Here is a 144,179-nt window from a genome sequence, read left to right as displayed (position 1 = left end):
AAGAAACTACCATGTATGTAGAGTTCAGCTGCAAACAAATTGCCCTGTAGAGAATTCAGCTACAAACAAATCACCCTGTAGAAAGATCAGCTAGAAGAAGTTACCTTGTAGAGAGTTCAGCTAGAAACAGGTCGCCCTGTAGAGAGATCAGCTAGAAACAAGCCACCCGTAGAGAGTTCAGCTAGAAGAAGTTACATTGTAGAGAGTTCAGCAGTTTAGCTGCAAACAAATCGCCCTGTAGAGAATTCAGCTACTAACAAATCACCTTGTAGAAAGATCAGCTAGAAGAAGTTACCTTGTAGAGAGTTCGGCTACAAACAAATCACCCTGTAGAGAGTTCAGCTACAAACAAGTCATCTGGTAGAGAGATCAGCTAGAAGGATCACCTTAATTGCAGAGAGGTCAGCTACAAAGAAATCACCCTGCTTCATCTTTTCTTCTTCCTGTAGTAAAGAAAAAATGACAGGTTAAAAAGCCCTAAAGCCGGCCATAGGCCGGCTTTGGGGTATACAAATACAAAAAGAAGTGAAATCTAATCCAAAACAGCCAAGCTGTAAAAAAAGTGTGCGGCCCTGAGAAAGGCTATGGTGAAAAAAGATGTGAAATCCAAGGTGGCGGCCAAGAAATGGCTGTGATGGTAGGTTAATGGTAAAAATTCTAATAACAACAATTCAGGTGAATTTGGTCTTGGCACAAAATTCACCTGAATTGTCGTTTTTAAAATTTTTACCATTAACCTACCATCACAGCCATTTCTTGGCCGCCACCTTGGATTTCACATCTTTTTTCACCATAGCCTTTCTCAGGGCCGCACACTTTTTTTACAGCTTGGCTGTTTTGGATTAGATAATATATACACAGACATCTTAAATAGAATTTATTGGCAATCAGTGGTTCAAAGATCAGTATAGAATAAACAAGCTGTTTTTGATTTTTATTATAAAAGTTACAGTCAACAATAGCACCACAGACTCATAGCCAATAGAACCATTAAACTGTCACAGTCTTGCTCATGTGCTGTAGCTATGTATTTCTGTACATGTAACTAATTTTGAATACTTTAGTTGCTTTACTGAAGACGTCTGTTACAATAGAGAATTAGTGCTTTAAATCTGGGGCAGTTTCTGCTTTGTGAGTGAAAAACATGTAGTGCAGTGGCACAGGTGTAGCACAGCCTATAAGACCAGGTTCTGGAAACTCAATCTGTCAACCCAAAGTACAGTTTTTCTTGGTAAAATTGGTGATGACCTGGTATCTATTATGAAATGCTAGCTGCACCATTGTTTTTTTGTGTAGTTGTGCATTTCAAGTTTATTTCTTACATAGGTCTAGAAAAAACATAAAAAGTGTTTTTACATTTATAGTCAGAAGACTGTCATTTAATTATCATAGCACAGCAGAGCAAAAAACTAGAACTGTACATGTCAATGTGTTTATATTATGAGTTCTGTATTCAAGTTGCGCAGCTGCATGAGCTTGGCTATAGATAAGGTAGTTGCAACACTATATAAATGCAGTTGCAGGCTATGCTGGATGTGTCGGAGTATGATATTCATAGCACTGATCATGAAATGGTGTAGGATCAAACTGGACTGATGTGGGGTACTTGTAATTGCTTTATTTGGATCACAGTGATACCTTGACTGATAAATGTTTTCTAAGTATTATACTATAACATTTAACAGTATACATGTGATCAGGTGCCTGCAGGTCAACACGAGTGACCTTGCCGTTAGGGTAATTTTTTTACATATACATTACATGTGCACTATCAGAGACAGCATATAACATTTCCATTTATGGTTTTCCCATGAGTTTTTCTTCATGGATACTGCACCCATAGAACTAAAATTGCATTCAATTCTGATGTTCATAGACACTTTGCGGCTCATGAAAAATCCATGATATCCTGTGAAATAACTTTAATAGCATGTACATTTCATGGGGATGATTTCACTGTTCATGGCAAATACAAAGACATTTTCATGGCATGATTCTCTGCAAGTGAATCACCAGCCATTAAATTATACACACTGTGCTGAGCTAAATGATGATTTACTAATAGCTACATATTAATTGTACCCAATGTAGATATTACTCTGAGAATATCTGCACACCCGGTACACTTTAATGCTATGTACTCAGCAGCTGTGTGTCCATACCAGAACAACCAAACAGGATAGTAGAGCGGCACATTGCAAAAATCGTGCATTTTTTCATAAAAGCATGAAACTTTCCACGTAATTCTCATGACATAAAATTTTTTTGCCATTACATATTTAATTTGACCTTTGGTGATATTTTTGCCCATCATTTCTGTCTTCATCTTCCTGAGGCATTAATTAACTTGTTAAAACATACATATGGTACCAAAATAAAGACCTTGTTGAACGAAACAACTTAGTGCAGTTAATATGTGATTGTATTCCAAAGTTACGATCATTTATATATCACCTATGAATTTTGAGATAATTTGCCTCCCCATGTGTAACCCAAGGGCAGGTAAACTCAAAGAATTTCACAGCTAATTAAAATGGAATTACCTATTACAGTAACTTCAAATAAAAACCAAGTTGTTTCATTCAACAAGATGTTTACTTTGGTTCCATGTTTCAACATGCTGGTAGATAAAGACAGAAATGTCAGTGCAAATAAAGTGTCCACAAAATTTAATGTCATTAGGTCAAATCTGCAATGGAACAGTCACCATATCAAAAAAATACATGTCATGAGGTATACTATTTATGGGGAAAGTTTCATGCTTTTATGAAAAAGTGCGGCACGATTTGGCTATATTTAGGGGCTATGCCACTATACTAGGAAATTGGTACTGCCTACAACAAAGAAAACCAGGGTTGAAAAGTTGTAAGTTCAAGTTGAGTCAAACTAATGATACATCCTTTGTAGACAACTTTTTTTGGACCTTGTGTTATTGAATGCCATGCTATTTTTCACAATTTAAAACTGTATAGTCAAACTCAAGTTTCTTGTTGTGCGATTTACATCCCCATGTAGTGTTCTAGCCTCCCCTACATCATTATACTACACAGTAGAGTGGAGAGTACCATCACAATCAAAACCGATTAATCCGGCCACTAGAAGATAAAATCGCTGATACCAATCATTGAACTGATTATCGGTGCGCATAAGCTACAGGGTGTATTTGGAATTTTAATTGAATTATGTCAGTGTTGATGGTTTAGCAGTGACTACAAAGCATGGCCATAGTCAACTGTCAAGTTTTACAAAGTAAACTAAGGTTTTAGTTTTCTATGTAGTTGCCACTTGTCTCAACTGCATAGCAGTAGTAAAATGTACTTAAAATCTGTTTACCATGAGTTTTATTTGACTGTGGTATATCTCTAACTTTACATTTTAGCCTAGAATGAGCTTTATATCAACGCTTATGTCATTACGAGTAATGAGTGTTAGTATATCAGATCGGTTATCGGTATTGGCTATTCTTTTGTTTAATATCGTTATTGGAATAATAGGCTAATTTGGATATTGGTGTAACTCTATATATGCATTAAATATTTGTAGCTGAAATACCATTATCTCATTTGTTGTGATAACAATTGCGAACTCTTGGTAGTACATATATCTAATCAAAAACAGCCAAGCTGTAAAAAAAGGAGTGCGGCCCTTGAAAAGGCTATGGTGAAAAAAGATGTGAAATCCAAGGTGGCGGCCAAGAAATTGCTGTGATGGTAGGTTAATGGTAAAAATTTTAATAACGACAATTCAAGTGAATTTTGTGCCAATTTACCTGTCGTTATTAAAATTTTTACCATTAACCTACCATCACAGCCATTTCTTGGCCGCCACCTTGGATTTCACATCTTTTTTCACCATAGCCTTTTCAAGGGCCGCACTCCTTTTTTTACAGCTTGGCTGTTTTTGATTAGATTTCACTTCTTTTTGTATTTGTATAGCCCAAAGATGGCCTATGGCCAGCTTTGGGGCTTTTTAACCTATATTTTTCTTTACCACAGGAAAAAGAAAAAGATGAAGCAGATTTTATAAACACTTTAACTCATTCTGATTTTATCAGTAAATGTACAAATTATATATATAATGCATATATCAAGAGTTCATAATATAAAAAGAGAGCATAATATTTATTACATGTCAATTAGTCCCCACAGGATAATTTGCAGCTGATCTCTCTACTGGGTGACTTGAAATGTAGCTGAAATCTCTACAGGGTGATCTGCTTGTACGTAGATGAACTCTTTACAGGATTCTCTCTACAGGGTGACTTGACTCTAGCTGAACTCTCTGCAGGGTTATCTGTTTGTAGTTTAATTCTCTACAGGGTGATTTGTTTGCAGCTGAACTCTCTACAAGGTAACTTCTTCTAGCTGATCTGTCTACAGGGTGACTTGTTTCTAGCTGGTCTCTCTACAGGACAATTTGTTTGTAGCTGAATTCTCTACAGGGTGATGTGTTTGCAGCTGAACTCTCTACATGGTGGTTGCTTTGTAGCTGAACTCTTTAAAAGGTGACTTCTTCTAGCTGAACTCTCTACAGTGTGATCTTTTCATAGCTGAACTCTCTACAGGATGATTTGTTTGCAGCTGAACTCTCTACATGATGATTTCTTTGTAGCTGAATTCTCTACAGGGTGATTTCTTTGTAGCTGAACTCCCTACAAGGTAACTTCTTCTAGCTGATCTATCTACAGGGCGATTTGTTTGTAGCTGAACTCTCTACAGGTGATTTGTTTGTAGCTGAACTCTCTACAAGGTGATCCTTCTAGGTGATCTCTCTACAGGATGACTTGTTTCTAACTGAACTCTCAACGGGTGATCTGTTCATAGCTGAACTTTCTACTGGGTGATTTGTTTGCAGCTAAACTCTCTACATGGTGGTTTCTTTGTAGCTGAACTCTCTACAAGGTAACTTATACTACCTGATCTCTCTACAATGTGACTTGTTTCCAGCTGATCTGTGATTAGTTTGTATCTGAACTCTGTACAGGCTGATTGTTTGCAGCTGAACTCTCTACAAGGTAACTTCTTCTAGCTGATCTGTCTACAGGGTGACTTGTTTCTAGCTGGTCTCTCTACAAGACAATTTGTTTGTAGCTGAATTCTCTACAGGGTGATGTGTTTGCAGCTGAACTCTCTACATGGTGGTTGCTTTGTAGCTGAACTCTCTAAAAGGTGACTTCTTCTAGCTGAACTCTCTACAGTGTGATCTTTTCATAGCTAAACTCTCTACAGGATGACTTGTTTGTAGCTGAACTCTCTACATGATGATTTCTTTGTAGCTGAACTCTCTACAGGGTGATTTCTTTGTAGCTGAACTCCCTACAAGGTAACTTCTTCTAGCTGATCTATCTACAGGGCGATTTGTTTGTAGCTGAACTCTCAACAGGTGATTTGTTTGTAGCTGAACTCTCTACAAGGTGATCCTTCTAGGTGATCTCTCTACAGGATGACTTGTTTCTAACTGAACTCTCAACAGGGTGATCTGTTCATAGCTGAACTTTCTACTGGGTGATTTGTTTGCAGCTAAACTCTCTACATGGTGGTTTCTTTGTAGCTGAACTCTCTACAAGGTAACTTCTTCTAGCTGATCTTTCTACAGGGTGATTTGTTTGTAGCTGAATTCTCTACAGGGTGATTTATTTGCAGCTGAACTCTCTACAAGGTGACTTCTTCTAGCTGAACTCTCTACAGAGTGATTGATTTTTTTGCAGCTGAACTCTCTACATGGTGGTTTCTTTGTAACTGAACTCTCTACAGGGTGATTTGTTTGTAGCTGAACTCTCTACAGGGTGATCTGTTCGTAGCTGAACTCCCTACATAGTAACTTCTTCTAGCTGATGTTTCTACAGGGCGATTTGTTCGTAGCTGAGTTCTCTACAGGGTGATTTGTTTGCAGCTGAACTCTCTACATGGTAGTTTCTTTGTAGCTGAACTCTCTACAATGTGACTTCTTCTAGCTGAACTCTCTACAGGATTACTTGTTTCTAGCTGATCTCTCTACAGGGTGACTTGTTTCTAGCTGAACTCTCTACAGGAGATTTGTTTGCAGCTGAACTTTCTACATGGTGGTTTCTTTATAGCTGAACTCTCTACAAGGTTGACTTCTTCTAGCTGATCTCTCTGCAGGGTGATTTGTTTGTAGCTGAACTCTCTACAGATGATTTGTTTGTAGCTGAACTTTCTACAAGGTGATACTTTTAGCTGATCTCTCTACAGGATTACTTTTTCCTAACTGAACTCTCAACAGGGTGATCTGTTCATAGCTGAACTTTCTACTGGGTGATTTGTTTGCAGCTTAACTCTCTACATGGTGATTTCTTTGTAGCTGAACTCTCTACAAGGTAACTTCTTCTAGCTGATCTTTTTACAGGGCATGTTTGTTTGTAGCTGAGTTGTGATTGGTTTGCAGCTGAACTCTCTGCATGATGGTTTCTTTGTAGCTGAACTCTCTACAAGGTGACTTCTTCTAGCTGATACAGGGTAACTTGTTTCTAGATGAACTCTCTACAGGCTGACTTGCATGTAGCTGAATTGTCTATCAGATTAACTGTTTGTAGCTGAATTCCGTACAGAATATCCTGCAATGTAACGTAGCTGAATGCTCTATTAGGGTGACTGTTCTATTAGAGTATCTCTATCTCGCATTTGCTACACGTAGTTGCCTTTCGAATCATAACTCAGTGGTTTGTAATCCTATTCTTCTGTACTACTGCAAGGACTTTCTATGATGATTATTCCAGCTACACACTGATTTTCAGCTCATTGCTCTAAGACGTTTGCCTGATAGACACGAAAACTAATAGTATTTTTATTCATAAAAATCGATCGCGTAATTTTGACACAGGTCGGGTTTAGTCTCGCGTGGCCAGACCGCTTTTTTCCGTATATTGGGTGGGGAAAAAAGGGTCTGGTGCAACTCCAATAGCTGTTTACTTCTGAGCCGTCCCCACATTCCGGGGACGCTAATTGAATAACATTGGTCACAAAGGAGGTGTCATGACGTCAGTAAGTTAACTAGAGATCTGTTTATCCTTTAAACGAATCTTAATTTGCTCCGATGTCTCTTTTATAGCGTCTTGAAAGTTAATCCTCATCTCGATCCTCATCGTGTAACAAGACTCACAACCGGAGCAGGAGTGTAGGAATACATCATAGTTTTACTGACGTCATGGCACCTCCTTTGTGACCAATGTTATTCAATTAGCGTCCCCGGAATGTGGGGACGGCTCAGAAGTAAATAGCTATTGGAGTTGCACCAGACCCTTTTTTCCCCACCCAATATACGGAAAAAAGCGGTCTGGCCACGCGAGACTAGGTCGGGTTTTGTGTCATATCTCCGTGGTTTTTATCCCGATTCCTTTCAAACCACAAAAAGGCACTCCTACGATGGTTGCTCCATCTACATAGCAATGTTCAACTGATTCCTCAAAGGAGTTTACCCTGTAGGCGTGACAGACCTTCGACCTTATTTTACGCAAATAATCGGTCATAACTCCGTGAATGTTAATCGGATTCCTACGAAAGTTGGTACAGAGATCCACCTTAATGAGCCCTTTAAGTGTGCCAAATTTCAGCCCGATCCGAGTACGCATTCGTGTTTTATGGCGGATTTTGCCAAATGTGCGAAATGAAGAAGTAGAAGAAAAAACGAAGAAATTAAAACGAAATTTTGTTCGCTCGTATCTCGGAAATGGCTGGAGCGATTTTCTTCAAATTTGGTGGTGTGTAGACTCCCCTTGCTGGCCGGCACCTCTCTAGCAAGTTTGGTTCCAATCGGATAAGGGATCACAGAGCTACATAGGTTTGAAAATTGCGTTTTCTTTCTTCCTGTTAATATACTCACGGGTGGCACGCCGGCTTCTTGGGCCGCACGACACACTACCGTGTGTCTTGATACCTATGGACTAGAAAGGGCACCTCTCTATAGTGGCCAAATTTCTCAAATAACCTAACTGTTAGTCAATAATTCTTTCCTGTTCTACCAGCATGATTTCACCAATTGGCTTGTGACTCCAGTCTCCCTAGTACATACATGCATGCAAATATATACTCACACAAGAAAAATGTTGCCTGCTATATATATCTCAATTTGTGCAACACGATGATTCTGCAGAAACGTTTTATGGGCCACTTTGAGTTCTACTTTTGACATTTGAGCCAGTACCACATGATTATAATTATCACATGTGCAATTACATTAGTCAACCACAATTCAGCTACATATCATTCCCATTTGTTATCCATCCAGTACACTGCTGTAGTTGTATAGTGTGGTTGCACTCTACTCAAACTCTGACAAGAAATCAGCTATTAGAGTGAGAAGTAATTGTGATGTTATATAAATTCTTAGCATTACATAGATCCATTAGCAATATTGCTACAGTGTGTAATGATTATGTCATCATCATCAACAAAAAGACTTTAATTTCTTTTGTTCCTGTACCTATCTATCTGTCTGTCTGTCTGTTTGTCTGTCTATCCATCAGTCTGTCTGTCTATCCATCTATATAATATACTGTACACAATAACTGTTACAGTTACACTGTCCTACGTAGCTAGTGCATATGGTGTGTAGAGTGACAGGGTGTAGTTTGTGCCACAAAATGTAATGCCAATAACTCACAAACTGAAAATTTAATGTATAAATTACTTCTTTCAGTTGTATCCTACTATACTGTACTTTGTAATGGTAGCTATGTTATCCTTGCAAGTATTCTGATATCTGGAATTTTTAATTTGACAACGCTATAATGCCAACATGATATGTAGATGGACTGATGCAAACTGACATGCAATGCCGTTACCATAACAGTACTAGTGTTTAGCAAATGCAATGATTTGTTATATGGGTATATCAGAGGTCAAGAAGCCAAAATGTTTGTTGGTGTATGATGTACCTATCTAATGCATACAGATTTTCAACATGACATCACAGCCATTCTCCTGCTCTAATGGCTATTATTACATTGTGTTTATATCGTGTTAGAATAAATAACGTATGATTTGCATGTAAACTAACTATGACAACACCACTCTACCATACCTCTGAAACATTCTACAACATTACTTTTCTATTCATAGAAGCAAGCATGATATTTTCTTAAAGCTTTTGGACATTAAGTTGTTTGCAAAGTACATTGAAAGATTATTATTGTGTAGGTTTCATGTTCTCAAGGGGTGCATGGCTTGTTCCAAACTGATGTTATATCATGTTAGTAAGTATTATTAATGCACACCAACCTGCCAGTGAGTGCATGCAGTGTCATGAGGTGAAGCCACCCACAAACAACTAGATGCTCAGTCTATTGCGCTCAATTCAGTCAATTTCTGTATTGATATACCAACTACATCAGGTGTAATGTGTCCACATGCATAGAGGCATGTGCACACATACGTATGTATACATGGTTCTTGCCCAGCTAGGGTGAAAGAAGCATGTTATAAATCTATGGTAAGACCAGTTGTGGAATATTGTAGTGTTGTGTGGTCACTATTTACGAACACAAGCATTAATTTAGTTGAATTGGTGCAGCATAGAGCTGCAAGATTTGTGACCGGTGATTATGGCTTTATGTCTAGTATCACAGGGATGTTGAACTCTCTTGGATTGGAATATAGGCAAGAAATCTCACTGGTTATCATGCTTTTTAAAATTTTGCATAATGAAATTTCCATACCTTCCTATGCCAATAACTACATGTACAAGAGGGCACTCTCAAAGATTCAGACAGGTGTCAGCTCACTTAAACGTTTATTCTCACTCATTTTTCCTGCCATGCACTATTAAAATATGGAACAGCCTCCCAGCTACCGTAATTGAAGCAAGCAATATAGATGACTTTAAGAAAAGGGTTGTGGACTACTTTTGTATTAGCCCAGCTATAGACTAAAATGTTGTACACTTTGTGCTTATGTATGTTTTCTTGTGTGTATCTGTGCTTTATACTCCCTAATGGAGGTCAGCACAGTATCAATAATAAATAAATTACTAATAAATATACACATAAACCAAGAAGAATACTGCAGTGATTAATTAGATGATGATCAGCTAGCTAGTTACAGTGTTGAAACATTTCAAATTTCACACTACATATAACTACTCCCATTTGATTACTGTAAACATAATTGTACTATTCTATTCCAGCATAACCATTGTATGTGAGCAGGAACCTGCTGATTTTAATATTCAGAAAATACTTTAAATCTTTCCTTTATAGCTTCAGTTTCTATTACATCATACTAACTCCTCCTCTAGAGTTGATTATAATTCAAAGATCCAATAGTTTTAGTATAGCAAACCAATGCCAACAAAGAAGTTTATCCAAAAAAATAGTGATTTATATATATTTATAATTCACCACTTACATACATTAACAACAACCAAACAATGTATAATAATTGAAATGTATCAGAGTTAATGTGAAAAGACAGGAATAGAACTAACTTCTGGTGTGTGGGAGGATATTTCCAGGATGATGGTGGGCATGCATAGTATTTTTCCATAGGAAACTGAACTTGTGTGTGTTCCAAGGAAAACTAGCTAGTATGATCCTGACAACAATACCATACATATACTGTTCACATATACATACGTAGTGTAGCTGTATATCATATCCTCATTGCAACTAAACCTAGCTTTTGTGCATTTTGACATCGACATTACAGGATTAGCGACTTTTTAATGATCGCACCGACCCTCTGTGAAGTCCTGGTGTCTTATTTGATTACAGAATTGTATAGTTACGTTACTGGATCAAAATCAAAATCCAGATATTAGACATTTTGCATTAAACTTCAGTGATTTTACAAGTAAAAGTTAAAATGATATGCAAAAAGTATGAGACCAAAACTTTTATTAATGGGTATTGAAAACTTATATGTAGTAAAGAACATGTTCCTGAGCCTGCCACAGACGAGATGCATAAGTTAATACTGTATGTAAGAGTCATGTAAGTTCAGGACCACTCAGAGGTTATAGGCAGTGGTCACTGGTCTAAATTAGTTAAAAGGTGCAGAATTGTTAGTTTCCATGTTTTAGAGCATCGTCATGGGTTCAGTTTTAAGCAATGTAAAATTGTAAATATTTCCTACAACTTTAGAGAGTTTCATCTCCACCCCACCTGAAATTTGGTACTAAGCCATACTACATGAATCCCCTTGTATAGTGAATAGGGATGCAAACAGTATGTCTAATACAACCATATACTGTCAACCAAGGTGCTAGTTTTGTAGGTGTAGTATCATTATAATCAACTGTATACTCAATAATGTATAACCAATTAAGAGTTAATAATAATTAAAGTATTAACTCCTAACCGTGACATGTCATTTACGTAGCTACATTTTTTAATTTTTTACGTTTTGTAAACCTCGTTGTAGAAAAGTACAACACATAGCTATACACATAGTTATTGTAGAGTCATAATATATCTTTGTATGTTCTGTAAAACAGTCCACCATCCATTTGTGTGATAGAATATTTGGTGGAATTGAATCCCATAGGTCAACAACTGCTGCCTGCCAGCTGCGACGAAAACGGTCTAAAGTATGAAAGTTGCATGGGTTCTGGAAACGCAAATGGCTGAATGGATCAAAGCCAGGCAACCTCTGAGATGATCTACATTAGCCATAAAGTCTGTTTCCTGCCAAGTAGTACAATATTCTATAAGTTTTTAATTTCCATTTATGCGTGGTAACACATCTTCTCCATGTAGTTGTATAACTTCACATTTTCTTATACTCCAGGATATTAGCTGGTAAGGATCTTCCTGACCTTGTTTAGCTATTTCCTAATATCTGAAGAAAGTTGATGCTGATATTATGTACCTGTATGAGTACATTGCCATCCTGTTCATTCTCATTTTCACTGCAGCTATGTACATGTATGAGATACATTCAATATTGCTTGAAGCCATAAAATATATACATATGGATTTAAATTTTTAAAATCAAGATGATGACACATCCACAACTAACACAGAATGCACTGAAGAATTAATACTGTTCTTCTATGCAAAATACAGAAGTTTACAATGTATTGTATTTCTTTAAATGTTGTTTGTTACAATATAATCAGTTTATATACAAACTGTCAAATGTTTTTTAGATGTTTTAGCCATCTCTTAAAGTAGACACATCTGTAGTAATTTAAGGACCTAACTTTCATACTCTTAGCTACACAAAAAATTGAGTTCTGCACATGTTTATAATATACAGCCAAATACTAAGTAGTGTGGTTGAAAATTACTTTATAATATATGACTGGATTTGTGAAAAGGTACCTTTTTCATACACAAAAATTTGACCAATTTTTTGAACTTTAACACTTCATAACTTTTTGATCATGGCTTATAATTGCTTGAAATTTTCAATGAATAATAGCTACAGTATCTGGCTACAGTTTGATACTAAGGGCAAGTTAATCAGTATAAGAAGTCAAGTGTTACAACGTTTTGTTTGCTGATATGTCAAATGTGTGGAAAGGTACCTTTTTGCAAATCCAGTCACATATGTGACTGGCCTGGGCCTGCAAAAATAGGGTATGTGAAAATATTAAATTTGCCTACTTTTTCAAACTTGTATCAGCCATAACTTAATGTGCCAACGCCCTATGGCTTTGAAACTTTAATCAGGTATTAAGCAATCAATTAATTGGCTTTATAGTACAAGTAGCAGTACGGAAATAATTATATTACTCCATCATTGAGATATGTCCTGTTGTGTGACAGGATGTAGGTTGTGCCCACATGTCCTATTTTCATAGGCCTGATCACATATATAAGTAACATGAAAAATGATGTCATTCATTTACTGTACATTCACTATTTGTGCTGTCTCACAACCTACTGCACATTACATATGTGACTGAATGGTCTTTCACAGGTATCCAAATCTACAAACTTGAAAGGCCATTACTTGAAGTTGATACAAATCTGAAGTTCTCTACATCCATTAAGCTACGTTGTTACATGCAGATTCCCAGATCTGAACATATAACACAGCTACACTTTCCTTGTATTGTATCTTCTTGTATATATGTATATATATACGTAAATATATATACACATACAAAATTATAGCTATATGGATAAACTTTATGAAGCTGCACATAGCAAGTAATGGTGAAAGCCATCCAGTTAATACTCATGCATATGAATGTACTCAATATGATACCAGATTTGTGAGAATGAAGGGTCTTCTACGCTCATCACTGTATATTCACAAAATGAAGTATTACATTATTGCTATGAATAGAGATTTTAGAATTGGAATTTTACATCCACCCTGCACAAACAAAATTGGTTTGACTATACAGTATAAGGAAGTAAAGCTACACCAACTATTATAATACTGGTCCGATATACATATACCCTCCATACTCTGAGAATTGATGACCAGCCGTGCAAAATCAAGGTGTGCGGGTACCACACATGTAAGCACGTATCAGTGATATATGTACTGTGGCTGCTATGTTGGTCAACCCATTCATGTATAGTTACAGCTAAGTAGCTTCATATGATATCTCTGTTGACAAAACATTTAATTTGGTGAGGGTCATGGCCACAAAATCATTTCAGATGACCCGGCTATACAATGATTCAACTGTAGCTATAGTTATAGATAGCTAGATACATGCTTCATTTAGTTTCATTAGGCAATATACCGGTATATATTTATCTAGGATCTGTGGCCATAAACTTGCCGTAGATGGCTCATGCTCCAGTAAAGTGGGCTCTGGATAATATATAGAACATTTACACATTCATTTTAGGGTACGTAGGTGTGACCTTGTTTGGGTTTCCAATTCAGTTTTCTGTGTTAACAAGTGTAGTAGAAACTTCAACAAAATTGTACCGTATAATTATATAATTACTTAGTTTGTCATAATTTCAAACTATAACAAGAAGGTTCCACTGAGGTTCAGTATGTTTGCTGGAAGTTACCACTCTTGTAGTGTGAAAGTGTTTTAGTTGCAATTAGGAAATGATACACAGTTATTATGTGCATATCCTGATATTGTTGTTAGGATACTACTAAACCAGCTTCCTGTGGAACACATACAAATTTAGTTTCCTATGACATTGACTAACATAGCTACTATGCATGCCCACCATCTTCCTAGAAAATTTAATTTCCTCCACTGAAGAATTGCACATCTCTTCCTATGTAGTTACATTGACTGCAGGAAGACAGCTTTCTTGGGTTGAGTAGCTGGCTATATGTTTGCAATAAAAATATCATGATAAAACCAGACATCAAAGGTTAAATACATGTAGTTACTCACTTTAATCATTTGACCATTCCTTCCCAGATGGGTGGGTGGAACCTTTATTATTATTTTTATTAAATGCTATCCCACTAGGGACTGTATTATGCTTGATTTCATGTTTCATCATAACACATAATTGGTAACCACTACTGATAAAAGGCAAAAAAACATGGCCAAACAAATAAATCAAGAATACTGCTAGATTACACCCCATTTTGGCCAAGTGGAATTGTCTTCTATGGTCCGAGCCATTTATAAATTATAACTCAGAAGGCTTAGTCATTTCTCTCATAGATCTACACACAATAATAGATTTGAGTGAAATTTCCTTGCATAGCGTACATTGTTATTTGGCCCATTATCTGCATGTTCCCCAACTGCGCATGTTATAATAGCTAACACAATAGCAATGTCTTAAATTTTGCTGCTCAGTATTTTTGTACATTAAGGTGTAATTACAATGTGCAAATTAGCTGTGTATCACTGTGTATAATTATACAGAGATATTTTCCACTGTGCTATATGTCCTAATAAGAAGTCACACACTTATAACAATGTAAGGAAACTTACATATCAATGTTTTATTGTAAAATAGTATTGTTATACATACAGTTTGGATTATGAGATAAAACCATATAAATTATAATTATGCTATGACTATAAAAGTCATTGGTTTCTGTTACATCTTATGTGGGCCTTAATGTTCAGCACATGTATGGACATATGAGTTTCTATATTTATATTTGATTTGTTATGTGTGGGAACGCATAAATTGCAAGCAGTTACTATAATAACAACAGCAAATATTCCAGAGCTACAGTGTAAGCAATCAAATTAGCCGTCTGCAGAAAAATTATCACACCAATAATTACATTGAGTTTTTGTCTTTTGAAAAGTGGATGCATTTCAGTTTACTGATATAAAAACACATTTCTGATATATACACCTGTACATATACATTATTGTGTTTTAATATGGTGCATTTACTGTAACTTACATTTGTGTGTTAACACTGCTTGCTGGAAGCTATAAAGAATGTACATAAAAATAATGATGACCAAGCTTAGACATATTGTAATATGGTTAGCTAAATTAAGTACATGCATGTGTGTGATTATACAGTGGAAAATGTAGAATATACACCTTAGAACTGATCATGACCAATAGCGTCCTGATTGTTGGAGTGTCTTGCAGTTTATGATGCACTCTTATAACTGTGTAGTGGATCATGCAGGTTCCCACTTTTGAAGATACGAGGAGCATAGCCCCTCAGAAGCTAAAGGTGTTTTACATGTTTCAGGACTGAATATTTTGTTGTAGAGTAGATTTATGTACAAATATCTAATCATATATCAAGACACACGGTAGTGTGTCGTGCGGCCCAAGAAGCCGGCGCGTAACACCCGTGAGTATATTGACAGGAAGAAAGAAAACGCAATTTTCGCACCTCCGTAGCTCTGTGCTTCCTTGATGAAACAAGACGATTTTTGCTGTGGACATTCCCCCCAACTGCAGCACTCCACATTCCAAATTTGAGCGAAATCGCTTCGCGCGTTCCCGAGATATGCGACTTCAAAAATTGGCTCAGTTTCTTGGTTTTTTTTTTTTTCTTCTTCTTCTTATTTTTCTTTTTCTTGTCGCACACTTACAAAAATTGCTATAAAACTCGAACGCCATATCCGATTGCCTTGAAATTTGGCACACAGAAGGGGGATATAAAGGCGCATCTCGGTACCAACTTTGGCTGGAATACGATAAACAGGCAAAGAGTTATGAGCGATTATTCACGAAAAATAACACCAATATGTTGTCACGCCTACAGGGTAAACCGCGTATGGGAAGAAGCTGAAAATCGGTGGGTGAATAGGTTAACTATTGAACCTCAAACCTTTTGTGGTTTGAAAGAAATCGAGCTAAAAAACAGGAAGATACAACGAAAAAACCAGCAGTGTGTAACAATTACGCAATCGAGATTAGCTAATAAAAATAACGACTGCTTGCCACGCCTACCAGATAAACCGCTTCAGGTAATGCTTTGAAAATCGTTGTACAGATGGAGTAATCATCTTAGAAAGGCTCATCAATGGTGTAGAAGAATCAGACTTAAAGCCACGGAGTTATAACACGAAATCCAACTTGGTGCAGCAAGTGCGAGATCGAGATACTCTAATAGAGCAGTCATCCTAATAGAGCAGTCACCCTGAAGAGAATTCAAGAGATCAGCTAGAAACAAGAAACCTGTATAGAGATCAGCTACACACAAGTCACCCTGTAGAGAGATCAGCTAGAAGAAGTTACCTTGTAGGGAGTTCATGCAACTATGGAAATGGATAGTTCAGCTAGAAAAAATCACCTTGTATAGAGTTCAGCTACAAAGAAACCACCATGTAGAGAGTTCAGCTACAAACAAATCGTCCTGTGGAGAGATCAATAGAAGAAGTTACCTTGCAGAGAATTCAGCTACAAAGAAACCATCATGTAGAGAGTTCAGCTACAAACAAATCTCCCTGTAGAGATATTAGCTAGAAGAAGTTACCTTGTAGAGAGTTCAGCTACAAAGAAACCATCATGTAGAGAGTTCAGCTACAAACAAATCTCCCTGTAGAGAGATCAGCTAGAAGAAGTTACCTTGTAGAGAGTTCAGCTTCAAACAAATCACCGTGTAGAAAGATCAGCTAGAAGAGGTCACCTTGTAGAGAGTTCAGTTACAAAGAAACCACCATGTAGAGAGCTCAGCTACAAATTAGTGACTTTGTAGAGACATCAGCTAGAAGAAGTTACCTTGTAGAGAGTTCAGCTACAAACAAATCACCCTGTAGAGAGATCAGCTAGAAGAAATTACTTTGGTGAGAGTTCAGCTACAAAGAAACCACCACGTAGAGAGTTCAGCTGCAAAGAAATCACCCTGTATAAAATTCTGCCACAAGCAAATTGCCCTGTAGAAAGATCAGTTAGAAGAAGTTACCTTGTAGATAATTCAGCTACAAACAGATCTCCCTGTAGAGAGATCAGCTAGAAGAAATTACCTTGTAGAGAGTTCAGCTACAAAGAAACCACCATGTAGAGAGATCAGCTAGAAGAAGTTACCTTGTAGATCATTCAGCTACAAACAAATCACCCTGTAGAGAGATCAGCTAGTCTAAGAAGAAGTTATCTTGTAGAGAGTTCAACTACAAAGAAACCACCCTGTAGAGAGATCAGCTAGAAGAAATTACCTTGTAGATCGTTCAGCTACAAACAAATCACCCTGTAGAGAGATCAGCTAGAAGAAGTTACCTTGTAGAGAGTTCAGCTACAAAGAAACCACCATGTAGAGAGTTCAGCTGCAAAGAAATCACCCTGTATAAAATTCTGCCACAAACAAATTGCCCTGTAGAAAGATCAGTTAGAAGAAGTTACCTTGTAGAGAGTTCAGCTACAAAGAAACCATTTTGTAAAGAGCTCAGCTGCAAACAAATCACCTGTACAGAATTCAGCTATGAACAAATCACCCTGTAGAGAGATCAGCTAGAAGAAGTTACCTTGTAGATAGTTCAGCTACAAACAAATCTCCCTGTAGAGAGATCAGCTAGAAGAAATTACCTTGTAGAGAGTTCAGCTACAAAGAAACCATCATTTAGAAAGTTCAGCTTCAAACAAATCATCCTAGTGTAGAGAGATCAGCTAGAAGAAATTACCTTGTAGAGAGTTCAGCTACAAAGAAACCATCATTTAGAAAGTTCAGCTTCAAACAAATCACCTGTAGAGAGTTCAGCTACAAACAAATCTCCCTGTAGAGAGATCAGCTAGAAGAAGTTACCTTGTAGATAGTTCAGCTGCAAACAAATCTCCCTGTAGAGAGATCAGCTAGAAGAAATTACCTTGTAGAGAGTTCAGCTACAAAGAAACCATCATTTAGAAAGTTCAGCTTCAAACAAATCTCCCTGTAGAGAGATCAGCTAGAAGAAGTTACCTTGTAGAGAGTGAAGCTACAAACAAATCATCCTATTGAAAGATCAGCTAGAAGAAGTCACCTTGTAGAAATTTCAGTTACAAAGAAACCACCATGTAGAGAGTTCAGCTACAAACTAGCCACCTTGTAGAGACATCAGCTAGAAAAGTTACCTTGTAGAGAGTTCAGCTACAAACAAATCTCCCTGTAGAGAGATCAGCTAGAAGAAATTACCTTGTAGAGAGTTCAGCTACAAAGTAACCATTCTGTAAAGAGCTCAGCTGCAAACAGATCACCTGTACAGAATTCAGCTCCAAACAAATCACCCTGTAGAGAGATCAGCTAGAAGATATTACCATGTAGATAGTTCAGCTACAAACAAATCACCCTGTAGAAAGATCAGTTAGAAGAAGTTACCTTTTAGAGAGTTCAGCTACAAAGAAACCATTCTGTAAAGAGCTCAGCTGCAAACAAATCACCTGTACAGAATTCAGCTACAAACAAATCACCTGTAGAGAGTTCAGCTACAAACAAATCTCCCTGTAGAGAGATCAGCTAGAAGAAGTTACCTTGTAGAGAGTGAAGCTGCAAACAAATCACCCTATTGAAAGATCAGCTAGAAGAAGTCACCTTGTAGAAAGTTCAGTTACAAAAAGAAACCACCATGTAGAGAGTTCAGCTACAAACTAGTCACCTTGTAGAGACATCAGCTAGAAAGGTTACCTTGTAGAGAGTTCAGCTACAAAGAAACCATTCTGTAAAGACCTCAGCTGCAAACAAATCACCTGTACAGAATTCAGCTAGAAACAAATCACCTGTAGAGAGTTCAGCTACAAACAAATCTCCCTGTATAGAGATCAGCTAGAAGAAGTTACCTTGTAGAGAGTGAAGCTACAAACAAATCACCCTATTGAAAGATCAGCTAGAAGAAGTCACCTTGTAGAAAGTTCAGTTACAAAAAGAAACCACCATGTAGAGAGTTCAGCTACAAACTAGTCACCTTGTAGAGACATCAGCTAGAAAGGTTACCTTGTAGAGAGTTCAGCTACAAAGAAACCATTCTGTAAAGAGCTCAGCTGCAAACAAATCACCTGTACAGAATTCAGCTACAAACAAATCACCCTGTAGAGAGATCAGCTAGAAGAAATTACCTTGTAGATAGTTCAGCTACAAACAAATCACCCTGTAGAAAGATCAGTTAGAAGAAGTTACTTTGTAGAGAGTTCAGCTACAAAGAAACGGTAAAGAGCTCAGCTGCAAACAAATCACCTGTACAGAATTCAGCTACAAACAAATCACCCTGTAGAGAGATCAGCTAGAAGAAGTTACCTTGTAGATAGTTCAGCTATACAAACAAATCACCCTGTAGAGAGATCAGCTAGAAGAAATTACCTTGTAGAGAGTTCAGCTACAAAGAAACCATCATGTAGAGAGTTCAGCTGCAAAGAAATCACCACTGCCCAAATTTCAAGGCAATAGCTCTTTCCAATCTGAAGTTATCAATTGTCAAAGTTGGCAAATTGGATGTGTGGAAGGCCCCTTTTCGCAAATCCGGTCACATATGTATTATATGTGACCGGATTTATGAAAAAGGCTCTTCCACACACATCCAATTCTATGAACTTGAATGACCATACCTTTGTGCTCAAAGAAGATACTAACCTGAAATTTTGTTCATGCATTAACCTATGTTGTTACTCATCACTGTCCAAATTTCAAGGCAATGCTATTTTCCTATCTGACATTATGAACTGCCAAAGTTCGTAAATTGGATATGTGTGGAAGACCCCTTTTCGCAAATCCGGTCACATATATATAATTTGTACATTTACTGATAAAATATTTAAAGTGCATCTACTTCATCTTTTCTTCTTCCTGTAGTAAAGAAAAAAACATAGGTTAAAAAATTCCCAAAGCTGGCCATAGGCCGGCTTTGGGGTATACAAATACAAAAAGAAATGAAATCTAATCCAAAACAGCCAAGCTGTAAAAAAAGTGTGCGGCCCTCAGAAAGGCTATGGTGAAAAAAGATGTGAAATCCAAGGTGGCGGCCAAGAAATGGCTGTGATGGTAGGTTAATGGTAAAAATTTTAATAATGACAATTCAGGTAAATTTTGTGAAGCGGCACAAAAATTCACCTGAATTGTCGTTATTAAAATTTTTACCATTAACCTACCATCACAGCCATTTCTTGGCCACCACCTTGGATTTCACATCTTTTTTCACCATAGCCTTTCTGAGGGCCGCACACTTTTTTTACAGCTTGGCTGTTTTGGATTAGATATAAATATATATATATATTCTTTATTAGGAATTGTAGAAACTAGTGACAGTCATGCGTAGTTCAGTTATGAGCCTGTTGTCATACAAAATAGCATACAATGGCCCATGTATATTTTTATTTGGCTATAGAAAAGCATGCCCATGGCTGGGATGGTCCTGCAGATGAACGTTTTCAATAGCTGTGGAGGGTTAAGTGTTACATTTGATGATTGTTCTATTAGAGTATTTGACTGACTGCTCTATCAGAGCATCTTGACCTAAAATGGATTTGTTTATTTGGAAGGGGGCACATTCCCCCTATGTGCCCTTCCCTGAATCCACCACTATTGTACAACCAATAATTAGTGGCCAACTTCTGGAAGCACGAGAACTTCTCTAGATCCATTCATGCATTACATTGTACTGTAGCTGGGTTAGTTCCATTGTTGCAGAATAGCAAGGAATCCATGTGTAAATTTCTTCAAGTTAGCTGGCCATGATGAGCAGGGAATTTACAGGAATATGTGTTTGCAGTAAACTGTAAACTATACTATTATCCTCATTGTAACCAAAAACTGAAATTTTAAATTATAACTACACTTGTGCATCTAATAACCTGACATTTTCTGGGGTAATCATTCAAATTATACACTCTGTAACAGAATTATGTTAATTATGTAGCACACACCCAAACACAAAGCACTGTGGTAGTATGGTCACAGTGAACCAGTACTTGGACACCTGTGCACAGGTGCTGTGAATCAGAGCAATCCTCCTTGGGCAGGACTAGTAAAGTGATGAGGCATGGACGCTTGACATTTGCTTCCATGGGTACCCCCAGTGATGCTACAGTTGACATAAGATGACCAGAACTCCATTTAACAGCTGGGTAGACTGGAGTAATATGGGTGCAATTTCTTGCTCAAGGATATTATAATTATACGTAGCAACTGGGAAATAACCAATATTGATCCTGGAACCTTTCACTTACCAAACTGGTGTTCTAACCACTATGGATTATTATAATGCTGGCAATACAAAAACACATCCTGTACCTAATACAGGGATGGATCCAGGGTTTTTGGCAAGGGGGGTGCACCAGGCCAGGGTAGTGTATAGGCATATGGAGCAATAGGCATATGGAGCAGGGGGCCTGGGGGCCAGACGCTAAAGGTACTTTATATGTATCAGGACTGAAATTCTTGATGTAGAGAAGTTTTATATGCACACTAGCTAAGTGGTCTGCATTGATCAAGAGTTGTGACAGTCATAAGTCGTTCAGTTGTAGAGCAAAATTCCTAGCTGGCTATTAGTGGCTAAATGTGCCGATGAGATGATGTTACAGATGCCAGTTTTCAGCAAGTGTGGAGGATTCTTACTCATAATAGTGTTACATTTGGTGACTGTTCTATTAGAGTATTTTGACTGGCTACTCTATTAGACTTGTTTAATTTATTTGGGAGATCTAGAGTGACTGGGTGGGTGAATGGAGGGAACATGCCTTCTTGGATCCACCACTGTAATAAAAGAAGCCATCTTAGCTGCAATTGCATATCTACACCATTCAGTTTGGTAGGGCATGGAGTATAATAGCTGCTTGTAGCCCAATCTCATAGTTTGATGATATGCATGCCTTCCAAATATTATAATCTAAACCAAAACAGCCAAGCTATAAAAAAGAGTGCGGCCTCTAAAAAGGCCAGGATGAAAAAAGATGTGAAATCCAAGGTGGCGGCCAAGAAATGGCTGTGATGCTAGGTTAATGGCAAAAATTTCAATTACGGCAATTCAGGTGAATTTGCAATGCCCCCTCCTCCACTAGGATTCAGCACCAAATTCACCTGAATTGTCATAATTAAAATTTTTGCCATTAACCTACCATCACAGCCATTTCTTGGCCGCCACCTTGGATTTCACATCTTATTTCATCCTAGCCTTTTTGGGGGCTGCACTCTTTTTTTACAGCTTGGCTGTTTTGGTTTAGATATCACTTCTTTTTGTATTGCAAGCCACAAAGCCAGCCATAAACTGGCTTTGGTGCTTCCTTTTACCTTGTTTTTTTTTCTTTACTGCAGGAATTGTGGAACAAAGGAAGTAATTGTGTGTATAGCTTTTGTCTGATTAAATATTTATATACTTAGCATGCACTGAATGATTATCACATACTGTAGTTAATAAGGTGACTTCTTACATAACTGAACTGTAGCTGAAACACTCATTGCTCATAGCTGAACTCTTTTCAGGGTGATTTGTTTCTAGCTGAACTCTCTACAGAATTCTCTACAGAGTGATTTGTTTGCAGCTGAACTCTCTACATGGTGGTTTCTTAGTAGCTGAACTCTAAGCTGATCTCTATAGGGTAGCTAACTTGTTTATATAGATGAAATCTCTACTGAGGAGTTTCTTTGTAGCTAAACTCTCTACACAGTGACTTGTTTGTAGCTGAATTCTCTACAGAGTGACTTGTAATGTTGTAGCTGAACTCTCTACAGAGCGACTTGTTTATAGCTGAATTCTCTTCAGTGTGACTTGTACAGCAATATATTTGTAGCTGAACTCTCTACAGGGTGACTTGCTTGTACCTGAATTGTCTATCAGATTGACTATTTGTAGCTGAACTCCCTACAGAATAACTTGCAATGTAATATAGCTAATTCTATAATGGAGTAAGTTATAAAAGTTGCTGAATGCTCTATTAAGGTGACTGTTCTATTAGAGTATCTGGATCTCGCATTTGTTAGTTGGCTTTTATTCATAAAAATCGATCACGTAATTGTGACACAGTTTGGGTTTTGTGTCATATCACGATGGCCTTTATCTGTCAAACCACAAAAAGGCACTCCTATGATAGTTATTCCATCTACATAGCAATTTTCAGTTCATTCCTTCAAGGGGTTTACCCTGTGGACGTGACAGACCTTCGACCTTATTTTATGCAAATAATTGGTCATAACTCCGTGAATGTTCATTATAATTTAGATTCCTACCAAACGTGGTACTGGGATTCACCTTAAATGAGCCCTTTAAGTATACCACATTTCAGCTTGATCGGAGTGTGCGTTTGCATTTTATGGCAGATTTTATCAAGTGTGCGAAAAGAAGTAGAAGAAAGAAACGAAGAAAAAAACCCAAACATTGGACGCCGGTGTCGGTGGGGTCTATTCTACGGAAAGGAACGGAACGGAATGATGGACTAAACTACGGAACGGAATGCTTTTTCAAATTGAAGCTTGCAGCTTACCATTGCTGTACAAGTTATCGGTGGCACTTCCAGCAGGTACTTAAACGCACCCCAAGAAAGATAGAACGAATTTAAGGATCGGTTGTGGGTTCTTGTTGGTTGTCATTAGCAGGCCTGCCAACCTGGAAAGTAAAAAAATCTTGAGATTTCTGTACCTTTATTGTAGTATTGCAGTGTGTAGTAAAAAAAACTGGTAGATGCTATATATGCTGAGACCAAAAAAAAAAAAAAAAAAGGTCTCGACTTTTTAAACTTGAAATCCGTGACATTCGCGCTACAAACCGTGAGATTCTATTCAACGAAGGTTAGTGAAACCGTGAGAGTTAGCAGGCCTCAAAAACCGTGAGATTCGATCTACTGCCCTTGAGCAGGGTAGTGAAACCGTGAGAGTTGGCAGGCCTGTATTAGTAACGAAGTACTAATTGTGGAATAGCTGACTCAATGTGTTCATCTTCGGATGTATCAAGTAGGGAACTTAATGTATCACTTGTTTTTACTAGTATGTGAGTTGTTTTTACTCACTTTGACTTTAGAATGTACAGTCTGGGGCCCAACCTTTTTAATCGGCATAAATCAGTATGTAGCTACACTACAACAAACAAGTATGGTGACAAGCTCTCAGTCTAAGCACAATCTAAAGGAATTTTGTGCAGTGTGTGAGGAGCAAACATTCAGATACCTCAAGGAGGCTCTATTGTGTGAACAATGATTCATTAACCGAGTAGTGGACTAATGCCAGATATCTCAGCCTGAGAAGTAACCAGGATGGGGTCTATTTTACAGAATGGAATGCTTTCTGGATCAAAACTTGCAGCTTGGCTAGCCGCTATCATTTCTGAAATTGCTTTTTATCAGTGGAGCCTCCAGGAAAATGGAATAGGATAATAATAAAATAATAATAGCTGTCTCATGCAGTGATTGTTCTACTACCTGATATATCAAGCAGGTCTCTTCAATTCATTTAGTGCATGACCAAGGCAAGTTTTGTTACTACAATACAGTAGCCGATTGGATGTCAGTTGTTTCTGCTGATCTTGACAAGATAAATAGTTCAGAAGACCACTCAATTTCTTTAGTTTCAGAGCATAATATGCACAGAGAAATTAACTAGAAAGTTACTGGTGACAAGAAAAGGCTAGGTGATCATGACTTTATTCAGTCTAATAAACAGATCGAATAGTATATATGGTTGAGAACCAAGAGTTCATAATATAGAGGGAGGGACCTCTATAAAATTATGAACTCTTGGTAGAACCACAATTGTATTTTCAACTGCTCAGTTGATAAAGTGAAGCACTGCTGAGGATTGAATGTTTGTTATCACATAGAGAAATGGTATAGCTTTAAAATGCTATATAACTTGTATTAGATTTCTTTTCTGGACCCACCTCTGTTTAGCTACAATATTGTATTTTCAATTTACTAGCAAGATAATTATGTAGTTTGAATAACTATACGTACAGACACTGTGAGCATGTAATGTATATGATACAGTCATTTATGATGTACCAACCACTAAAATTATCCCACATAGCTACAATTGTTCTTGTATCTCATTATAAGAGCAGATTATTAAGTTAAAAATTTACAAACATGTTAGACATACTTACTATTATTTAAAAAAGTGATTGTTCAACACAGAAATTCATGTATACATTTGGTAATGAATTGTATATTAGCCAATAACTCTCTTGATGACATGTAGTCCATTGCCTCATGTTGTAATTTTAAAATGAGACAACAGATATCGCAGGTCCTAGAGTAATTTCAGGTTCTGGTGGTACTGGAATGTTTAGTCCATTTTTTTCACACATCTGCAAAACAAACATTAAAAGGTAAAACTGGTTTGTTCTGTGCATTGTATACATTGTGGTAAATGATTATGAATATGGAATTAATAGACTTACAAAAATGAGTGACAACTCGTTGAGTCTTGCATGAAGTGTTACTGCATCCCCACAGGTCTCACAGCTTTGATCAGAAGTTAGTGCCCAGAAGCCTTCAATCTTCTTTGTTCTTCTCTCTAGTTGTCTCTTCATTTTTTCACATCGAGTTTGTTTATCAGCAAGTGACTCTGGGCTAAGGATCTGGATGCTGTAGATTTGGTGTTCCTTTATGGCTGTCACATCTTGGCATGCATCTTCCACCACAGTTGGTGGAACTGTTGTTGGTGCAGTTGTAGTTGTGGTGGTGGGTGGTTGTGTGGTACTTGCTGTGGTGGTTTCCTGATCATATTCCACAAATGTGACTGCTGGATTAGTGCAGGCCTGCATAAAAAGACACTATCATCACTATGTATACATACACAGCATACAATTGTAATCTAATAAATATATCAGCTTTTTGCATGCATACCTTAAGATAAGCAGCTCTGTTCATTTTGAAGATGATCATGTTTAGAAATTCTGCCACAATTGCAGACTGGACATCAGCAGAGTTATCAGTGTACCCTTCTACAGCTTCTCTGATTGTATACAATTCTGTAGCATCTTCCACATTGTATCCAAATATAAATGTGGGGTATTCTTCAGTGACTTCTGGTAAACTACAGTGAGGGCTGAAGTCTTGTTCTGTAGTAGTAGTGACTTCTCTCTTGTTAATGACAGATGTGTCATAATTTGGTATGATAGCTTCCACCTCTGGCTCCTTGCATGCCTGTATGTGCACAATAGAGTCAGTGAATTTATGTACTGTAAATTTATTATACAGGTATATGAGTGTGTGTGTAAGTAAATAAAGAATTTACTTACTAGTTCAAGAGCTTTGATATTCATTGTCACTATCAACTTTAATGATGTGCCCCTCCTTGCTGCATAGTGGTATCTGAAGGACACAGCCTCATCATTCATTTTCTCTATCTCTACTCTACTGATGATGTTGTACAGATCAGTGGTAGATGTTCTGGGCTTAAGAACAATAGAGTAGTCTTCACCAGTGTATGGCTCAGTAAGGATGAGTTTGGAGCAGTCAACAGTATCTTCCTCTATGACATCACCAGAACCTTCAGTGAGCTCTGGTATCATTGGATAGTCTGGAACAATTGACTCTACTCTGCTGTCCATGCACACCTACAGCATTAATGTAAATTTAATACACCTTCCACCATGGTTTATTACAATATTGTACTTTGTATATTTTGGAAACTTACCAGAAATAAGGCTTGTTTTGATAGAGTTCCTTGTAATCCTACATTTTCTAATAGCTCCAACTGGCTCTTTACTGAGGTGTCGTAAACATTAAAAGCATTCATTTCCAGAGACCACTGATACAGATCTACTATTCCCATCACATATTCAGCATCCTGGTAGTTTTTTGGGTCTTTCAATATTACCAGGTATCTGTCTTGATTGTCCTTTCCTTGATTGACATCTTTGATCTTATCACAGGTGAGTAGTGGGGCTCCTGATACAATCCCCAAGATGACTGTGAAAGTGATTGCAATGATCGAGGGGTTCATCTTCTTGAGACTAAAATACCTCTTCTTTAGCTGATTCCTTGTCTTTGCTCTTGAATTTCTGAACTGCTGGTTGTGTGCCTGAGGGAACCAGTTTTATAGCTAGATTGCAGCCATATAGTGTAGGTAATTGTATGCCATTGTGGTCAGTTACTGTGATTCCTTTGGTCAATGACGCATCTGTTGCCAGTCATGATTTAAACTTCTCTTCCTAGTCCACTGAAAGTATTGCACATACCAGTAGGTGATTCCATTTTTGTGGCTTGAAACTGAAATATTGTTTCAAATTAACTAAAGGTGGCAATGTTGTTTGTCTTACGTATATATTGTGGGTGATGCATTATGTTAAGTATACTGTCACTGGAGACTAAATCTGAAGGTGTGATATACTTTCATGTTGTTTCATGTACATAAACTATAAAGGCTTATTGTTTTATAAATGTGCTGAAAATAAAAACTACAGCTTGTTCAACTTCCGCCAAGCCTCATAGAACTCCTTGATGTATTTGGAGTTGCACAACAACTGCTGTAACCATAGGGACATGAGTTTGTAAAACATACTCATAAGTAATGCACACAATTCCTGGTAACTCTACACTGTTTACATTGCAGTTATATGGTAATGTTGTAATGCAAGTGGCACTCAATTTTGTCCATATGGGTATACCATTTTCTACAGCTAAAACTCTATAATGAATTCGTAACAGATTTATTCCATTATGACTGAAAGATATTGGCAGTTCTCTGATGGTTAGCCTAAATAAAGCTTGCTTTTATAATGCATCCACTAGAATCTTTTTATGATTCGCATTTATCATACATCATACAGTACGGTAGCACTGTACATTAGGAACTGGGCTTTTCCAACCAAATATATCACCCTCAAAAACCATTCCCTTCATGACAGCTTGGCAGCTTTGATTTGGCACAGCCATTCAGCCAAGCCCAAAAATTTCCTCAGACCAACTTCAAACTGTTTCAAAAAGTTTCTGGTTATGGAATTTAAAAAAAAAACTATAGCGGAATTTTATACTGACTGGCTGGCTGGCTGGCTGGCTGGCTGGCTGGCTGGCTGGCTGGCTGGCTGGCTGGCTGGCTGGCTGGCTGGCTGGCTGGCTGGCTGGCTGGCTGGCTGGACTGACTGGCTGGACTGACTGGCTGGACTGACTGGCTGGACTGACTGGCTGGACTGACTGGCTGGACTGACTGGCTGGACTGACTGGCTGGACTGACTGGCTGGACTGACTGGCTGGACTGACTGGCTGGACTGACTGGCTGGACTGACTGGCTGGACTGACTGGCTGGACTGACTGGCTGGACTGACTGGCTGGACTGACTGGCTGGACTGACTGGCTGGACTGACTGGCTGGACTGACTGGCTGGACTGACTGGCTGGACTGACTGGCTGGACTGACTGGCTGGACTGACTGGCTGGACTGACTGGCTGGACTGACTGGCTGGACTGACTGGCTGGACTGACTGGCTGGACTGACTGGCTGGACTGACTGGCTGGACTGACTGGCTGGACTGACTGGCTGGACTGACTGGCTGGACTGACTGGCTGGACTGACTGGCTGGACTGACTGGCTGGACTGACTGGCTGGACTGACTGGCTGGACTGACTGGCTGGACTGACTGGCTGGACTGACTGGCTGGACTGACTGGCTGGACTGACTGGCTGGACTGACTGGCTGGACTGACTGGCTGGACTGACTGGCTGGACTGACTGGCTGGACTGACTGGCTGGACTGACTGGCTGGACTGACTGGCTGGACTGACTGGCTGGACTGACTGGCTGGACTGACTGGCTGGACTGACTGGCTGGACTGACTGGCTGGACTGACTGGCTGGACTGACTGGCTGGACTGACTGGCTGGACTGACTGACTGGACTGACTGACTGACTGATGCCTCCAGCCAAGCCTAACTCGACAATGGATAAGGGTACAGGCTTGATTTCTTCACTGTTCGATGTTGCTTCATCCAGAGCTGTGCCTTTTTACCAACTGCAGTACATACAGCACGCACTTGTCTTTGTCCTCCAGTTCTTTTCACTCCAGTTCTGTACACTGACAACACAAGGTGTTGAATCATAATAGCACACACAGTGCAGCTTCCCTTTGGCTGTGTTGACTATTACGCTTATCTCCCACATTTCTGTAGCAACTAGATTGACTGCAGAGATATTTCTTGTACTGTTTTTTGTTTGTAATGCTGTGTGACAGGTTGCACACAGGTGAAAGTAAAACCTTATTGCTCGCAACTGAATCATCTGTATTTTTTGTGGTGACTGGATTGATTGCAGAGATGTTTCTCCTACTTTTCTTCGTTTGTACCACTGTAGCTATAGTGAGCTGAATGTAGCTGAAGGCAAAGTACAATGGCTACATCAATTTTGAGTCAGTAATTGATAGCTAGGGCACATTTTCAGATGAAAACATTAACTCTGGTGCCATCGTTTGTTTTAATGCGATATGCGTGGGTTCACCGTGCAGTCTTTATGATTTTACAGCAAACAAGTAAGTATAAGGAAAAATTAGGAACTTGGGAAGTTCGATTCGAAAAAAAAAAAGTAGGGAAACAAGAGAGGTTGCTTACACCTGCGGATATACCAGTGGACGTTTAATCCCTACTTCGATATAGGGCCAGATTAGGTGTCCACTAGTATATCTGCAGGTGCAGGCAACCTCCCTTACTTCCCTACTCTTTTTCATGATCCCTAATTGAACTTAAAATCATTTCCTAAAATTTCCTTATACTTGCATAGCAAAATACTGTAAGATATAATGCAAATAATTTTGTGTAACATATTTATTAGTAATACATTTACAATTATTACTAGATAAATTGTGTTGTACAATAGTTTTGTTAATGGTCACTTCAAACTACATATCATCTCAACTTTTCTTGTTACAATCATTTGTACATGGAATGTGTCTGTCTATATTAGGTAGTGAACTCAATTGCCTGCTGTAAAAAAATAATTTGTTATGTTGATTATGACTGCAGTTTCATTCTTCCCACATTATTTTGACAAGTCATCCTCCCAGGAATGTCACAGGTCACTTCTTTCAAAAGGTTTCACTTAGTAGGTAGCTATGTACATGATTCCATTTGATGGCAAGTTTTCAAGAGAGATTCACTGGGGAATGTTCCATGCAAGTGGGCACAGATTTCAAGCATGCTAGTTTTGTTATTCCATTATAAATTTCATTGGATTTGTAGCTTTGAATTACGATAATAGATGAGAGTGTTGCCACTATTCAAATACAGTGTGTATATAGCTATATATGTGGGGAAGGGGGGACAGGTGTAATGAAGACCGATGTGTTGTATAGCACTGTGTGATGATGTAATAATGGCCAATACCTGTGTCTTAATAATGAAAACATAGAGTTTTATCCTGATAATGATATGGTCTTGATGAAAAAAGCACAGTTTTCATGCAAGAGTAATTGTTTCACTGAACTTGCTGCTTATATAGTTGTAGTCCTAATGGTGAACATATGTACACTCTTGACAACACCACATGAAGGTTATCAGCAGTTTACAGAGTTTATCAGAATGAAAGTCTATCCACCTAGTAGTGCTAATTTACAGTGTGTTTTGTTATATTGGGCAATGTTATCTATTAATAGAATTCTTGGTTAAAAAAACAATAATCTCAAAAAAAGGCAGATGGGTGTTTGATCTTGTACATGCTGTGTGTGATTCTATCACCAGTTAAAAGAGCATCAATGTACTTTAGAAGCAGGTATAATTACAGATAAGCTATAAGCTATATCCTGATGATTATATGTAGGATGATACACATATATGTAAAATATGGCTGAGTGAAATTATTCATTCATGTGCATGCTGTACATGTGCTTTATTGCTGAATCCAGTCTTGTTCTGTCATGTTATAATGTTTCGCCTACACAGACATGTGTCAAACATACTCTTATATGTTCAAATACATAGTTTGTTTCACCACATGGTGATGTTTAATCTCCAAGATGTGTGTATCTACTGTTCAAGGTTAGTGTTCTGTAATTCCCACTACATGTAGCACTAAAAACAGATTATCAGCCCAGATCTCCCATTTTACAAGACATTCATTTCTCTAATTCTGATGTCCTTGAACTGCTCACGACCCTGGATGTCAGTAAAGCATGTGGTATTGACAGTTTCAGTCCAAAAATTTTTAAGTATTGTGCCCTACCATTACTTCAAGTGATTTGCCATCTTTTTCATACAAGTTTATCATGCAGCACCATACCCCAGGACTGGCGCACCCACTGTGTGATCCCCATACGTATATAAATCTGGAGACAAGACTTCTGTTTCCAACTATAGACCCATTTCACTGTTGTGTATTCTCTCCAAGGTAATGGAAAGATTATTGTACAACAACATTATTGATCATGTATGGAACTGAACTCTCCATTAACTGTCAATTTGGTTTTCTTCCCAAAAGATCTACATCATCTGTTGGTATTTGCTAAAAAAAGTTTTAGAGCCTAAATGTGAAGTTGATGTCATGTATATGGATTTCAAAAAGTGTTTCAATACTGTTTCTCACGATCGTCTTTTACAAAAACTATGGGCTGTTGGAATAACCGGAACAGTTTGGAAGTGGTTCCAAGCGTATCTGATGGAACGATAGTAATGCGTCAAGGTTGGGGACTCGTTTTCAGATCTATGTAATGTTTTATCAGTAGTTCCCCAGGGAAGTGTCCTTGGACCCTTACTGTTTGTCATTTTCATCAACAATTTACCTGAACATATTCAATTCGCAATTCCCTTTATCTTTGCAGATCATGACACCAAGTGTTTATGTAAGATTAGATCTCCTGACGACACTGAGAAATTACAAATAGATATCAACAATGCCTTCATCTGGTGTACTACATCAGAACTATTTTTTAATTATTCCAAATTCATTCATCTTCGCTTCTGGGCCAAAGACTCAACAGACCATCCAATTTATAGCATTAATGGACAGCCCATCCCTCGTTTATTACACCACAAAGATCTTGGGGTAATATTCACATGTGAGTTCAACTGGATGGCCCACTATTCATCTATTTCTGCAAAAGCTTATAAAACCCTAGGTCTTATCAGGAGAACTTTTAAAACCAATTGCATGAAAGCCAAGAAAAAGTTGTACATCTCATTAGTAAGATCCCAACTAATCTACTGCTCACAAATATGGAGACCGCAATTAATCAAGACATAACATCACTAGAACGCATACAGCAAAGAGCAACTGAGTATATTTTAAATGACTACACCTCTACCTATAAATCCAGACTGGAACAACTAAACCTCCTTCCACTAATGAAATCTATGAAATAAATGACCTTATGTTCTTAATAAAATCATTGAAATTGCCATCAGACAACTTTGAAATCAGAGACCATATTACTTTTACCAGTAACTCTACCAGATCAGGGACACACCACAAGCTAACCCATCCTAGAACAACATCAGCGGTACAGCATCACTTTTATTTCAATAGAATCGTACGATTTTACAACTACCTTCCAGCTATTAACATTTCATTACCAACTAACACTATAAAATGCCAATTAATCCAACACCTATGGACTCATTTTTCCAAAAAATTCAATTCTGATCGAGCTTGCACTTTTCAATCCTTTGTCCATGTCATCATTGCTCCAGTGTGCCTATCTCCGTTAACTGCAATGAACTGTAACTATAATTCTCTAATGAACGGTAACTAAAATTGTTTACTTTATTATTTTTTTTCACCTTGGATGTCAGCACCCGTTACTGGAATACCTTCAGCATGCAATTTGATTTTTTACTTGCACGCATGCTGTAAAGCTAAATAAATAATAATAATGATAAATAAATAAATACATAAAGTTTTATCATTGAATCTATATAGCTTGATGACATACTATGCCTCAGTGTACTTGTGTCAACATATCTTTGGTTTTCTGCTGGTATGTATATTTATGTAATAGATTCATAATTCAGCATATGTAAAAGGTGCAGCATTGCAATACATCCTGTAGTATATGTGTTCAGTTTGAAATAAAAAACCAACAAAATAATGACTCTTCTGCAGCCAACTAAGCAGGAATGCACTATAGTCAATGACAATTTTAATTATGCATGTATATGTACTTATATGTTAGTTTTATATCTTGTATATGAACCATAAATAAATTTGTATATAATATGTATGACATTTGTACATAGTGAAACATGGCTGAGGAATAAATAGATATTTCCTATCACATAATACATGCATATAGCTACCACAGGTGGACTTCTTTTTGGATTTGCCACTAGCTGTGTAGCAGCAGCAGTATTGTTCAGTGCAGTTTACTAGCAAGATGCTAAGTTGAATAATTCTATATATGGCATTGTTACTGCGAATATGTGATGTATGATACAGTAGACACAAAAATCCCAGTGTATACCCATACAATATTGCTCTTGTATTTCATTTATATAAAAAACTGATTATTTTTAAAACTTACAAATGTACTGTACATATTTACAAGTGATTGTATATAGCAATTCATGTATACATATGGTAATGTATTGAAAACTGTCTTGATGCCATGTAGTCCATTGCCACATGTTGTTGTAATTTTAAAAAGAAATATTGGATGTTGCAAATCCTAGTGTAATTTCAGGTTCTGGTGGTACTGGAATGTAAAGTCCATTTTTTTCACACATCTGCAGAAACAAAGATAAATAGTAAACATGCAGTTGTGAATACAATATGGTACTTGTTATTATAAAACATAAATTTCTATATTGTATTGTGAGTAGTACATATCTACTTACAAAAGTTAATGACAATTCGTTGAGTCTTGTATGGAGTGTTACTGCCTCCCCAGTGGTCTCACAGCTTTGATCAGAAGTTAGTGCCCAGAAGCCTTCAATCTTCTTTGTTCTTCTCTCTAGTTGTCTCTTCATTTTTTCACATCGAGTTTGTTTATCAGCAAGTGACTCTGGGCTAAGGATCTGGATGCTGTAGGTTTGGTGTTCCTTTACAGCAGTCACATCTTGGCATGCACCTTCCGCCACAGTTGGTGGAACTGTTGTTGGTGCAGTTGTGGTTGTGGTGGTGGGTGGCTGTGTGGTACTTGCTGTGGTGGTTTCCTGATCGTACTCCACAAATGTGATTGCTGGATAAGTACAGGCCTGCATAGAAAAGACATCAAAACCTCACTAAGTACACAACACAATAGCATTATACAATTGTACCCTAATAGATATAATTTTAAGCTTATGCATACCTTAAGATAAGCAGCTCTGTTCATTTTGAAGATGATCATGTTCAGAAATTCTGCCACAATAGCAGACTGGACGTCAGCAGAGTTATCAGTATACCCTTCAACAGCTTTTTTGATTGTATACAATTCTGTAGCATCTTCCACATTGTATCCAAATATAAATGTGGGGTATTCTTCAGTCACTTCTGGTAAACTACAGTGAGGGCTTGTACTGCTGAAGTCTTGTTCTGTAGTAGTAGTGACTTCTCTCTTGTTAATGACAGATGTGTCGTAGTTTGGTATAATGGATTTCACCTTTGGATCCTTGCATACCTGTATGTGCACAATAAAGTCAGTGAATATGTGCTATGAATTTATTATATATGAGTGTGTGTTGTGTAAGTAAATAAAGAATTTACTTACCAATTCAAGAGCTATGATATTCATTGTCACTATCAACTTTAATGATGTGCCTCTCCTTGCTGTATAGTGGTAACTGAAGGACACAGCCTTGTCATTCATTTTCTCTATCTCTACTCTACTGATGATGTTGTACAGATCAGTGGTAGATGTTCTAGGCTTGAGAATAATAGAGTAGTCTTCACCAGTGTATGGCTTAGTAAGAATGAGTTTAGAGCAGTCAACAGTATCTTCTTCTGTGACATCACCAGAACCTTCAGTAAGTTCTGGTATCATTGGGTAGTCTGGTATGATTGACTCTACTCTGCTGTCCATACACACCTACAACAATAGTATAAATTTAATACACCTTCCACCATGGTTTATTGCAATATTGTACTTTGCATATTTTGGAAACTTACCAGAAATAAGGCTTGTTTTGATAGAGTTCCTTGTAATCCTACATTTTCTAATAGCTCCAACTGGCTCTTTACTGAGGTGTCGTGAACATTAAAAGCATTCATTTCCAGAGACCACTGATACAGATCTACTATTCCCATCACATATTCAGCATCCTGGTAGTTTTTTGGGTCTTTCAATATCACCAGATATCTGTCTTGATTGTCCTTTCCTTGATTGACATCTTTGATCTTATCACAGGTGAGTAGTGGGGCTCCTGATACAATCCCCAAGATGACTGTGAAAGTGATTGCAGTGATCAAGTGATTCATCTTCTTGAGACTAAAAACTTATAGTTGACCTTAATTTGCTCTTGGACTTCTGAATTGCTTGCTATATGCCTTTTGGCACCAGTTTTATAGTCCGGTTGAAGCCATATAGTGACAAAATTGTATGGCTTGGCAGCCTTACACATAGTCAGTTACTGTGATTCCTGTGGTTGTGATGTTGTAGAGGATGTATGTATATCCCGGTAGTATAGATATGTTGCCAGTCATGATTTGAACTTCTCTTCCTAGTTCACTGAAACTGCACAGGTTGGTACTGTAGGTGGTGACATTTCAGTTGATTGATATTTCAAATTATGTGTGACAAATCAATGTTGTTTGTCTTATAGTGGGATAGGGTGAACTTATGTTAAGTGTACTACAACTCAGACCAAAGACTAAACCTTAGGGTGTGATATACTCTCAGTTGTTTCATGTATATCAACTATAAAGGATTTTTGTTTTGAATAGATTTAAACATTTTGGTAATGTGTTTAAAATAAAACCACAACATGTTTAGATATAAAAACACTTTCCATTTGTGGAAGAAGCCTTACAAACTCCTTATTTTACAATACTCAGACTTACTGTAAAGCAAAGGGACATACGATTTGCTCACCCATTGCAAATGTAATGCACATACTGTAATTCCCGGTGTTTAGACCATTTACAGTGTAGCAATATGAGTTGTAATACAATTGGCACTAAGATATTGCTCATTTGTAAGCTAATTATTGGTGCACCATTTCCTGATGTACTGCTACAAATTTCAACTCTAAAATGGATTCATAGGAGATTTTATACAAGATCATTATATCATACATAGTTCTGACTGAAAGACATCAGTTCTTAGTCTCCTTTATCATGGCTAAAGCCTTTGCTTGCTTTTGTTCATGCATCTGCTGATTGGCATTAATACTATTTACACACATAAGACAAATTTAATGTAAAGTAGTTTTGCTAATGGTCACTTAATACTACAAATTGTTCTCAACTTTTCTTGTAACAATCATTTGTACATGGAATGCTTCTACATTAGGTAGTGAACTCAATTGTCTTGAAATCATGCTGTAAAAATTAAATTTGTTATGTTGACATTTGCAGTTTCATTCTTCCCACACCACTTGACCAGTACCCACCCAGGAATGCTACAAGTCACTTCTTTCAAAGGCTTCATTTGGTAGGTAGCTATGTGGACGATTTCACTGAATTAATTGCAAGTTTACAAGAGAGGTAGCTTAGCTGTACATCACTGGGGAATGTTCCCAAGTGGAAAGCTTTCACAAATTCTATGCATGGTTTACATTTGACTGCAAATGTTTTAGCCAATTGAAGGGCATTCATATTTTTATTAACAATAATGTATGGTACAACCAGAAAGAATTCCTGTGATTGGTTTTCATCGTGGAAAATTGTAAAAAAATCTGAAGTGAGCTACCATGTTATCTTTTAGCATATAAAGGTATTCGCAGAATTGTGTTGATCATCCAGAGTTTAACACCAATGAAGTTGCCCACTATCACAATATAATTATTAGTGGGCTTCTCAGTTATACACCTGGCTTGCTAAATGGAGCATGGTGCAAGCTATACTTATTGCAAACATCTTACACAAAGAACCAAGGGAAGCCTTGGATGCGCTCCAAGCACTACCTATATTACTCTTAATGGCATTGTTTTATTTGGTATTTCACATGACCCTAAATAGTTGTAATACAAACCTGAAAAATGGTGGGGTTCGCTGGGGATCATTAGATATTCAAAACGTGCTTCACGTAAGCTTCAAGACAATGTACTTTGTTTTATAAAAAGTGCTTGAATTCTGGGTGAAATTAATAAGTTGTTGGCGTATACAACTTCACCAGACTTATCATGTACGTATTCTATAAACTAAACAATGATGATTCACTGCTTTACAGTGAGATCGGATTATTACTCTCCCCGATAAAATGATTTTTGTACAATTTGTTTTAGTGGCGTTTGGAGCATGTCCAACCTCCTCTGACGAAGAACAGTGCTATAATAATTTATTATGTCTAATTGTTATGATAGACATAATTTATTTTAAAAGGAAATTGCAATTACTCCCTTCTTCCACAAAAAGTAATGCTTTGTGGTGTGTGCAACAGGTACAGTTATTCACAGCACTGAGTCTAGACCGACAAATATGGTAGAATTAGCAAAACATTATATCATTACCACATGGATTTTATTTTTTAACCTCAAGTACAATAAAGATTGTCAGCAAACAATATATAAATTCTTGGTCACAGACTGAGAGTGTTGTGACTGTATCAAATGTACAAATATTTTGTGTGTGATAGTGACTGTATCCCAGCAACCCACCTGTTTGGTGACACTATTGGTGGTCAAGACATCACTGGTTGTCATGATCCTGTGATGATGTATTGAAGGTGCTATTTTGCCAATGAATTGCTTCATAATGGTTTAAGTGGTACTGCCTATGTTTTCCTTGTGTTCTGTACAATCAGTGTGGTCATGTAAGAATCCTGTTGTAAACATGGTGACTTCAAACAACCTTCACTACGAGGTGACAATAATTAAGGGTCACCATATTTGTGTGTAGTGTATTGAGAAGTGCTGTGATGTACTGTATCTATGGTGAATTACTGTGATCACTTATTTGTTGCCATGTTCACTATACAGTTACAATACATACAGATAATTAATTAAAAGTAAAGCATATATAATTATTTTTGGTTTATCAGAAAAATATTCACAAAGAATATATCAATATAAGTTCATGATGGAGCTTGGTGATGTTGATTCTCTCTAACTGGGGTGAAATCCATGCGGAAAAAGCTCAAATCAACTACAGCCATTGTATTGGAACATTAAGAGACATTGGAGTAGTCATGTAGTGACAGACAGAAATGGTACTGAGCGCATATCCATGGTGATCACAGGAACAACAACAACAGTGGATGTACCGAGGTCAACAGTGTATAACATAGTCTGCATTACTGAGTTTATAATGATATTCATTTGTAATAGACACATGTGTACAATGGTGTACATTCTTGTGAGGTTGACTGCACGTTTTATCTGTTCCCTAATGAAGTTAGGAATCTCTATAGCACAGCTGTGTTTGTATGGAATGGTATCATTTGTTATTTTATGTGTACATTCTGTGTAGTTAAGATGTTGTATGGGTACAATACTTGTACTCAAGCACAGACTGTACTAGCATTATAATTAAGGATTAGAGGCACAAAAGCCCATACAATCTTATAGATGTATGTATGCAATATTATACATACCGAAGTATATACACATATATACTCCCTTAGTTGCTATCAATACCAATTTGCTTGTTCTATCTTTTTAAAGTTCTATTGATTACATGAATAAACTATAATTACTTGGTGGTATAGCTAGCTAATAGCCTCCCTGACTTCATATATGGCATGACAATGATTTTACTTTAGGTCAGCTTATGCAATGTTGGCAGTGTGATTTACATGAGAAACAATGAATACCATTTACCTTCTGTTTCTTAGATGACCAAGTGCTGATACCGTGGTTGACTTTACAATGACCTAACATAGTGGGAATAATGCTCAGCTAACTCCTGCCATTATTGTTTATGGGAGTAAGTATGTATCACATACATCGCATTTGAAGTAATTATACACCTTGTTAGTACTCCGTTAGTGGAACCAAAGTGTACAGCAACCATCACTGCACAGGGTAATGTTTGTACTAAGCTGCGTTGGTGACCTAGGTGATTGTAATGTATTCAGTTTATTTGTTAATAGGTAGTGTTTGACCACAAGATGTGTGACGTATGGTCACTGTATAAACACACTAATCAGGAAGTGTAGGTGTGTAGGATGAATGAGATACACACTTTACTTTATGGGTTATGTATACATGTTTGCAGAGGATTTCTCTGTCTATTTCTTGTGAATGATTATGCATGTATGGCTTGCAGAGACGAAAAAGTCTCAACTTATTCAAACCACTCTTTGCTCTAAGAGGCTTATCAATTGTATTGTAGTGTAAACATGCACAAGGCAGCCTGCAATCACTTAGGAAGCAATGATAAGCAAATAGTGTTCTATTTACTCTGGATTACAATGAAGGGTAGAGAATAGGTTTAAATTTCCATTAGTTATGGAGTAGTCAAGTGGTGTGTGGTAATGTGAAATTTGAAATGTTTTGATGGTAACACTAACTGACCATCCTCTTCTAGGAGTAACTACAAGGAGTACATCCCATTCTCCTATACTTGGAAATGGTGAGCTTATTTGATTCATAAGTGTGGACTAGATAGTATTTTATTTTCTAGACAACGTGATTATTGATGCTATGTTTTGTATGTGCATGTGTACACGCATACATACGTTGATGCATTGGCATGTACAGGTATGTGTGTACATAATTATACATCAAGACATCACATTTCTACAACACTCCAGTACAGAGCTTTAATTTAAGCTTATACTTAGAATGGTAAGTGACTAGTGGTTAAATTGTAGTTTTAGGTGGCTTCACCTTGTGATTCTGGTGAAGTGATTCCGGTGGATACACTCACTGGCTGCTTTAGCCGGTAAACTAGTGACACTTACTCAGTTGCAGATCACTTTAGAACAACTGGGTGGAGTAGGCAAGCTGTTACAACTTAGGAGCATGTACCCTCAATAATAATGATATCACGGAATGCCTAGTGTAGGCATGTGCAATAGTTGTGACTAGTAAAGTGTTAAATATTGAATTCTTATAAAAGTTAATTATCAGTCAATTCTAACTATGAATGTACTAGAATTGGATACCATATAACTGTTAATATTTTCACATCTAGTCTTGTACTTAACAGATGGGACAACATTGTATTGTCTAAATACTTATTCTACACCTTATATGTACATAGCTGCAATACTCACAAGCAGTGTTTACAGTTGGTCAGTGACCAACTGGACACAACAGAGACTGCTGTGATCTGAAATGTTTCATATTTGCTTGACATGTGCACACATCTACCAACTACAAAAAGGTTAATCCTAATTAATGAGTTTCCCATACTCTCTTTTTCTAACATACATAGATTGTGGTTGTAGAGTTATAACTCTTCATGCTCTAACTATACTCAGAAACTATACAAGAAACTGCTACACACCTGTACCTGGTGCTGGAATTCTGTGTGGTAGTTATCTGCCAATCATATCAGTGCTCTGCAACTGATGAAGCCATCAATGGTAAGATGAAGTAATTTGTTATGTCTATTGTGTATCTATCAACAGCTGGTGACCATTAATCAGCTTAAGAGTATATATATGGGTTCTGATGTGTTTATTTAGTACCAATGATATATACACAGACATTTTAAATAGAATTTATTGGCAATCAGTGGTTCAAAGATCAATAAGCTGCTTTTGAGTTTTATTATAAACGTTACAGTCAATAATAGCACCACAGACTCATAGCCATGCTGTAGCTATGTATATCTGTACATGTAACTAATTGTGAATACTTTAGTTGCTTTACTGAAGACGTCTGTTACGATAGAGAATTAGTGCTTTAAATCTGGAGCAGTTTCTGCTTTGTGAGTGATAAGCATGTAGTGCGGTGGCACAGGTGCAGCACAGCCTATAAGCCCTGGTTCCGGGAACTAAATCTGTCAACCACAAGTACAGTTTTTCCTGGTGAAATTGGTGATGACCTTGTAGCTATTGTGAAATGCTGGCTGTACCACTGTGCTGGTCAGTGTGTTTTGTGTAGTTGTGCATTTCAAGTTTATTTCTTACATAGCTCTAGAAAAAACACAAAAAGTGTCTTTACATTTGTAGTCAGAATACACAAATTGAGTCATTTTATTTTCATAGCACAGGGGAGTGAAAAGCTATAGAACTGTACATATCAATGTGTTTATATTATGAGTTCTGTATTCAAGCTGCACAGCTGCATGAGCTTGGCTATAGATAAGGTAGTTGCAACTCCATGAACGCAGTTGTAGGCTATATATGCTTGATGTGTTGGAGTATGATATTCAAAGCACTGATCATGAAATGGTGTAGGATCAAACTGGGTTACTTGTAATTGCTTTATTTGGATCACAATGATATCTTGACTGATAAATGTTTCTAAGTACTATAACATGTTAACAGTATGCATGTCAGTGATCAGGTTCCTGCAGTTCAACATGAGTGACCCTGCTGTTAGGATAATTTTTTACATATAATTTACATGTGCACTATCAGAGACAGCATATGACATTGTCATATATAGTTTTCTCATGAGTTTTTCTTCATGGGTACTGCACCCATAGATGTTCATAGGCATTTTGTGGCCCATGAAAAATCCATGATATCCTGTGAAATAATTTTAATAGCACATTTCATGGGGATGATTTCACTTTTCATGGCAAATGCAAAGACATTTTCATGGCATGATTCTCTGCTAATGAAGTACCAGCGATTGAATTATACACACTGTAGTTTAATGATAATTTACTAATAGCTACACATTAATTGTACCCAATGTAGATATAAGAATCATCTCCACACCCAGTGCACTTTAATGCTATACTCAGCAGTAATGTGTGTCCATACCAGAACAACCAAACAGGATAGTAGAGTGGCACAACGTAAAAATCGTGAGCTTTTTCATAAAAGCATGAAACTTTCCACATATGTAGTACTCCTCATGACATAATTTTTTTGATATAATGCCATCGCAGATTTTACCTTTGGTGATATTTTTGCTCATCATTTCTGTCTTCATCTCCCTGAGACATTAATTAATTTGCATGCATATGGTACCAAAATAAAGACTCAGTTGGATGAAACAACTTAGTGAAATTAATAGGTGATTGTATTCCACAGTTATGATAATTTATATTACCCATGAATTTTAAGATAATTTATCTTCCCATGGGTAATTTATTCCCCAAGGGCAGGTAAACTCAAACAATTTTGCAGCTACTTAATAACTTCAAAACTTGATGGAATTACCTAATAAAAACCAAGTTGTTTTGTTCAACAAGACCTTTACTTTGGTACCATGTTTTAACATGCTAATGCCTCAGAGAGATAAAGACAGAAATGGCCAATTTCTGTGCAAAAGTGGCCACAAAGGTCATCAGGTCAAATCTGCAATGGCACAGTCACTATATCAAAAATACTGTGACATGTCATGAGGAATACTATCTATGTGGAAAGTTTCATACTTTATGAAAAAATGCATGATTTGGCTAATTTTTGGGGCTAAAAGTTGTAAGTTCAAACTAATGATGCATCCTGTATAGACAACTGCGTATTTTTGGAACTTGTGTTATTGAATACCAGAGCTGTGTAGTCAAACTCAAGTTTCTTGTTGTGTCATGTACATCCCCATGTAGTGCTCTAGCCTCCCCCACATTTATTATACTACACAGTAGAGTAGAGAGTAACATACACTATAATAATCAAAACAGATTAATTGGCTAGTAGCCAAAATTGCCTGATACTGATCATCGAACTGATTATTGGCCTTTTTAATTAAGTTATGTCAGTGTTGATGGTTTAGCGATGACTACAAGCCATGCCCATAGTAAACCTGTCACGTTTTAGGCCATGCCCAAAGTAAACTGAGGTTTTAGGTTTCTATGTAGTACCAGCCACTTGTCAGTAGTAAAATGTACTTAAAAAATCTGTTTACCATGAATTTTACATTTGGTATAACTTTACATTTTAGCCTAAAATGAGCTATATATCAATGCTTATGTCACTAATATGAGTCATTTAATAATGAAGAGGATGAGTGTTAGTGTTATTAGTTTATATCAAATGGTCATCAGTATTGGCTATTCTTTTGTTTAATATCAGTTATCGGAATAATAGGCTAATTTGGATATTGGTGCAACTCTATATATGCATTAAATATTTGTAGCTGAAATACCATCATCTCATTTGTTGTAATAACAATTGCGAACTCTTGGTAGTACATATTATACCTATTGATTAGAAAGACCACCTCTCTATAGTGGCCAAATTTCTCAAATAACCTAACTGTAAGTTAAATAATATAATTCATTCCTGCTCTATGTATGATTTCAACAATTGGCTTGTGACTTCAGTCTCCCTAGTACATGCATACAATTATATACCCACACAAGAAAAATGCTGCCTGCTATTATCTCAATTGCAACACAATGATTGTGCAGAAACATTTTATGGGCCACTTTGAGTTCTATTTTGACAGTTGAGCCAGTATCACATGGTTATATCACATGTGCATTTACATTAGTCAACCACAATTCAACTACACACCATTCACAATTGTTATCCACCCAGTACACTGCTATAGTTGTAGAGTGTGGTTGCACTCTACTCAAACAAGAAATCAGCTATTAGGGTGAGAAGTAATTGTAATTCTTAGAATTAGATAGGTCCATTAGTAATACTGCCACAGTATGTAATGATTATGTCATCAAAAAGACTTTGGTTTCTTTTGTTCCTGCTATCTATCTGTCTGTCTGTCTATCCATCTATATAATATACTGTATGCAATAACTGTTACAGTTATACTGTCCTAGCTAGCGCATATGTTGTTGTAGTTGCCACTTGCCATCATTTACTGTCTTTAGAGAATCAGAGAAGTCTGTGTGCATGTTATTAACTATAAAATATATAAAAGCATATAATAATCATTGCATGCATGGACATCATAGTTAATCAAACACTTATGCAGTTGTACGATACGGCATATTACAGCCATGTTGCTACAGTTACATAAAAATTAACATGATAGTACATGATGAAACATGAAGTGAGTAAATTGATTTAAGTCACAGTATAACAAGAGTTCATAAAGAGGGAGAGTGTCTAACTCCCATAGCCTGTGCAAGATCACTGCTACAAGTTCATTTTCAGTTACCTCTATGATGCCTATTAGAGATGATAGAGAAATGTTGATAGGCATTGATAAGGCTGCAAATGAGCTTTTGTGAGAAAAGGCAGCAGTGGTTTTGCCGAATGTACTCAAGCTAGACACTCCATCTCCTTACACAGATATTGTTATATGAGTTCATGCTAGGTGTTCATCCAGAAAGCATGCTCAATACAGAATGCTGACATGTACATCTAAAACAATAATGCCATTAGAGCCATCTATCTCATTGCTCGAGATGATATCATTTCATTACAGTGAATCAGGTCGAAATATCGGAAATGTCACATGGTACATTTTGAAAATTAATGCATGTTCATTTATTAAATCACAAATTGTGGTATAAGGTCCAGAATGTCCTGGATTATAGGATATGTGAAGCTGTACAGCTATACATAGAGATGTGTTGCCACACATAAATAGCCATTAAGAAGCCAGTTATAACTGCACTTGAGACAGAATGGCTCGAGCAAATGCAAGACACTGTCATGGTTCAAAATGGAAAGAGTATAGTGAACAATGTTGAAATGGTTCTGTACTCAAGTCATTTTGTATTTTGCATCCTTCAGTTCATTTATATACCACAATTTTTATTTTTATTGGATTTGCATAAGGCATCTTTTTTACAATGAAAAACTGACCCAGTTTTGAAACTTGGTAACTTTTCATCTCTACTTTTTTGCCTGAAATTTCCATTTACAATATTTACTAATAGCTATGGTTTTGATAAAAAGGGAAACTTAGCCAGTCTAAGGACTGACTCATAAGGAGCTAGTCAACTACATACCATTTTGTTTGCTGCCATGTAAAATGTTATACATGTACATCCACCTTAAGGTAGTTGACAGCTATAGAGTTATTATGCGTGGCACTTCAACAGTTCACTCTTACACATCTTTATACACTACATGTGACAATATTTGCCATACTTGGTTACTACTTAGTCTACCTCTATCTGAATGTTGGTGAATATTACCAGCTTTACAATATTGTCAAAGAGCTCTATGTGCTATACAAAATCCATAATATATATATATATATATATATAATATTCATTTTGTGTAAATACAGTCTTAGATTATAATTAGGTAGTATTGGTGCCTATATGTCATGTTTCTGCATTGAATTAATATTGATGCAGTATTGATGCAGAATTTATAACTGATGGATGTCATTTGTATATAGTATTTATTTTATGATGTTATACGTATCTGAGCTCCATGTATACATAGTGCGTGCACGTGTTATGTGTACACACAATGTCCTTTATGCATGTCCTTTTTGGAAGCTACTTACAATACTATATGCATAAAACATTATACATATAACTACACATCATTTCCTCACTGTAACTGAAATACCTACTTCACTCTGACATAATTGTGCATTGCTTAGGAATATATGGTGCCCCCACACAGTGGAGCCGAAAGTGCCATTCCATTTATAAATCTAAAATAATATTTTGAAAACCCTTTTCTTTGTATGAAGGATATATGTAAGGACGAAACCAAATATGAGAGCCAAAAAAGGTCTAAAATTTGTGAGAGTTGTAATATGCAAAAGTTGCATATTACAATTCTCACAATTTAGACCTTATTTGGCTCTCTTATTTGGTTACCATTGTATAGCCTGGTCATTTGAAATGATTTTGTGGCCACGGACCCTCACCAAATTAAAACGTTTTGTCAACAGAGATATTATATGAAGTTACTTAGCTGTAACTATATGTGAATGGGTTGACCATAGCAGCCACAGTATATATCACTGATACGTGTTTACATCCGCATGCCTTGATTTTGCATGGCTGGTCGTCATTTCTCAGAGTATGGAGGGGATATATGTATATCGGACCAGTATTATAGTTGATGTAGCTTTACTGCCTTATACTGTATAGTCTAACCAATTTTGTTTGTGTACGGTGGATGTATATAATTCCAATTCTAAAGTCTCTATTCATAGCAATAATATTAGTATTATTAATTACCGGTAAAGGCACTGCCTGTATGTAATACTTCATTTTGTGAATATACAGTAATGAGTGTGGAAGACCCTTCGTTCTTACAAATCTGGTATCATATTGAGTACATTCATACATGCATGAGTATTAACTGGATGGCTTTCACCAAGCCGTGTAGCTGTGTTATATGTTCAGATCTGGGAATCTGTATGTAACAGCGTAGCTTAATGGATGGAGAGAACTTCAGATTTGTATCAACTTCAAGTTATGGCCTTTCAAGTTTGTAGAATTGGATATCTGTGAAAGACCCATTCAGTCACATAATATGTAATGCATATATAATAGGTTGTGATATAGCACACACAGTGAATGTAAATGAATGACATTATTTTGCATGTTACTTATATGTGTTGGCTCAGCAAAAAGCCGACACATATGCGAACAAGTCGAACAGCAAAAAGCGACATTGTGCTCACTCAACATTGTGCGAACAAGTCGGCTCAGCAAAAAGCCGACTTGTTCGCACAATGTTGGAATTATTTTCAGCATTATCTTCAGTGTCCAAGGAATGGATCACCAAACTTTCAGCCTTCTGTAGTGAGTAATTTTGGAATTATAGTGCAATTGGGAACTTTTATATAAAGGTAATTTTCAGCCACATTACTGTACTTCTTAGTACTTGGCTGTATATTATAAAGATGTGCAGAACTCATTTCTTTGTAGCTATGAGTATGAAAGTTAGGTACTTAAATTACTACTGATGTGTCTCCTTTAAGAGCTATATAGCTATAATATCTAAACAACACTTGTAACTAACTAAAACACTTAAACAAATACAATACATTGTAAATTTCTGTATTTTGCATAGAAGAACAGTATTAATTCTTCAGTGCATTCTGTGTTAGATGTGGATGTGTCATCATCTTGATTTTAAAATTTTAAATCCATATGTCTAATGGCTTCAAACAGTACTGAATGGATCTCATGTATATAGCTATGATAATGAACAGGATGGCAATGTACATAATTATACACGTACATATTAGCGTCAACTTTCTCCAGATATTAGGAAATAGCTATACAAGGTCAGGAAGATCCTTACCAGATAATATCCTGGAGTACAGGAAAATGTGAAGCTGTACAACTACATGGAGAAGATGTGTTACCACGCATAAATGGAAATTAAAAACTTACAGAACATTGTACTTGGCAGGTAACAGACTTTATGGCTAAAGGCGCTAAATGACATGCCACAGTTAGGAGTTAATGCTTTATTGGTAACTCTTGATTATATATGTTAGTGAGTATACAGTTGATTATAATGGTATAGCTTACTTCCACATGGGGTACTTTGAGATAATAAGTCATTCTCTAGAGTTCCTTGGATACATATACATGAAATCGACAAGGAGAAAACATCCTGACCGCTGGCATACTCCTGTAAGCGTTCGAGCGTTAATCGGATGGCTGCAAGTTCAAGGCTGTCTAGGTCCACTCATCAATTTTTTCTCCTTTCTCCACCTTTTCAAAAACACTTTCTGTAACAACTTTGAACTGGCTGTAGGACCAGGTGTCCTACAGGTCTTCAGCACTTGTGCTGTAAAGCCTTAAATAATAAATAAATAAAAATATACCTACAAAGTTATCATTTTTGTCGCCTTGGGTATAGTTGTATTAGACATAATTATAGCACCTCAATAGTTATGGATTTATTATAACTTTTACCTATGTATAATTTAATATTTAATTACTAACCAGGCTAATTACATTTGATGTGCTACTGTATATCATGCTCTTTTTTCCAGACAAAAGAAATTTGTAATACGTGATATACAGCTATGTATGTACTTACAATGAAACTTAATAATCATAGTTACTAGTTCACCTCTTTTATTGTAAATATATACATGTATATCTATTTGGTCTCCTTGATTATTACAGAAGTCAACTGTATAATACTGTAATGTGTTACAGCAATTAAATACTGCATGCTATCAGTATAATATATACATTTTATTTAATGACCTTTGTAAGTCTTGTGTTTGTGAGGCTCCAATTATTAACTGTAGTGCTCTATACTGGATGAACTGAATGGTGCACATTAGAGAATTTCTAGTTTCTGTCTTTCCAGTTTGTCATGCTAGTGATCCTGTGCACTTCAAAAGCTCAGTCACTGTTGCTATCGAAAATCATTTAAAGTTTTCTGTATAAATTATTATGATTGTGTACATGTATTCAGCTAATTAAATTTATGTTTTTGTGTCATCTCATATCTTAGTTTTACATATAGGACAGATTATACATATATCCATGCAAAAACAGGCAATCTGTAAAAGGTGCAGCCTTCAAAACCCTGGGTGAAAAAGCGGCAAAATCAAAGGTGGCATTAACATATACGGCATCAAACCTTGGAAAAACAGTTGCCTCACATCCCTTGCCAATAACTATTTATTATACAAGGGGAGCACAACATGATGTTGTATATAGTATGGCTTAGTATAAAATTTCACGACGTAGAGATGAAACCATGTGAAGCCATAGAAATTTACAATTTAAAATCATGAAAACTAATAATTCTGCACCTTCTAACCAAATTTTATTAACTTGGGACCAGTGACCATTGCCTATATGCTCTGGGTGGTCCTGAGCTTACATGACTCTTACATACTGAATCTTGTCTGTGATCATATGCAAGGGATTTCCTTGGCAGGCTCAGGAACATGTTCTTAGCTACATATGTAACAGCGCATGCTTAACTTTTCAGTAATAATAAAAGTTTTGGCCCTCATACTTTATTATCACTTTAAAAGTTTTAAATAAATAAATAACGGTAAAAAAAAAAACATTAGTTTTACTTGTAAAATTCACCAAAAGTTGATGCAAAATTTGGGTTGTTACAATTAATTTTGATCCTATCACGTAGCTATACAATTTTGTAATCAAATAAGATGCTAGAGCTCCACAGAGGGTTGGTGTGATCATTGGAAGTCACTACTCCTGCAATGTCAAAATGCACAAAAGGTTTTAGTTGCAATGAGGAAATGTTATGCAGCTACACTGCATGTGCACAGTATGTATATGGTATTGTTGTTAGGGATACAAGTTTAGCTAGTTATAGCTTCTATTCCTGTGGAATACGTACAAGTTCAGTTTCCTATGCATGCCCACCATCTTCCTGGAAATATCCTCCACACACCAGCTTAGCATATTAATGCAATACACTGTAATAGCATAATAGATACAGATAGTGCAATAGTTGTAGTAGTGTGCTAAAATCACACCCTTAACTCACGAAGTATTGTTGGCCTGTAATTGATACCATAAAACTGCTGAAACGTTCACCTGTATATCCTATTGCTTTGAACAAAAATGTAGTATCTGTTAATAAAGCTACCACAAATTACAAAGAGCTACAACTTTTTGTCATTCGTGCATTAATTCACTTAATTATGAGCTCTGTATTCAAGTTGCAGAGCTAGGTACTGAGTTGCCAAGGTTATTCTAACTGGAGAAACTCTACAGATGTTGCTATACTGAAAGTGTATATGAAATGGCATTATACGTAAATAAGGATTGGTGGATCACAAGGATACCTTTCACTACGTTATGGTAGCTATAGTGAACATGTACATGTGATCAGGTGCTTTTATAGGGTAGTAAAAGTCAACATAAGTAACCTCAATGTTACGGTAAGTTGTACATATCATTTATGAGGTAAGTTGATTATGATCTGCCAGCTATTCAAACATACTGAGAATAAATTATTACAAAATTTACTACAATTCAGTTGATAATTTATACATTGAATTGACATCACATCCTTGTGACTCTCTTTTTATGCTTATATATGCATCTGTTTCATGAAGTAAATTAATACTTGGATACTCATTAAAGATGTTAGCACTCAAGTTTATGCTACTGTGATTCATTTTCTCCTGATGTACTTGACATCAGAAATGGCACCATGAAGGTCACTCTGCTGTAGCTTGATTTGTGGAACTCAATATTTGCAATGCACTTTTAGTTTGTCAGGAATCTTTATATGTGGGCTTACAACCCAACTAGCTGGTCTTTAAAAACGTGAACATGTGATGTATACAGTAGCCTATAAGTGACTGAGTATAAACTTTTTAAAATATATATATATATACAATGTGATTTCAGCATTTGCATGTGATTTCATTGTCCTTATACATACAAAAAATTAGCAAATGGAAAGCAAGGAAATGTTTATGCCTACTTGGAATTGTGCGGAAAGCACTATGTTTGCACAAAATAACATGAGTCAAGTTTTGTTGCATCACCCAGAGGTAGTTATTTGATAGCTTGAAGGGAATCGCTCATGCCCTTCAAGCTATCAAATAACTAAATGTCCAAAAGCTTTAAGAAAATAATTACTATGCTTGCTTCTATATGAATAGAATGTTTCAGAGGTATGGTAAAGTGGTGTTGTCATAGTTACTTTACACACGCAAATCATAAGTTATTTATTCTAACATGGTATAAACACCATGTAATAATAGCCATTAGAGTAGGAGAATGGCTGTGATGTCATGTTGAAAATCTGTATGCATTAGATAGGTACATCATACACCAACAAAAAAATTTGGCTTATTGACATTTCTCTGATATACCCATGTAACAAATCATTGCATTTGCTAAACACTGTTATGGCAACAGCATTGCATGTCAGTTTACATCAGCCCATCTACACATTATCATGTTGTCATTAATAGCATTAGTGAATTAGAAATTCCAGATATCAAACTACTTGCAAGGATACCATAGCTACCATTAAAAAGTACAGTATAGTAGAGAACAACTGAAAGAAGTAGTTTATACATTTTGTGAGTTATTCATTGATTGGTAAAACATTAACAGTATTATAGCATCAATACATCATAACAATATAGTTACATGTACAGTATACAAAGTTACATATATGTGTGTGTGTGTGTGTGTGTGTGTGTGTGTGTGTTTGTGTGTGTGTGTGCGCATATACCATTTGCATACAAGATAACCGCTGTTGCTTATGATGTGACGTGAGCAATGTTCCTATAATACATCGAATATTTATCCTAAACAAACAAGTAAATCAGTCTTAATAAAGGCTCATCAAGTGTCTGTCATTAGTGGAGTATGGATTTCTACCATATATGTACATGTATCCATCAAGCCTATCATGCGTACAGGATGAAAATAATGGGATAAGTATACAGACAGTACAAAGGTCTGAGAAATTATTTGTGGAAAATGAATGCATGATCATTGTATTAAATCACTAATTGTTCAGGAAGGGCATCATAAACCAGATAAAGCTGGAATTTCTTGAATTAAAGGATACATGAAGCCGTACAACTACATCATGTATTAAGAGCATGAAGCCAGTATATACTAGTAGACAGAAAGGTTCAAGTGTACCTTAAACATTTGTATTACATCATCATAATATGTGACCGGGCCTGCGATATTAGGGCATGTGGGCACATGATTTTTGCCTACTTTTTCACAATTTCATTACTCATAACTTTCTGTACAATTATGTAATGGCTTTGCAATTTTTGGCTCTTAGTATGCATTTAATTGGCATCATGATGCAAGTTACAGAATGGAAATATACTCTTCCAGAACTGAAATATGACCTGTAGAGTGATGAGGTGTAGTTTGTGCCACATGCCCTGTTTTTTCAGGCCCGGTCATATATTATCTGTTACCTTATACAGTGATTCTACCAGTATTGTGCATTTTTGCTTTGTTTTGCAACCTTAATTATAACAACTTAGGCTATCATAAAATGTTTTTTGGCTATTATACCATAAGAGACATGTCAGGTGCATGGCCTATGCAATATACATTTGCAATATAATACACGCAATAGCTATATACATATACAATACATATGCAATACACAATTCTGTCACAGTGATACTACTGATCAATATTGTGCTACTCAATCATGGACATTAGATTTACAGTATAAGCTCTGTAAATCTAATTCTGGTATAGATGACATTCCCAACAGAGATACACTTATGCACTGTACGTATGCAGCCATGCATGATCATGCCCTATGCAGCAATGTGTGCCCCGATTGTACATAACTATACAAGTATACATCAGTATTCACAAATTAAACTCTGCTTACACTGACCATCTTTTTCTACTTCCCTTCATATTGTTTTCTTCTCTCTCCTCACAATTCTGCAAATCAACGTGTTAAAATTTTGTCAATTAGCTAGCAATTGTCATGTAAAGGCTTAGATGTTAGATATGTAGCAATAGTTATAGATAGCTAGATACGTGCCTCATTTTAGTCATTTAGCTTCATTAGGCAGTATACCAGTATGATCCTGTTGTATATTAATATTTAGGATCGGTGGCCATAAACTTGCTGTAGATAGCTTATGTTCCAGCAAAGTACATTCTGGATAATATATAGAGCATTTACACATTCATTTTAGGGTAGGTGTGACCTTGTTTGGGTTTCCAATCAGTTTTCTGTGTTAACAAGTGTAGTAGAAACTTCAACAAATAGTACTATATAATTACTTAGTTTGTCATAATTTCAAACTATAGTAGGAAGGTTCCACTGAGATTCAGTATGTTTCCTGAATGTTACCACTCTCGCAGTGTGAAAGTGTTTTAGTTGCAATTAGGAAATGATACACAGCTATTATGTGCATATCCTGGTATAGTTGTTAGGATACTACTAAACCAGCTTCCTGTGGAACACATACAAGTTTAGTTTCCTATGACATTGACTTACATAGCTACTATGTATGCCCACCATCTTCCTAGAAATTTCCTCCACCAAAGAATTGCACATCTCTTTCCTATCTAATTACGCTGACTTTAACTAGACAGGAAGACAGCTTTCTTGGGTTGAGCAGCTGGCTATCTGTTTGCAATAAAAATATCATGATAAAACGAGACATCAAGGTTAAATATATATAGTTACTCACTTTGACCATTTATTTGGCCATTTCCTCCAAGATGGGTGGGTGGAACCTTTGTTATGCTCAATTTCATGTTTTATCGTAACACATACCTCGTAACCACTATTGATAAAACATGATAAATCAAGAATAATACTGAATTACACCCAATTTTGGCTAAGTGGAATTGTCCTCTATGGTCTTAGCCATTTATGAATTATAACTCAGAAGGCTTAGTCTCACATAACAAAAGTTTAGCCATTTCTCTCATTGGAATAGTGATCTACATAATAATTATACGCATGCTGTAGTTTCTTTACATAATTTAAGATTTGAATGTGTGGAACTTCTTTGCATAGCATACATTTTTATTTGGCCTAGTTCCCAATTATCTGCATGTTCCCAACTGCACATGTTAATGACTAACACAATAGCAATATAGGCTGCACCATTTTTCACAGTTTGGCTGTTTTTGTGTGGATAAATCATACGAAAATATTTCTACACAAAAATTTTTATCACGGAATTTTTTTGCATGAAAAGCAAGCGAATTACAGTAAAACCATATGTATATAATTATGTCATGACTATAAAAGTCATTGGTTTCTGTTACATCCTAATGTGGGCCTTAATGTTCAGCACATGTATGGACATAATTATGAGTTTCTATATTTATGTTATGTGTGCAACAATTACATTAAGTTACTGTCTTTCGAAAAGTGAATGCATTTCAGTTTACTGATATAAAAACACATTTCTGATATACACACCTGTATGTATACATTGTTGTGTCTTAATATGGTGCATTTACTGTAAATTACATTTGTGTTTAGCACTGCTTGCTGGAGGCTATGAAGAATGTACATAAAAGTAATGATGACCAAGCTCAGGTATATTCTAATACACTTAGGTAATTAATATTGTCACACATGTGTGTGATTATACAGTGGAACCTGTAGAATATACACCTTAGAACTGGTCATGACCAATAGTGTCCTGATTGTTGGAGTGTCTTGCAGTTTATGATCATTCTTATAACTGTGTAGTGGATCATGCAGGTTCCCACTTTGAAGATATGAGGAGCATAGCCCCTCAGAAGCTGAAGATGTTTTACATGTCTCAGGACTGAATATTTTGATATAGAGTACAAATATCTAAATCATATACTTTCTATATTATCAAGGGTTGTAGAAATTAGTGACAGTTATGAGTGAGCCTGTTGTCATACAGAATAGAATAGCATACAAAGGCCCATGTACATTTTTATTTGGCTTAATGTTGCTTATCAGTTTAACTCGGTCAGCAGGACTTACCCAGTTGTGAACAGGTTTCCACCGTCAACAGATGGTGGTTGTTTTGGTAGGTGTGCAGGGTTCCATGGATTCTCCTATTAATTCTCAAATAGGCCCCTTTTCAACAATTTTGCAATTCAAAGATGTGAAAAAAAATACAGCTAAAATGCATATGGTGACTGTAATGCTGAAATGAGCTGAGCATGAGTTCTCCTGTGCATGTTGCTCACTCTTTGACCTAAGTAGTATAATTATAAGTACTGATAACAGGGGGTCAATAGGGGTCAGGTTATGCCCCCCTGGTAAACCTAGACCATCTGAGATTGGTTGTGAGAGCAATTTAAGTTGTTAAATTCTATCAAAGTATTGTATTAAAAATTTGCTTGACTGCATGTTGTATCAGAGTGAGTGTTCTGTATTAGGGTGACTGCTCCACTAGAGTATATCGATCTTGTTTGACCAGTTTCTGAAAAGTAAACCTCAGTAGCTATCCACTTAGAGCTGAACCTGGATGGACTCTTACTATGTACACTATAAGTTGAACTAAACAGCATACAAACTCTGTTAATGGATGCTTTCAGTGCATCTAAAGGTCCAACATAACTCCCAGTTCAGTGAGTTCAGATACAAACACCTGGTGAGGCAGCTGCCTCACCTGCCTACACTGTGGCTACGCCTCAGCAGGGAGTAGTTGAACACAAGATTCACTATACCATATAGCACCATGTGTTCTAACACCTCTCCACGCACCTTTTTCTTGTAACGCATGCGCAATGTTATTCTCCAATTATTGCCAACCCTTCTCACGTGTGTGCCTTCCCAATCTTCCCTCCAGTCATGGTGGAGCTTTGGGTTAGTCACTATCATAATACACTCATGCATGCTTGACTGCAACATTAACCTAGTTTAACTAGTTAAACTCCATTATAGAAAAGCATGCCCATGGCTGGGATGGTCCTGCAGATGAATGTTTTTATGCTCAGCAATAACTGTGGAGGGCTAAGTATTACATTTGGTGGCTGATCTGTTAGAGTATCTGACTGACTGCTCTATCAGAGCATCTTGACCTAAAATGGATTTGTTTATTTATTTTTTGGAAGAGGGCACATGCCCCCTATGTGCCCTTCCCTGAATCCACCACTGCAGCATAACCAATAATTAGTGGCCAACTTCTAGAATCACGAGAATTTCTCTTGATCCATTCATGCATTATAGTTATGTTTTTATTTTATTTTATTTATTAAGGCTTTACAGCACAAGTGCTGAAGGTCTGTAGAATACCTGGTCCTACAGCCTGTTTAAAGTTGTTATAGCAGTGGGGGGTCTAGATGGGTTTCTGGGGTTTCGACAGAAACCCCCTTTTAAATTTAGCTCAGTGGAAGTCTAAATTGTTGTACTGACAATTTGTCATATCAAACAACTATATACCACAGGTAGTTCAGTAGCATGCATGCAGCTGCACTTAACTGACACCATTTGTAGCTATTAAACCTTCAGCAACACTTCACTTTTCATCTACCACCGCATTATAATGATTGAGATACTCTAATAGAGCAGTCAAGTAACTACTCTAATAGAGCAATCAAAGCTACAGATTAGTCACCATCTTTGCCTTATAGTTGGCTATAGTAGTTGCAGTTTAAAGCATTGGATTAATGTAATTCCTAACTAAAAGTAGCCTAAAATCCAATCTCAAAGCTTCTAAAATCTCAAAATTTTCTGGAGAAATCTCATCAGATGCCTCATCCAGCTATACCAACTTCAGAAACCCCCTTTTAAAAATCCTAGATCCGCCACTGTATAGAAAGTATGTTTGAAAAGGTGGAGAAAGGAGAAAATATCCTTGACTGGACCATGTACTGTAGCTAGGTTAGTTCCATGTTTATAGTGTTGCAGAATAGCAAGGAATCCACATTTCTTCAAGCTAGCTGGCCATGGTGAGCAGGAATTTACAGGAATATGGGTTTGCAGTAAACCCTAACTATACTAGCAAATATTGTAAATCACTATTATCCTCATTGAGAACTGAAATTTTGAATTATAACAACACTTGTGCATATTATCAAATATAATAACCTGAAATTATATGGAATAATCATTCCAATTATTCACTCTGTAACAAAATTATGTTAATTATGTAGCACATACCAATCACAAGCACTGTGATAGTATGGTCACAGTGAACCAGTACTTGGACACCTGTGCACAGGTGCTGTGAATCAGAGCAATCCTTCTTGGGAAGGACTAGTAAAGCGATGAGACGTGGACACTTGACATTTGCTTCCATAGGTACCCAGTGATGCTACAGTTGATACCGGCAGGTGACCAGGTCCCCATTAACAGCTGGGTAGACTGGAGCAATATGAGTAAAATTTCTTGCTCAAGGATATTATATAGAAACTGGGAATAACTAGTATTAAACCTGGAACCTTTCAATTGCCAAGCTGGTGCTCTAACCACTAGACTATTAGCTATAATGCTGCCAATACAAACACACATACTGTACCAGTAGATGAATCCAGGGTTTTTGGCAAGGGGCTGGGGGTGCACCAGGGTAGTATATAGGCATATGGAGCAGGGGTCCAGACGCTAAAGGTACTTTTTATGTTTCAGGACTGAAATTCTTGATGTAGAGAAGTTTTATTGGCACAAAATAATGCTAAGTGGTCTGCATTGATCTGACAGTCGTAAGTAGTTCAGTTGTAGAGTAAGGTTCCTAGATGGTTATTAGTGGCTAAAATTAATGTTCCCATGAAATGATGTTACAGATGCCAATTTTCATATATACTCAACAACTGTGGAGAATTCTTAATAGTGTTACATGTGGTGACTGTTCTATTAGAGCATTTTGACTGACAGCTTTATTAGATTATCTTGAACTTGTTTAATTAATTTGGGGAGAGGGAGTGGATGGGTGGAGGGAACATGCCTTCTTGGATCTACCACTGTAATAGAAGCTGCAATGGCATATCTAAACTATTCGGTTTGGTAGGACACAGAGTATAATAGCTGCTTGTAGCCCAATCTCATCGTTTGATGATATGAATCCCTTCCCAAATATAATATTATAATACTAAGAAGCAAAAAAAAACAAAAAAAACACTATATAACATTGAATAAGTAAGTATCTAAATAGATTGCTGTATAATTATTGTGCTGGAAATCTATTGATTATACTGTGATTGCTTTATTAGAGTATATTTGACTGTTCTATTGGAGTATTCAATCTTGCATATAGAAATAAGGTGCCAGAGTTCTTTGGTAACACCCAACCCCTACTAGGCCCACCCTTAAATATGCTATTGCTTATAGCTGACTCCTACTTATTCAACCACCTCAGTTGTTGCATGGACCACACGTGTTAACAGTTTCGGTTTGGGTTATAAGAAAGCCTGATGGCTAATGTTTATAATTGTTAGTTTGACAAAATTGTTACTTGGTTACATTGCTGTATAGGAGATAGCATACTCTTAAAAATAAAAAAACTTATGGGAATAACTATGAATGTTTGTAGAAATACGGCTGCCTTTCAAGCCTACTAACTCACAACAACATAGGATCCTAGCCATGGTGGACCGAGAACCCAGTTAGGAACTGAGCAACTGGTAGGAAAATGTGTTTTGATACTCTGGCTGTGCTAACTAGTATACACAACACAATGTAAAACACATGCTGGTATGCTTCAACAAGTACAATTGTTAGGTTAATTTATCAATGAGTGACCCATAGTTCTATTAGGGTCCTCAACATGAGAGACCTTGCTGTTAGGGTACGTTGTACATGTATATTGTAAGTTATGTGATCTGCTAGCTATTCAACTATGCTATGCATTACTATTTGTTTTATATTAATGGAGTAGACAGGCAATTTTTTATGCATCAATACCGAAACCTTGTGATTCTCTTTCTGTACTTATGTAGTTTTGTTATACATTGATATTCTGTTAGTACTCAAGTACTCATGTCATCCATTTTCTCCAGATGTACGTAATTGAAATCAAGAAATAGCACCATGAAGTACTGTGTGGAAGTCAATTTCAGTGCACTTTTTGTTTGTCAGGAAAGTTTACAACCTACTTATGGCTATAGTGTTTTTACTGATTCAGAAGTAGCTGCTTTTTAAATTTAACATGAAGATGTGATGCATAGTCTATTACATGTGTAATGTGATTTCAGCATTTGCATGTGATTTGCTCATAGACACCACATAGCATAACAAGGTTGCTAATGTGTTTAAATAAAGGAACTCCCTGTAGTGGTGGTGTATCATTGTACTAAATCAATTATTTACCAGTCAAATGAAATGAAGATACCATAGAACTTTACCCTTTCCTGACTGTATAGAGAGTTGAGAGAGCAGAGGTCCTGTAAGACTGTCCAGGTATACCTACCTTGATCAAGAGCAGCAGAACATCCAGTCAAGGTATGGTTTGTTGTGGGTTGGGGGACAAAAGCACTTTTAGGGTTAGCAAAAATGTTCCATCTAGCTAGGCTCATATCAGTTGGTAGAGTGTCACAACGAGCACATACAACTGTAGCAAGAAGGACAGCTGTTTCTCAGGGTGGCCATAGATCACACATAGGACAAGCTTGCTCCAGAGCGACAATAACTAAAAATTATTTTAACTAATTAGTGGTTTGAAATTTGATTCCCAATAATCAACATGAGTAGAATGTAAAATTAATCATGATGTGTTTGTATGAATGTTGGCAACTGAAGCCTTGGTAGTAGATAAAGAGTCAAGGACAGTGGAAAAACAATCTGGACTGTTCGCTAGAATAGAGTATGTAATTATATTTTCTCAGAAGTTTATATCTTAACTTTAATGCCATATGGTTTCCTCTACTGTGTTTTCAATGGCAGATGGGTTGGAATACCATTGATATCTGTAACGTGGCAAGCTTCTGGATTACACTATCGGCGTTCTCTGACTATTGCTTAGAAGATAGCTTCTGTCAACATGCTGATGACACTTGACATCTTTAGAGATGACAATCAAGTCATATCTATGTGCCACAGGCAGTCTTCAAAGCAAAGGAGTAATTCATATTGTATATGCTTGGTTGTGCATGTTGCAGTTTATAATTGCAAGACTAGGGATGAAGGAGTTAATAGTGCTACACAAGCCTTTGTAGGCTTAATCTCCACCTTTGGGTAAACATTATCATGTGATAGTTTAGACAGGTGACCATATACCATACAGTGACCTGATTGGACAGGTTTTACTGTGGCCGTGCATTTGCATACCTTACAGGACATGTTGATTTTACAAATACAACTTATTATGTGTAGTAATTGCTGTGTTTGTCTCAACTAATTTGGGGCCCAATACACTTGCACAGCTTAACAATTAATGGGTGTAAATTTATGGAATTCATGTGGTATTTTTTAAACTCCTGTCAGGATTTACTTTGTTATAGGAATTCTATGGGAACCATTTGTCAACAATCATACATACCGTATGAACAAAGCTGAAAAGCCATCTATTTAACTGTCTATATTCTTGTGGTACTGACAATGCTACTGTAAGTATCAAAGTGGTATTGCTGGTCCTACACATAGGTATAGAGCAGGTACAGTGCTAATTAATAGCTATATGCAAACCATAGGAAGCAATAGGTAATTTTTACATTAGGTGTGCATGTATATGTGACCAAATTTTGGAAAATCACCCATATGGGTGCATTTGACACCTAAAATATTAATGTTTAATACCATACCTGTTTCACTGCCCATACAAAAGTCTCAATAGTAGCAGTGAAATAGTAGCAGTGAAATAGTAGCAGTGAAATTTATCCCGTATTTCACTGGTAGCAGTGAAAAAGTTGTAATTGCAATTTCATTGGCTAGAATTTATGTTAACAATGTAGCGCCAATTAGTGTTGACGCGTGTTTAGTACATAGTGACAAATTGCATACATGGCAACGCTAATGCACAGCATGCGTATATGCAGCGAGTATGGTATTGACTGGGAATAGCATGGGTATCAGTGAAATTTGGGATAAATACCACGAGTGTTGTATTGGAAATGGGGATAAATTTCACGAGGCGAAGGGTATTGGAAATTTATCCCCATTTCCAATACAACACTCGTGGTATTTATCCCAAATTTCACTGCTACTCATGCTATTACTAGTACAAATTAACAAACATTATAGTACAAATCCACTTGTTAATGGTTGTAACCCACTCTCAATACCTTACATTACAAGAAAATTCTTGAAATATTTTTAAAAATGTGCCCTGCTCTTATTAGTTACCCATTAAACATGAAAATTCTAATTATTTCATGCACACCCATAAGGGTGATTTTCCAAATTTCAGTCACATATTAGCTGTACATACTACACTTATATGCCATAGAGACATGCTAGGTCAATTCGGATGACCAAAAGCACCAAGTCTGCCTAAGATATAGCTTATGCATCATACGAATTAGGTATAAAGTTTCTATATTGCTGGTTTGAAGCAAAGTGTGTTTTGTAGGCATGCCTTTGAAGTATATGTTAGGTTTCTGTTTGTATATAGCTCATGACAATGGGCTTTCACCATTCTTTTCTTTGAGCTGATAAATATGTGCATTGTTCAGTGAACAAATTAAAAGAGGTATTGGCTCTTTGTCTATCAAGACACACTATAGTGCATCATGTTGCCAAAACAACAACCAAATAACAACCATTTTCTCTTCTTCCCCTTGCACAAAAAAATAATAAGTACACACTAAATGGCTTCAATTAAATTATTTATACAGGAATCAAGAAAATGCAATTTCATGCATTCAGAGCTTGGTCATGCTAATGTGGAAATGCCTTCATGTGGGGTATCTCTTATTAAAATTTGAGCTGAATACGCTTCAAAATTCTATTTTTAAAGTTCTTTACTTTGCATTTCACTATTAACCTTCTTTTCTTAATGCACATGCTCACTAAAAAAACAACAACAACATGCTCATTTATTTATTTATTCACACTCTGTCCACCTGGCTCAGCAGGCAGAGATTAACATGCTAAATTGTACACATATACCTTTTCCCACTACCCCATAGTTTAATATTGCTGCTATGAGCTACATGTGCATAATGCTTAAATAGTATGGAAATCATTTTTTCTGTTCAGCAGTGTAGGTATAAAGCAGTGTACGCATAAAGCAAATACAAGAGTTCATAATGTAAAGATTCTCACTTTTTAAATTATGTACTCTTAGTAAACAGAAAGTAGACAATAGGTATGATAGTATAAACTAAACAATTTAAGTGTAATAGTTTTCGTGTAGAAAATAACCATTTTCAGCATTTTCTGTGTACTCCTAAAGTACATATATACCCATCTATCATGCATGTCGTGCATGATGCTTAGCAAAGCAATCATTTAGTTGGTTGATTACTAATCATGCATGATGCTTAACAAAGCAATCATTTAGTTGGATGATTCCTAATAGTTTCGTTTGTCTCAATCAAAAGAAGTTCACCTATTTAAGATGCTAGGGAATTAAGTGTATGCTTTATTAGAGAATTCGTGGTGTAAAGATGAAAGCTATAAGGAATAGTAATATTAACATGTTCTATCTCCTACTGACTGTGTTAATTTTAGGAGACATCATGTGTGAGATGACTAACAATGGAACAAATTGATGTGATAGAGCAAGACAGTAATAATAAGAACACACCTGCTGCTACGTCTTTATCTACTGAGAGAAATGAATCGTACACAAACCATTCGCAAGTACCGAATAAGACAGCATCAACTGACTGCATACAGGATATTAACAATAAGACTGAACGTTCCACATCAAGAGATTCAGAGCCAAGTATTATAAGTTTCTTGAGGATATTTTGACATGAAAACAAGTAATAAAAGTGATTAAGCTCCAATTAATGGCAACTCTGACAATCACAATGTTTATTGTACGTGGTATTGTTATTTCTTGCTCCAATTGTTTTCTATAACCACAACAGAATTGTATTCCTTTGATGGTGTTGCCTTTGATAGTATGGTTTTAAAACTTATTCTGTAAGTTATATATACGTATGTATTATATTGGTGAGACAAATGTGTGGAATTTGTGTATAGCCATTATAAGAAAATATGGCAGAATGAACAATTTATAATGGTAGCACTCTATACAATTTTGTGAAAATCAATGGATTTGCCTTTGTAAATTCTACACCAAAGTTTTTGTTTATGGCTACAACATGTGAATGTACAATGGAAAGATTGTTGCTTTGTGATTGTGCATTAATAGGCTGAAAATCTGGAGCTTAAATATGATACTTTGATGAGACAATGCAGCATCACTAATGATGATTGTGATCTTAAGTCTACAGCAATTGTTGGATTACAGTCAGTTTACACCTTGGGTTTACTAAACTCACAATGTGTTACAAATGATACATTATCATTTTTCTGCAATGCAACACTTCTATTGTGTAATAGTAATAGTTCTTCAGTAGACCTGACTGAAGAGTGTGAAGAAGTTCGAGATAACAAATGTACTTCTGAGTGGAGAATAGTAGAGAGTTTTACAACAGATCTGTAAAGAGGATAGAAATTTGACATTCTCGCAAGCTCCAAAACTTCCTTGCCCTAGTGAATTTGATCACATTTGTGGCTTTACATGTTTACCAGCATGTGGTGAATATTCTGTGTTCATGAATTGTAAACTTTGACATGTTCTACAAGTTATAATAATTGTATCTGGAATTGTTGGCTTAAGTGGAGGAGTCATCACTTTAATTGCTTGCTATTTCAATTGACATAAACTGTAAGTTTTCATGCAGTTGATCCTGCATTTGTGCACTGCCATACAGCATGTATGCACATGTGTGTGCATGTGTGGCAAATGAAAGACACATTGCATGTAACAATTATTAAACACACACGCTAGTCAAAATATAGGCTATGCACAAAAATTTGTATAACATTAAACACTTTTTTCAGATGTCGATTTCCACAGATATATGTACTGTATAACACCATTGTTTACGAAATATTTGGTAAGTCCATGTGTATGATGCAAAATAAGATTTAATTTGGTGACTAATAATTGATTATGATTCTAGCTTGTGTGTATGTATGTACGTATGTATGTACCCCAACTCTCAACTGACATGGTTGTGACAGAGGCTTAAATTTCCCAATTCAAAAGAAGGTGTTTTTAAATTTCATTTTGTCTAAACACACAGAGTATAAATGCACATATTCATGATCGGTTTTAGAACAATTTCATAATTTAATTTAGTTACTTTTCTATGATGGTATCTAAGCATCATGACTTGCCACACTGAGCATGCATTCGATTGATTGTTTATTACATCTAAACAGTTGGACAAGCCGCTCTTCCCTGCCAGAGGGGCATACATACACACAACAACATAAAGTACAGCAAACATACACAAAGATATTACAAAGACAATAAACACAGCAAACAGTTAGCAGTTAACTACAACACATAATTAATACAAACTAAACATGAAATTTGCATCACAGATTCACCACTTTACCGCCTTTCAGAACATTCACTGTACTTTTAGTTATATGGGCAGGGAGTATGAGGTAATAAGATGGGCAATAGGGTAGACATTGGTGTGGACATTAATAGGTAGGCACTAGCCTATTATGCTGGCATAATTTTGAGCATAATAGGTGCCTGAAAGCATCAAGCATAATGCTAGCAAAATAGGCAGAATAATTTTCATACTGTATGCAAAAATGCATGCCACAGAAAAAGGTTGACGTACAATAATAGAACAATCAATGCCACTGATATGGCATTAAGTAGTTATTTAACATGACTAGTACTGTTATTATAGTCTACAATGCAGCCAAATTCTTAATGCACAATGAGTACTTTTTACATTAATCCAGTTGTTCATAAGCAAAGAGTATCATTATCCATTAGAAAGTAACAAAACATGGGAACTGTGGCAAAAAATTGAGCATAATAGGCAAAAAAAATTAGCACTGCAGCATAGATAATAGGCAAAATTAAAAGCATAATAGGCTGGTGCCTACTAATAGGTTTCAACACCAATGTGAATATGATAATCATCCTAGAGATGAAATTACAGGCTTGTTCTGGCTCTGCTGTGGCTGATATATAGTAGCTTAAATAGATCCAGCACAGAGAACATAAAAGCCTACTATGTCAATGATTTTCATCAGGCCAGGTCCTCACAAAGACAACAAATTATGCCACCCCTTTTCTTAAAACTAGCTTCCTTATATGTGACTAGATTCACAATACAAATCCAATTTGGACTACGCACAAAATCAATTAACGTTACCAATGACTAGCTGCACTATATACCAGACTATCTGTAGGCTATATAGTTTAAGGAATGCTGAGACGTATTAAAAACAAATAGTCTGGTATATAGTGCAGCTACTCATCGGTAATGTAATTTAATTTTGTCTATAGCTAGATTTGTATTGCAAATCCTGTCACAAGTATTTATAAAAGATATTTGCTTGATAAATGGATAATACTTTCTCTTTGTGTTGCTGTTCTGTTAGGTACGTTGGCAACTACTGGTGTATACCTGTTTTATTATATGTATATAGAGTGTTTAGAATTGTTACCAGTTATCACAAACATGGCTGGACAATCATTAGTGTGCTCAGATCACAGTTATCTCATCAGCATAAATAGACCATCTAATTTCTGTCAATTCCAAGGTATGTAAACTTAGCTTGCTGTATCTACTTTGCTATAGTTAGTAGTACAGCATAGAAAATATTGTACATATATGTTGTGTGTATGTATGGTCAGTGTTTTATATACAGTACCTTATGTACGGAGATAGTCTGTTTAGCAGCTTATATCATACAGTACAATTGTACTGTATAGTAGGGACATTGAAGGTAGGGTCCGCAATGCGAAAAATCGATATCCTCCAATTAACTACCTAACTATTGTCATGTGCTAGGCTAAGTGTAACTTGAATAACACCAGCGTGGCAGCCACGTTTGTCACTTTCTTCTGGTAGAAAATGATACAAATGTCTTAAAATTATCATGATGTTTTATTGCAGCAGTTTGTAGGGTTCTTTGTATGCCACGATATTCACTCTCAACATTGTTCAAGTAGTCTATCATCAACTCAAAGTATCGGTGGTTTGATTTTAAGTAGAGACTATTCATCTAGTTCCGGATGCTGATTTTACCAAGCTTTTCGTCTGGCTCAGTTCACGTGAATAAAAACTTAGACAAAAAGGGTCCTCTAAAGAAAAAAAAATCATGACTTGTTCGGGAATCGAACCTGGCATCTCCAGTGCATGAGGCAAGGATTGTAACCACTGTACCGCATGGCTCCTAGCTACCCACCTCTCTTAGTTTCTACCTTATAATATTATACGTCATTCAAGAAGAAATACCCAGTGAAGAAGAAGCCAAAGCTGAACCTGACTCTAACCGTAATGCAAATGTGACGTTTGCCTGTTAAGCACAATGATGACTTTCACTGTCTGTATGAAGGTAAGTTTTGGGGTGAGTTCGAGGCGAGATAGGGTTGGCCCGGCCTTGCCGGCCAGACGCTTGCTCCAACCCTACTGTAGAAGGCCTCGAACTCACCCAAAAACTTACCTTCATACAACTAGTGTGTTTTGATGCTTGAGTTATGGGTGACACTGTTGATGTTATCTAGAAATAATTTCTTATTAGTGATTTTAATTAATGAGGTTGATAATGAGTTCCAATCAATGATAGTTCTTGGAAAGTAGCTATTTTGATATGCTGTGGTGCTTGCGCTTGGGTGGATAAAGTGAAGTGGATGGTGGTGGCGAGTGTGTCTAGTTGTCCTCAGAAAATGTGGTGGTATATTTACTACACTAGCTTTGTGTACAATATCATGGAAGAAGGATAACTTATGGCGTTCTCTTAGAGTGACCCAATTTAGAGATTCTATCATAGTAGTTACACTCTATATGTGCTATAGTTGTTACTGTACATACCCATCTTGCACTTCTCCTCTGTATTTTTTCCAATGAGTTGATATATACTTGCTGGTAAGGGTCCCAAACGACAGATGCATATTCTAAAATGGGACAAACAATTGTAAAATATGCAGATTCTTTGACTTTTTGAGAACAGTTTTCTTACCTCATCAAGGACTTTTTTGCACTACTGGTGGCTAAGGGAGCCAAATTAGCACCTTTTATAGTTGGTACCTTGCTAGAGCAGCCTAAGAAAATCGAATTTGAGCCATTTTAGCTAGCTATTTCAGCTATCTAGTAGTGATGCACCGATACCACTTTTTCACTACCGAATGGCCGATACAGATACTTTGCCCTACAAGCATTTCTCACAAGAAACAGCTAGTGATTAGCTTACTAAACTCATTTGCTAATCCCATCAACTGCAGTTTGCTGGTTTTGTGGCTATCAATTACGCGAAGATAATAGTTTATGGCTTCAATGAATCTTATTCAGTTTCCACTGTACTAATAATGCTAGTAGTTGGCTTCTGCTAAGGAATTCATGGCATATATCTCAACTCCGTTCAATGCGCTTGATAAGTGATTAAATGACGTCATTTAAAGTATCGGTTTGTGTTGGGCATTTATAGCTTTACCGATACAAGTCCGATACCGCCAAAATGGGGCCAATCGGTGCATCACTAATATCTAGTTAGTAAAAAATAAAATAAAAATCCCCCCCTGCCGCACTGCTATTTTGTGTAGCTACAGGAGGATGAGAAACTAATGATTAAGTTTATGTGGCCTTCACTCACCAATTCTAACTTCTTCACTTTTTTAACGAGCTGGGTGGTATTTACAACACAACTCAACCCTCATTCGCTTATTACAATCTGTACCAAATCCTGAGATAGCGATCTTCAGCCACAACACTGTCCCGAAACATGGCCGACAAGCTATATACGGTTGCTTAGCAATTATGATGATTTACGTCACGCTGCAAGTCTATAGGTATGCATGATTGTATTATAGCATTAAATGGCGGGCGCCACTAGACTACCCGGGCGAGGAAGTAGGTTTGGGAAAAGGTAAAGGCTCGGGTATTACTTGCAGTACGACGAACCGAGCAACTTCTACCCGCACCGATTAATTCGTACAACGAGGTGAGTACGTATGATTTCCTCGTGTGATAGCTAAACTATAGTTTCGCGCTAGGCTACTTTGTCCTGAGTTTTCAGGTCCGACATTTGATACTATGGGTCGGGAAAAAACCAACCTAATAAAAGGTGGTGCATGATCTGGTTTGAAAACAGTTCTAGTCGTGTGTTTGAAAACAGTTCTAGTCGTGTGTGCGTTTATTTAGCATAGATCATATATTGTCAATTTAATCCAAGATATTGTTATAAGATGGATGGGATGGACATTGTTAAGGTAAATGAGGAAAAGGATTTGGGGGTGTTGATTGATGGCAATCTCAAGTTTCATAGTCAGTGTTCGGCAGTGGTTAATAAGGCTAATAGACTTCTTGGCCTTATTAAACAGACCTTTTCGGATATTTCTGTAGATTCATTTACATGTTTATACAAATCAATAGTACGTCCTATTTTAGAATATGGTAACTTGGTTTGGGGACCTTACTATAAAACAGACATCCAAAAATTAGAAAAAATCCAACGGAAAGCAACTAGAATGATCAAATCTATAAGAAATCTTGACTATGAGGAACGATTGAAAGTACTTAACTTGCCATCATTACATTATAGACGTTATAGAGGTGACATGATTGCTGTCTACAATATGCTACATGATAAGTATGATATAGACCATTCTGATTTTTTTACTTTTTCACCCATTACCCATACCAGAGGTCATACATTTAAGCTATTTAAATATTTTTCAAGAACAGATGCCAGGAAATATTTTTTTACAAGAAGAGTTGTTGAACCATGGAATAATTTACCCCAAGAAGTAGCATGTGCAGCATCAGTTGATGATTTTAAGAAATTGATTGACCAATATTCATCTAACACTATGTATAAATGTATGTAATTAGTCTACTTGTACTTTTTTTACCTGTTGATCAGGTGTAACAGGCTGTTTAGCCTTATAAATTACCTGTAATAAATAATAAATAAATAAAATATTCCCTACCCGGGATTGGAAACCAAGGCAATCAACAGTTTCAGTCAGTGTTGTACGTGTCACGGCGTAGTGTAACGAAACTCCGCTTCTGTAAATCAAGTGATGGATAACATTCCTGGGTTTCAAGACCGTGACTTTGTAACTAGCCTCGTCTGTCTCGATGGCATATCAATTGATGCAGGCATAGTAAGAGAAAAGTTGTGTGATTTAAATTCTAGCAAAGCTACTGGACCTGATTAGCTCCCCCCCCCCCCAGAGTGTTGAAGGAAGCTCAGAGTGCTGCTGAAATAAGCATACCCAGGGCCGTAGCCAGACTTTTGTCTGGGTAGGTTCTTTTAGAATAAAAGTGGACCTTTTTATATGACATGATTCAGATTATATTATATGGTGTGCGCATCCAGCATGCAAAGCATGCTGAAACTAGGGGGGTCTGGGGGCATGCCCCCCAGGAAATGTTTTGAAAATAGATGCTAAAAGGTTGAATTTAGTGGCATTTCAGGCAATAAAAATAACACCTTTTTAGGCAAGCTGAAGACTAGCTGTATGGATGATATCTGGAAAAATATCTCTACTGCTACTGTAATTATACCATCTGCACATGTATGCATGTGTCTATAATATATTGGAATGTCACAGTGATAAGAATGGGAAAGATTGAGCACTCTCCCATGATTGACAGGGGCAGTGGAGCAGAACAAAGGGTGTCTTAAGCAATGAAATTTGCACATTGCATGGAGTTGAAGCATGGATGCCATTCTTGGGCTCTGCATGAAGGGGCTTGTCCACCATAATCTTATATTTTAATTAAAGCTCAGTTTAGATAATCTACATGTAAACTAAGTGGCTTTTAAAAGAAAATGTAATTGTGATTGTTCTATTAGAGTGGTTGATTGTTCTATTAGAGTATCTCGATCTTGCATTGTATTTTAATACAAGCACTAAATTAGTCACTCAGAGCTCTTAATTTAGCTTCTTATTAGTAGTATCTAGTAAACTGTAGCTAATGGACTTTTGCTCCTGAAAATTTGGATTTGTATACTAAAATTGTGGACCTTTTTGGTTAAATTATGGAGCTTTTTGCTAAAATTGTGGACCTTTGTACTGAAATTGTGGACCTTTTTCCAAGAGGGCGGTTCTTCAGAACTCCCCGAACCCCCTGGCTACGGGCCTGATACCTCTGTCTATAATTTTTAAGAATCATTAAGTGAGGGTAGACTACCCCTAGACTGGAAAGTAGCAAATATTGTCCCAATCTTCAAGAAAGGAAACAAATCTTCACCCTGTAATTACCGTCCTGAAAGTTTAACATCTGTTGTTTCCAAAGTTTTCGAATCTATTATTCGTGAGGGCATGTTAGAGCAATGACTCTATCATTCGTGAGGGCATGTTAGAGTATTGAGTTTTGTACCTTGACTTTAAGAAGGCTTTTGACTCTGTTCCTCATGAAAGGTGCTCAAAAAGATTTATGCATATGGTTTTAGAGGTGGTCTGTTTAATTGATTACAAGACTTTTTGAAAGGACACAGACAAAGAGTTTCTGTGAATGGTTCATTGTCTGGTTGGAGTGATGTAATAAGTGGAATACCTCAAGGATCAGTCTTGGGTCCTTTCTTCTTTGCAATTTTCATCAATGATCTGCCATCATTATTAATTAAGGAATAAAGTTCTTATATTTGCAGACGACACAAAAATATATTCCAGCATTAGTTGCGCTAACCCAATATCCTCCCTGCAAGATGATATCAATGCTTGCATTGAATGGTCAGTAATGTGGCAGTTGCCTTTCAACATTTCTAAATGTAAAATACTACATATAGGCCAGTTTAATCCAAGATATTGTTATAAGATGGATGGGATGGACATTGTTAAGGTAAATGAGGAAAAGAATTTGGGGGTGTTGATTGATTGCAATCTCAAGTTTGTTCAGCAGTGGTTAACAAAGCTGATAGACTTCTTGGCCTTATTAAACAGACCTTTTCGAATATTTCCGTAGATTCATTTACATGTTTATACAAATCAATAGTACGTACTATTTTAGAGTATGGTAACTTGGTTTTGGGACCTTACTATTAAACAGACATCCAAAAATTAGAAAAAATCCAGTGGAAAGCAACTAGAATGATCAAATCTATAAGAAATCTTGACTACGAGAAACGATTGAAAGTACTTAACTTACCATCATTGCATTATGGACGTTATAGAGGTGACATGATTGCTGTCTACAATATGCTACATGATAAGTATGATATAGACTATTCTGACTTTTTTACTTTTTCACTCATTACCCATACCAGAGGTCAAACATTTAAGCTATTTAAATATTTTTCAAGAACAGATGCCAGGAAATATTTTTACAAGAAGAGTTGTTGAGCCATGGAATAACTTCAAGAAGTAGTATGTGCAGCATCATGATCAGTTAATGATTTTAAGAAGTTGATTGACCAGTATTCATCTAACACTATGTGTGTATGTAATTAGTCTACTTGTACGTTTTTACCTGCTGATCAGGTGTAACAGGCTGTTTAGCCTTACAAATTACCTGTAATAAATAATAATAAGTCAGTACAATGTGGCAGAGATTGCGCAGAGGAGCTTCGAGACTATCAGTGATGGATGACATTAGCTACACATTTCAAAATATTAATTGGCACATTTTGTATGTAATATACTGATATTTTTCAGTTTGGTCTAGCCTGCCACAACATTGTCTAGCTACTGCCTGAGCTCCGAGTCACCAGTCAAGTTCAGTAGCGTATGGTACGAAATGTTAGTCAAGGCTGCAGCTACAGAGAATTGCATTAGTCACCAGCTAGTCCCTTCATTCTGGAGTCTTAATAGCTAGCTATATTCCCTATAATCTATGACTTAGGAAATTTGTTACTGTACTGATCTGGTTTTATACATATGTTATCTTATTTTAATTACACACCAGTATTGTTTCTTTCCTTGTAGGTAAAAGAGCAATTTGCAATGGATCATCCTATTTAAAAGAGTTGCATGCATGGTACAGTAGCTACATCACTGCAAACATTGCATCCTTTGTGTGTAACTGCTACCAACAGCTTAGTGAGTTACTGACATCTGTCTGTGGCTTGGAATGATCAGACAATATAAAGGCACTTCAATATGCTATAAGTATAAAATGCTTTGCAGAGACTATAAGCATGAATGATGCATGTGGTTGTTGTTATACTAGATGCCCTTGCCTCTATTCCGGCATGCTCAACAAGCATAAAATTAATACATTCATGACTAAATTAATGATGAATTGGTATATGATTTAATTAGTCCATAGTCTATGAATATATAATCTATGATTTTAGGAAGTGGTTACTGAACCGAAAGGTTTTTATTTTCGCATCCAGTAGTTGCCTCAAGCATTCGACTTTAGGGGACGCAAAAAGTAGTATTAGCGCAAGCGTTAGGGTTAGGGTCGGGTTCAGCCTTGGTTTGTTCTTCACCTTTTATAGGTTACGTTCTTTATGTGAGTAGCATTTATAAGATAGAAAAAGTAGGGGTTGGGGGTAGCTACAGGGGGGGGGGGGTCATAATGCATGCAATTTTGCGTAGTTTAATTGAATTCCAATGATAATTATGATATGAAAACTTAATGTATCAGCTACATGCATCATTGTGGACACCGAAGTCGAATGCATTTACCACTAACAGGTAAGAATACAGCGAACAAAAACACAGGTACCTGAAACTAAGATCAGAATTTATTCTTAATAATACTCTATTGCAAAGTTAACCGTAATGTCACTGGGACTTAGCGGGGCTTAGTAGATGAAACGATTTCTTTACTATTGAATTACTATTTCTGACAATAAATACAATGCTGATTTTCACGGTTTACTAGAATTCAACCCCATGGCAAAATGTACACTACGCATACATCACGCAATTATCATGACGTCATGTACTACCTCCTCTGGGTAGCTAGCACACTGGTAGCCTGCCTACCTGCCTCAAGCACCAGTAGTCCAGGGTTCAAGCCCTGGATGAGTTTTGTGGGGGTTTTTGTTTGTTTGTTTGTTTGTTTTTTTTTTGTTTTTTTTTGTTTGGTGACCCTTTTTTGTCTAGTTTTACTGTCAGTTCAATAGCGAGCCTGGCTTATTGAACCGACTTTTGGTTCAGTACATATCCACTACCTTTTTATTATTGCTTGGCTACAAAACTAGATGCCAGGATTTAATACAGAATTTAAGTGGCTTTGTACAAAAATAGTGTGGTGGTGTTGAGGGTCAGAAAGCAACATTGTGTGTGTGTGTACTGGCATTTTACAAAAAATTTTTACATATTATGTAGCTACAACTTTTTAAACAGGCTGTAGCTAGGACCAGGTGTCCTATTGACCGTCAGGACTTGTGCTGTCAAGTCTTAACAAATAACTAATGTCCATTTGGTTGGTACCTTGAGATAATAAGTCATTCTCTAGAGTTCCTATGGATACATATAATGTGTAATTTATTACAACACAATAAATTGAAGTTAACATGCCTTGGTGTGGGCGCAGAGTAAATACAGTGCAAACCTTCATACCATACCACAGTAAATGAAGCCAACATCCTTTAGTGATAAACTAGCCTTTCGGGTAAAGTACATTAAATTCGACAACACAGACTCCAGGAGATAATTGCAAGGTCTATTAGAGTATTGCATTTAACAGAGTAGCCTAGTGCTAACACCATGAACTGAAATCAATACACTTGCTTCAAGTTAAAATATGAAGCAATCTTGTAGGATACATGAAATGTGATGACATCATAATGATCACCATATAATAAACTAGCTTGACAGGTTTAAGATCACGAGATCATGCCATCACACATGGCGTGTTTGCAGACAGAAAACCTTTTCCCTCCCTCCCTCCTACCCGAAACCATGTATTAAGTACAGTTCAATATATGTGATGTGCAGTGTTGGGAGTAACGCGTCACTTATGAATGAGCACGTAATTCATAGAATTTCATGGTTAATATAAATGCTCATAACTATGCAATCAAATATTTACTTCAAATAAAAGCTGAATAGTTCGTTTTAGTAGCACCTTTAATTTGAAACTGTGCAAAATGATGCCTCAGGGAGATAAAGACAAAAACAATGAATTTTCGATACAAAATGGCTCTAAGGTCAAATATGTGATGGCTCTATATCCAAAAAATTATGTCACAAGGAGTAAAACTTATATGGAAAGTTTCATAATTGTATCAAAAATTGCACAACTATCGCACTATGTATGCCGCTCTACTGTAACAGCCATATCGCGGTATGTGAAAATACTGGTATACCGCCCAGCACTATTCAACACTAGTAACATCAGTCATCATATGCTGCGGTTGCTAGCCTAATTTTGGTACGTGTAAGTAGCTACAATGAACATTATTAAGAAGCCAACCAAGTGTTACTTCAGCTACCTATGAATGAGTGAGGAAATATAGAATTGTGCTTCAGTTTCCTTGTCACTTGAATAACTAATAATATTCTATAATATTATGTACATTATGATTTCAGTATTTAAATGCATAATTATTATTAAATGCAGTATACATGTAATTGTGACTAAAAGCTAGCAAGTTCAAGAAATTTCATCCCTACTTCAGTCATAGCTATATATTTGCATTAAACCTGCACTAATATGTGTGCAGGTTCTTTGTTGCATTATGTTTTAGATAATTCAAAGGCTGCAACACAAGTTGTTGTAGACCCTTTAGTACGGTTTTAAGCACCAGAAAAGGCACACAGAATAGTGTCCTTTAGCAATATGATTATTGTGTGTCTTTCTACTGACTGTATTAGATTCAGGAAAGTATCACATCGTGAGTGAGATTGTACACAGTGGAATAAATGTTACTGATGTAATGGAATTAGATGGTGATACTAAGATTGTAGTGGATGGCGCAGAAGATGAAGGTACTGCTGTTACAACATCCGTATCTACTGAGAACAGTGAATCAAGAACAAATCTACAAGTATCCCCCAAAATACTGTCAACAGATGGTATACAAGATATTCATAGTAACAATAAGAGGAAACGTTATGGATCAGGAGGTAGTATCACAAGTTTTCTTAATGATGTTCTGACCCCAAAACAGGTTACAAAAGTCATTAAGCTCAGATCAATGGCAACTCTGACTATCACCATTTTAACTGTACTATTGTTGTTCCTTACTCCAATTGTTTTCTATAACATTAATCCTCCCACTATGGAGCTGTATTCCTTTGATGGCGTTGCCTTTAAGAATGTGGACTTTGAAACTTGTTCTGTAAGTGTTGGATGTACGAATACATAATGCATGTATTGTAATGGTATGTAATAACAGTTATTACTTATTACTACTTAGGCTGATACTCTGGGGCTTGAAGTTGATAGTTTTATGTTGATTGAGCAATGCAACATCACTGATGATGATTGTGATCTTAAGTCTACAGCAATTGTTGGATTACACTCAGTTTACAGCTTGGGTTTACTAAACTCACAATGTGCTACAAATAATACACTACCATTTTTCTGCAATGCAACACTTCTATTGTGTAATGGTAATAGCTCTTCAGTAGACTTGACTGAAGAATGTGAAGAAGTTCGAGATAACAAATGTGCTTCTGAGTGGAGAATAGTGGAGATTTTTTACAACAGATTTGTCCCAGATTGTGTGAGTTATAATAGATCTAGAGAGGATAGAAATTTGACATTCTCACAAGCTCCAAAACTTCCTTGCCCTAGTGAATTTGATCACATTTGTGGCTCAACATGTTTACCAGTGTGTGGTGAATATTCTGTGTTCATGAATTATAAACTACGTCACGTTTTGTATGTTATCATAATTGTATCTGGAATTGTTGGTTTAATTGGGGGAATCATCACATTAGTTGCTTGCTATTGCAATCGACATAAATTGTAAGTTGTCATGTAATTGTATGCATATATACTGTACCCTGTAGCTACGTACCTTTCTTTACTAAAAGAGAGAGTTTGTTTTGGGAGAGTATAATGAAAATTCTTCGGTGGTTTTGATTAGAATTATGTTTTAATCAGTAAGATCTTAGAAAGTGTTTTTTGCTATAATTATGTTTACAGTATTTGGTGAAGTCCATTGTATGTAATATCATTGTGACTATATACATAGTGCTGTATGTCTGTAGTAAAAAGTTACAAGTAAAAAGTTAAGTTATGTATTAAAATAATGCATGCAACTAACTACAAGGGGAGTGATATCATTTCAGTAAACTGAATTATTTAGTGAATTCTTTAAGTCAGGTTGCCTTTCATCTCTGAATAAAAGATTAGCATATGTGTATACCAAAAGTTTTGTTTCTTTACAGATGTCACTTTCCTCAGATATACATTTTGTACAACACTGTAATTTGGGAAGTATATGGTAAGTACATAGTTTACGAATGTATGAGGAAGTTAATGTCAATATGCATAAATGCTAATATGCATGCATATTGCCATAGGCAATAATATTATGGAAATGGCTGTAGTCAATTTGTATTCAATATCGTGATACCAAAGAGATGAACATGTGTTCACTCCCAATGGTTCTGTACATGTTTGCATGCCTGAATTGTTTACTACAGAAAATGTATGGAATATTTTTAAAGCCTCAACTCACTGATCTTGGCACTTTTTAGTAAACAGTTAAAGTAAGTAGAATTTGAAGAAAACGGGAATGGGACGGGAACAGAAAGCAGAAATGGGAACGACCCAGAAAATACCTGATAAAGGTCATCACGCAATATACTGGTTAGATTTTGCAGCACAATGTTTCTTAGCAGCAGTATTTCAATCCTTTTGCTAGAACGATTGAAACCCTCTAATAGAGCAGTCACTTGCTTTAAAATACTCTAATAGAGCAGTCAAGAAGGTTTTGTTAACTCTCCCACCAGGGAGCCACATTGATAGTCTGTGAATTAATGGACTATAGTTGTCATAGAGTAGGTGTATAGACTACCTAAGTCATCAATACTTTAAAAAAAAAAATTATTTATTATAACTTTGCAGTATGCATGTACAAAATTATTGTTGAAATTATTTGTGTTCATACTGAAGGCATGCCAGCAACTAGTGCTGACATCCATGAATGAGTAAAAATAAAACAGTCATTTAAGTTGATTAAAGCTTGTACAAATGGGTTCTTTGGAACACCAATAGCATGGACAAAGAATGTGAAATGTACAGGGTTTTTTTGGAGTTGAAATAATCAGTTATTTGGTGTTTGATTGTGTTGGTAGGTAATGAGATATCTATAGCCAGTACGTAGTTGTAGAGTCTTACAATTCTGTTAAAATAAAAATGACTCTGTGCTACTGTTTAAGTTCTTGGATGAATTAACTTGTTTTGTACTCTTGAACTTGTGGAATAGGAACATGATGTGGTATTTGATGTTAAAGTTATCTGATAGTGATTTTTAGTAAGAAACATTAGATCATTGAGTTCGAAGATGTTTATTAGTGGTATAGCTCTTTGATGTATATGTTCTAATGGTGTAATGTCTTTTATCAGTTGAGGTGTCCATATCTGTGAACAGTACTTAGTTGGAATAGTACTAGTGCAATAATACAGATTTTTCTTTGCTTCAATGCAGTTAGCTTTGAAATTAATCCTGGGAACAATGAAAGTTAGCTACTTCTTTGAAATTATAAACATTTTAAAATATTAAACTCTTAAAATATTGGTTTGATCATTTTAACTTGAAATTAATACTGATGAAAACTGAGATTCACAAAGTACTTGACAGTGCCTATTATAGGCTATAGGCATTGAAAACTGCTTCCAGATAAGAAGTCATACGATAGGAATATGTATGCAGCACTGATATGCTTGTCAAGTGAAGTGGCTCTCCAAGATGAGTTCCATGCAGGACTGCTCATAATAATGTCCTTAGTCTCCTCATTGGAACCATGCACCTACTACACTTACTCCAGATACCACATACCCATTGTGTGACTTCTTCCTGAGGTTGCAGGTACAACTTCCTGCATCTAAATGCAGGTACTGTCAGCTAATTAGAATCACTAAACATGGTTTAAATTTAATGGTTTCAAGGGAGTAGATAACTTTCAATGTTGACATAGCTAATCTATATACCTAATCTATGACAGCTATAGTTCATCAATTCACAGGCCATCAATGTGGGTCCCTGGTGGGATGGTTAATAAAGCAATACAGTGTTTTTTTGATCGTTTAGTGAAAGGATCCAAACAATGCTGCAAAGAAACATTGTGCTGTAAAATCCAACCTATCCAACCTGTATATTGCATGATGGCTTTTATCAGGCATTTTCCATGGGTCGCGTTCCCATTTCCACTTTCCGTTCCTGTCCTGCTCCTGTTGTTCTTGAATTCTACTTACCCGTTAAAGGGCTGTATATATATAGTGCTACTAAATGTTTGGGCATCTGGCTCATGTAACTTGTGTTATTAAAACGAAACAAGGGCCCAAGTGAAGCAATAACTGGTCAATCACCCAATTAATCATAATTGATTCACAGGGGCTGAAATGCGAAATAGTTTGTGGTGAATACCAAAGTCTGTTTGCATTCTGAGGGTGATTAATGATTGGGCTATAATGTGGGAAATAACCACTTTTGTGTGCTAGTTATTATACTTACATACATGATAAAGCTTTTTTATTGTTGCAAACAGCATGTCTATGTGTATTGATTAATTGGATGAAAACGCTGTCTTATACAAAAGTGTACTGCAAAAAATATAAAAATAGAAATGAAGTCAATATTAATCAACAAATCAATCAGCAGTGTTGGGAGAGTTACTTTTTAAATGTAACTTGTTACATATTACATATTATTTACAACTGAACTATTAGTTACAGTTACATATTACCCATAAAATAAAGTAACTATAATAATATTACATATAATATTACTTTGTGTCCACAGCCTTAAGCTGTCACGTCTGAAACTACCACTTTATCACATGACATGATTGCGTTGTTGGACAATGTGCAAATCTTGGTTATAAGCAAGAAGCTGGTGAATAAGCTTCATTTAGTAGGCTTTGTTACTTCGTAGTGGCTAGGCATTGCTCAGTGGATTACTAACGAGATTAGTAACTTTGTTACTTAAAGTAATATTAGACTTGTTACAGTAACTTCATTACTTAGGTAACATGCTACATTTGCAAGTAAAGTAAATGGCCTACTTTATTCCACGGACTGGACTGGACTCGCGGACTGGACTGGACTGAGCTGGAAACAGCTCTTAAACAATAATCCAGGCATTATCCATTTCTTGCAACACTGGAGACACCACTATCAAGCTATAACTGCTGGTACTGTTCTTCCTTACAAGTCAGATGACACTAACGCATGCACTAATCAATTAGAATACACTTACAATACACGTGTACTTACAGTGACAAAGCGTGACAGAGGCTATTGTTGTAGCGTAAATGTTTTCCTTTGTTGCTTCAGTACTTAACACTAGCGTTAGGGTTGTAGTGATGAGCTAGATTATTAGCATAGCCTCATCACCTTGCCTGGTGGTACCACCTAGCTACCTGCTAAGAAAAATTACTGGCTCATCTCTACAGCTGTAACACTAGTGCTAAAGCAACAAAGGAAAACATCTATGCTACAAGAATAGCCTCTATCACACTGTATCACTGATAGTACACATGTATCTAAGTGTATTCTAATTAATTAGTGCATGCGCTAGTGTCACGACTTGTAAGGAAGAGCCAGCAGCAGCACAGTTGTAGCTCGATAGTGGTGTCTCCAGTGTTGCAAGAGACTGGATTATTGTTTAAAAGCTGTTTCCAGCTCAGTCCGCGAGTCCAGTCCAATCTGCGAGTCCAGTCCAGTCCGTGGAATAAAGTAGGCTGAGTTATATTACCTGTTTTTAAAGCATATTTCGTTATATTGCTTTGTTACCACAAAAATAATAATTATTACATAACGCGTTACCCCCAACACTGTCAATCAGCTATAAGGAGTCAATAATTAGTTATGGACTCTTGGCAGCTCTAACATACAAACTGCTGGCATGATGATAGGCAGTATTTTCCATTGTAGTGAATAATGTAGAGATATTTTCTGATGAGTTCTCACACATTTTGTAAAAAGTGAGTGACATGCACTTATAATAGATTATTTAATTGCAGGCTACAATCCCTAGTATAATGCAAGTCAAGCTCACTGTTTCTGATGCTAAGTAATAGTAAGTGTATTGCCTGATGGACATTATATAGCCTTACACTAATGACTAATGTGAAAGCTTATGTGACCCACAGTACTATCAGATTAGTTTGCATCATGCATTAAAATACATTGTCCCCTTGCTACAAAAATATTTTACTCATGATTTAATCTCTCAGTAATCAACGAAACAAGATTCAAATTGTATACCATGATCATAAGTGCCTGTGTGCATGGAGAAGTTTCTTTCATTTCTGTACCATTAAATTATAGTAGCGTGAGTCACCAATTATTGGCAAGTACCATTTATCGGCACTCTTAAATTATACAGGCTACGGAATACAATAAGTTACGTAAAATAATTTAGTATTGGAAACCAGTATGCTTTTGGGTCTAACCTGAATATCTCGTGAACAACTGGCCTCAACTTTGTAAAACTTCTGTCAAAAGGAGTTATCAACAATGACTGTATATCCCACAAAATTTTCACAATGAAATCAACAAGGCACCAGAAAGTTACTCATGAATAATTGGTCAATAACTTAAGTACAGAATGCTGATAATACGTACCTCATGTCGATAATTGGTGTATGATATGCTTTGCGATTTCACTCATAACATGTTGATCACTCACTTGAGACAATTTAAATTTAGTGTACTAAGGGAGTAAAGACTGTTCTATTGAATAGCTGAACTAGAAATTCATATGTACATCATTTCAGTACAGAATTACAATCGCTAGACGAAACAGTGCTGATAATTGGTGACTTATGCTGTGTGTTTGTTTACGCTGCAAGTTTACTGTTGCCATTAATATAGCCACCTAGCTAGCTTGTTTGTAAACATGTGGAATATAGACCAACGATTATTCCTTGATGAATTCACTAGCTCATAGTGAACACATTGAGAAAAGTCTTGACTCCATAGACCATTGCACTCATGATATAATTGTGACCCAATGAACGAAAACTGGCTGTTTTCACAAAATTCTATTTTGCTATAAAATGTATCAAACAGTATGGTAGTACTGTTTAAGTAAGGTTTGCATCAAAAGTGACACGTGCTGCCAAAAATACCGCCTTTAAAAACCAGCTTAGAAACTTCTCACACAACCTTTACAACAGAATAATATTAGTCTATCTAACATCAAAATTAATGTAGCATTAAAAAACAAGAAAACATTTACTGGCAGCCGGATATGGAAGTTTCGAAAAACCTCCAAAACTTGAAATTTTATCTCACTCACTCACTCACTCACTCACTCACTCACTCACTCACTCACTCACTCACTCACTCACTCACTCACTCACTCACTCACTCACTCACTCACTCACTCACTCACTCACTCACTCACTCACTCACTCACTCACTCACTCACTCACTCACTCACTCACTCACTCACTCACTCACTCATTCACTGCCTGACCACAGTCACAATAATCACGTGTGCCTAGCAGTGAGAGAAACATTTTTGGGCATACACACATGTCAGTTTATACAGTAGAGTAGACACTGTCAAGCAGTGAATAGAATCAAGACACACGGTAGTGTGTCGTGCGGCCCAAGAAGCCGGCGTGTAACACCCGTGAGTATATTGACAGGAAGAAAGAAAACGCAATTTTCGCACCTCCATAGCTCTGTGCTGCCTTGATGAAACAAGACGATTTTTGCTGTAGACACTCCCTCCACCTTCAGCACTCCACATTCCAAATTTGAGCGAAATCACTTCAAGTGTTCCCGAGATATGCGACTTCAAAAATTGGCTTAGTTTCTTCGTTTTTTTTTTCTTCTTATTTTTCTTCCTCTTTTCGCGCACACTTACAAAAACTGCTATAAAACGCGAACGCCATATCCGACCGCCTTGAAATTTGGCACACAGAAGGGGGGTATAAAGGCGCATCTCTGTACCAACTTTGGCTGGAATACGATAAACAGGCAAAGAGTTATGAGCGATTATTTACGAACAATAACACCAATATGTTGTCACGCCTACAGGGTAAACCGCATATGGGAAGAAGCTGAAACTCGGTGGGTGAATAGGTTAACTATTGAACCTCAAACCTTTTGTGGTTTGAAAGAAATCGAGCTAAAAACCAGGAAGATACAACGAAAAAACCAACAGTGTGTAACAATTATGCAATCGAAATAATAAAAAACGACTGCTTGCCACGCCTACCAGGTAAACCGCTTGGGGTAATGCTTTGAAAATCGCTGTACAGATGGAGTTATCATCTTAGAAAGGCTCTTCAATGGTGTAGAAGAATCAGACTTAAAGCCACGGAGTTATAACACGAAATCCAACTTAGTGTAGCAAATGCGAGATCGAGATACTCTAATAGAGCAGTCATCCTAATAGAGCAGTCACCCGAAGAGAATTCAAGAGATCAGCTAGAAACAAGTAACCTGTATAGAGATCAGCTACAAACAAGTCAGCATGTAGAGAGATCAGCCACAAACAATTCACCCTGTAGAGAGATCAGCTAGAAGAAGTTACCTTGTAGGGAATTCATGCAACTATAGAAAGAGATAATTCAGCTAGAAGAAATCACCTTGTAGAGTTCAGCTACAAAGAAACCACAATGTAGAGAGTTCAGCTACAAACAAATCACCCTGTAGAGAGATCAGCTAGAAGAAGTTAACTTGTAGAGAGTTCAGCTACAAAGAAACCATCATGTAGAGAGTTCAGCTGCAAACGAATCACCTGTAGAGAGTTCAGCTACAAAGAAATCTCCCTGTAGAGAGATCAGCTAGGAGAAGTTTCCTTGTAGAGAGTTCAGTTACAAAGAAACCACCATGTAGAGAATTCGTTTACAAACTAGTGACCCTGTAGAGACATCAGCTAGAAGAAGTTACCTTGTAAAGAGTTCAGCTACAAAGAGACCATTCTGTAAAGAGCTCAGCTGCAAAAAAAATCACCTATACAGAATTCCACTACAAACAAGTCACCCTATAGAAAGATCAGCCAGAAGAAGTTACCTCGTAGAGAGTTCAGTTACAAAGAAACCACCATGTAGAGAATTCATTTACAAAACTAGTGACCCTGTAGAGACATCAGCTAGAAGAAGTTACCTTGTAAAGAGTTCAGCTACATAGAAACCATTCTGTAAAGAGTTCAGCTGCAAACAAATCACCTGTACAGAATTCAGCTACAAACAAATCACCCTGTAGAGAGATCAGCTAGAAGAAGTTAACTTGTAGAGAGTTCAGCTACAAAGAAACCATCATGTGGAGAGTTCAGCTGCAAACAAATCACCCCTAGAGAATTCAGCTACAAACAAATCTCCCTGTAGAGAGATCAGTTAGGAGAAGTTTCCTTGTAGAGAGTTCAGTTACAAAGAAACCACCATGTAGAGAATTCATTTACAAAACTAGTGACCCTGTAGAGACATCAGCTAGAAGAAGTTACCTTGTAAAGAGTTCAGCTACATAGAAACCATTCTGTAAAGAGCTCAGCTGCAAACAAATCACCTGTACAGAATTCAGCTACAAACAAATCACCCTGTAGAGAGATCAGCTAGAAGAAGTTACCTTGTTGATAGTTCAGCTACAAACAAATCACCCTGTAGAGAGATCAGCTAGAAGAAGTTAACTTGTAGAGAGTTCAGCTACAAAGAAACCATCATGTGGAGAGTTCAGCTGCAAACAAATCACCCCTAGAGAATTCAGCTACAAACAAATCTCCCTGTAGAGAGATCAGTTAGGAGAAGTTTCCTTGTAGAGAGTTCAGTTACAAAGAAACCACCATGTAGAGAATTCATTTACAAAACTAGTGACCCTGTAGAGACATCAGCTAGAAGAAGTTACCTTGTAAAGAGTTCAGCTACATAGAAACCATTCTGTAAAGAGCTCAGCTGCAAACAAATCACCTGTACAGAATTCAGCTACAAACAAATCACCCTGTAGAGAGATCAGCTAGAAGAAGTTAACTTGTAGAGAGTTCAGCTACAAAGAAACTATCATGTGGAGAGTTCAGCTGCAAACAAATCACCCCTAGAGAATTCAGCTACAAACAAATCTCCCTGTAGAGAGATCAGTTAGGAGAAGTTTCCTTGTAGAGAGTTCAGTTACAAAGAAACCACCATGTAGAGAATTCGTTTACAAACTAGTGACCCTGTAGAGACATCAGCTAGAAGAAGTTACCTTGTAAAGAGTTCAGCTACAAAGAAACCATCATGTAGAGAGTTCAGCTGCAAACAAATCACCTGTAGAGAGTTCAGCTACAAACCAATCTCCCTGTAGAGAGATCAGCTAGAAGAAGTTTCCTTGTAGAGAGTTCAGCCACAAACAAATCACCCTGTAGAGAGATCAGCTAGAAGAAGTTACCTTGTAGAGAGTTCAGTTACAAAGAAACCACCATGTAGAAAGTTCAGCTACAAACTAGTGACCTTGTGGAGACATCAGCTAGAAGAAACTACATTGTAGAGAGCTCAGCTACAAAGAAACCATTCTGTAAAGAGCTCAGCTGCAAACAAATCACCTGTACAGAATTCAGCTACAAACAAATCACCCTGTAGAAAGATCAGCTAGAAGAAGTCACCTTGTAGAGAGTTCAGCTACAAAGAAACCACCATGTAGGGAGTTCAGCTAGAAGAAGTTACGTTGTAGAGAGTTCAGCTGCAAACAAATCTCCCTGTAGAGAGTTTAGTTAGAAGAAGTTACCTTGTAGAGAGTTCAGCTACAAAGAAACCATTCTGTAAAGAGCTCAGCTGCAAACAAATCACCTGTACAGAATTCAGCTACAAACAAATCACCCTGTAGAAAGATCAGCTAGAAGAAGTCACCTTGCAGAGAGTTCAGCTACAAAGAAACCACCATGTAGGGAGTTCAGCTAGAAGAAGTTACCTTGTAGAGAGTTCAGCTACAAAGAAACCATCATGAAAGAGAGTTCAGCTGCAAAAAAATCTCCCTGTAGAGAGTTTAGTTAGAAGAAGTTACCTTGTAGAGAGTTCAGCTACAAAGAAAACATTCTGTAAAGAGCTCAGCTGCAATCAAATCACCTGTACAGAATTCAGCTACAAACAAATCACCCTGTAGAGAGATCAGCTAGAAGAAATTATCTTGTAGATAGTTCAGCTACAAACAAATCACTCTGTAGAGAGATCAGCTAGAAGAAATTATCTTGTAGATAGTTCAGCTACAAACAAATCACTCTGTAGAGAGATCAGCTAGAAGAAGTTACCTTGTAGAGAGTTCAGCTACAAATTTAAAGAAACCATCATGTGGAGAGTTCAGCTGCAAACAAATCACCTGTAGAGAGTTCAGCTACAAAGAAACCACCATGTAGGGAGTTCAGCTAGAAGAAGTTACCTTGTAAAGAGTTCAGCTACAAAGGAACCATCATGAAGAGAGTTCAGCTGCAAACAAATCTCCCTGTAGAGAGTTCAGTTAGAAGAAGTTACCTTGTAGAGAGTTCAGCTACAAAGAAACCATTCTGTAAAGAGCTCAGCTGCAAACAAATCACCTGTATAGAATTCAGCTACAAACAAATCACCCTGTAGAGAGATCAGCTAGAAGAAATTACCTTGTAGAGAGTTCAGCTACAGTAAAAAGAAACCACCATGTAGAGAGTTCAGCTACAAAGAAATCACCCTGTAGAAAATTCTGCCCCAAACAAATTGCCCTGTAGAAAGATCAGTTAGAAGAAGTTATCTTGTAGAGAGTTCATCTACAAAGAAACCACCATGTAGAGAGTTCAGATAGAAGAAATTACCTTGTAGAGAGTTCAGCTACAAAGAAACCATCATCTGGATAGTTCAGCTGCAAACAAATCACCTGTAGAGAGTTCAGCTACAAACAAATCTCCCTGTAGAGAGATCAGTCAGAAGAAGTTACCTTTTAGAGAGTTCAGCTACAAAGAAACCATTCTGTAAAGAGCTCAGCAGCAAAAAAATCACCTGTACAGAATCCAGCTGCAAATAAATCACCCTGTAGAGAGAACAGCTAGAAGAAGTTACCTTGAAGAGTGTTCAGTTACAAAGAAACCACCAAGGACAGTTCTGTAATAAATATATGTATTATATATATAATTTGTACATTTACTGATAAAATCAGAAATATTTAAGGTACATCTACTTCATCTTTTCTTCTTCCTGTGGTAAAGAAAAAAAGATAGGTTTAAAAAGTCCCAAAGCAGGCCATAGGCCGGCTTTGGGGTATACAAATACAAAAAGAAGTGAAATCTAATCCAAAACAGCCAAGCTGTAAAAAAAGTGTGCGGCCCTCAAAAAGGCTATGGTGAAAAAAGATGTGAAATCCAAGGTGGCGGCCAAGAAATGGCTGTGATGGTAGGTTAATGGGTAAAAATTTTAATAACGACAATTCAGGTGAATTTTGTGCCAATTGACCAAGCAGCACCAAAATTCACCTGAATTGTTGTTATTAAATTTTTACCATTAACCTACCATCACAGCCATTTCTTGGCCGCCACCTTGGATTTCACATCTTTTTTCACCATAGCCTTTTTGAGGGCCGCACACTTTTTTTACAGCTTGGCTGTTTTGGATTAGATACATTTAACTGAACCCATTTGGCTTATCACAGCTATTTTTTAGGAAATATTCACCACTCAGTGCTGAAATGTTGTCACAAGTCACCCAAATGTACAGTAACCCCACCCTTAAAAATGTGTAAAACCAAAAAATGTTAGTCCAGTAGTCCATTCCAGTATTCCAGTCCAGTAGTCCAGTCCATCCAACAAAACCATATCAAGGCGTTAATTTTCAATAACAACACTTTCTTTAAGCAGCATAATAGATGCCACAAAATTATTTAAGGGGCTTAGACTACGCTACTGTACAGAGGTACCAGTACTCCATGATAGGTCACAAGATCATGCCCATTCTTTATTCTACGTATTATGGATCTATTGATTGAGACCATGATGACCATGCCCTTTTTACACTAGCTGTATTTGTGACCACACACCTTCAAATTGGTAGGCTGATTCGAGATACTCTAGTCTAATAATCAATCGAAACCACGATGATCACACCCCTTTTTGGGCAAGCACACATGACTCAAGATACTCTAATACAGCAGTCACCCTAATAGAACAGTCACATGTTTATTGCTAGCTGTATGCTTTAGCAAACAACTAAACATACTAGTATGTTAAAAAGTATAAACTTAAAAATGAAGTAGGGATCCAAGTGATAAACAGTAGTGAAACAAGAGATGAACAATGGTAGCTATTACAGCATAGCTCAGTGGGAAATCCTTACATTGCCATTGAACACAAAATAATTGTTATACCATGCCAAAGTATGCATTTCCCACTGAGCTATGCTGTAATAGCTATCATTGTTCATCTCTTGTTTCACTACTTTTAACCACTTGGATCCCTACTTCATTTTTAAATTTATAATTTTAAATATACTAGTTGAAATAAACTGGGTAAAATATGTGTGCTACTGTACATAAAAAAATTTCATGCACATATTAATCACTTCGTTATGTACTGAAACAAAGCTCAAATTAATAAAATCTATACACCACCAGATCCTCTGGTTCATTAGGAGTAAGAAAATCTTTTTCGTGTTTGTACAGCATACAGGTCATGAGTTATGGGCGCTTATATACAGTGCCGTAGAAATAAAGTTTACCATCGTAATTTAATTGTTGAAATGGCCCTCTTCTTTGTACACATTGAGATGCACAGGGAAAACACTATACCTTGATCGATGTGCCAGCTCATGGTGAACAAACTGAGCCACATCCTATCTTCGTAGCTTGCTTCAGTCATAAGTTATGATTGATTAAGTAAGTGCTTGTAATTTATTTGCCATATTGTTGCTGTATAAATCGAGTTTATTGCTGTCCCAACTGCCTGTTGCTGCAATTCCAAGAATATTCATCACAAAAGGCTGAAACTTGGCTGCCCACTCCTTTGTTACTACAGATAACAGAGAAGCAATAAAATGGAATTTGAGGAATTTGCAAAAATGGCTCAGCCTGGTTTTTGCTCAGTGGGTCACAATTATGTAAATAGGTGCCTGTTGTTCTTTTCAGCTAATGAATCAACTATTTTCTTATTCTGCTACAAATCCAAGAGTATTCAGCAGATAACATTGACAATAGCCAATTGATTTTCTGTCTAAATAACAAAGAAGTCATAAAAATGCAAACCAATCTCAGTGGCTACATACCGTATTTACTTGGTTAAACACCACGGTGTTTATTGCCTAATTAGTTCCAAAAATCAATGTGGTGACTATTCAAACTCACGATGTTTAAGCTCAGTGTCTCAAGTGCTGCTGCTATTGAGGTTGCAGCATTTAACCGAGGAAATACAGTATTAAAATACTTGCCTACATTTTATTCTGAAGCTTATATTGCAGAGCACGGGTTTGGTAAGTGGGGAGAGTGGCTTTAGCTGATGGGTGAGAGGTATAAACTATCTATCTTTGAATACAACTATAAAGCCTTTTAAATTGTACACTACATTTAATGCACAAATATTCATGAGCTATTCCTGTGTATTATGTTTGTTGTAGGATGTCTAGTATTGTTTTCAGTCATGATAAACATGGCAGGACATTCCCTGATGTGTTCTGATCACAGTTATCTTGTCAGCATAAACAGACCATCAAATTATTGTCAATCCCAAGGTCAGTGAATAGCAAACCTATATTACATAGTTATACTTGCACAAGGTGAAAATTGCAACTTTAAGATTGTATCAAGGATTTTTCCACCTTTGATTCCACATCTTTTTTCACCATAGCTTTTGGGAGCATATCCTCTTTTACAGTTTGGCTGCTGTACTATAGATATGTATATCAAGACGCACAGTAGTGTGTTGTGCATTTTTGACAGGAAGAACAATAATGTAAAATTTTCATACATATGTAACTTCATGGTTCCTTTAGTAAATGAGACAAATTTTGCTATCAAAATTCCCTCAACCTTTAGTAGTCTACATACCAATTTTGAGAAAAAATCACTCCAGATATTCCTGAGATATGAGCCTTCAATAATGGCTTAATTTCTTCACTTTCTTTTCATCTTTTACAAAAGCTACCACAAAAAACATTTAAATGCATTATCTGATTGCCTTGAAATTTTGCACACATAAGGGTGAGGTAAAGGCTAACCCTGTTTGGCTTGAATATGATAAACACTTTTAAAATTATTCAAGTAATGTAACACTAACAATTATGTTGCTATGCCTACACAGTAGATTGCTTTAATGTGGGAAGAAACTGAACCTCTAACCTTTTGTGGTGGAAAAAGTCAAGATAAAGACCACAAAGATATGATGCAATAACCAACAGTGTGTAAAAGTAATTTAATTGAGTTTTGCTATAATCATAACAAAGGTAAAAAATGATTGCTATCAGGCAAACCGTTTAAAGGAATGAGCTATAGTATAAACTGGTGTATAGGTATAGTATGTTCACGTTGAGCTGAATCCTGAAAAACGCCTAAAAATTAAAAGTGGATTTTTTCTCAACAGAGTTAACATTTCAGCCAACTAGATGATTATTGGTAACAGCAAAGGTGTCAACAACAGACACGTACGGTTTGGCTCCATTACAAGTTCGGGAAAGGGCTGTATTGGACACTGTACTTATATGGCTTCCCCATAGGAAATGTATTGTGAAAATTTTGATTGACTGTAAATATTATGTCTAACATTTGAACAACAAGATTTTGAAATATTTTTAGCGGGTCAAGCAGTACTACAAATGAGCCAAATTTCAAGATCGTGTGTAATTGCATCCATGAGTTATTAAATGTTTTTGAGGGTTCAGTTCAACGTGAACATACTATAGTTTTGTAGAAATGCATTCCAATATTGGTTATAATCGTAAAGCAAAAACCAACTAGGTGTGGAATAAAAAGTACACAATCATGATACTCTAATAGTACAATCCCCTTATTAGTGTAGTCAGCTATGTAAGTCACTCTGTTAGAGCGTTCAACTATGTCACAAGTCACCATGTAAAGAGCTCAGCTATGTAACAGGTCATCCTGTAGAGTGTACAAGTACAAAACAGTCAACCGCTAGAAAGTTCAGCTACACTACAAGCCTCAGCTTCATTACAAGTCAACCTGTACAGAGTCAACTACATCACAAGTTACCCTGTAAAGATCTCAGCTCTCTTTGTAGAGAGTTCAGCTACATTACAAGTCAACCTGTAGAGGGTTCAGCGTCACCCTGTAGAAAGTTCAGGTACAAACAAGTCAGTTAGAGAGTTCAGCTACATGACAAGTCACCTGTAGAGTGTTCAGCTATGTTACAAGTAACTTTGTGCCGGCACCTTTGATGCGGTGTCATAAAAGTTCATTAGTGGTGTTACTGGACAGGTGTATTATGTTACAAATGGTTAACAAGTATTAGGAATTTTACAACCTAATAAATAATATGGGAACTATTACAATAAAAAGTGCTTTTAACAAGAGAGACCATCACCTGGGAATTGATTTTACACTTCAGGTGATGATGATATATCCCTTGTTTAAACCCTACTAGCTTTTAAAATTTTTGTAGAAATTGTGTGTATTGCCATGATATTACAATCTAATCCAAAACAGCCAAGCTGCAAAAAAGGTGTGCGGCCCTCAGAAAGGCAATGGTGAAAAAAGATGTGAAATCCAAGGTGGCGGCCAAGAAATGGCTGTGATGGTAGGTTAATGGTAAAAATTTTAATAATGACAATTTAGGTAAATTTTGTGAAGCGGCACAAAAATTCACCTGAATTGTTGTTATTAAAATTTTTACCATTAACCTACCATCACAGCCATTTCTTGGCCGCCACCTTGGATTTCACATCTTTTTTCACCATAGCCTTTCTGAGGGCCGCACACCTTTTTTGCAGCTTGGCTGTTTTGGATTAGATTTCATTTCTTTTTGTATTTGTATACCAGCTTTAGGACTTTTTTAACCTACGTTTTTTTCTTAACTACAGGAAGAAGAAAAGATGAAGTAGATGTACTTTAAATATTTTATCAGAAAATGTACAAATTATATATACTGTATAATACATATTTGACCGCATTTGCGAAAAGGGGTCTTCCACACACATCCAATTTGCCAACTTTGACAATTGATAACTTCGGATTGGAAAGAGCTATTACCTTGATATTTGGGCAGTGGTGAGCACCACTATAGCTGAATCCATGGTGAAATTTTCAGGTTAATATATTACTTGAACACTGAGTTATGGTCTCCAACGTTTACGGAATTGGATGTGTGTGGAAGACCCCTTTTCGCAAATCCGGTCACATATATTGATTACAGAAATCTCCATGGTGGTTTCTTTGTAACTGGACACTCTACAAGGTGACTTCTTCTATTTGCTTTCTCTACAGGGTAAATTGTTTGTAGCTGAACGATCTACAAGGTAACTTCTTCTAGCTGATCTCTCTACAGGGTGATGTGTTTTTAGCTGAATTTTGTATAGGTGATTTGTTTGCAGCTGAGCTCTTTACAGAATGGTTTCTTTGTAGCTGAACTCTCTAAAAGGTAACTTCTTCTAACTGATCTTTCTACAGGGCAATTTGTTTCTGGCAGAATTTTCTACAGGGTGATTTCTTTGCAGCTGAACTCTCTACATGGTGGTTTCTTTGTAGCTGAACTCTCTACAAGGTAATTTCTTCTAGCTGATCTCTCTACAGGGAGATTTGTTCGTAGTTGAATTCTGTACAGGTGATTTGTTTGCAGCTGAGCTCTTTACAAAATGGTTTCTTTGTAGCTGAACTTTCTCCAAGGTAACTTCTTCTAACTGATCTTTCTACAGGGTGATTTGTTTGTAACTGAACTATCTACAAGGTAATTTCTTCTTGCTGATCTCTCTACAGGGTGATTTGTTTGTAGCTGAATTCTGTACAAGTGATTTGTTTGCAGCTGAGCTCTTTACAGAATTGTTTCTTTGTAGCTGAACTCTGTACAGGGTGATTTGTTTGTAGCTGAAATCCCTACAAGGTAACTTCTTCTAGCTGATCTCTCTACAGGGTGATTTGTTTGTAGCTGAACTCTCTACAGGTGGTTTCTTTGTAGCTGAACTCTCTACAATGTGACTTCTTCTAGCTGAACTCTCTACAAGGTGACTTGTTTCTAGCTGATCTCTCTACAGGGTGACTTGTTTGTAGCTGAACTCTCTACAGGTGATTTGTTTGTAGCTGAACTCTCTACATGGTGGTTTCGTTGTAGCTGAACTCTCTACAAGGTAACTTATTCTAGCTGATCTTTTTACACTGCATATTTGTTTGTAGCTGAGTTCTCTACAGGGTGATTTGTTTGCAGCTGAACTCTCTACATGGAAGTTTCATTGTAGCTGAACTCTCTACAATGTGACTTCTTCTAGCTGAACTCTCTACAGGGTGACTTGTTTCTAGCTGAACTCTCTACAGGTGATTTGTTTGCAGCTGAACTCTCTACATGGTGGTTTCTTTGTAGCTGAACTCTCTACAAGGTAACTTCTTCTAGCCGATCTTTCTACAAGGTGATTGAGTTTTTTGCAGCTGAACTCTTTACATGGTGGTTGCTTTGTAGCTGAACTCTCTAAAAGGTGACTTCTTCTAGCTGAACTCTCTACAGGATGATTTGTTTGCAGCTGAACTCTCTACGTGGTAGTTTCTTTGTAGCTGAACTCTCTACAATGTGACTTCTTCTAGCTGAACTCTCTACAGGGTGACTTGTTTTTAGCTGATCTCTCTACAGGGTGACTTGTTTCTAGCTGAACTCTCTACAGGTGATTTGTTTGCAGCTGAACTCTCTACATGGTGGTTTCTTTGTAGCTGAACTCTCTACAAGGTAACTTCTTCTAGCTGATCTTTCTACAGGGTGATTTGTTTGTAGCTGAATTCTCTACAGGGTGATTTATTTGCAGCTTAACTCTCTACAAGGTGACTTCTTCTAGCTGAACTCTCTACAGAGTGATTGATTTTTTTGCAGCTGAACTCTCTACATGGTGGTTTCTTTGTAACTGAACTCTCTACAGGGTGATTTGTTTGTAGCTGAACTCTCTACAGGGTGATCTGTTCATAGCTGAACTCCCTATAAGGTAACTTCTTCTAGCTGATCTCTCTACAGGGTGATTTGTTTGCAGCTGAACTCTACATGGTAGTTTCTTTGTAGCTCTACAATGTGACTTCTTCTAGCTGAACTCTCTATAAGGTGACTTGTTTCTAGCTGATCTCTCTACAGGGTGACTTGTTTCTAGCTGAACTCTCTACAGGTGATTTGTTTGCAGCTGAACTCTCTACATGGTTTATTTCTTTGTAACTGAACTCCCTGCAAGGTGACTTCTTCTAGCTGATCTCTCTACAGGGAGATTTGTTTGTAGCTTAACTCTCTAAAGGTGATTTGTTTGCAGCTGAACTCTCTACATGATGGTTTCTTTGTAGCTGAACTCTCTACAAGGTAATTTCTTCTAGCTGATCTCTCTACAGGCCGATTTGTTTGTAGCTGAACTCTCTACATGATGGTTTCTTTGTAGCTGAACTCTCTACAAGGTGATTTCTTCTATAGCTGATCTTTCTACAGGGTAATTTGTTTGTAGTTGAACTCTCTACATGATAGATTCTTTGTAGCTGAACTCTCTACAAGGTGATTTCTTCTATAGCTGATCTTTCTACAGGGTGATTTGTTTGTACCTGAACTATCTACATGATGGTTTCTTTGTAGCTGAACTCTCTACAAGGTAACTTCTTCTAGCTGATCTCTCTACAGGACAATTTGTTTGTACCTGAACTCTCACATGATTGTTTCTTTGAAGCTGAACTCTCTACAAGGTGATTTCTTCTAGCTGATCTTTCTACAGGGTGATTTGTTTGTAGCAGAACTCTCTACAAGGAAACTTCTTCTAGCTGATCTCTCTACAGGGAGATTTATTTGTAGCTGAACTCTCTATACATGATTTGTTTGCAGCTGAATTCTCTACATGATGGTTTCTTTGTAGCTGAACTCTTTACAAGGTAACTTCTTCTAGCTGATCTCTTTACAGGGTGAATTGTTTGTAGCTGAACGATCTACAAGGTAACTTCTTCTTACTTATCTCTCTACAGGGTGATTTGTTTGTAGCTGAACTTTCTACAAGGAAACCTCTTTTAACTGAGCTCTGTACAGGGTGAATTGTTTGTAGCTGAACTATCTACAAGGTAACTTCTTCTAGCTGATCTCTCTACAGGATGATTTGTTTGTAGCTGAACTATCTACAAGGTAACTTCTTCTAACTGATCTCTCTACAGGGTGATTTGTTTGTAGCTGAATTCTGTATAGGTGATTTGTTTGCAGCTGAGCTCTTTACAGAATGGTTTCTTTGTAGCTGAACTCTCTACAAGGTAACTTCTTCTAGCTGATGTATCTACAGGGTCACTAGTTTGTAGCTGAATTCTCTACATGGTGGTTTCTTTGTAACTGAACTATCTACAAGGTGACATCTTCTAGCTGATCTTTCAACAGGGTGATTTGTTTGTAACTGAACTCTCTACAAGAAAACTTCTTCTAACTGATGTCTGAACAGGGTGAATTGTTTGTAGCTGAACTCTCTACAGGGTGATTTGTTTGTAGCTGATCTCTATACAGGTTACTTATTTCTAACTGATCTCTTGAATTCTGTTCAGGGTGACTGCTCTATTAGGATGACTGCTCTATTAGAGTATCTCGATCTCGCACTTGCTACACCAAGTTGGATTTCGTGTTATAACTCCGTGGCTTTAAGTCTGATTTTTCTACACCATTGAAGAGCCTTTCTAAGATGATAACTCCATCTGTACAGCGATTTTCAAAGCATTACCCCAAGTGGTTTATCTGGTAGGCGTGGCAAGCATAATAATAATAATAATAATAAAATTAAAAAATTAAAAATTAGCTAATCTCGATTGCGTAATTGTTACACACTGTTGATTTTTTCGCTGTATCTTCCTGGTTTTTAGCTCGATTTCTTTCAAACCACAAAAGGTTTGAGGTTCAATAGTTAACCTATTCACCCACCGATTTTCAGCTTCTTCCCATACGCGGTTTACCCTGTAGGCGTGACAACATATTGGTGTTATTTTTCGTGCATAATCCCTCATAACTCTTTGCCTGTTTATGGTATTCCAGCCAAAGTTGGTACCGAGATGCGCCTTTATACCCCCCTTCTGTGTGCCAAATTTCAAGGCAATCGGATAACGCGTTCGCGTTTTATAGCAGTTTTTGTAAGTGTGCGAAAAGAGGAAGAAAAATAAGAAGAAGAAGAAGAAGAAGAAGAAAAAAACGAAGTAACTAAGCCAATTTTTGAAGTCGCATATCTCAGGAATGCCTGAAGTGATTTCACTCAAATTTGGAATGTGGAGTGCTGAAGGTGGAGGGAATCTACACAGCAAAATTTGTCTTGTTTCATCAAGGCAGCACAGAGCTACGGAGGTGCGAAAATTGCGTTTTCTTTCTTCCTGTCAATATACTCACGGGGTTGCGCGCCGGCTTCTTGGGCCGCACGACACACTACCGTGTGTCTTGATTATGTATTTACACATGGTTTTGTTTTGTAGGTTTTATACTCCAGTTTGTATACTCTTGTTTTGTGGGGTTTTGGTTTTTTCATCTTCTTCACTTGTTTCTTAGTCTGCGTTTTCCTTTCAAAATGAAAACATTGCTGGATTCATCACCATTCAGGATGAAGGTTCATATAGTTGAAGTACTGATGGTATTGCTGTTTGCACTTCTTTCTCCAACATTTACTGTCAGTCTGTCATTTTATCGAGATACTGGATTGTTCTGTACCTCTCAGTCTAATGATGTTGCATTTTATGGAGTACTGTTACCACTAGTTCTGATGTTTTTGATTGGAATTGTGTTGATGTTTCTGTCTTTCTGGATCCTCCGGAGAGTAAGTCAATTGTTAATTGTAAATAAATAGAGGGAACAAGCAATGTTTAATGTGATACTCATTATGCATAGTTATACAGTAGTTGGTTTTTGTATAATGTGTTTTGTGTATGTTGTTACATGCATGTGTGAGCATTGTTTACAAATGACTAATTGTGTTCTGCAAAGTAAACACAACAAGTGCATTTGTAGTTATCATGTAAAGTTGCTAAGAGTTATAGATAATCAACTTTGATGCACCAATGCCTTGACCTGCCCAACAAGTTTGTTTTACTTGTTTTACTTCTTTGTTGTCTACAAGGAAAAACCAATGACCTGTTAAATGTGTAATATTCTTTGAAATATGTGACCAGATTTTACAAAACCGAAACTAACACCTCCAGTGGATAGGTACACTATCGTACTACTAGTTTTGACACTCAGTACTAATCAAACTACTCAAGGCTGGTTTCAATAGATGTCTTTTCTGGGTGGTGTGTAGAGCTCAAATAGCGGTTTTCGGCCTTGTGAAAGACCTGGCTCGGCAAGAATCAGTGGTTTACTGGTGGACAGCCTGATAATGTTGGCCAGATGTTTTTCTGTGGATTTTGCAACATACCAGCCACTAAGGAGCCAGCACAACCCTGTAATCTCGTCTCTGGACTCCAATCATGGTCTGCCTCTATTTTGAGGTCTAACCCTTGCCCACCCCCCCACCCCCCATCCTCCACCCCTTTGTGAGCACTCGTGATACAACTTCACTTGTCCAACTACTCAGATTTTCTATCTTATTTGGCAGGAAACTCTACGAGCAGCTACAAGTACTGGAAGTGGTCTGAAAGGTAATAGATTGATGCATATTTAGTGTAAATATCATATGCGTGCTTGCTATCCTTGGAGAGTTATGCTGGCTTGAATTCTTTAAAACCGTTCATCTTGAAACTTCTAATGTGTGATTTGGATCGTTTTTCCAAAGTGTTGTGATAGAGAGTAGGAACAGTGAAACAATAATATTAATTTGTAGTTACCATAATTATTGAAAGTAACCATATCTAAAATAAACTGCAGTCACCTATTTGTCATACAGTACAGTAGTATTATTAGGGATCATGTAGAACTAGGCCTTTTCAGCCAAAAGTATCACCCTAAAACTGGCCTCAATTTCCCTTCATGACAGCTTGCACAGCAAAAATAGTGTTTCAATACTACCTAGTCTAACCCCGTCTTTATTCAGTATTGGAACAACTATTTTTAAAAACTCCCTATAATGAGACAAAACAAACCTCAAATCTATAAATGACTCTAATGTTATTCACTATTGAAGGTTGCAGTCTATTTTTGCTTGAGCCAAGGTAGAATTTATGGACTATTGGTTCCAACACCTAAACATAGACGGAATAAATACAGTCAGTATTTGTGTATGAATTATGCTGTGTTGGCAGTATTGGTTAGGTATAGCTAGCCCAAAAATGCCCCTCAAATCCTTCCAAAATGTTTTTATGGAATTTTAAAAATTTTCTATTTAACAGAATTTTATTCTGACTGACTGACTGACTGACGGACTGACCGACCGACCGACCGACCGACCGACCGTCCGACCGACCGACCGACCGACCGACCGACCGACCGACCGACCGACTAACTAACTGATGCCTCCAGCCAAGCATAACTCGACAATAGATAAGGCTACAGGCTTGATTTCTTTACTGTTTGACGTTGCTTCATCCCGAGATGTGCCTTTTCGCCAACTGCAGTATATACAATGCACGCATCTTGGACTTGCCTTTGTCCTCCTTTTTGTTCCAGTTATTCTTGATGACAATGCAAGGTGTTGATTTGCAACAATACAATGCAGCTTCCTTGTGGTTGTGTTCATTGGCTATTATGCTTAACACCCATATTTTCCATAGTGACTTGATTGATTGCAGGGATGCTTCTTGTACTGTTCTTCATTTGTAACGCTGTGTAATGGGCTGAAATAGGTGAAAGCAAAGCATAATGTAATGAGTAATTGGGGCTCGCAAATTGCCTGTATTTTTGTAGTGACTGGATTGATTGCAGAGGTGCTTTTCCTACTGTTCTCTGTTTGTAGCATATTGTATAATGGGCTGAGCATAGTTGAAAGCGAAGTGTAATGGCCACTTCAATTTCAAATCAGTAATTGATAACTGGGGTGCACATTCAGATTAAAACAGTTCTCTGGCACTATTCTTTCTTTTGATGTGGTAAGTATGGGTTCACCAGTTACAAAAAAGGTAGTACAAGGAAAATGATAGACTGAATTAGGGGTTAAAATGTCCACTAGTATATCTGCAGGTGTAGGCGACCTCCCTTGTTTCTCTACTTTTTATTTCTATTGTTCCTAATCGAACTTAAATTCCTAATTTTTCCTTATACTTATTCAATAATAATTCACACATTCAACAGGCTATATGGTCAGGACTTAATTGTCACTATGAACTGGTGAATTCATCAAGGTACAGTGTTTGGCCTATATCTACTCATACTTTCAATTGACAACAAGCACGTGTAACTCACATTTGTTTAATGATAAGATATGACTACTCTCTGTTATATCAGTTATAAATCTTGTTTCACTGTATATACTGAATCAATTTTAAAAAATGTGTGTAAAATTAATTAAGTAGCATGAATTTTTTATCCATGCATGTATTTCACTGCCTTTTGTTTCAAAAAACAGAATTATACAAACTATATAGTCAGATCTTTGTTCGCACATGTTCTACAGGTGGAACAAAAGCACAGAATGAAACTGTACTGCTATATGTAGCATCCAAGCATCAATATACAAGTGTAACAAAAAATTTGGAATTTTCAATATGAGTAGGGATCAAAGTAATAAAAAGTACTGAAACAAGTGAGATTTACCACGTGATGCCTTACTATACTACACACATATCCTTACTAGAACTGCAGAGGGTCTTGAAATGCTGAAACAAGTGACATTATCTACCACCTGAAGTCTTGCTAGTACACGCAATTCCTACTTCAGTGCCATTGTCTCTAACTTCTCAGGAACTGAAGTAGGGATTGTGTGTGTACTAGCAAGACTTCAGGTGGTAGATAATGTCACTTGTTTCAGCATTTCAAGACCCTCTGCAGTTCTAGTAAGGATATGTGTGTAGTAGTAAGGCATCAGGTGGTAAATCTCACTTGTTTCAGTACTTTTTATTACTTTGATCCCTACTCATATTGAAAATTCCAAATTTTTTGTTACACTTGTTTGTGTACTTTTTATTCACCTGCAGCATATTAGCAGAATCTCCAGGATTACATGCAAGTTCTCAATGTAAATGCTAGTAACATAGTACAATGGACTTTTATACAGACTATACAGCGAGGTGTGATGTAGAATGAAATCTTTCTCAGCAGAAATAGTTGTCTTATATTTTCATTACCAGAAATTGTTGACTGCTTTATTGAAATGTAATTTATTTATTTTTTTCTTGTAATTTGAGAAATCTTAATATGTGATTCTCATCTACCATCTGTGCACTGCTCATTTCTACAACAAAATCTATTACAAATGCTAAGTTCATAAGGATGCAATTGCAAATTAATTTTATCATGGTACTAATTTTGCTGAAGTAAATTATGCATAGAAGTACCATGCATTGTTATAATAGCTACCAGTTATAGCTTAAGATTCATCAAAGCATTAACACATCACCACACATCTACCCTGATTTGTTGATAGGCGATGATCGGTGTTGATGATGAGGTTAGGCTAATTATTTAGGGAAGCCAGAGGTGATACTTAGAGCTGTGCCTGTAGTGCAGATAGACACTGTCCCTCATCCAAATTACTCTTGATACACAACTATTTATAATCATAAGCAAAAATACTGCAACCTTGTGTTGCTATGTTCTGTCCTGTGTCATGCTCCTGAGTCACTGGTGGTGTAACTTTAACTTCTGTCCCAGATTGGCTGCCTCCATCATCGCTTTCTTTGTTTCCACGCCCCCTTCCTCTACGCCCTCCTCTTCTGCCTTCATGCCCCCTCCTCTACCTCCATGTCCCCCTCCTCTGTCTCCATGTCCCCTTCCTCTGCCTCCACGTCTCCCTCCTCTGCCTCCACGTCCCCAACCTCTATCACCTCCTGATGTGCTATTCTTCTGCTGGTGAATCCAATATTACCTCGGACAAAACACACAAAACGATAATAACAACAATACTCTTAGTTAACGCTATCTTGTTACAATAACTGAATTGAAAATAACACTAAATAGGTAGTGCTGTTCAAAGCAAAGAAATGCGTTTAGAAAAGCAAGCCGCAATTAAAACGTGGCCAACTATCTTTACTTGAAAACAACACTTAGATATCGCTAGTATATATTCACTTACACGTGTATATAGTTCGACGTTGAACAACTCGCTCTTTCTCAAAGTCTACTTCTAAACAACACTGTGACGTGTATTCGAATAATTTAGTGCGACAACATTTCTGGCTAGTGTTTGGGCCCCGCGCTAGCCTAAGCCGGCTGTGTATGCGGTGGTGAAGCCCTACCATGCTGGTGATTGCATATGATTATCACTACAGTGGAGAACCAAGGCTGATGGCCGCAGTAAAGAAGGATAAAAGGTAAGACAATAGCGCACACACTGTATCTTTAGCGCTATGTCAAAGGTTTCTTCTTGCAGAAATTTTGAGCGTTTCTGTGAAAGAATTAGGGCTGTAGCAGTACCCAGTTTTCCGATACGCTTGACTGAACGCGTCAGTCAGTCAGTCAGGCAGTCAGTCAGGCAGTCAGGCAGTCAGTCAGGCAGTCAGTCAGTCAGTAGAAAATTCGGTTGGATAATATTTTTTTTAAATTCGTAGAAATCCATTGGATGCGTTTCGAGCTGTTTTGAAAGCATAGGCGTGCTTTGTTTTCATAGTACAATGATGACAAATCGCCGTTATAGCTTAGAAAGTCTGCTTTTCATGCGATATTGTTTGGCGGGAAATGGTGAACCTTGATGATCCCTACCATTAAGTACTGCTATAGTTTGTGACTTGATGGTGACTATAACTTTAGTAAGACAAATATATATTAGTAAACTAAAACTATAACTAAAAGAGTTGTGCTTTAAACACCTGATACCACCTTATGCTGTATGCTGTATGATGCTTTGCCATCTTTTAAGATGGCAGTGTATGTAGTGAGTTGAGAGCATATGACCAGCGAGTAAACCTTGCAATTGATGGCCACTAAACCATGCAACAAGCATGCAGCACTATAAAACATGAGCAAACGTATTGTGAGTAAGATGGCTTATAAACAGTAAGATGGCTTGGAAATACTGGCTGTTTCTTGTTATTACTCTAAACGGTACATCATTTATTTATTATTTATTAATGCTTTACAGCACAAGTGCTGAAGGTCTGTAGGACACCTGGTCCTACAGCCTGCTCAAAGACTTTAGCTACATTAGGTGTGTTTGAAAAGTTGGAGAAGGGAGAAAAAATCCATGACTGGACCTAGGTAGCCTCAAACCTGCAGCCATCCGATTTACACTCGAATGCTTACAGGAGTCTACCAGGTGGTCAGGATGTTTTCTCCTTGTTATTTTCATGTAATTATATCCATAGGAATTCTAGAGAGTAACTCATTATCTCTAAGTACCCAAAGTAGAACCAAATGGACACTAGTTTATTTATTAATGCCAGTGTCATAAAAAGTGGTATCAGTGCATCACCTAACCAAGACATATGGCGTGATGTCGCATGTCAAAGAAAATCAGCACTTTCACATGGCAGACAAGGTCAAAGGCAGAGAAATTCCTGAACTTTGAAGAGCGAAGGGGCAGTGCCCCCTCACTTTTTCCAATGCGCGGTTGCTAAAGTATAGCAACTGTTGTGTCTCTCTTTAGTTATTGTCCAACGTGATGTAGTAGGATTTGTGCTAATAGTTATGCAAGAATGGAATACTACCTGATTCAGAGCTGAGAGTGGACGAGATCGGGATGCTCTAATAGAGAAGTCATCTAAATACTCTAATACAACATTCAATGGAAACATGTATATATATATAAGTTAGTTCTGTCAATCTGTCTCCATTGCAACTTCCACAATATTATAGGAGAGTATCTTGTTCAAGTACGTACATGTTTACTACTTAAAAATGCTCTCAGATTCAACCTCAAAGCACTCAAATATCAAAATTTTCTGGTGAGAGCATGCTCTCAGACCTCCTAGTATCAGTACACTTTACATGGGAGTGTGTTTTGCACACCAAGGTACTGTTAATGACTTTTAAATGCTTTGTAACTGACAACCACCCCACATGACTTGCCCCCCTACTTTGGAGTACTGTTATCCGCCCCTGCAATTTTGTGTTTGCACAACATAGGTGTGCCTGTAAAGCACCAAGTTTGTGAAATGTCCTACCCTTTGGTCAAACCATTGCCAAGAAGCACACCTTTTCATTTCATTCGTACTTTCTGGATCTATTTTTCTTTTTCAACATGTGAATTATTTATTATAATAAGCATTTATTTCAAATTTCCTAGTTAAATAAGCTGTTTAACTTCCTACAGTGTATTGTGAAGGAGTTTAAATATTTTAAAAATGTATTATGCAAAACCCTCAGTTTTGGGATGAACTAAACTGTGTGGACAATGTAACAAAGTGTGGAATCATTGTTTTGTTTAGAATATATATCGATCTAGAATCGTATGTGTGAGGGCGATTAACCGATTAATCTAAATATTTGTCACTAATAGGTTTTACATCTTATCTCATCAATTAGCAAAAATCAATTTTGTTGTAATATAGGCAGGTGGAGCAAGATAATATAGTGCCGCTGGTACATAATTAGTTTTAAATTACCCTGTCTGTCATAGTTTGTCATATATAGATAATAGTTAGACACCAAGTCTAAGGGAACTAAGTGATTTAGTAACTGTGAAGGCCTGACCCATGTGCAGCGAAGGCACCACTAAGGGCCTGAGGGGTTACTAAATCACTTAGTTTTCGTAGTTCATGGTCTCTAACTTATCATACAGTACTATAGTAGTGTCATCGAAGGTGTGGGGGTAATGCGTGATATAATAATATAACCCAAAAACCTGCCGCGATTTTTCCTCACAATGACATGACAGTATTGGTTGGGTAAAACCGAGCTCAAAAGTGTCTTCAGATTAACCCGAAACATTTCCATCAAGTTGTTACAGAATTTTTAAAAAAGTAGTTATTCAACGGAATTTTCTACTGCCTGCCTGCCTGTCTGCCTGCCTGATTCCTTCAGCCAAGCGTAGCAGAAAACTGGCTACACCTATAGCCCTAATTCTTTTGCAGAAACGTTTCTAGTTCATTTTAGAAAAAACTTTGGTATATTAATAAACATACAATGCTTTTGCTATTGTCTTACCTTTTGTCCTTCTTTACCATGGCTATCAGTCAAGGTTCTACCGCTGAGTGTTAATAGACTACAATATGGCTTCCATCTACCAGTGTATATTGCATCAAACTATTCGAATACATGTGTTCGCTGGTTGCACCAAACTATTTGGGCACATGCATACGTGACTCGCTGTTGATATCGATCAATGAGAACAACCCATGGCGAACTATATAGCAATGTGCAAGTCAATAAAATTATATAGTAACAATGTTAAACTGAGTCGGGTCATCCAAGTCCCACTTTACAGATTTTTCTGGTCTGACCCCACTTACTAAATTAAATGTGGACGTGTTACTACACATCATAGTCCTGCTTCTTTTGTGAGCCACACTCACTTATGTAAATTACTGTCTGTAGACATATGATAGCCACGCCCATTCATCAGTCTGTAGGTATGCATGAATCCACGCCCACTTACATAAATTACTGTCTGTAGACATATGGTAGCCATGCCCATTCATCGATCTGTAGGTATGCACGAATCCACGTCCATTATTGTCTGCAGGCTTATGTAGAGCCATGCCCACTGATCAGTTGTTATTGTATGAGTTATAAACTAGTATAATAGTGCTGTGAGTAACTCTTTTAAAATATTGTGACTGGTTTTGTGAAAAGCAGGCTATTTAGTGGTCATGAGCTTGCAAAAAAACTTCACAAACAAGTATAAGAACAATGTACAGTAGGGATATTCACTTCTTTTTGTTTTACAGTATTTGGACATTACGTACTACTCTGATCCAGCTTATTTCAGTACTTTTTTATTGTAGCACTATACACTGTCCCTACTCTAATTTAAAATTCCTAATTTTTCTTATATTTGTTTAGACTATGCATGTACGTACCTTTATAGCCATGTCATGAGTATGGGATGAAAGAGCAATGAAAAATGGCTGAACACTCCTCCTAAAATTCCTATATATGGCGCCCACAAAAATAATTATTTGAGGAGTGGGTACCTGTAACCAGAGTAATGGCTGTAGCTAGATGCGCTTAGTCTATTATTTGTGCTAGAATTGTTTGCAGAACACAAGAAGAAGAATATTACATGTACAGCATTAGCAATAAGCATTAAGAATGAAAATAAAAGTGTAATTCTGCTCCTGATTCATGACAGTGAATGACAGTGAATGTAAGCCAGCTTCTTGACCGGCTTTGCTAAATTAAAGACCGAGTTGTTCAACAATCAGTGATGCAAATAGTGGTGGATTAAGATATAGAAAGACACACACACACACACACACACACACACACACACACACACACACACACACACACACACACACACACACACACACACACACACACACACACACACACACACACACACACACACACACACACACACACACACACACACACACACACACACACACACACACACACACACACACACACACACACACACACACACACACACACACACACACACACACACACACACACACCAAGTACTGCATTGTGTCTTTTGTGTTATAATTATTTAATCATGTACAAAATTTCTTGAGGGCACACAGGTGACTGAGTGAACATGTGTTGGTGACTAAGTGATTTAGTAAACCTCTAAATGAGCTGTTGCATAGTCTTAAAAAACTTAGCATACTAAGAATTTGAGCAAATAAAACAACCATCATGATTAATAGAGGCCTTGATTACATTCCTTCATTCAGAGAGATATATTTTATATTATGATGTCAAGATTTAATCAAAAATTGAGATCATTTTCAAATTAATTCTCTAAAAGGGTAATATCGTCCAACACTATAAATAATGTTTCAACAGTTTTGCTTAGAAAAATCTTAAGCATTTTACAAAAGAATGTACATCATCTTAATTAATTAACTCTCACTTGTTTGTTTAGAATGACTGATCTATTACAGTATCTGGACTTCACTCTTGTTATGTATGCTTGATTTTGCACCATGTCTATAAAGGCTTGTACCTTGATACATAGCTTACCAAGATCCGAAAGAAAATTCAGTTAGTTGTTATAAACAATTTATCCACTGGGCAGGCATTACAGTAAATTACATTTGTCTTTTATTTTGATCATAGGTGATCACATGTAACTCTGTAGCAGAAATTACAGTCAATTGGAACAGAAGAGGGTGGAAGCATTTTAAGCACTACTGAACATGTCACCTTAATTGCATAGTTTCGTTTGGAATATCACATGAAGCTCAATAATCCCAATAAAAAGCATCAGATAGTGGTGAACACTTGGGATCATTAAATATTTCAATTGTGCTTCATAGACAATATAACATAGCAATCTTTAGCTGTCTGTTGAAAAGGCTGAGAAAAGGCACTTATAGGTTTGGTAAAATCCTATGACTGGCTATTATGTATTAATATTTGCCTGTCTACCACCACCCCTCACTTGCCATACCTACTGTATGTGGGAATGCCTGATGCTTCTAAATTTGTGACCCAGTCTGATAAATATATAGTCTTATTACCTTTCCAAATATCTATGTATGATAAAATTAATCATAACATCCCATGTCCTCCATGAATGTAATTAAAACTTTGTTACTATTATTGTGCTATGCAATGGCTTTAAACTAACTGAAAAAGCTTCAGTATGCTACCTAATTCACAAAGCAAGTTATGAGTTGACAAGTTATGCCAACTGGAAAGGAGCAATGTAAGAGATTTAGCTATAGTTATACCACGGGAACGAGTGCGTATAAGCACCGGTGCCCATGGTATAACTAATATGTTCTGCATGCTGACTTACCTAATTGGCAAAATCTTTAGTTGCTATACCCTTCTCTTATATAGGGACCCAAGTAAGCTGCGATTGTGGGATTGAACTTTGCCAAACAAACTGTGATTGTGGGATTCAATCAAACAGTACTTTGATTTTACTTTTGCTAATATAGCAATTTAAGTTAATTATGTTACATTAACTACATTTACAATAACAAAAAACAAACTATTGTTGATGTATTAAAATTGAATCCCAGAATTACAGCTTGTTTGGCAAAATTCAATCCCACAATCACAGCTTGCTTGCTTCCCTATATCTATATGAGAAGAGAGATCAAGATACACGGTAGTGTGTCGTGCAGCCCAAGAAGCTGGCGTGCCACACCGTGAGGATATTAACAACAATAAAGTAAATGCGATTTTCACACCCTTGTAGCTCCGTGATTCCTTATCCAATTGAAACCAAAATTGCTACAGAAGTGCCAGCTCGGTAGGGAGTCCACATTCCAAAGTTAAAGAAAATCGCTCCGGCCATTTCCGAGATACAAGCGGCCAAAGTTTGGGGATTTTTTCTTCGTTTTTTTTCTTCTACTTCTTTTTGCACACTTCGCAAAATCCACTATAAAACATGAACGTGTGTTCTAATTAATCGGGCTGAAATTTGGCACACTCAAAGAGCTCATCAAGGCACATCACAGTACTAAGATTGGTATGAATCCGATGAATATTCACAGAGTTATGATCGATTGTTTGCGTAAAATAAGGTCGAAGGTCTGTCACGCCCACAGCAGGGTAAACCGCTTGAAGGAATGAGCTGAAAATTGCTATGTAGATGGAGTAACTAGGCTCCTAGGCTATGGATAAACACCTCGAACAGACTCTGCCTTCTGTGTATACCCTCCAGTGCCTAACTGGTAAAGTAGATAATAACAACAATAATAATAATAACTATCGTACGAGTGCCTTTTTGTGGTTTGAAAGGAATCCAGTTAAAGGCCATCGAGATATGAAACAACCCAACCTGTGTCACAATTATTCGATTGATTTTTATGAATAAAAAAGACTTAGTTTTCACACCTACCAGGCAAACCGCTTAGAGCAATGAGCTGAAAATCGGTGTGTAGCTGAAATAATTATCATAGAAAGTCCTTGCAGTAGTACAGAAGAATCGGATTACAAACCACTGAGTTATGATTCCAAAGCCAACTACGTGTAACATATGCAAGACTAAGATACTCTAATAGAACAGTCACCCTAATAGAGCATTCAGCTACATTTATAACTTACTCCATTATAGAATTATATCATTTCAAGTTATTCTGTAGGGAGTTCAGCTTAATTTTATAGACAATTCAGCTACAAGTAAGTCACCCTGTAGAGAGTTCAGCTACAAATAAATTATGTTGCTGTAGAGATTCAGAACATTATAAGTCACACTGAAGAGAATTCAGCTATAAACAAGTCACCCTGTAGAGAGTTCAGCTACAACAAGTCACTCTGTAGCGAATTCAGCTACAAACAAGTCACTGCGTAGAGGGTTCAGCTACAAAAAAGCTACCCAGTAGAGAGTTCATCTAGATCAGCTACAACAAGTTACTTTATACAATGTTCAGCTACAAGTAAGTCACTCTGTAGAGAGTTCAGCTACAAACAAGTCACTCTGTAGTACAAACAAGTCACCGTGTAGCTGGAGAGTCCAGCAACCAATCAAAAAAACTTCTCTGTAAAGAGTTCAGCTATACAAACATGATATAACTCAATAGAGAAAGTTATAACTCTGTATAGAGATCAGCTAGAAACAAGTCATCCAGTAGAGAGATCAGCTATAAGACATCACCTTATAGAGTTCAGTTATAAAGAAACCACCATGTAGAGAGTTCAGCTGCAAACAAATCACCTTTTAGAGAGTTCAGCTATGAACAGATCACCCTGTAGAGAGTTCAGCTAGAAAAAGTCATCCTGTAGAGAGATCAGCTAGAAGGATCACCTTGTAGAGAGTTCAACTACCAACAAATCACCCTGCAGATTATAGTTCAGCTACAAACAAGTCACCCTGTAGAGAGATCAGCTAGAAGAAGTTACCTTGTAGAGAGATCAGCTAAAAGAAACCATCATGTAGAGAGTTCAATTACAAACAGATAACCCTATAGAGAGTTCAGCTACAAACAAGTCACAATGTAGAGAGATCAGCTAGAAACAAGTCACCGTGTAGAGAGATCAGCTAGAAACAAGTCACCCTGTATAGAGATTAGTTACAAAGAAACCATCCTGTAGAGAGTTCAATTACAAACAGATAACCCTATAGAGAGTTCAGCTACAAACAAGTCACTGTGTAGAGAGATCAGCTAGAAACAAGTCACCCTGTAGAGAGATCAGCTACAAAGAAACCATCCTGTAGAGAGTTCAGCTACAATCAAGTTACACTATAGAGAGATCAGCTAGAAACAAATTATCTTGTAGAGAGTTCAGTTACAAACAAATCACCCTGTAGAGAGTTCAGCCACCCCGTAGAGAGTTCATCTAGAACAAGTCACCTTGTAGAGAGTTCAGCTACAAAGAAACCACCATGTAAAGAGTTCAGCTGTAAACAAATCACCCTGAAGAGAGTTCAGCTAGAAACAAATCACCCTGAAAAGAGTTCAGTTACAAGCAATGAGAGTTTCAGCTACAGTTCAGTTTTGCAAGAAGTCACCTTATTAACTAAATTATGTGATAATCATCATTCAATGTTAAATATACAAATATTTCATCAGACAAAAGCTATACACACAATTACTTCCTTTGTTCCACAATTCCTGCAGTAAAGAAAAAAAAACAAGTTAAAAGGAAGCACCAAAGCCATATGGCCAGCTTTGTGGCTTGCAATACAAAAAGAAGTTATATCTAAACCAAAACGGCCAAGCTGTAAAAAAAGAGTGCGGCCCCCAAAAAGGCCAAGGTGAAAAAGATGTGAAATCCAAGGTGGCGGCCAAGAAATGGCTGTGATGGTAGGTTAATGGCAAAATTTTAATTACGACAATTCAGGTGGATTTGGTGCCAAATCCTAGTGGAGGAGGTAACACAAATTCACCTGAATTGTCGTAATTAAAATTTTTGCCATTAACCTACCATCACAGCCATTTCTTGGCCGCCACCTTGGATTTCACATCTTTTTTCACCTTGGCCTTTTTGGGGGCTACACTCTTTTCTTACAGCTTGGCTGTTTTGGTTTAGATAAAGTATAACATCAAAGAAATCTAATGATTTCTGGATATAGTGTGCACTCCTATTAGGTGTGCAATGTCTCGAGTTAACGAGATATATGCACTGGCTTAACGAGATATATGCACTGGCTTAATGAGATATATGCACCGTAGCAGTGCGTGTAGGTGTATATATCGTTAAGGCAGTGCGTATATCTCATTAACATTTTGAGTCAGTGCAATATGTGATATATATGCACTGGCTTTCCTTTGATTTGAGGTGTGAAAGTGGTACATCAAGACACACGGTAGTGTGCCATGCGGCCAAGAAAGCTGGCGCACCACACCATGAGTATATTTACAGGAAGAAACAAATGCGGTTTTCACGCATATGTAGCTCCATGCTCCCTTCTCGAATTGGGACCATTTTTATACTGCAAACACCCTCCACCTTCAGGACCCCACATACCAAATTTGAACAAGAGTGTGTAATGCAATCGTGAAATATAAGACTTCAAAATTCAGCTTAATTTCTTCACTTTTTTCTTTCTTCGTTTAGTGGGCTCAGGGGGCTTAGATTTTTCTTTTCGCCCACTTTACAAAAACCATTATAAAATGCAAATGTGTAGCTCAATTGTCTTGAACTTTGGTGCACTTTAAGAATATATTGCGGCACAATCACGTACTAAGGTTGGTGCAAATCTTAATATCCACAGAGCTATGGACGATTATTTGCATTAAAAAAGGACAACTTGTTGTCACGCCTACAGGATAAACTACTTATGGGAATAACTTAACAATTGGTATGCATGTAGGTTAACTATCATAGCTCAAACCTTTTGTGGTTTAAAAGAAATCGCATTGATAACTACAGAGTTACAAGGAAAAAACCAAACAACTGTAAGTCGCGGGATCGAAATATTCTAATAGTACAGTCACTGTGGGGTAAAAAAGGTGCATTAAAAATGTCGAAAAAAAGGTTATTTACCAGCGTTCAAGCCAGAGACCTCCATACTGAACACCCAAATCCTTAACCACTGAGCCACTGCTATCACAGTTAATCACCTTACTTTATTTCTACTTTATAAATGAAAATTCTAGGTAAAATCTACTCAATAATCAAGTTCATAATTTCATAGATTTTTCATAGATCTACCAATAGATAATCTAGATTGTTCTAGAACAGTCTACAGAAATTATGAAAGCAGCCGTGTCGTGTGGCCAAGTACAGCCAGTGTGAGCGGGCGACATACTCATTTTACGGAACCAGAAAACACCGTTTTCATGCATCCTTTACAGGTGAGACCCGGCCTTCATTACGCAACAGCTAATAGTGAGGATGGAACTCGTTTAGATGTTTATGCTTCAAGATTTTGGGGAGGTAAGCAAACATCTGATTAATGTCAAAGTTAAGGCTATTGCACCTTCATATCATGGTACCCAAGTATCCTAACCCGTGATAGTTTATTGATGTTTTGAATGTGAGAAGCAATGGAAGTATGAACAATGAAGTTGAAACGGGTGGTATGGGTCATGCTGCTCAGTGCTGTATTTTACAGAAGATTTGCTCTCCTTGTCTCTCTTCAGAAGGAGTAGTTTCATATAGTTCTGTGATGTCAGGGTGGAGGCAAGAGGTGCTGGTAACCCTGGGAATAATAAAAAAATCTAAATAACATGTATCTGTAGCTCCAAAGTGCTTGAATGGTATAATTAACCATTTCTGCAGTGGTAGCTTCCTCAGGGTAGGGAATCTCCCATTCTTAGCTTGAGTCATTGGGGATATACTCATCTTCAAAATTCATCTTATTTCAGCCAAGCAGTCTTCGATGATTCCTGTAGAAAAGGGAAAAAAAGTTAAAATGAATTATCAAGTAGGCTGGCTTTGGAACTTGCAATTACAAAAAGAAGTGGTATCCAGCCAAGCTGTGAAAAAAGGTGCAGCCTTATAAAGCCTGGGTGAATACATTTGTGAAATCAAAGGTGGCAGGCAACAAATGGCTGCAATGATATTAATACTAATAAATTTTAACAATGTGCAAAGCCATTATTAAAATTTATTAGTATTAACATCATTGCAGCCATTTGTTGGCCGCCACCTTTGATTTCACAACTTTTTCACCCAGGCTTTTTAAGGCCACACCTTTTTTCACAGCTTGGCTGTTTTTGTGTGGATATATACATGTACCATCCTTTCATAAAATGACCTGGTCTGACAAAACCAGTTTTATAGGCTTCATAAATGTACAAGATACAAGTTTTAAATGCGCACATTGGAAACCAGGGTGGTTATATGGATTGAATAGTTCGTTTAGTCACGCACATGCATGAAATAATTCATTTATTTAATGCACTCAAAGCTACCATCATCATCTGTGTTTCTCTACCTTTTTAAATTAATAATTTTTCTTTGCATAATATAAATATGTTTCAAAATCTTTCTTTTACATATTATAATATTATTATGTGCATTTTCCCTACAGAAGCATCATTTGGAGTCAAATAATATCACAGTTTCTAAAGTATTTTGTCTTGGCTTTTCAGCTCCAGAAGTCAAACTGCTTCTGTTGTTTTGCTACTACACACTAGCATTATTCTTTTCTTTTATTACAGTGATTGCACATTTGCTTGCAACAGATACTTTGACTACCAGCTCTAATAAATATATTGTTTGTTCAGCTGGTGGTGACAGGGAGCAATGCGGGGAGTACAGAGAGAGGGCTGAAAACTCATTAATTGGACCACTTTCTCTAACAATGCTAACTGTTATATTGTACTCATTGACCAACTTAAGTCACTTGGTGTATTTGGTGCATTTCCCAACTGTTAAAAGATTTTTACGGAGTATTAGTAACTTATGATGTATTCAAAACATGTTATAATACTGTATGCATGCTGTTTTGTATATGAGTTTTTTGATTTGAATGCCTGTATGTAAGTTGTTTTGTACTGTAGCTACATAGTCTTTAATACCCTTTGCCTTACATAGCATGCAGAGCCAGGCTTGCTTTCCCCTAATGCCAGTCTTCAAAGCAAAGTACGTATAGAAATCACACAACCATAGATAAAAGAGCCTATATACGGTTCTGTAGGTAAATATCTATATGATACTACTGTAGTAATGTATAGTTGTTTTAGAAAGTGACAGGTGTGTAGGTAGTATTACCATAAGCATTGCTTGGGGTTACGACAGACAGTTGTTTGCATGGTCAATTTATTTGTGTAGGCTAGCTACTCATTAATTAAGTTCCTCTCGTCAGCTGCATGATAAAGCATTTATTAAGAGTTCATAACTCTTAAAATGTATGCAACACTTGAAAGCTTGCATTGTCCTGCACCTTTTCATTCTATCATACAATAACTGCATTTAAACTAGATTTAGTTAACTGCTATGACATCAGAGGTGGTGGAGGTTAAACAATGAAATTTCACAGTGAGTTATTATTACTAACTTCACAGTGTAATATACATTGGCAGACAAAGTGTATGTTGTACAAAGTGACAGATTGTATATATGCATAAATGGAATATTGGCATCTTGTGCCAGTACCCAAGACTACATTATTTATTATTACCTAGCTTAGAAATTAACTAACTCAACTTACAAAATTCAAAATTTAGACTACTTAACTACTACAACGAAATACAAATTGCTAATAGATGCTATTATAATTGACAAGTTACTAACAGAACTAGATGTGATCAAAAGTTTATGAATGAGTGGTTGATATAGGAACTGCGCAGGGGCAGAGATAATGGAATTCGTGTAAATCAGTATGTAGGATTGAAGTTTGTAAATTGTAATAAAATCATTCCAGACGAAGGATTTGATTTGATTATTGATGGTAGCTGTTGATAAATCCATGTTAATAATAGGTAAAGAGTTCCACAGTCTACATGTTCGATTGAAATAAAAGTGATGCTGTTTGTTGTTGAAAAATGTATTGTGGTTCAATTTTATTCCATTGGATCTAATGCAGCTAGCTACTGGAAAAGGAAATGTGTGAAGAGATGTTAAACTTGACAGAGGTGTAACAATGTAGGCAGGTGAGCCCTCACCAAATATTAGTGACTACAAATATTGGTGACTACACTGAGAGCTACATTTGACCTGTTAGATGCATTGAAAGTTTGCATTAACAGAGTTTATAGGCTCAACTTGTTGAGTCCATCCAGGATCAGCCGTGGCCAGGAAGTTAAATTACCAGAACAAAAATTGATGTACTCTAATCAGGGGTGGCTCTAGCGGGGTTTCTGAGGTTTCTGGAAACCAGTTATGTTCAGATTGAGATACTCTAATAAAGCAGTTAATCACTCTAATAAAGCAGTCGAAGTGTTCAGAGCAGCAGTGTAGCAAGCTACGTGGGTATAATTTAGGATTTTTATGTACTTTATCAGTGATATTAATATCTAATCCAAAACAGCCAAGCTGTAAAAATAGTGTGCGGCCCTCAAAAAGGCTATGGTGATAAAAGATGTGAAATCCAAGGTGGTGGCCAAGAAATGGCTGTGATGGTAGGTTAATGGTAAAAATTTTAATAACAACAATTCAGGTGAATTTTGGTGCCGCTTGGTCAATAGGCACAAAATTCACCTAAATTGTCGTTATTAAAATTTTTACCATTAACCTACCATCACAGCCATTTCTTGGCCGCCACCTTGGATTTCACATCTTTTTTCACCATAGCCTTTTTGAGGGCCGCACACTTTTTTTACAGCTTGGCTGTTTTGGATTAGATTTCACTTCTTTTTGTATTTGTATACCCCAAAGCCGGCCTATGGCCTGCTTTGGGACTTTTTAAACCTATCTTTTTTTCTTTACCACAGGAAGAAGAAAAGATGAAGCAGATGTACCTTAAATATTTCTGATTTTATCAGTAAATGTATGAATTATATATATAATACATATATTTATTACAGAACTGTCCATGGTGGTTTCTGTGTAACTGAACACTCTTCAAGGTAACTTCTTCTAGCTGATCTCTCTACAGGGTGATTTGTTTGTAGCTGAACTATCAACAAGGTAACTTCTTCTAGCTGCTCTCTCTACAAGGTGATTTATTTGTAACTGGATTCTGTACAGGTGATTTTTTTTGCTGCTGAGCTCTTTACAGAATGGTTTCTTTGTAGCTGAACTCTCTACAAGGTAACTTCTTCTAACTGATCTCTCTACAGGGAGATTTGTTTGTAGCTGAACTCTCTACAGGTGATTTGTTTGCAGCTGAACTATCTAGATGGTGGTTTCTTTTTATTGTAGCTGAACTCTCTACAAGGTAATTTCTTCTAGCTGAACTCTCTACATGGTGGTTTCTTTGTAGCTGAACTCTCTACAAGATAACTTCTTCTAACTGATCTTTCTACAGGGCAATTTGTTTGTGGCAGAATTTTCTACAGGGTGATTTCTTTGCAGCTGAACTCTCTACATGGTGGTTTCTTTTTATTGTAACTGAACTCTCTACAAGGTAATTTCTTCTAGCTGATCTCTCTACAGGGTGATTTGTTTGTAGCTGAATTCTATACAGGTGATTTGTTTGCAGCTGAGCTCTGGTTTCTTTGTAGCTGAACTCTCTACAAGATAACTTCTTCTAACTGAACTCTCTACAGGGAGATTTGTTTGCAGCTGAACTCTCTTCATGATGGTTCTTTGTAGCTGAACTCTCTACAAGGTAACTTCTCCTAGCTGATCTCTCTACAGGAGATGTGTTTGTAGCTGAACTCTCTACAGGTGATTTGTTTGCAGCTGAACTCTCTACATGATGGTTTTTTTGTAGCTGAACTCTCTACAAGGTAACTTCTTCTAGCTGATCTCTCTACAGGGCGATTTGTTTGTAGTTGAACTCTCTACATTGTGGTTTCTTTGTAGCTGAACTATACAAGGTGATTTCTTCTAGCTGAATTATCTCTTTCTATAGTTGCATGAATTCCCTACAAGGTAACTTCTTCTAGCTGCTCTCTCTACAGGGTGAATTGTTTGTGGCTGATCTCTCTACAGGGTGACTTGTTTGTGGCTGATCTCTATACAGGTTACTTGTTCTAACTGATCTCTTGAATTCTCTTCGGGTGACTGCTCTATTAGGATGACTGCTCTATTAGGATGACTGCTCTATTAGAGTATCTCGATCTCGCACTTGCTACACCAAGTTGGATTTCGTGTTATAACTCCCTGGCTTTAAGTCTGATTCTTCTACACCATTGAAGAGCCTTTCCAAGATGATAACTCCATCTGTACAGCGATTTTCAAAGCATTACCCCAAGCGGTTTACCTGGTAGGCGTGGCAAACAGTCGTTTTTTATTAGCTAATCTCGATTGCGTAATTGTTACACAATGTTGGTTTTTTCGTTGTATCTTCCTGGTTTTTAGCTCGATTTTTTTCAAACCACAAAAGGTTTGAGGATCAATAGTTAACCTATTCACCCACCGATTTTCAGCGTCTTCCCATACGCGGTTTACCCTGTAGGCGTGACAACATATTGGTGTTATTTTTCGTGAATAATCGCTCATAACTCTTTGCCTGTTTATCGTATTCCAGCCAAAGTTGGTACAGAATTGCGCCTTTATAACCCCCTTCTGTGTGCCAAATTTCAAGGCGATTGGATATGGCGTTCGCGTTTTATAGCAGTTTTTGTAAGTATGCGAAAAGAGGAAGAAAAATAAGAAAAAAACGAAGAAACTAAGCCAATTTTTGAAGTCGCATATCTCGGGAACGCTTGAAGCGATTTCGCTCAAATTTGGAATGTGGAGTGCTGAAGGTGGAGGGAGTGTCCACAGCAAAAATCGTCTTGTTTCATCAAGGCAGCACAGAGCTATGGAGGTGCGAAAATTGCGTTTTCTTTCTTCCTGTCAATATACTCACGGGTGTTACGCGCCGGCTTCTTGAGCCGCACGACACACTACCGTGTGTCTTGATATTGAGTGGAGGGCAGTTATTCTCAGCATGCAGTTACCTTTTTGTTTTTGGTCTTCACTCTCTTGATCAGAAACCATGCAGTCACCAAAAATCCTAGAGCCGCCCTTGCTAAATAGATTTTTAATATAGTATTGATAAACTACTTAAATTGCTCTCACAATCAGTCTCAGATGATCTAACATTCCCAGGGAACATACCCCAGACCCATTGGATTGACATGTTTTGCATGCTATAATAATTGTGACCAGGCCTGCGAAAATAGGACATGTGGGCACATGATTTTTGCCTACTTGTTTAAACTTTCATCACTCATAACTTTTTGTACCATTATACTATGGCAATGCAATTTTGAGCATCTAGTACAAATTTAATTAGCTTTATGATGCAAGTAAAAAAATACAAATATTCTGTTCCACCACTGAGATATGACCTGTAAAGTGATGCGATGTAGTTTGTGCCGACATGCCCTGTTTTTGCAGGCCCAGTCACAATTATACCAGTGCTTATACTTGTCAAGTCAATGTCTGAACTACATGCATAAAATAGGTGAGGCAGACCTTGATGCAGTGCTTATGAATGATGCATGCACTCTAGTGTGTATATAAGTACATGTACTCAGCATGCAGAGCTTGCTCCAGCTGGGAGCATGCCACCCCAACCTCCCCATTGTCCCCAAGAAATGTTATTTAAAATTTCTAACTACACACTAGGTTTAGGACTGAAAAACATAATATCAGATATTTCTAAAACATATTATTAAGGGAAGTTTAATATAGTTGAAGTTTTATTAGAGGAATGCGGATGTCATTCATGGGTGTCTGCAGGGCTTGCCCCCCAGGAAAAAGATAATTTTCATATTTTAGATCGCTTTACTGCATTTTAAAAACAAATTGAGTGGCTAGGAAAAGATATATACATGTAAATGTGACTGTTCTATAGCCTTAAAAAGTGGCTTCATTTACCTTAAAGTGCTTCCAGAGTCATCCTGGAGTGTTCTCTGCCAGTGTTTCCTTAACTGTAAAACATTGTAAACTAAGCATCTGATCCAATATAATGCTGCAAGAATTATATACAACTTGAGTCACTTGACTTTGGTTCTTGTGTATCTTGCTAGTAAGGAAGTTGCTATTGATAATAAAACAGCTCTGCCTCAATATACCCACAAGCTTGAGTCCAGTGTAAATTTAAAGATGCTGCTTCTTTTGAAGCAAGCTATTTGCATTCCTTTAGCACAAATCTGATTTTGTAGGGATGAAGAGAGATCTATGTGAGTTTGTAAATAATTTTCTGATATATAGATTACTTGTAAATAATTTTCTGATAGGTTACTCTATTGAAACTTCAGTATAACATTTCTAGTGCATTTTCGAGATAAACTCCTATTAGCCTTGGAACATTATCGTTCAAAATGAAGTTCAATGTTACTAAATGTAAAGTGATTCACTTTGGTCGAGCCACACACAGCTTTGGAGGCTACTATCTTAATGGTGTCTCATTGGACTCAGTTAATCGTCATAAGGACTTGGGTATTATATTTGATGTGAATTTAAAGTTCCACCAACACGCTTCTGAAGTAGCTATGAAAGCGAACAGGGTATTGGCTTGTATGAAAAGAAGCTTTATCGATTTGAATGAATTTGTACTATCACGGTTGTACAAATCAATGGTTCGACCAATACTGATTAGAATACGGAAATGTAATTTGGGGACCCCATTATGTATTAGATCAACGTAAACTTGAGGGTGTGCAACGGCATGCTACAAAACTAGTACCATCTTTAAGAGACAAGTCTTACATAGATCGACTGACATCAATGAATTTACCATCTCTTTTGTACAGGCACAGACGTGGTGACTTAATATTTCTTTTCAAGATGTTGAACGATTGCTTCAATCTAGATCATTCCAACTTTTTTACTTTCTCCCACAATACACAAACTAGAGGTCACGCATATAAATTACTTAAGCCCCCTGCCCACCTTTCATGTCGGGTCAACTATTTTGGTACTAGAGTAATTAATGATTGGAACAATCTTACTAGTGATATTGTAGGAAATTCTTTAATTACTTTTATGACTAGATTTATGTTAATGCAATAATTATATTCATAGTTAATTTTTGTTCATTGCATCTAATTTATGTATGTATATGTATGTAATTGAATGGGTGTACAGGCTTCTAAGCCTCAACCCAAATCACATCATAATCATAATCAAAAATCATCTAAAAGTAACATGACGCTAGCATCTGTGCATTATTCGTAGGCAGCGGCGGAGCAAGTAGTTGATATGAGGGGGGCTGGGCTGACCCAGACTTATTTCTATAGTTTGGTAAGGTGAGACCAAAAAAAAAAAAAGTCACAACCAACTGACAAGAGCTTTCCACCTCACCAGCTACCATTTTTAGCTGAGAAACTACATAAAAATCCTTACATATCTCGCTACACACTGACTACTTTATTAGAGTGACTGCTCCATTAGAGTATCTCGATCTTTATCACGGTTTTCAGCCCCACTCCAAGAAGATAATTTCGGTGTGATATCATTCTTAGGGGGGCTTCAGCCCCCTAGCCCCCCCCTTTCCGCCGCCTATGTTCGTAGGGACCCGCCGATTATGCTGGCATAATAATGAGCATAATAGGTGCGTGAAATCAATGAGCATAATGCTAGCATAATAGGTAGAAAACTTGTGCAATACTCACTTGTCGAAATACATATCCCACAAAAAGATCCTAATAGAACAGTCAGTAACTCCAATAAAATTATCAGGTAGCTGACTGCTCTATTAGAGTATATCGATCTTTTCTGCAACATGCATTTTGACAAGCAAGGATTTACAGTCTGTGCTTCAACTACTTACTGTTTTCCCATAAAGTGCAAAGTTATTAGAAAAACATGGGAACTGAGGTTAAAATATTGAGCATAATTTGAGCATAATAGGTAAATATAGAGTATTAATAGGCATTCCAGTATCCGAGATTTTTTAATAAAAGAATTCTCCGTATATTCCCCAATAGAACCCTGGCACAAAATGACAACTCGTGTTTAACTTGGGATTGTTCCGTCGTCCGAGCTCCAATGAGGATGAAAATCGCTGTGGGGGTTGTCCACACGCTGATCATCATGAAAATCTTAGTTTTATCGTGCGCGTTACATATAAGTAAGTTCTGTGTTGTTTTGTAATCTTTTCAAACCTTGTAATGTATGTAGAATACTTTAAAACTTTGAAAAACGTACTGTCGGGTGGAAGGTAGTCACTGGTGCTTACTTTAAAGTGCGTAGTTACTTCGCTCGGGTTAGCGATTTTCAGCTCCAGAGTAATTTTCTGATGGTTGTGTCATCAGCTCAAAAGTATAAACCACTTCAGAGTCGGCATAACAATGCCATAATTGAAACCACAACTCCACCTTAGGTATTGTTGCATCATTGTGGCACCTCCACTTTAGTTGTTTACTTTATTAGTTGCTAACTTGATGTTTTTACCAACTTGAGATAGCCACTTGTGGGTATACACCACTGTATTGAGAAGTGTGCAGTAGGTGAAACATATTTGCTCACCACAAAGCATACAAAGATTGCTGAGATCCAATAAGACCTGAAGTTACTCTCATTACATGTACAAATTTGCAGCTAGGAGCAACTGCAGTTTCAAGATAGTCAAAATTGCTAGATGGCTTCCTGATTCAATTGTGCCATTTTTCCTTGTAAAATGTATGGGGAGCCCTGGAGAAAAAATGTACCTTTTTTCAGTTTTTAAGCACTGTGCATGCCAAAGTAGCTAATTCCAACCCAACAAACTATATATTTCTGAGATCGACAATCAATACTCTATCTATTGAGCATATAAAAAGCCCGTTTTTCCAAAATTTAAAAATCGGTCTGGAATGCCTAGTATTAATTTAAGCATAATAGGTAAATTTTTTAGCAGTGCAGCATAGCATAGCTAATAGGTAAAATAATGAGCATAATTGGCGGGTCCCTACTTATTCGCAACATTAATCAGTTAGTTGAGTCAAAGAAAGCACAAGTACTACAATTTAGTCAAGAATATAGCTATAGTCACCATCATTATGGAAACAGTTAAAAGATCTAAAGAAAGTAATACGAAACTACGTAGCGGTACAGAATGTAGAAAAACATAGCCGTTACCAAATGATCAGTGGACCATACAAAGAATAATCGTAAGAAACCTATTTATAAATTTGTAAAGTCTCTATGTAAAGACCCTTGTAGTGTACTCACTCTTGTGAAAGATAGTGTGACATATAATACTTGAAAATTGGAAAAATCCAACATATTATTTTTATTCAGCTTTCACGTTTTTATTAAAGATTCATCCTCAGTATAAGCCTATAGCTGCAAAAGACTATGTATAGTTAGATGACATGTACAAATTTATAGAGGGATTGTACACTTTAGCGTATATGACTTGGAGTTTGTGTGTGCGGCTAACCCCCTGGACCCTTTTACATAAAATCTGCTAGTAATTGAAACATTTTATACTATGGCTTATTAACATTTGATTGAGAGTTGTATTAGAGCGACTGCTTTGTAGGAGTATTTCAATCTAATATTCTTGATGTACATATATAAGTATTTATGGTTGCAAGTTCAGTGATTGTAGATACGTATATATAATATGATTATAAAATGAGAGCATTGTGAACGGCAATCCTTATAGCTAACTACTGTTACAGTACTTTTTTATTCTACGTATATGATCAGCTATTCATGCCTTATAAAATTACACTTTGCACGCATAATGAATTGATGCGTTTTAAGTATTTTAGTAAAGTTTAAATAGGTATATAGGTGTAGCTAAAAACTGACAGTCATGAGGAATTTTGACTCTATCTGTGCCTGACAATCTAACACGTAGTTATACTCCTAGTGTGACACAATGCAAAATAGGGCCGGGTTGCAACCCTTATTCCCCTGGCTTACCTGTAGCTGGTCACATGCAGAAAGTTATACTCATAATTATAAATCGTTCTGTCAGTCCATTAGTTTGTGGGTGGTACCTGAGATGCTGTAATGTTTATTTATGTACCTCTAATAATTTATGGGTTTCTGTCATTAAACATAAGTGTGATAAGAATGCAGGACCACGATCTGGCATCAACTGACATGGAACACCATGACGACAAATTATCTTCTCTATGCACAAGCAACTTGGCAAAAGTGATTGGTCCTTAATACCAGTCTGACCATATTGTGAGATAGTCAGTAAACTCAACGGCATATAGATTGCTGACATGTCAGTGATCTAGTGAACTGAATCACATCAACTCCCACTGGACCCTCAACAGGTATAGCTGTCAATGGAGGACGTACAGCCTTAACATGTGTCACACACCAAACAGCTCTGACACCATTTGGAATATCACTCCTCATCTCAATGTTTTGATAATTCTTTTGAATCTCTCAAATGAGCACCAAATGCTCCACTATGAGCTTCCTCAAACAATTCTTTATGGTCACATAGTGGAGGAATAAGGTGAACAGATTTATCTGTCTCAATGTTTCACAGGACACTCTCTATCATCTGATATTGATCTCAACTTAGCAAAATTTCTCTTGACTTTTATTATCCTCCTCTTGTGGGTAGTCAATGGGGATCTTTAATAATCTGCTATCTGTCTGCTTCCTGTACTTTGCTCCCCACTCTCTGTCTTGTCCTGTGACACTGGCTGTACAGTAGCAATAAGAACCTCCTCAGTGTCTTGAGCTATAGTTAACTAAGAAGCTGGATTCATACAGCCATGAAAGCATTAAATGTTGGTAACATTGTGTAGAATTCAAATGTCAACACTGGGCTAAAGTTGATACCAAATTTCTTAGCTCTTTTCACTTCATATTAGCTATGTGGCTTTTAGCCATCAGAACATTACATTATGCCAGACATCTTAATCCGTTTATTCACTATGTATACTTTAATCGGATGGCTGCAGGTTCAAGGCTGCCATGGATTATTTTTCTCTTTTCTCCACCTTTTCAAGCACACTTTCTGTAACACCTTTAAACAGGCTGTAGGACCAGGGTGCTACAGACCTTCAGCACTTGTGCTGTAAAGCCTTAATAAATAAAATTTAATAAATAAAAAATACGTACCAGCTACTTGAACTGTAAGCAAAACTTATACCTCCTTAGCCTTATTTTTGAAGATCTGTCAGTCATTAGGTACAGTATGTGATATCAAAAGTATAGTCATAGTACGGTGTAATGAAGTTATATACTTTTTGGTATGACAATACAGATCCTCATTGGGATAAGAAAGTTGTGTTGGATTAGCAAGGATGTCAGGACAGAAAGTCTTTTTGGTATCAACAGCAAAATTAAAATGTAGAGATTTTGTTACTACTTTTGTGGCTTCTAGTTAATGATGTTATTGGATATTAAGCCAATTGGTGTTTCACAAATAATATACACATATTGACAAGTTCCTTACCATGTTACTTGAATGTTTTGGCTGAGCTTGTGTGTTGCTACAGTACATTTACTTGAACTACAGATGTAATATGGTGCATGCTGCTTTATTGCAGTGTGCCTAATTATGATCCGATATGTGGCCAAGTTCTTCGAACATGCATTGATGTTTTCAGATGAAAACTATTTAAAAAGCATAGATCAATAAATCAACATACTTGACGGAAGGAGTGATAGTATAGGATGTAGTTCGGTAACTAGATGAGCGTCCTCTTCGTGATGGACACGGATACAACTACTCACGCTGCCACTATTATTCTATCACGTGTTAAGCTCTAAATACAGTGCAGCATTACAACATTATTGTGTGCGCATGCGTGTGTGTGCTTATAGTTATCAGTTCAGTCGCAATCTCCGACATCCTCCGGGGGGGCACGGATGCATCTCGCCCAATCCCTTATCTGCTTCCGGGCCTGTTCTGCAGCTCTCCGTTTCGGACGATTGTCAATGTGAAGGCCACTTGGATTAATTATAAGTCCTTCCTGGTTATCTGGTTCATTAACGACTTGACTTCGCATATTTGTTGCATCACTTGTTACTTCCAGTGGATATAACTTCAAGACAGGTCTGTTGGTAATGCCGTTCTTTGTACGAATGTTTGCTGAGCGGACCAATCCATCATTACCTGCCACTAAACTTTCAACTACAGCTAGCTTCCAGTACACAGTCGTCATGTACCAACACTATGTCGCCAACCTTGATTTATTGGCCACCTCTTCCTGAAGGACGATAGAACTCTCTCAACGAAGTCAAGTATTCATTTCTCCATCTGCTGGTAAAGTGTTCTAGCAGGATTGACTGCTTCTTGGCGTTTCTCCCATATCAAACAATTAAGCGACTTAAAAAAAATATTTTTTCGTTTACAAGATACACGCGTTTACACTGGAAGCAGGTTTTTAAGGCTCTGTCATGGAGCGTCAGATAACTTTTAAACCTTTCCCCGGTTCTATCAGGAATGGCCAGGATGACATCTACTTTCACGTAAAACGCAACAGCTTAATACGGCCCTTTTCATGGTACAAAGTAGGGGGTTTAACATTATACATAAAACCATTGGCAATGAAAATATTGGCTCACCCCAACAATCCAGGCGCGAACTTTTTAACGAATCCCGGTGATACAAGGCTAGATCGCTCCTTGCTTGAATACTTCAGCTAGCTGTACCGTTCGTGACGAACGTTATACATGATACAAATAATTTTATAAAAATCACCATCTCAATCCAATAGTCGCATACCTAGTCTCGCGTGCCAGACGGTTTGTGTGGGGGCGGCAAATAAACCGTCTGGTCACTGTTGCACGGGTAAGTAGAATTCTAGGAAAACGGGAACGGAACGGAAACGGAAAGCGGGAACGGAAACGACCAACGGAAAATGCCTGATGAAGGTTATCATCTCAATATACGGGTTAGATTTTACAGCATGATGCTACATTGTTGGACCCTCCGTACTGTTCCGCTAAAATGATCGAAACTCTCTAATAGAGCAGTCACCGTCCATTAAAATACTCTAATAGAGCAGTCACAGAATGTTTTGCAAACCATGTATCTCACCAGGGGCCTTTTAGTATTGAAAGCTTGTGAATCATTGTACTATAGCTGGCAACCCTCAGCCTCTTCATTGGAGTCACCTCAGCCTGACACGTACTGTATCTACCACCTACCTAACTTTTATCTTGACAAGGAACATCTTTATGTAAACACTGTCAATTGAAATCACTTCATTCTTAATTGTTGAATCTTTTGTATGGTTTCAAGGAGTATAGTTATTTCAGTTTTTTTTTCTCTCTGCAACTTTTCAAACACACCTTAAGTAGCTAATGTCTTAGTATCTAATGTCTTTGAGCAGGCTGTAGGACCAGGTGTCTTACAGACCTTCAGCACTTGTGCTGTAAAACTTTAATGAAAATAAAAATTAAATAGAGTGTTGATGATATAGCTAGTGTGTGTCATATGAGACCAGCCATACACGTCTTGGAGCTGACAAGCAAGCTAACAGCATACCTTATCATACATAACTCTTATCAGGAAGTTGCATGTAAGTGCATAGCCTATATAGACACTGTCTTCAGTCTATATAATTAGAATACTTCACAAACTTCTTCAAGCATGTTTCAGTGTTGAATCTTTTAAAATGTTTATAGTTTTAAAGGAACAGTTAACAGTCAGTGTTGATGACTTAGCTAGTCTACATACCTAATCTTTGCCAGCCATATCATTCACAGGTTTAAAGCAGGTCCGCATAGTTTACAAAAACATTCTTGACTGTTCTAGTAGAGTATTTTAATGCACGGTGACTGCTCTATTAGAGAGTTTCGATCGCTTTAGCGGAACAGTACGAAAGGGTCCAACAATGTTACAAAGAAGCATCATGCTGTAAAATCTAACCCGTATATTGACATGATAACCTTCATCAGGCATTTTCCGTTGGTCGTTTCCGTTCCCGCTTTCCGTTTCCGTTCCCGTTTTCCTAGAATTCTACTTACCCCTGTTGCACACTTTCCGTGAACTCACTGGAATGCAATTAGATTACATCACGGCATTGTTTTGCGCCAAGGATGATGTAATAATCGTTCCAATCACCTCTGTGAGCAGACTAAGACGATAATTGTACTGGTATTGTCCTGGTGACGTATTCGAAACATTGCTGAACGTCTTACTCTACAATTCCGCCGTTTCACAAATCCGTAGTGAACCATAATCGTTCTTATACCAAAGCTTTTAAGAGCCCTGTACTAGGGAAACAAAGATCCTAAGCCCATGGCGTTGTTAAACTTTCGAAAAAGTAATCTGTAGCCGAGATTCAGTTCTTTATTACACTAAGAATTTGAATTATTAGTGTTTGTTTCGTCACAGAGTCCGCGAAGCGATCTGATTGGCTCTGCCAACATTCCGGCAGTGGTCCCGGAATGTGTGCAACAGTGACCAGACGGTTTATTTACCGCCCCCACACAAACCGTCTGGCACGCGAGACTATCGCATACCCCGGCTGAGCACTAATCATTAGTGACGCGCGCGCTATATTGCGTGGGCGAGTTGCAATGGAGAAGCATTCCTTTCGTGAATGTTTAATTCATCAACTTTTCAATGGTCAATAGCTCTTGTACATCATGCTAATAACACATTAGACTATTTTGATCACATGATCCAACTTTGTAAATGTAATCAAATAAATATTAATTTTAAAAAAAATGGTTATTATAAAACTTTCAAGTTAGGTGTTTGCAGATCTCCAGCATGTAAACCTGTAGAAAAAACGGTCACATTTTAATTGGTGAATTTAAAAAAATCTTTATCACGCACGCACGCACGCACGCACGCACGCACACACACACACACACACACACACACACAAATAAACACACACAAACACACACACACACACTACACTACACTACACAACATATTCACATAAAAATAAAACACTACAAGGTATGGTAAGGGTTGTTTACATTAGTTAATATTGTGGTCCACCACATATAGCAACAAGGGAAATGTGTATCTGTGATCAAGAATTTAATTTAGATTCTAATATCATAATTAGATGGTCAGACTACCTTTGTCAAGTAGAGATGAACTGATTTTTGGTAAAAAGCGAGGGGTAGCCAATGCCTTGAGACTCTTGTACACTATGTGAGAAATCCAATCAGAAATACACAAATATTTAGAAACCAAATCCTAAATCCAAAATCACGTAAAAATAATGGAGAAAGTGAGTTTAACAAAGTAGACAATGATCGATCACGAATAGCTAAAACAAGATGTAGATCAACAACTGTACAGGTAGTTACTAGTTAGCAATCTCACTAAATGCTTTTAAATACATAAAGATCGGGACTCTCGTACACACCATTTGAGTGCTTTGCGTGGGCGTTGGCAACCCCTCTGGTACACCATTTCGGTGTTTTGCATGGGCGTTGGCTACCCCTCAAAAAAACAAAAACAAAAAGACTATACAGAAGATGAGCCCTGCACAGCTACGTGGGCTTCTTTGTACAAAGCATACACTCACCTTATTTGCACAGTGCCCAATCGCCATCATGGACGCTTCCACCTCCCACCGTGCACTAAAGTAATAGAAACATCATTAAAATAATAATATAAGCATTAATGTTATTATAGCATAACACAGCAGCTCAATATTACAGCATGATAACAAACCAAAGTATTTATACAGAAAACTACGTCCTAGACATTTAATCGTCTTTGAGCAAGGCCATTTTAACGAAGGCGCAAATTGTGCGTGGGCGGGCGATTCATTACATTCTGTTCGCCGTTTATAACTATCGCTGGCAAACTAATGTATATACAATCAAAGAACGTATATATTTAAACAGTTGCATGATACTTATACACTGTTTTTTTCACTGTCAACCACTTCTTGTGCGTGGGCGACCCATCACCCCTCCCCTCCGCACCCTCCCATCCACCCACCCCCTATAGGATATACGTGCTATACAGGTGAGCATATAAAAGTTGCTAAAATTAACAGGTTTCTGTAGAATCACTTTTTAAAAAAAAATTCTAATTGAACAAACAGTACATTTTCATACTATAGCTGAATGACATTAAAATATATTGAATTGTTCTGATATGCTCAGTTGATCTGCGTCCAGGTAACTGGGGTCTGATATATCTTCAATGGTGGCTTGTTCATGAGGCAGTTTAGTCAGCCGTCGTCCATGTAAGAGATGTGCCGGTGTAAATGGCTCTAGGTCTGATATGTCATCGGAAATGTAGGTTAGAGGGCGATCATTCAGGATAGCTTCAACTTCTGCTGTGATTGTTTGGAGTGTCACAAGATTAACATGGGCCCTTCCTAGCATCTTCTTCACTGCCATCTTGGTGAGGCCAATAAGCCGTTCCCATTAACCGCCAAACCATGGTGCTCTCTTTGGTATAAATTTCCACACTGTACCTTCCCGGCCCAAAGTGGTGGCAATTTCCTCTGATGTCAGAAGCTTGGAGAGTTCTTCTGCAGCTGAAGAGTATGTGGTTGCATTGTCTGACATCATGACAACCGGCAATGATCTCCTGGCAACGAAGCGACGAAAGGCAAGCAGGAAAGTTGTAGTGGAGAGGTCTGTAACTACTTCCAGGTGTATTGCCCTAGAAGTGGCGCAAGTAAATAGACAGATGTAGACTTTGTTTTCCTCATTGTTCTGTTGTTTGACATACAGAGCTCCTGTAAAGTCTACGCCAGTGATGGAAAATGGTGGTACATCCTGCACTCTGACCCTCGGAAGTGGTGCTGATTCAAGGGCTGCATATGGTCTTCCTCCATGTCGTCTACATATTGTGCATTGTCGTAAAAGTTTTTTGACATACTGACGCCCTGAAGGTATCCAGTATGATTGTCGGATGGCTGTCAGGGTAGATCCAACACCTGCATGGGAAAGAAAAACATGCGTGTGGTAAACAATAAGTGTGGTTAGGTGGTTATTCTGTGGCAACAGGTATGGAAACCTGGCCAGCTCACTGAGAGGAGCATTGTGTATCCGTCCCCCACACCGCAAGAGGCCCCTGTCATCCATAAATAACCGAAGTTGCCTGACAAGAGGTAGCCTCTTCACTTCAGGACGGATGCACTTGGATTTGGCACTAGCCATCTCCAATGGGTATCTAAGCTCTTGGCAAGCTTGGATCCATCTAGTTTGTGCAGAGTTGAGCTCCTTGGCAGTTAAGGGGCCATGCAGCTTGGGCCGTGATCTGCACAGGTTGTTTACGAATCTGTATATGTACGCTGTGACAGCCAAAAGCTTGTGTAGTGAGCTGTAGTTGTTCAGTTGGATGATCTTGTGAAGACCAACATCGGGATTGGTAGGTGGCTGAGGTGTGAATTCCTCCGCAATAGCTGTGGCTGCATGCAGGTGAATTTGTGGCTCCGGCTGCCATGTTGGCCAAGCGTGAGGTGTAGTCAACCACGGTGGGCCCTTCCACCACAGATTACCTTGTGAGTTAAGGAGCTCAAAACTTATGCCACGCGTCAGCAGGTCAGCAGGGTTGTGTGCAGTGGGGCAGAAATTCCAAGTTGCATTTGGGAAGGCTGTTCTGATCTCTACCACTCGGTGTTGAACAAATTGTGGCAACTGTTTCATGCTTGCCAGCCAGTGCAGCACAATCTGGCTATCCCCCCAGAAATGGGTGGGAGTATCCTGTAGTTGCAGAGCATCTTGAATGAATGTTGCAACTCTTGAGGCAATAACAGCAGCCATCAATTCAAGCTTTGGTAGAGTCAGACTCTTCAGTGGAGCAACACGGTTCTTGGCCATCACAAATGTTACAATGTCATCACTCACAAGGAAGGCTACTGCTCCGTATGCCTTCGTGCTGGCATCTGCAAACACGTGCAGTGTGATATCGGGTCTGTGGAAGACCTTCTTGAGGTAGCATCGGTCGATAGTTAACTCAGACAGCCTCTGAATATCACTGATAATGATATTCCACTCGTCTCTGATGTTGGCATCCAATGGTTCATCCCATTCCACCCGTAATTGCCAGAGCTTCTGCATAAAGAGTTTGGCACGCACAGTCACTGGGCTAGTAATGCCCAGGGGGTCGAATAACTTGGATGTATCCTTCAATACTTCACGCTTGGTGGTCAATGTGATTGGGTGGCGTAAACCCTTCAGTGAGAGTGATAACTTGTCTGTTGACGTGTCCCATCGAATTCCAAGGACATTGATGGGGTTGGAGCTGTCAAATGTTCCATCTTGTTGTGACAGTTCCACCATTTGTTTACTGTTCGATGCCCAGGCCCTCAGATTGAACTTGGCTTCAGACAGCATGGATCTCGCCTGTCGGTAGAATTGTACAGCTTCCTTCTCAGTATTGCACCCTGTAACCACATTATCAACATATAGGTTACACCGTATGTTGTGAGAAATGCGAGTATCATGTTGCAACAAGTGACGGTTAAGGGTGGCAAACAACATAAAGGGGGAACTTACAGATCCAAACAGCACTGTCCGAAATCGGTAGACTGTGAATTCACTGTTAGGATTGCTGGGATCTGAGAGCCAAAGAAACCTTGTAAAGTTGCGATCTTTCTCCCGTAGAGCTATGTGAAGGAACGCCTTCTCTATATCAGTTGAGATACCATAGAGGTGAGAGCGGAAGCGGAGAATGATTGATGTTAAGTCATTGAGAAATGGAGGACCTGTGAGGAGGCAGTCATTCAGACTAGGGTAATCACGTGACTGGCGGCAGCTACAGTCATACACTATCCTTATAGGAGTAGTGGCTGAGTCCTTGCTCACTGGGTGGTGAGGGATGTAGTGGGACAGACTACTCTTGTCAGACTCTGAAACAAGCTCAATGAAGCCTCTGCTTAACTGCTCCTTAAGGATTGCATCGTATGTTTGTAGCAAACCGGGGGACTTAGCAAGTCTATGAGCTAAGGACCTAGTACGCCTCTGGCACACTTCAAGATTGTCTGGAAGTGGGAGATGTTCCTCTCTCCAAGGGAAGCCTGCACAATAGGTTCCATCATTCAACCTTGAGATGTGAGAGGCAGAGTATGAGGTTAGAAATTGAGCATCTGATTTGTCTGGTTCTGTTGGTGTGATTGCTGTGTCTTCTACCTGCCAGAATCTTTGCAAGTCACACTCCTCCTGATGATGTGCTGTAATGACATGAAGGGAATTAACACTAGCACTAGGTGGTCTGGGAAGTAATGCAGGCCCTGATGAGCGTCCTCTTCGTGATGGACACGGATACAACTACTCACGCTGCCACTATTATTCTATCACATGTTAAGCTCTAAATACAGTGCAGCACTACAACATTATTGTGTGCGCATGCGTGTGTGTGCATATAGTTATCAGTTCAGTCGCAATCTCCGACAATACTTTTGTAAATTTCAAGGTACAGTACACATGATATACGTGTAAAAGCCATATGTATGTATGTCCATCTTCATTTCTTTGCTGCTAGGCAACATGCTGACGATACCACTTCTGGTGTACCATGCTAAATAAAAGAGTAACCAACCACGTATAAAATTTAGTGTATTTTAATACATACTGCAGAACGTATGCTATTTTTTGTATCTGTCGTTGTTTTTAATATTAGGTTTAAGTCTATTACATTCTGATTGCTGTTTCTGGCAATTCTTTTTTAGCTATCTAATACTGTTACTAAAATCTGTGGCAACTATAAGGTTTCCATACAAGCAACTGTAATTTAAGTGAGTTGAGCAACTGACAGCAGTGGCAGAGTGGTAAAGGGCGTAGTCATATATGTAGGTGTGGAGGTCCCTGGTTTGAAGATTTTTCAATGTAATATGTAAGTAGATTAAGAAGAAAAATACAAAGAAAATAAGATGAAATTTGAAGGCACATATCTCAATGGTAGCTAGGTAAATTAAATTCAAATTTGGAATAGGAGGTGAGCTACTCTGAGGGAGTTTCACAGCAGACATGTCTGTTTAGGTACTATTGAGCTACGGATGTGTGAAAATGGCATTTTCTTGGTTTCTGAATTACAGTATCCGAACAATGATTAACCAAACTTTTGATTATCCGAATGCCAAATTGACTGCTCAATAATAGAGTATTTTGTCAACAAGTGTATGTTTGTTAGAGTAATTTAGCTAAGCTCTGTATATAAATGCATGGATGTTTGATCTTATGTACTATTTGAGTATACAAACACCCCAATTAGTCGAGGTTCCATTGTATGCTAGAATAATAGATGTGCAGAACTCAACAGGCTATTTTCTTTGAGGCGATGTTAGCAAAATATCTTGAAAAACATTACTATAAGCCTATAATTAGTCATCCCTCCTTTCTTCACAGTTGACCATCTTGTGTTTGACAAATTGAGTTTAAATGTTGCACCTTTGCCAATCATTATAAAGAAAGTATAGTGCCAACTGGATTTTGGTTGTAATTTGAAAAATACCATTGGTGATCTTGACTATCAAGAACGAATGCAACTAGTGAAATGTATGTAAAAAATCTCATAACTTTGTCTTGACATGACAACTTGGCAGTGTTGGTTGGGTAGTACAGTAAAGTAAGTACTGCCAAGTGACATACATTTAGAGTATTCAAAAATGCTTCTGATATGCACTGAAGTTAATTACGTAATTCAAGCATGGCTTGTGCTGTTTTACAGCTTACAGTTTCACACACATCCATTAGAAAATGCTAAGCATAAAATCCTCAAATGTAACTTAGGCCCAAAGTTTATCCATTTGTCTATTTTAGGGGATATGAACCTTCATACTTTTATGCTCTTTACAAATTTTAGCCACAAATGCTCATTATTGTGGCTTTAGTTAGCAAATCAATTCTACGACTGAAGTACGTAGGAAGTAAATGTGTAAGTACTTTTTGCACCATAATGCTATAAAATTCTTATAAAATTCTTAACATAGTACAGTTGTTGTTTGCTTATTTATATGTACGTACTTGCTATTGTTGATATTTGTGCAGGATTTATGCTTCAGTTTGTGTATATATCTTTGTTTCTGGGATTTTGGTGTTTCCATCTTCTTCACTTATTTCTTGGATTGGCTTTTTCCATTTAAAACCAAGCTATGGTTGGTCTCATCATCACGTAGAATTAAGATTCACATCACTGAAGTTGTCATAGTAGTGATGTATGGATTATTTTTCTCCATCATTGCTGTGAGCACAGCATGCTATGAAAATAACAGATTTTTCTGTGGCTCTGCATCTGTTGATTTTGTAGAATACAGGGAGTTGTTACCAGAAGTTGCTTTATTTTGTGTTGGCCTCGTACTGTTGTTTGCTTCATTGAGGATACTTTGAAGGGTAAGTTACTTGCAATTCTTTAATATGTTTGCGTGAACACCCAGACCATATATATATATGTATACCTTACTCTTTGCTATACTGTGTTACAGCATAGATATGTGACTGTTAATAGGGATTGGAAACAGTATCACATGCCAGAAATACCCACGTTTTCAAAAAAGGTTGTAACTGTTTATACTTTGGGAAATGGAGTGAACCAGATCGATCCAGATGCACATCCCCAACAGGTCCATTTGAAGCAATTAAGTATTATATTGGAAATTGCTCAGGTTTGAGATAGTTCAAACTAATCGACTAGTTGAATGAGCCGTAAAGAAAGTATGACCTTAAAAATTAGGCCATGGGTTGAAGTTGTGGAATCAAAGGTGCCGGCCTAGAAGTGGCTGCATCGGTTTTAATAGTGACAGCATTTCCATTATACATGTAGATGTAATATAAACTACATAGTAGGGATCATTACAACAAAAGGGCTTGTGATCATCATCTGACTGCAAATTTTATCCCTCGGTTGTTTATTGCTATTGGCTAAAACAGAGATTGTTTTAATAATAAATTTGCATCTCAGGCAATGATGTCTATTGCTCATGTATTGTTCAATATACCTATCCCTATCTGCTTAGTATTTAACAATAACTACTTATAAATGAAGTAGGATCTATGTATGCAATAAAAAGAGTTGTACAGTATAATGAATCAAGAAACATGTTGGTATTGCATCTTAGCTCGCTACATTGGCATGTTAACTGTTAATCTTTTCACTTAGTGCCAATGTAAACTGTAGTAATATTCCTGCATAGATAATGTCGTCATATTGCTTGTTTTACTACTTGTTTACCTAGTTACACTAACTAGTTGATTTTTGTTTTAGATATACTGTACTTGTGTGACTGTTCTATTAGAATATTATAGTATGTCGATCTTGCTACTTAACTTGAGTACATTTCTAGTGGATATTGACAGGAAGAAAGAAAATGTAATTTTCATGCATTCATAGCTCCATGCTACCTTTACAAAGCAAGATGATTTTGCAGTGGATATTCCCGACACTATCAGTACTCCACAAAGCAAATTTGAGCAGAATTGCTGTAACCATTTCCAAGATATGAGACTTAAAAAAATGGCTTAATTTTTTTCTTGTTTTTTTAAAGGAGTGGTAACCATGCATACTTTGATTTTTTGCAGTGGAACCAATCACTATTAGCCTCTACAGCCTCTTATGGCAGTGTAACCATTATAATATTTTTATCTGCAATAAGAGGTGTTGGTATGAAAAATATGGATTCTCCAGATGAAGAAGATTACAACAAGAAAATGGTAAAGGGACAGTATACATTCCACACTTGAGATTGACAAGATATGCAGGCTGACCCATAAAAGGATTTTATGAATGCATAGTGTTTTTGAAAGGGTATAGTGCTAGATTTGTATTACTTAGACTTTTTGTGAGGATATAAATATTTATATGACGTCCAGTATTTCAAAGAGTGCAATTTTCTTTAAGTGTACTGTACAGAACAATCGTACTATATGACGTATGATGAAATTCTTATATTTTTGTTGTACTTGTTTAGTAAAGTTTTTTTTGTAATTTAACTTGTCATTGCAAACTTCTCTACACCACTTCCAAGGAAGAATGGCATCAATGTATGAGACTATCCGATTAATGACAATACTTTGCAGTTCACCTCACTTACTTTCACTGCTAGGGCATGGTGCAAGAAATATGGACAATCCCTGCATTGTAGATAACACATAAGCCACTGGCATGCTAAAATGTGAACCTCTATGATCCAGAGACAAATATAATAGATATTCTCATTGGACATTTACCATCCAAATAGCCTCTGTGTCTGACCATAAATCAGACATAATATCCTAGCTATCAAAAGAAAAGAGATGGAGTCTAAGGTATGCAGTTTATCTGTTTGGTTTATGGCTTGTACTGCTAATCATAACTACCACTTAGTTGCTAGGAGACACTACATTCTTACAATCCAAGGGGGTTGGCCATGAATGTACTAGGCCTACTCCCATTCATTTAACAAATGTTACAGTAGCTCACAACAAGAGCAAGGAAAATGATGTGAACACTTGATAGCTACAAGAATTAGTTACCATGTAAAATCTAACCCTTAGTTGAAATGTCTCACTCTGTCCTACCACGCCCAGGACATTATGACCAGTCTACTGCAAACGTTACATTTGTCTCTGTTCTATGATCCCTAATGATTATTGTAGGACCTTAAATGTACTGTGCTATAAGCACCTTAAAAAAACTTGTAGCAAATGTTCATTGGTTTCACTGCCTAAGCTATGGCTTTTATTCTGATTTTATTTGGAAATTTTCTAATTTTGTTTTTGTATTCCTGTAGCTATGTGTGCTTTCTTTTGTCTATATAGCATCATCTAAAGTCAAACAACATCACTGTCTCAAAAGTGTTCTGCTTGGGCTGTTCAGCTGCAGAAGGAAAACTAAGTGTTTTGTTCTGCTATACTACTCACTAGTTATATTACACTGTATCATAATTATTTTGTAGCACTGATGTTTCTGATAACAGCTAGCACTGGATACGTTTCATGAAAACTATATTAATTTTTTATATTGTTCAGCTGCAGGTTTCAGAGATGGATGTGAGCAGTACAGAGAAAGAGTTATTTTCAATTGTCAACTTAGCTCACCTTATGTATAGTACGTTTCCAGGCTGTGAAAAATGCTATTCAAAAACACTTCAAACTACATATGACACGTGCATACAGTAATTGTATAAATATGTACTTTAGGATTATCACTTATTTTATAAACATCATGATCCTAGCAATAGTTTATGTACCTGTGATTAAACTGATTAGGACAGGAACAGTCTTTTGTCCTCCATTTCTATAGCTTGCGTGTTACATAGGATCGGATGTAAATGTGTCTAACACACACACACACACACACACACACACACACACACACACACACACACACACACACACACACACACACACACACACACACACACACACACGCACGCACACACACACGCACACACACACAAGCATGTACTATAACGGGTTGATTTGTCTGTTTCATTGTTTATTTTTTCACCTCAGGGAAAAGCTCTATAATGTATTGTATAACAGTCATTCGTTATAATTATGAAGTGAATTTCTAAAGTGTTCTCTTCTGAATTAACATCTATAATGATACATATGCAAAAGCTTGTTCATAGTCCACACTTCTCCCTTCAATACAGGCACCATGGTGATCCACTTCAGACTGGTCACAACAGGGGCGGTGGAGCAGACCAAAGAGTGAGGGGGCCAGGCCAGCTGTAAGTTGAAGACCAAAAAGAAAAAAAAAAGGTCACAGCCTGCTGACAATAGCTGCTCTCCACCAATTACATCTCCTTATTTATAACTACACATACGTAGCTAAGGAATTTGCTACACTGCTTCTCTGAATACTGTGACTGTTCTATTAGAGTATCTCGATCTTTTCTTGCAAACAGTGTCCCAACAAGTGGGGGGGCCATGGCGTCTCCATCACCTATGGTTCACAACACTGTAGTTGAATGGGTGTTATATAGAGGGTTTACACCTTTTGGGAGATAATTACATTTTTGGATGCTATGGTATATATAAGATTTAAACATTGTACTGGGCAGTCAGATAAACCGATGAGGCCCAGGGACTTGCCCAAATTGTGTGGATTCTATATACACAAATAGAATGCTTTTATTAACTCTATTATGTATGTAAACATGAACATAGAAAACTGACTGAAGGGGTAGCAGTTAAGTAAAAATTTTTTGCACATCTCTATTTACAGTATGTTGATAGGGGGATGTCACAATTAAATGTTGTAAGTGATGAAAACTTCTGGTGGATGATAGCTACATTGTTGTGAATCACTCAATCAGTATCACTAGTGCATATACTGTTCCTTAAATTCATCACCATGCATCAGCTGAGCAAAGAACTGGCTGTCAAAATGTTCTTTTTGCAGCATTACTATATGTTATGAGGATTGCTACTATAATGGCAATTAATGTTTGACATTAGGAACCGAAAAGCCCATGCAGACAGAACAAAAAATTATGAAAAAAATGGTACATTGTACAAGACTGAATAATTGCACAGGTGTATAGCTACAGTACTAGTGTCAGGTGGAGCACTCCATTTAAGGAGCACAGGCATAGAGTAATTTAAGGAGCACTCTTTTAACCTTCACCTTGGGATCATCTCTCATATTGTCCCTTTTTGTTCAAGGCCTTGCATACATAGTGTAATAGACATAACAGTATAAATATAGACTAATAAACAAAAATCAATAATGGACCTAAATACGAGTTTCTGTAACCTGTACAACAATTGGTGCCTCAGCAATGGGACAATGCACACTGGACTGGGCACCGCGAATACACATGATTGCAGATTTCAGCAATTAAAGAAAAGCTTAATTTACATCCCACTCATTCAATCACTACTCCATAAGAAAGGCCATGCTTAATATTCAAGAGGTTAATTGGCCAATTGCTTATAAAACTGAGTGGTGGCATCACCCATACCACCAGTAGTGGTGAAAATTAAAGGAGTAAATTAGGCATTCTCAACTTCATGAACCCGTTGTTGGTATTCACGTCTCTTTTCTCTATTGTGACATCAATATGCAGAATGGAGAGGTTGATTTGGGGTACACTAGGGTTAAAAATTCTGACATCAAAGTATGACCTCTCAAATCTTCCCCCCATAAAACCATTAGCTGCAATGTTCACGGTTGGCAGTTTTTTATTGAAAGGTCTCACCAGAAAGCGGCTGAAGGTGGGGTTCAGTGACAACATTGTTTTTACAGAACTCAGAAAGTAGGTTGGTGGTCACATTCTGCACTTTACTATGTTTCAAAGAAGGAAGTGACCACAATCACAGGAGGTAGGGCAGGCAGATGGTAGCCAATGATAATGAAGTGCAATTGTGTCATGAAAAGTGCACAGTTTTTGAAGCACCAAGTTATGAGCCTTCAATGGAAGACAAGAGAGCCAATTGCAATTGGATGCACCTTTCTCCTGAGCCAGCTTAACTGAAGAACACATGTCAGGATGAAGTTCACATAACAAACGATTTGGCAAATTCAGTAAAGTTGCTTTTAGTGCCTATAACATAGAGTGAATTCTAGGCCAGAACTGAAACTGTTCATCTATACAGTCACTGCAAGTCGATATACTTGAGAGACAATCAAGCCAACAAGACAAGCATTACCTCCACAGAGCAGGAATGCAGAGTAGAGTGATTTGTGGCTTTTGGTAAATGCATAAAGTGCACGCAGAAACCATATGACTATGAGTACCTTCATGGCCTCAAGTATAGATTAACAGCCATAGTAATTGTTTTTATGACAATTTACGCCTTACGCCAGATTTCGTCATCTAAAAGTAGCTAATTACATACTGTAATGTAAATTCATGCTCTGAGCAATAGCTAGCTATGTGCGCACTTTAAAATCAAGTTCCGGAGCCATACAAGTTAATACTGAAAGTAATTATGGAGAATTCCATGCGAGAAGAAAAGGGTAACTAGCTAGCGATCAACTAAAGTTGGTAACTTATTTAAGCGGCGCAAATTCTACCACTGCTCAGCTGGTGACTATCTTCAATCAACCCATAATATAATTTTAAGGTACGTACCATACTGTGATTACACAATGTTGCTAAGTGCGCATCACTATGTAGCTACGTAGCTATCAAGCTACTTCAGTAGTTATGTACGACTATGCGGTGTGCATGTGGCAGTTACTGAACTATACAGTAGTTATATAGCTAGATACGTATGTCACGGTAGCCTCAATGACCTCTCATTGAAGCTACACTACAGCCGTTAAATGACTGACATGATGATCATGTACACCGCGGAGTCACGGCCGGTGTTGTAATGAGTATAGTCTGGAGCCTTGTAGCTGTAGCTGACCTGGATTAAAATTACGAAGTGGATATTTAGGGTGGGGACTATTCTACGGAACGGAACGGAACGGAACGGAACGGAATGATGGACTAAACTGCGGAACGGAATGCTTTCTCAGATTGAAGCTTGCAGCTTACCATTGCTGTACAAGTTATCAGTGGCACTTCCAGCAGGTAATCAAACGTACCCCAAGAAAGATAAAACGAATTTAAGGATCGATTGTGGGTTCTTGTTGGTTGTCATTAGTAACGAAGTACTAATTGTGGGAATAGCTGACTCAGTGATTTCATCTTCGGATATATCAAGTAGTGAACTTAATGCATGACTTGTTTTTACTAGTATGTGAGTTATTTTTACTTAAAATGTACAGTCTGAGGCCCAACCTTTCTAATCGGCATAAATCAGTATGTGTATAGCTACACTACAAAGGAAACAAGTGTGGTGACAAGCTGAATCAAGTAGAATCTAAAGGAATTTTGTGCAGTGTGTGAGGAACAAACATTCAGATACCTCAAGGAGGCTATATTGTGTGAACATCAATGATTCATTAACAGAGTAGTGGACTATTGTCAGATATCTCAGCCTGAGTACTGAGTTGAATTCTGGATGGGGTCTATTATACAGAATGGAATGCTTTCTGAATCAACTTGCAGCTTGGCTAGCTGCTATCATTGCTGAAATTGCATTTTATCAGTGGAACCTCCAGGAAAATGGAATAGGATAATTATAAAACATTAATTAAGTGATTGTTTAGGTAATCATGACTTTATTCAGTCTAATAAACAGAATATATGGTTGATTGAGTGAGGTATCACTTTCAGAATGTTCAGACGACCAGTGATGAGATGCATGGATTCATCGAATTATTGTTGTGGTTGGAGACATTAAATATCCAAAAGCAAACTGACTGTATAATATTAATTCACTTTCTTTATATTTTCTCAATTTTGAGCCTGTATACAAATAATTGAATTTTCCTTGTCAATAGAAATCCTAGAATAAGATGGGAGAGAAACTTATCTTTGTTTACCTATACTGTACAACCAAGAGTTTGTAATACTGATTTGTATGGGGGAGAGTGTCTAACTCTCAGTATGGCCTGTACAAACACCCTGTGTAAAGTTCACCTTTCATCAAATCAACACCTTTACTGGGGGATAGAAAACTGTTGATTAGAGTTGCTGAAGAAGGTAAAGCCTTTGTTCTGAAATAAGGCCGAGGTGTTACTTTAAGCAGCGTGTTTGGTGAATGCATTCAAGTTAGACACTCTCCACCTTATTATGAACTCTTGGTACAACTTCAAAGGAAATGAAGAAAACATACAGATGAATCAATAAAATCACTACAGTAAGGTGAATTACAGACTAGTGAGATCTTGGTTAATTAATGACAGTGGTTGGAGATTAAGTGTGGTAGCTTCTTGCTCTTGAATATGTTGCAAAGTGGAAGTACAAATCAAAATGGGATATCAATTTCATTATGAAAAATTTGTATACATAAATAATCTAGCATTACTATTTCATTTGTCCTCCACTTAAACATGCTACAACAGTACTAGTGTCAGTACATTGGCAGTGAGTCTACCTTGAAATCTCAACTCTAGAGTAGATCCAACACAGGACAGCCCGCACTGTAACAAATACATGTGATCCCATTGTAATTTCATGGACCAGCTGGACTGGGAATCACTTGAAAATAGACGAACAAATTTAACCTGTTTTGTTTGAAGTGAAGCATGTGAAATGTTACACTTAAGAAATCCTAGGATTCTTAGGTAGTATGTAATTAATGTAAGTGTTCCATTTCAGGTCTGACTAGATACATTGAAATTACACACACATCCTGGTCCAAATCACGTTTGCCTGGTGGCTACGGGCATGGTTTCACATGCGGCTTATAATAGAGATTTGGCTGATCTTGGAGTTTTGACATTTAGCCTGATTCAAGGCTAGCAGTCAGACACATCCTTGAATTGTGCAACAGATAAAATCAGCTCACTATTGAATACGGCATTAGTCCACTGCACCAGCTGTTAATATATAAATAACTCCATGCATACACTTCAGTGATGTTTGCAGAATATACCCTCCTTGCGGTCTGCCAAAATATTTGCTCCTCACACACTGCACAAAATTCTTCAAGTGTTAATTCAGCTGGCTCTTTCCTGTTACCAGTATCTTCCTGCTTGCTTTATTTATACACTGACTTATGACTTGAAAGACCGGCCCAGACTGTTTTCTAAAGTCTAAATAAGAAAAACAGCTCACATAAAGTTCCCTTCCGTATGGATGAACATCACTGATACAGCTCATCCCACAATAATACTTCGTTACTAATGACAACCAACAAAAACCCATAATCGATCCGTTAATTCTTTTTATCTTATGTTTAACCACCCACTGGAGATTCCACTGCTAACTTATAAGGGAAGTTTCAGCAATGGTAAGTTGCAAGCTTCAGTTTGAGAAAGCGTTCCGTTCCGTGGTTTAGTCCATCATTCCGTTCCGTTCCGTTCCGTTCCGTAGAATAGTCCCCACCGATATTTAGCCGGTCACCGGTCAACACACTAGTTGTATGAAGGTAAGTTTTCAGTTGGGTGAGTTCGAGGCGCGCTAGGGGGCTTCGCTCCAACCCTAGCTCGCCTCGATCTCACCCAAAAGCTTACCTTCATACAGGCAGTGAAAGCCATCATTACGTTTAACAGGCAAACGTCAGGTTAGCGTTAGGGTTAGGGTCGGGTTCAGCTTTGGTTTCTTCTTCACTGGTATGGTTAGACTATATTGTATTTATATTTGTAACATTTAAATAGTACAAAAACAAGAAGAGTAGCCAGCAAGCATCGGTGTTGCAGTGGTAGAGCGTTGATACTCTAAACCCAGATGTGTGGGTTTGAGTCTAGGTCACGTCACACTATTTTTCTTCGTTTCTGAAAGCTTTTTGTGTCACGATTTTTTCTAAGTTTTTTTTTACATTGCAATGACCGGCTAAATATTAACAGCCTTAAAATTTTAAAATTATGGTCAGTATCACTGAGGCCTACACCAGTTTCACCACGTATGTATGCATACCATTTCATGGCTATTATTATCAATTTTTGTCAAATCAAGGGTCACACAGAAGGCTGGGCCTGCAAAAATACTCCCCACAAGTACATACAAACAACAGAGTAAAAGATACAAGGACAACACACTAATGCAAAAGCAATGGCAATACAAGTAAACAGAAAAGATACTAGGACAATTTAGCTATACACTAATACAAAAGTAATACAAGTAAACAGAACCGAAAGATACCAATACAGTACACTAACACAAAACACCATAAAAGAAATACAAACCAACAGTTTAAAAAGAAATCGTTTGAGGGCAGCACGGAATGGAGATTGATATTGGTTATCTGTAAGATAGGTGCAGGTATGTTGTTCCACAAAATAGGTGAAAAAAGAGTAACAATAAGGATTGATGGTGGATGTTGAGATGTCTGGGCTGCTGGAATTTCTGTTTATTGTAGAGAAATATTGTGAAAACGAAATTGCTGATTTAAGATGTTGTCAGTGAAGTTGACAGATAGTAAGGTAGATTTGTCTCTGATGTAATGAAGCCCACTCCAATTGGTTAATACAATAATCTGAAGACTTTGACCAGTGCTTGCAAACAGGATTCCACCGACTCCCAAACATCCATCTAGCAGCCCTACACTGAATACTTTCCAACTGCTTAACATCACCAGATGAATAAAGGTACCACACAGGACAGGGGCGGATCCAGGAGCTGGCAAGGGGAGGGGCACAAACAGACTCAGTTGTAGCTAGGTGGTTGGGGAACTTCTCTTATTAGTTGCTGCATGTTTGAAGCAGTAAATAATCACCACTTAGTGTTGTCTCACTGTTGATTTTGACATTTTGGTTTTTGAAGATGGTTGTGGAGTCTTAAAAGCTGTGTAAAAGGCTATGAATCTCTTAAACAACAGCAACACGACAATTATTTTAGAGGCGCTTAGTATGCACGAAGGTGCTGGGGGCAATTTCACAGCTAATTTCACTTTGGTTTGCTTTGATTTCAGGTGAATTTGTAATAAATGCTACTAAAATTTGCATATCGTTTTCATGAGTTAATTGATCTAGCCCTGACATAAAGTTTAGTATTTTAATCAGAAGTATGGTTCCTCCAAAAGGTGAGGAGAGGGGGGAAGGGCAATTGCCCCAAGTGCCCCATCCTGGATCTGCCATTGCAGGAGAGGCATACTCCAGGATGGGATGGACAATACGCTGTTTTGACTGAAGGAGAGAGAGAATGCCGAAGAATAATCAAGGGTCTAGTCGCCTTTGCAGTAATAAACTTAGCTAGCTGTAACTAGACATAGAATATCTATCCACTATGAACTAGCTATATATAGTCTTGCTCACTTTTGGTCCATGTCGCATGCAAGGCACAGCCTGTGACAGCCGGTATAACTGTGTAGGTCTGATAATTTTTTGTACTTATATGACTATATTATACCAAACTCAGTAGCTATTAGCTATAGTGTTGTTTTGGTTCTAAGGTAAAAGTACTTTTAGTACGTATAGAATCTAATATTATACGGTAATTTAATTTTAGTTCTAGTATACTAAAACTAAATCAAAATTATGAGGTGTTTTCGTTCTAAAACTAAACTAAAACCAATGGAATTTTTGGCTCAAAAACTAAAAATAAAGGAAATTTCTTGAACTTTTGGTTCTATTACTAGTACTAGACTTCAGACAAAAGCAAACCTGACAGCGTATTTAAAAGGCAAACATGACTGCCAATTATCACAATTTATTGAAGTTGCTTATGTCTGCAAGTGTCAAGTCAAGTCATAAAATTTTTTATCTTATATACTCTCAACAATACAAAATACAATTCCTGGGTACTACAACTAACACTAACTAAACTCCTGCACACTGAGGGTACTAGAACTCCTGTAAACAGGAGGTAGTAGAAATAATACTAACTAAAACTCCTGTATAAAATTGAGGTATGAATTATACCAACTAAAACTGTTCTTAAAATTGAGTACTAAAACTCCAAAATGATTTTGCAGTACTAAAACAACACTAAGTAGCTATGTACAATATAGTTCAATAGCAATTGATAGCTAGTAAGAGAGAGATCTGGCCTCTTCTTATGGACTTGATTGCATAAACAGATAGATTTTATATTATGTGATCTAATTTTGCAAAACCATCAATGTATTCACATCAGTAGATTGTGAGATACACAAATTTAAACATTTCGTTATAGCTTTGGAAGGCCAAAACTATAATATTAATACAAGTTGGAAAATTTCATCATGAGTACAGCCAACAGTAGTGTTTAACCGTGGCAAGCTAGCTACTGATATAACCATAACTTTTTGCATGATGGTATCTGTATAATGCAGGCACACCACCATGGGGAGTGGTGGGTGGGTAGCAGGTTATATGGAGAAAATGGCCAAACAGGTCATATGGACTCTCCAGCCTAAATAAAGGGCTTTAAAGACCACCTGTACTACTCTAAGTGAAAGAAATACATATAGAATCACCTGGGAAACTGCCCGAGGGTGTCCCTGCTTCCAGCCTTGTGTTCCAGCTTGCCAGTGACGGTTCAAGAAACCAGAGTGTTCCCAGAGGCTGGCACATGCCTCTAGAAATCCACACATGAAAAACCAGCCCAAACAAATCAGTGGCATAGCTGCGCTGTGAATGTGTAGTGTTTTACTTTACTACTTACACGATAAGTGCTAGGCTACTTTTAAAGAACTGAAGGACTCTTCAGCCAACAAGCTAGTGCCTACTATGTTGTATTCTATTTTCCTCATTCCATATGACTTGCTTGATCCATATAACAAGCTCGGCTATTTTGTTTTGATATACTAATTGCTTGCCTACCACCTCTGTGGTGGTGCCGTACCTGTGTTACAGATACCAACATGAAAAAAACTGCTCAAAATTATGGTTATATCAGTATTTAGCTTTCTGTGGATTAAAGTGGGTTAAACACTAGTTGGCAGCATTCATGGCGAAAATTTCAAACTTGTATATAGTTTTGGCCTTCCGAAGCTATGCTGGATTGAAGTGTTTAAATTTGTATACTGTATCTCACAATCTATTGATGTGCATATAGGTATCAACAATTTTCCTAAATTAGATTACATGCTGTGTTAAATAAG

At 37.3% G+C, this 144,179-nt stretch overlaps 5 protein-coding genes across 7 annotated transcripts in view; 2 read left to right on the top strand and 3 right to left on the bottom strand.

The window, feature by feature from the left end:
- Positions 1–25,224: 25,224 nt before the first annotated feature.
- Positions 25,225–27,217, bottom strand: LOC136260780 (uncharacterized). 2 transcript variants are annotated; one of them, XM_066054646.1, is made up of 6 exons: positions 27,177–27,217; positions 26,849–27,123; positions 26,451–26,768; positions 26,056–26,355; positions 25,608–25,967; positions 25,226–25,514 (listed from the first exon to the last, which is right to left on the bottom strand). In XM_066054646.1, exons 2-6 carry the CDS (start codon positions 26,984–26,986, stop codon positions 25,428–25,430), a joined length of 1,203 nt encoding a protein of 400 aa, XP_065910718.1. In that variant the 5' UTR covers positions 26,987–27,123; positions 27,177–27,217; the 3' UTR covers positions 25,226–25,427. The 2 variants fall into 2 exon arrangements, with proteins under 2 accessions (XP_065910717.1, XP_065910718.1); XM_066054645.1 differs by having other exon boundaries at positions 25,225–25,514; positions 26,849–27,210.
- Positions 27,218–33,604: 6,387 nt separating this feature from the next.
- On the bottom strand, positions 33,605–35,573 carry LOC136260779 (uncharacterized). The gene is made up of 5 exons (XM_066054644.1): positions 35,216–35,573; positions 34,818–35,135; positions 34,419–34,727; positions 33,964–34,323; positions 33,605–33,852 (listed from the first exon to the last, which is right to left on the bottom strand). Exons 1-5 carry the CDS (start codon positions 35,522–35,524, stop codon positions 33,766–33,768), a joined length of 1,383 nt encoding a protein of 460 aa, XP_065910716.1. The 5' UTR covers positions 35,525–35,573; the 3' UTR covers positions 33,605–33,765.
- A 32,005-nt stretch (positions 35,574–67,578) lies between these two features.
- On the top strand, positions 67,579–111,814 carry LOC136261786 (uncharacterized). Its single transcript, XM_066055847.1, has 7 exons — positions 67,579–67,664; positions 74,443–74,909; positions 74,988–75,541; positions 75,967–76,022; positions 88,294–88,407; positions 95,279–95,616; positions 111,373–111,814. The coding sequence occupies exons 2-7, from the start codon at positions 74,505–74,507 to the stop codon at positions 111,748–111,750; spliced, it is 1,845 nt and encodes a 614-aa protein (XP_065911919.1). The 5' UTR covers positions 67,579–67,664; positions 74,443–74,504; the 3' UTR covers positions 111,751–111,814.
- Positions 111,815–127,148: 15,334 nt separating this feature from the next.
- On the bottom strand, positions 127,149–133,832 carry LOC136261157 (uncharacterized). Its single transcript, XM_066055129.1, has 2 exons — positions 133,760–133,832; positions 127,149–129,904 (listed from the first exon to the last, which is right to left on the bottom strand). The coding sequence occupies exons 1-2, from the start codon at positions 133,830–133,832 to the stop codon at positions 127,149–127,151; spliced, it is 2,829 nt and encodes a 942-aa protein (XP_065911201.1).
- A 3,761-nt stretch (positions 133,833–137,593) lies between these two features.
- LOC136261621 (uncharacterized) overlaps positions 137,594–144,179 on the top strand; it is a 17,076-nt gene continuing 10,490 nt past the window's right edge. For both annotated transcript variants that reach the window (XM_066055645.1, XM_066055646.1), the window contains exon 1: positions 137,594–137,723. The gene's annotated coding sequence lies outside the window, so the exon portion shown is untranslated. The remainder of the gene's footprint in view (positions 137,724–144,179) is intronic.

The sequence above is a fragment of the Dysidea avara genome, chromosome 7, assembly GCF_963678975.1.
Source record: "Dysidea avara chromosome 7, odDysAvar1.4, whole genome shotgun sequence".
NCBI classification, from domain to species: domain Eukaryota; kingdom Metazoa; phylum Porifera; class Demospongiae; order Dictyoceratida; family Dysideidae; genus Dysidea; species Dysidea avara.
The sequence above is the reverse complement of the archived record's forward strand: the minus strand, read 5'-3'. Positions and strand labels throughout refer to the sequence as shown.

Coding starts and splice junctions, on each gene's coding strand:
- LOC136260780 (XM_066054645.1), bottom strand. CDS start 27,157: ATGAACCCCTCGATCATTGCAATCACTTTCACAGTCATCTTGGGGATT. Junction 26,356..26,450: donor ATATCAAAGCTCTTGAACTA/GTAAGTAAATTC, acceptor GTGCACATACAG/GCATGCAAGGAGCCAGAGGT. Junction 25,968..26,055: donor ACAGAGCTGCTTATCTTAAG/GTATGCATGCAA, acceptor CTTTTTATGCAG/GCCTGCACTAATCCAGCAGT.
- LOC136260779 (XM_066054644.1), bottom strand. CDS start 35,524: ATGAATCACTTGATCACTGCAATCACTTTCACAGTCATCTTGGGGATT. Junction 35,136..35,215: donor CAAAACAAGCCTTATTTCTG/GTAAGTTTCCAA, acceptor CTATTGTTGTAG/GTGTGTATGGACAGCAGAGT. Junction 34,324..34,418: donor ACAGAGCTGCTTATCTTAAG/GTATGCATAAGC, acceptor TTTTCTATGCAG/GCCTGTACTTATCCAGCAAT.
- LOC136261786 (XM_066055847.1), top strand. CDS start 74,505: ATGGAATTAGATGGTGATACTAAGATTGTAGTGGATGGCGCAGAAGAT. Junction 74,910..74,987: donor TGGACTTTGAAACTTGTTCT/GTAAGTGTTGGA, acceptor ATTACTACTTAG/GCTGATACTCTGGGGCTTGA. Junction 95,617..111,372: donor CTTTCTGGATCCTCCGGAGA/GTAAGTCAATTG, acceptor TTTTCCCTACAG/AAGCATCATTTGGAGTCAAA.
- LOC136261157 (XM_066055129.1), bottom strand. CDS start 133,832: ATGCCAGTGGCTTATGTGTTATCTACAATGCAGGGATTGTCCATATTT. Junction 129,905..133,759: donor ACCATGCCCTAGCAGTGAAA/GTAAGTGAGGTG, acceptor ATGTCATTACAG/CACATCATCAGGAGGAGTGT.